General features: G+C 46.8%; 1 protein-coding gene across 2 annotated transcripts; it reads left to right on the forward strand.

The window, feature by feature from the left end:
- Nucleotides 1-2,586: 2,586 nt before the first annotated feature.
- tha1 (threonine aldolase 1) lies at nt 2,587-118,139 on the forward strand. 2 transcript variants are annotated; one of them, XM_070857782.1, is made up of 7 exons: nt 2,588-3,118; nt 65,829-65,912; nt 94,233-94,321; nt 101,399-101,584; nt 109,500-109,637; nt 113,710-113,902; nt 117,197-118,139. In XM_070857782.1, exons 1-7 carry the CDS (start codon nt 2,887-2,889, stop codon nt 117,487-117,489), a joined length of 1,215 nt encoding a protein of 404 aa, XP_070713883.1. In that variant the 5' UTR covers nt 2,588-2,886; the 3' UTR covers nt 117,490-118,139. The 2 variants fall into 2 exon arrangements, with proteins under 2 accessions (XP_070713884.1, XP_070713883.1); XM_070857783.1 differs by lacking the exon at nt 65,829-65,912 and having other exon boundaries at nt 2,587-3,118.
- The last annotated feature ends 6,513 nt before the right edge of the window (nt 118,140-124,652 follow it).

Consider the following 124,652-nt stretch of genomic DNA (forward strand, 5'->3'; position numbering starts at 1 on the left):
CTACGGAGGACTGAACACAGACGTCAGGTGTTGAGGTAGTGCGTCATCCTACAAACTGCGGTGGATTAGCAAAGAATTCAATGAGTCGGCCAAAAAGTTCATGAAAGGCAGCTGGCACCCAGACAACGACAGCAGCTTGTTATTGTGAGTTTCCCCACCTGTATTTTCCACTCAATTGCCTTAAATTTTCTTCACAGTTGACCAATTACCACTCCCATTCTCTTACTGCTGGTATATTTGGTACAGTTAACCAGTTACCTCACTGTCACTATCCTTCACAAACTCTTTCTTATCCAAAACTCTAGGGTTCATTTTCTACACACACTAAGACCTACTCACCCATCACGTCCATATTGTTATTCTCCTCTTGATACCTGTACCCCAATAAATCAATAGGGTCAGTAGGTTTATGGGTTCAAGCCGCACTCCAGAGATTTGAGCACAACTGAGGGAGTGCTGCACTGTCGAAGGCGCCATCTTTCGCATGAGATGTTAAACCAAGGGCCTTTCTGCTCTCTCAGGTGGACCTAAAAAAAGATCCCATGGCACTATTTTGGAAAAGAGCAGGGGAGTTATCCCGGTATCTTGGCCAATATTTATCCTTCAATCAACATAACAAAAAACTGATTATCTGGTCATCATCACATTGCTGTTTGTGGGAGTTTGCTGTGCACAAATTGGCTGCCACATTTTCTAGATTGCAACAGTGACTACACTTTCAAAAAAGTACTTTGTTGGCTGTAAAGCGCTTTGGGATGTCCAGTGGTTGTGAAAGGCGCTATATAAATGCAAGTCTTTCTTTCAGCTTCCTAGTCCACATCTTCAAATCTCTCCCTGGCATCCACCCTATTTCAAAAATCTTCTTCTGCCATATGTCCCTGCCTGCACTGTACTTCTCACTTCCATGACCCTGCCTACATTCTCTTTTCCTTTCACTCTAGATTACTTGCACTCTAAGGGAAAGAGGGGAGAAATGTAGGAAAACAGAAATGGAAGAAGGGATGGTAGAGAGGAATGAGGGGAGGAGGGATGAGGGGAGACTCGATGATGGTGCAGAGGTCGGGTTGCCAACTCTGGGTTGGACATGCTCCTGGAGGTTTCATGAACTCGTCCTCCAACCGCCCCACAGTCAAACGGCCTTTTTAACCATCGCCAATAATTTTATAACTAATAAACAAAGTGTCTAAAGAAAATTTAAAAACACAATTCTTTTAATGTCCCTATTATTTTTCTCTCGGATCGCTAGCAGCCATGTGCTGGGAATTAATCTTTAATTTCCAGAGACTCCAGGACAATCCTGGTAGGTTGGCAACCCTAGCCAGAGAGGGTGGCGAGAGAGGGGAGGAGAGAAAAGGAGAGAGGATTAGGCAGGATGGGAAGAGAGAGGGATGGGAGGAAAGGGTGGAAAAGAAAGGAATGGGCAGAGGAGAGATTCGGAAAGAGGGATGAGTGGAAAGGAATGGGGAGAGAAGGAGAGAGCGATGTGAGTCGAGAGGGAGAAGAAAGGAATGGGCAGCGGAGATTAATGGGAGGAAAGAGGGATGAGAGGAGAGAGGGATGAGAAGAAAGGAATGGGGAGAGAAGGGAGGAGAGAGAAGAAAAGAATGGGCAGAGGAGATTAGGAGAGAAGGTTCAGAGGAAAGGAATAAGCGTTGGAGAGATTGAAAGGGATGGGAGTCGAGAGGGAGGAGAAGGAATGGACACAGAAGGAGAGATTAGGAGAAAGAGAGAAGAAAGGAATGGGCAGAGAAGATTAGGAGAGAGGGAGAAACATAGAAACATAGAAAATAGGTGCAGGAGTGGGCCGTTCGGCCCTTCGAGCCTGCACCACCATTCAATAAGATCATGGCTGATCATTCCCTCAGTACCCTTTTCCTGCTTTCTCTCCATACCCCTTGATCCCTTTAGCCGCAAGGGGCATATCTAACTCCCTCTTGAATATATCCAATGAACTGGCATCAACAACTCTCTCCGGCAGGGAATTCCATAGGTTAACAGCTCTCTGAGTTTCTCCTCATCTCAGTCCTAAATGGCGTACCCCTTATCTTTAGACTATGTCCCCTGGTTCTGGACTTCCCCAACATCGGGAACATTCTTCCTGCATCTAACCTGTCCAGTCCCGTCAGAATTTTATATGTTTCTATGAGATCCCCTCTCATCCTTCGAAACTCCAGTGAATACAGGCCCAGTCGATCCAGTCTCTCCTCATATGTCAGTCCTGCCATCCCGGGAATAAGTCTGGAATAAGAAGAAAGGAATGGGCAGAGAAGGAGAGAGGAATGGGAGGAAAGGAATGGAGAGAGAAGGGGGAGAGAGAAGGAATGGGCAGAGGAGATGAGGAGAGGGATGGGAGGAAAGTGGGATCAGAGGAAAGGAATGGCCGTTGGAGAGATTGAAAGGGGTGGGACTCGAGAGGGAGGAGAAGGAGAGATTAAGAGAGAAGGAATGGGCAGAGGATGAGAGATTAGGAGAGAAGGAGAAGGAATGGCTAGAGGAGAGATTAGGAGAGAGGGATGGGAGGAAAGAGGGGGAGAGAGCGAAAGAGACTTCACTTGGAGTGCTCCTACATCATGAGGCTCTGGCCATGCACAGACTATCCAGAAGGAAGCCCCACCACATTGACCAGTCTACAGATGGCCCAGGGTGACCGGGCCTTGAACAGGCTGGCCTTGTGCCCACAGCCCCCTGTGCCGGCGGCTCCTGCTCCAGCCCCCGGCCCAGGACAGCTCTCCCGGCCCGGCCCGGCCCGGCCCTACCGGCCGCCTCGGGAACTACCCTGACTCAGCGGGCTGCAATAAATCGGGTCAAAGTGCGGGCCCGGCCTCGGTCCGCGTTACAACTAGCCGAGCCGCAGGCCCCCAGGCCCGGGCTCTCCTCCAGCGGACGATGCGCTTCGTGTTGCTGAGGCGGCTGCAGCCCCGGGCCGAGCCTCTCCCTCTCCCCGCCCGCTGGTACCGCGGGCCCGGGGCCCAGGCTCAGGCCGGGCCGCCCCGGGACTCGGTGCGCACCGTCGACCTGCGCAGCGACACGGTGAGCCGGCCGGGCCCGGCAATGAGAGCCGCCATGGCGAGTGCCAGGGTCGGGGACGATGTGTACGGGGAGGACCCGACTGTCAACGGTAAGGAAAGACCGAGGCCACGGCCCGGGAGTGGCCCTAGCAACCGGGAGAGGCCCTAGCAACCGGAGGGGAGGGGGGACCGGGATGGCGAGGGAGTAATAGTGACCGGGACAAGGGAGGGGGGGGGGAGTAATAGTGACCAGGATCGGGACAGTGGGGGGTAATAGTGACCGGGACAGTGGGGGGTAATGGTGATCGGGATCGGGGGGGTAATAGTGATTGGGATAGTGGGGGGTAATAGTGACCGGGATCTAGGGGGTAATAGTGACCAGGATCGGGGCAGTGGAGGTAATAGTGATCGGGACAGTGGGGAGTAATGGTGATCGGGACAGTGGGGAGTAATGGTGATCGGGACAGTGGGGGGTAATGGTGATCGGGACAGTGGGGGTAATGGTGATCGGGACAGTGGGGAGGTAATGGTGATCGGGACAGTGTGGGGGTAATGGTGATCGGGACAGTGTGGGGGTAATGGTGATCGGGACAATGTGGGGGTAATGGTGATCGGGACAGTGTGGGGGTAATGGTGATCGGGACAGTGTGGGGGTAATGGTGATCGGGACAGTGTGGGGGTAATGGTGATCGGGACAGTGTGGGGGTAATGGTGATCGGGACAGTGTGGGGGTAATGGTGATCGGGACAGTGTGGGGGTAATGGTGATCGGGACAGTGGGGGGGGTAATGGTGATCGGGACAGTGCGGGTAATGGTGATCGGGACAGTGGGGGTAATGGTGATCGGGACAGTGGAGGGGTAATGGTGATCGGGACAGTGTGGGGGTAATGGTGATCGGGACAGTGGGGGGGTAATGGTGATCGGGACAGTGGGGGGGGTAATGGTGATCGGGACAGTGGGGGGGTAATGGTGATCGGGACAGAGCGGGGTAATGGTGATCGGGACAGTGGGGGTAATGGTGATCGGAACAGTGGGGGGTAATGGTGATCGGGACAGTGGGGGTAATGGTGATCGGGACAGTGGGGGGTAATGGTGATCGGGACAGTGGGGGTAATGGTGATCGGGACAGTGGGGGTAATGGTGATCGGGACAGTGGGGGGTAATGGTGATCGGGACAGTGGGGGGGTAATGGTGACCGGGACAGTGGGGGGTAATGGTGACCGGGACAGTGGGGGGTAATGGTGACCGGGACAGTGGGGGGGGGTAATGGTGATCGGGACAGTGGGGGGGTAATGGTGATCGGGACAGTGGGGGGGTAATGGTGATCGGGACAGAGCGGGGTAATGGTGATCGGGACAGTGGGGGTAATGGTGATCGGAACAGTGGGGGGTAATGGTGATCGGAACAGTGGCGGGTAATGGTGATCGGGACAGTGGGGGTAATGGTGATCGGGACAGTGGGGGTAATGGTGATCGGGACAGTGGGGGTAATGGTGATCGGGACAATGGGGGTGATCAGGACAGTGGGGGGTAATGGTGATCGGGACAGTGGGGGGTAATGGTGATCGGGACAGAGGGCGGTAATGGTGATCGGGACAGAGGGGGGTAATGGTGATCGGGACAGAGGGGGGTAATGGTGATCGGGACAGTGGGGGTAATGATGATTGGGACAGTGGTGGGGTAATGGTGATTGGGACGGGGGGGGGATGGGTGTTGGTGATCAGGACGGGGGGGGTGTTGGTGATCGGGACGGGGGGGGGTGTTGGTGATCGGGGGTGGGAGGTAATAGCAGGTGCAGAGGGGTAACCAAATGTGGGAGGAACTTTGATACCGCCAGAAACTCACTGAAATGGCACTGCTAACTAATTGTAGTGCTGATGACAATCAGATTGCCCTGATAACTGTCAGTAATACTGTACAATAACTCACTGATACCCTACTTGTAAGTAATGGTAATCCTATAAAAAGTATTGGACCATGCGTGCGACAAATCTTAAATGACCACAATCCTACACTGTCAATCGAGATCAGTGCTGACAAAGATCGACTATGATAAGTATGTCCACTGTCCTTGCAAACTACCGCACCATCGTCGACATCTCTTTCTCTCCCAAGTCCTTCAACGTGTTGTCGCCTTCCAAATCAGTTCCTCAACTCCATCTTTAAACTCCTCCAATCAAGTTTATGTCCTTACCACAGCATTGTAACAGCCCTTATCAAAGTCACAAATAACATCCTACGTGGCTGTGGTAAACGATCCCTCTTCATCCTTCTCAACTGACTTGCAGCCTTTGACACAGTTGACAAACCACCCTCCTTCATCGCATTGCCTCCGTTGTTTAGCTGGGTGGGACTGCCCTTGCCCATCTTATGTAGTCATAGCCAGAGAATCACCTACAATGGCTTTTCCTCCGCTCCCGCACCATTATCTCCGGAGTCCCCTGAGGATCTATCCTCGGGCCTCTCCTATTTCTCATTTACATGTTGCTCCTCAGAGACATCATCCGAAAACACAACATCAGGTTCCACATGTACGCTGATTTTTCACGCTACTTGTCTGACATCCAGTATTAGCTGAGCAGAAATTTCTTCCAATTAAATTTTCTGAAGACTGAAGCCATTGTCTTCGGTGCCTGCCACAAGCTCCTTTCCTTGCCCACAGTCTGTGGCTGAACCACACTGTTCACAACCTCGGCATTCTATTTGACCCCTAGATGCGCTTCCTCCTTCATATTCCTCTACTTCACTAAGACCGCCTACTTCCACCTCTGTAACATCATTCCTTAAAACCTACCTCTTTGAGCAAGCTTTTGGTCACCTGTCCTAATATTTCCTTATGTGACTCAGTATCAAATTTTGTTTGATAATTGATTCTGTGAACCGCCTTGGGACATTTTACTGCATTAAAGGTGCTATATAAATGCTATTTTAAAACTTGAGCTTCTCCAGCCTACAACACTACAAAGATCTCTGCACTCCTCAAATTCTGGCCTCTTGGGCATCCCCAATTTTAATCGCTCCACCATTGGCACCGTGTTTTCAGCTGCCCTAAGCTCTGGAATTTCTTCCCTAGGGGGAGTGTCTGCTAGTGCTGTTGGGGAGGAGTTAAACTAATATGGCAGGGGGATGGGAACCAATGCAGGGAGACAGAGGGAAACAAAATGGAGACAAAAGCAAAAGACAGAAAGGAGATGAGTAAAAGTGGAGGGCAGAGAAACCCAAGGCAAAAAACAAAAAGGGCCACTGTACAGCAAAATTCTAAAGGGTCAAAGTGTAATAAAAAAGCAAGAATGAAAGCTCGGTGCCTCAATGCAAGGAGTATTCGGAACCCAGGAGAGGGCTCTAAGCTAGTTAGAGTGGGTAAGAGTTCAGATGAACAGGACCCCAAGAAAGAATGCAAAAGGCAGGAGGCAACAGAGCAGAGTAGCACTGGGGTAAGTGTAAACCACAAGGTGATAGGAAGGGACAATATATATGAATATAAAGGGGCTGCAGGAGGAGTCAAAACTAAAAATCATGGTTTAAAAACTAGTATTAAAACACTCTACCTAAACGCATTCAAAATAAAGTAAATGAGTTGACGGCACAAATCATTACAAATGGGTATGATTTGGTGGCCATTACAGAAACGTGGTTGCAGGGGGGCCAAGACTGGGAATTAAACATACAGGGGTATCTGACAATTCAGAAAGATAGACAAGAAGGGAAAGGAGGTGGGGTAGCTCTGTTAATAAAAGATGATATCAGGGCAGTTGTGAGAGATGATATTGGCTCTAATGAACAAAATGTTGAATCATTGTGGGTGGAGATTAGAGATAGTAAGGGGAAAAAGTCACTGGTGGGCGTAATTTATAGACCCCCAAATAATAACTTCACGGTAGGGCGGGCAATAATCAAGAGAATAATGGAGGCATGTGAAAAAGGAACGGCAGTAATCATGGGGGATTTTAACCTACATATCGATTGGTCAAACCAAATCGCACGGGTAGCCTTGAGGAGGAATTCATAGAGTGCATACGGGATTGTTTCTTAGAACAGTATGTTACAGAACCTACAAGGGAGCAAGCTATCTTAGATCTGGTCCTGTGTAATGAGACAGGAATAATAAACAATCTCCTTGTAAAAGATCCTCTCGGAATGAGTGATCACAGTATGGTTGAATTTGTAATACAGATTGAGGGTGAGGAAGTAGTGTCTCAAACGAGCGTACTATGCTTAAACAAAGGGGACTACAGTGGGATGAGGGCAGAGTTGGCTAAAGTAGACTGGAAACACAGACTAAACGGTGGCACAATTGAGGAACAGTGGAGGGCTTTTAAGGAGCTCTTTCATAGTGCTCAACAAAAATATATTCCAGTGAAAAAGGTCGGTAAGAGAAGGGATAACCAGCCGTGGATAACCAAGGAAATAAAGAAGAATATCAAATTGAAAACCAATGTGTATAAGGTGGCCAAGGTTAGTGAGAAACTAGAAGATTGGGAAAATTTTAAACGACAGCAAAGAATGACAAAGTAAGCAATAAAGAAAGGAAAGATAGATTACGAAAGTAAACTTGCGCAAAACATAAAAACAGATAGTAAAAGCTTTTACCGATATATAAAACGGAAAAGAGTGACTAAAGTAAATGTTGGTCCCTTAGAAGATGAGAAGGGGGATTTAATAATGGGAAATGTGGAAATGGCTGAGACCTTAAACAATTATTTTGCTTCGGTCTTCACAGTGGAAGACACAAAAACCATGCCAAAAATTGCTGATCACGGGAATGTGGGAAGGGAGGACCTTGAGATAATCACTATCACTAGGGGGGGGAGTGCTGGACAGGCTAATGGGACTCGAGGTCGACAAGTCCCCTGGTCCTGATGAAAACCATCCCAGGGTATTAAAAGAGATGGCGGAAGTTATAGCAGATGCATTCGTTATAATTACCAAAATTCTCTGGACTCTGGGGAGGTACCAGCAGATTGGAAAGCAGCTAATGTAACGCCTCTGTTTAAAAAAGGGGGCAGACAAAAGGCAGGTAACTATAGGCCAGTTAATTTAACATCTGTAGTGGGGAAAATGCTTGAGCTATCATTAAGGAAGAAATAGCGGGACATCTAGATAGGAATAGTGCAATCAAGCAGATGCAACATGGATTCATGAAGGGGAAATCATGTTTAACTAATTTACTGGAATTCTTTGAGGATATAACGAGCATGGTGGATAGAGGTGTACCGATGGATGTGGTGTATTTAGATTTCCAAAAGGCATTCGATAAGGTGCCACACAAAAGGTTACTGCAGAAGATAAAGGTACGTGGAGTCGGAGGAAATGTATTAGCATGGATAGAGAATTGGCTAGCTCACAGAAAGCAGAGAGCCGGGATAAATGGGTCCTTTTCGGTTGGAAATCGGTGGTTAGTGGTGTGCCACAGGGATCGGTGCTGGGACCACAACTGTTTACAATATACATAGATGACCTGGAAGAGGGGACAGAGTGTAGTGTAAAAAAATTTGCAGATGACACAAAGATTAGTGGGAAAGCGGATTGTGTAGAGGACACAGAGAGGCTGCAAAGAGATTTAGATAGGTTAAGCGAATGGGCTAAGGTTTGGCAGATGGAATACAATGTTGGAAAATGTGAGGTCATCCACCTTGGGGGAAAAAAAAACAGTAAAAGGGAATATTATTTGAATGGGGAGAAATTACAACATGCTGCGGGACAGAGGGACCTGGGGTCCTTGTGCATGAAACTCTTTTAGAGTCTACCTATAAAACATAAAACATTAAACCGTGCCACCCGACCTGGATGTCACACCAGACATTTACAAGGCCCTTTTTTTTCCTTTTTTTTGTGTTTTTTTTTTCTTTCTTTTTTTTGGGTTTTTTTTTTTGGGCACTAAAATCACCTTTTTTTCCCCAGTGCCCCCTATAAAAGGGAAGGGGACACTAAAAACACCAGCAATTAAAACAAATTAAACTTTAAAACGTAAAATCAAATTAAAATTTGGTTGCCGGGCGTGATGATGCACTCCAGTCCCTCCGGTGCCCACCTCTCGCGGAAGGCCGCGAGCGTACCGGTGGACACCGCGTGCTCCATCTCCAAGGACACCCTGGACCGGATGTAAGAGCGGAAGAGAGGCAGGCAGTCAGGTTGAACGACCCCCTCGACCGCCCGCTGCCTGGACCGGCTGATGGCACCCTTGGCCGTGCCCAGGAGCAGTCCTACGAGGAGGCCCTCGGACCTACCCGCTCCCCTCCGCACAGGGTACCCAAAGATCAGGAGAGTGGGACTGAAGTACAGCCAGAATTTCAGGAGCACGAAGTATGTTAATATTTGTACCTATATTGGCATTGTGAGTGACCCAGTCACAGTGTTTGTTGTTAAGGAGATAAATTAAGTTTGTGCTCATTAAGAGAATGACATTAGTGGGAATGGATTTTTTTTTTTGCGTGCAATACACCTGTTGAATAAGTAAATCATAAAAATGATGTATTCACTCCTGGTACTAATTGCTGGGCCCCAGTGTTTTGTATGGTAGCTCAGACCTGTTGCGAATGAAATCTCTGTGAAATTTGCTGACTTTGAATGCAAATGAGTGTGTGCAGGACAAGGTGGAGGAAGGCAATTTGGCAGACACGTTTTCTTCTTGGTACCAAGATCTTGCGTTGAGAGCAGTTTGGCTCTTCATCAAACACTATGCCAGGCAGGTCTGGTTGTATACCAGAGCTCACCATATAGCACCAATAATGCATCTTTCAAGTCTGAAACACAGTGTGGAGCACACTTGTACCGGCATAACATAATTAAGAGGCAGTTAGTTGGTGTAGTGTATAATAAACCTCTGTGCACCAAATAGACAGCTGTGGCTGAAATGTAAGGTACATCTGACTGCCCTGGTTTACAATGAAGTGCAGCAAGAAAACAATAAAAAAACCTTGTGCATGAAACTCTTTTGAGTTTACCTGCAAAACATAAAAAACATTAAACGGTGCCACCCGACCTGGGTGACACTCCAGACATTTACAAGGCCCTTTTTTTTTTCCCCCCTTTTTTTTTTGTGTTTTCCTTTTTTTTTTGTTTTTTTTTGGGCACTAAAATCACAATTTTCCCCAGTGCCCCCTATAAAAGGGAAGGGGGACACTAAAAGCACCGGCAATTAAAACAAATTAAACTTAAAAAACGTAAAATCAAATTAAAATTTGGTTGCCGGGCGTGATGATGCACTCCAGTCCCTCCGGTGCCCACCTCTCGCGGAAGGCCGCGAGCGTACCGGTGGACACCGCGTGCTCCATCTCCAAGGACACCCTGGACCGGATGTAAGAGCGGAAGAGAGGCAGGCAGTCAGGTTGAACGACCCCCTCGACCGCCCGCTGCCTGGACCGGCTGATGGCACCCTTGGCCGTGCCCAGGAGCAGTCCTACGAGGAGGCCTTCGGACCTACCCGCTCCCCTCCACACAGGGTGCCCAAAGATCAGGAGAGTGGGACTGAAGTGCAGCCAGAATTTCAGGAGCAGCCCCTTCAAATAGTGGAACAGGGGCTGCAACCTTGTGCATTCAATAAAAACATGGAACACGGACTCCTCCAGACCGCAGAAATTGCAGGCGGCCTGGGAGTCCGTGAACCGGCTTAAAAATTTATTGCACGGCACTGCTCCGTGCACCACCCTCCAGGCCAAGTCCCCGATGAATAGTGGGAGGACCCCTGCGTAGAGTGCCCTCCATCGGGGACCCCCGCCTCCTCCGGACGGCAAGATGGTACGCCATGGCGTGTCCGGACGGCCGGCGAGGATGGCAAAGTTGAGGGTGTGCAGGAGCAGCCCGTACAGGAAACCCCTCCGCGCGGAACTGAAAGGCACGGAGGGGATTTCCCCGAGGCGGCTCAAGTTGTGAGGCGCCGGCCCCCGAGGGAGGTTCCGGGGTTTGGCGCCGATGAGGAATTCCGTCCGGACGGGGGTCAGTTCGGACGGGATCTCCCCACGTGCTTGAGCCTCCTCGATGCACCTAACGGAGTCAGGGCCCAGAGCTGTTTTTAGCGACTCGATGGCATCGGCCGCGTGGCGGACGTTGGCAGAATTTAGGCGCCGCGCCAGCGTGTCTGGCGCCATCCAGCCCGCTCCTCCGCCATCGAGCAGGTCCCTGACCCTGGTCACCTCACCAGCCACAGCCCTCTCTTCCGACCGCCACATAAAGCCTCGCCCGTGGAGGTACGGATTCCCGAGCAGCGGTTCCTGCAGGAACCTTGTGCATGAAACTCTTTTTGGAGTTCACCTGCAAAACATAAAACATTAAACGGTGCCACCCGACCTGGGTGACACTCCAGACATTTACAAGGCCCTTTTTTTCCCCCCCCTTTTTTTTTTTGTGTTTTTTCTTTTTTTTTGTGTTTTTTTTTTTGGGCACTGAAATCACAATTTTTCCCCAGTGCCCCCTATAAAAGGGAAGGGGACACTAAAAGCACCGGCAATTAAAACAAATTAACTTTAAAACGTAAAATCAAATTAAAATTTGGTTGCCGGGCGTGATGATGCACTCCAGTCCCTCCGGTGCCCACCTCTCGCGGCAGGCCGCGAGTGTACCGGTGGACACCGCGTGCTCCATCTCCAAGGACACCCTGGACCGGATGTAAGAGCGGAAGAGAGGCAGGCAGTCAGGTTGAACGACCCCCTCGACCGCCCGCTGCCTGGACCGGCTGATGAAATGCCAGGCCCATTGCCGTCTCATTTCTTTTAACGCACTGCCATGACGCATATTCGAACAAAGGTTGCTGCGGCCACAACGTAGAGTACTAACCACGAGACGATCACGGCGTACTACTTGGACACTGACAACCTTGTGCATGAATCCCAAAAAAAAGTTAGTTTGCAGGTGCAACAGGTAATCAGGAAGGCGAATGGAATGTTGGCCTTCATTGCGAGAGGGATGGAGTACAAAAGCAAGGAGGTCCTGCTGCAACTGTATAGGGTATTGGTGAGGCCGCACCTGGAGTACTGCGTGCAGTTTTGGTCACCTTTCTTAAGGAAGGATATACTAGCCTTGAAGGGGGTACAGAGACGATTCACTAGGCTGATTCCGGAGATGAGGGAGTTACCTTATGATGATAGATTGAGTAGACCAGGTCTTTACTCGTTGGAGTTCAGAAAGATGAGGGGTGATCTTATAGAAACATTTAAAATAATGAAAGGGATAGACAAAATAGAGGCCGAGAGGTTGTTTCCACTGGTCGGGGAGACTAGAACTAGGGGGCACAGCCTCAAAATACGGGGGAGCCAATTTAAAACCGAGTTGAGGAGGAATTTCTTCTCCCAGAGGGTTGTGAATCTGTGGAATTCTCTGCCCAAGGAAGCAGTTGAGGCTAGCTCATTGAATGTATTCAAATCACAGATAGATAGATTTTTAACCAATAAGGGAATTAAGGGTTATGGGGAGCGGGCGGGTAAGTGGAGCTGAGTCCACGGCCAGATCAGCCATGATCTTGTTGAATGGCGGAGCAGGCTCGAGGGACTAGATGGCCTACTCCCGTTCCTAATTCTTATGTTCTTATTAAATCTCTCCACCTCTCCTCCTTTAAGACGCTCCTTGAAACCTATGTGTCTCGGTGTCAAGTTTTGTTTGATAACGTTCCTGTGAATCATCTTGTGACATTTCACTACATTAAAGGCGCTATATAAATGCACGTTCTTATTTTAAACACTTAACAGTAAATGGTGCACCTATTGCTCTGTGAGGTTGAAGGAAGTTGTGGTCAGGTATCTTTGTGGATACCTAAAATTTGATTCTATTTCCCCGGTAGGACCTTGTAGCGAGGTTAACTGTAGGGCAGAGGAAGACAAGTATGTGGTTTAGGACCCACCGAATACAATTATTTAAATAAAAGCAACAAATCAGCACTGCTAGGAATGATGGGGGATCATTAAGCCTGCATATAAAATGGTTAATGGCTCCTTTAAGGACAGGACAGTAATACAGCGATAGGTCCCAAATGTTAGTAGCAAACGGAGTTAATGTGTCGTAGACGCATACAAAAGGGTTTAAGTGGTCACAGTAAGATTACTTTGAGATTTTGTTTCCTTAGAAGAGAATCTACAAGTGAACTCCGCCTACAGTTTTTTTTTTGCAGGGTAATAGCACTGGGGTTGTCTCTACAGTCGCACGCTGAGAGCATTGCGTTGCTTGGGGTCAGGATAATTTAGTAGTCCCTGGGATCAGTTGGCTGAGGTAGATATTGAGGGCCCTGCAAAATCGGATTGTTCCTCTTTGTGGCGCACTGGCTGGGGAGGTGGGGGGACGGTGGTGGTGGAGGTGTTAGTTGTTATCCCATTCTGACCTCCTTGGGGACAACCGAGTACTGGGTGTGATTGTGGGAGGTTTCTGGGTCACGTGACCATCCAGGAATGACTTCAGATTGCCTGGTACTTCTCAAGTTCCAAACAGAGTCCAAAAATTATACTTTCCACTTTCATCCATGGTTGTTGTGGTGAGGTTGCACTTGGCATTATCGGCACCGGCATCTACTGCAGCCAGCAGCCCGAACAGGACCAGCCACATAAATACTGTGGCTACAAGAGCGGGTCAGAGGCTGGGTATTCTGCAGCAAGTGTCTCACCTTTTGACTCTCCAAAGCCTTTCCACCATCTACAAGGCACAAGTCAGGAGTGTGATGGAATACTCTCCACTTGCCCGGATGAATGCAGCTTCAACAGCACTCAAGAAGCTCAGCACCATCCAGGACAAAGCAGCCTGCTTGATGGGCACCCCTTAAACATTCACTCCCTCCACCACCAGTGCACCGTGGCTGCAGTGTGTACCTTCTACAAGATGAACTGCAGCAACTCACTAAGGTTTCTTCGACAGCACCTCCCAAACCCACAACTTCTACCACATGGAAGGACCAGGGCAGCAGGCACATGGGAGCACCATCACCTGCAAGTTCCTCGGCAGGTCACACACCACCCTGACTTGGAAATATACCGCCGTTCTTTCATCGTCGCTGAGTCAAAATCCTGGAACTCCCTCCCTAATAGCACTGTGAGAGTACCTTCACCACACGGACCACCTTCTCAAGGGCATTTAGGAATGGGCAATAAATGCTGGCCTTGCCAGTGACGCCCACATCCTAGGAACGAATAAAAAAAAGCCTGTGTGCTGCAAGAACTTGCACTCCAGTAGGTAGATCCAACAGTGATCCCTGTAGGGTTTATGAGGTCCATTATCTTCTGGACAGTTATGCAGAATGTTTGAATGTGGGGCATAAGCAGGACATGTGCAGTTGTGTACCCCTCTGCTACAGTACTTCCTACAGTCATCACTCTTGAGAGAGGGAGAAGGCTTCTTGTATGCAGATTTTACAATCTAGTTTTTATTTTTATATATATAAATATAATATCTAGTGCATAGATATCACACTCCGGCCTTCACACTTTGCTTTCATGTACAGAATATCCTTAAAATGCTGGGTGTTTCTGTGCTGCAGGCTGAAAATGGCCTGCCCATTCCAATCTACAGCATTCTCTGACAATTGAATCCTCATTGACCTCTGCCTTTATTCATTTCACAACAATTGGACTTTGGGGCCCAAAGAGACACAACGCCATCTTAACAGAATAAACCATTGTGCATTACATGGAATGACACTCTTGTCTGTAGCAAATAGGGTGACCATACATCCTCGGATGAGGTACTGTGTCCCTGGGCGAACAATGTCCCCAGAAGAATCCCCCGTTCATGAAACTCTTCCCCGAACAGACTCAAGCCATATTCATTGGAATATATACATATTGTACCATTAGACATAATCACAGTTTCTGATCAATGGACTGAACAGTGTTATTGTATTATTTATAAACCGTGTTTGAGTGCGCTTCAATAGTGAGACGTCACATCCGTGGTAATTACGTGAACATTTGTTTTGCCTTTGTAGTGTATCTGTGCAACTGTTAAAATATAGGCTGTTAAAAAATTGCCTCGCTAGGCTCCGCAACCTACAGTTCCTGTCCTGGCTACTTTGCTGGGCTCCCACCCTGTAAGTCCCAGGATTCGGTTTAGGAAATATGGCCACCCTATTATAAAGCAACCTGCCATCCAACTTTCTATGAGCAGTTTTATTGATTGAATTGGTTGCAGTGTGTGTGCAATGCTTGTCTGTCACACCACAGGTCACCTGTTGGCTTGTAACATTGGCAGATTTCCCTAAGTATTGCCAAGGGGCAGTTTCAGCCTTTAACCGTGGTTGTGATTTTTACTTGTGAACCTGGCCTGTGCCTTTTAAGGCAGCGAAGAGTGACGTCATCAAGGTCAAGTTCGGTGATTGGAGCGTGGGCAGATACAGCAAGAGCGGCGAGGTCGGGGCGAAGGAGCGGCGAGAAATTGTAGAGGGATGTGGTCGGCACCCGGGAGAGGCGTGAGTTCAGGGGCCCAGGGGCAGCACGGGCCAACCCACACTGCGATATGTGTCACACTAGGTCTGTGCAGCAGAACTGGTCTCCAGTCGTCTTGGTCAATCCTTGCCACTGGACGAAGACCTAGCTCTGTCAAGCCCGTGTGGTGGTTGGTGTGCAACGGCCACCCCACATTAAAAAACATCCACGCACAGGTATCTTCCACCTTTCAGGTGTAGTTGAGGACCTGAAATATTAGGTCCTTCATTGAAACACCTGTGAACTCATCCCTTTTTGGCGTGGAAGCAAGTCATCCTCGCTTCGAGGGACTGCCTATGATGATGATGACTACTCTAACTAGGCAGATCAGAGAAAGTTCACTAGGTTGATTCTGGGGATGAGGGGGTTGACTTATGAGGAAAGATTGAGTAGGTTGGGCCTCTAGTCATTGGAATTCAGAAGAATGAGAGGTGATCTTATCGAAACGTATAAGATTATGAGGGGGCTTGACAAGGTGGATGCAGAGAGGATGTTTCCACTGATGGGGGAGACTCGAACTAGAGGGCATGATCTTAGAATAAGGGGCCGCCCATTTAAAACAGAGATGGAGACATTTCTTCTCTGAAGTTTGTGGATCTGTGGAATTTGCTGCCTCAGAGAGCTGTGGAAGCTGGGACATTGAATAAATTTAAGACAGAAATAGATGGTTTCTTAATCGATAAAGAGTTATGGGGAGCGGGCGGGAAAGTGGAGCTGAGTCCATGATCAGATCAGCCATGATCTTATTGAATGGCGGAGCAGGCTCGAGGGGCCGTATGGGCTACTCCTGTTTCTATTTCTGATGTTAAGCACATATCTGTGCAGATTTGTATTTGCAATGAAGCAATATAAATAAGTGCTTCCAGCTGCAAATCAGTACAGTAACGACTGATCTGAGATTGGTAGCTGCAGGACAACAGTGCTCGAAAAGTTACCAATGCTGGGAATCAAGCATAAAACCAGGAAATGCACAGCAGATCAGTCAGCATTTAAAAACAAAGGGCAAGTTAATATTTTAGTTAGGGCTGTTTTATCAGAATTACTGAACAATTCTGGGAAGGATCAGAAGCACAATGCTGATCTGCTCTTTTTTTCTTTCAGAGGCTCACTAACTTGCTGTGTGTGTTTCTGGAACTTTCTGCATTTATCTTGGATAAACAGCGTGTTGATGATTAAACCAGGGAGGCTGGCTTTTCAACTCCTGCTGGTTTGAATGGGAGGGGTATGGATGTGATTCTTCTTCAAAGCCAAGGTCTGAAACGTCTTGTGTGTGGGGGAGAGTGCAGGAAAGCTCTGTTGGTGGTAACTATGCACAAACCACCAGAGTTACCACAGAGCAGAGTATCTGTGTGTTATCTATTGCTGGGGTAATGTAGCACAGTGAGGTGACACTTCAGTGGAATTGTGCAAGTTAATTAGCAGCCAGAAATAAACCTGTTGACCTCTGCTTATGGGTGCAGTGAATTGTACACTGCTGGTAGAACAAGGGAAATGGCACCGGGGCAAACTTAAATAAAAAAGCATTTTATGTTACTATTTTTTCCTCTCCTTGCTGGAGTATGGTTCCATGGATGCTGGTTCCTCTCGGGTACTTTGCCTTAAGTGTCCATTATTCATATGTGAGTGCTGGCAGGTTCCTCGACCATGGGAGCGACTATTGCAGCCAGGTCCATTCCTGACCCTTCTCAGTCTGCACATGCACATATACAACACGGAATGTGGGTAGTAATCAGGAAGAGCACCCTGACCAATTTTTTTTAACCCAGGAGTGCTGAGCTCAATTGCAGCAATTGTACTGCCACCCTGGCTGAGATCAGGTAACTGAACAGTGACCGGCAATGGAACCTGCGGACTTCTTGCTCTGTGTGCTTATTTTAAGAAAAGACATAACATGCTTCCCAAAACAACTGCCTACAATGCTGGGTGTCATCCACTGTGCTGAAATCAGCTACACTATCCCAAACTATAGGAGCCTTGTATGAACCACCCACCATCGCGTTACCACTTCTCCCTTTCTCCAACTCCCCCATTTTCCCGTTGTCTCCTGAAAGGATAGACTTCAGTACCTCTCGCCATTTGCCATTACTCATATGTGATTGTCGACTATAGGGGTATCATAATTCAGTTTGATCGCACCTTACTCGACATCCATACACCGTGCTTCAGCAGGGTCAACCTGATAATCAGGACATGAAAACTGGCCATTTTAGTTTCATCTACCCTATCTCCGGGGTCACTGAGGCTGTCCCATCCTGTTCCCCAGCCAGCATCTTGTGATTCAGCACACACTGCTGTTTCCACCTCTCTACACCCTCAAAGCCTCCCTGATAAAAGTACAACATCCGCACCGTCAACTGGGAATCCCTGGTCAAAGACCGCCCTAAGTGGAGGAAGTGCATCTGGGAGGGCGCTGAGCACCTCGAGTCTCATCGCCGAGAGCATGCAGTAATCTAGCACAGGCAGCAGAAAGAGCTTGTGGCAAACCAGACTCCCCACCCACCCTTTCCCTCAATGACTCTCTGTCCCACATGTGGCAGGGACTGTGGTTCTCGTATTGGACTGTACAGTCTTCTAAGAACTCATTTTTAGAGTGGAAGCAAGTTTTCCTCGATTCCGAGGGACTGCCTATGATGATGATGACAATTCAATTACTGGATCTACTTGTTGAGCCATTGTGAAAGTCCCAGAGTTGTATCTTGCAGTGTTGGAGAACTGATGTTTAGAAGGGTAACTGAGCTGGTGGAGGGGGTGGGGCTGGAGTGAGAGCGGAAGGAGAATGAGACTAGGAGGACACCACATAATTTGCAGGAATCTGCTACGGGTATCTTTTGCAAAGAGTGAGACCAACTAAACAGTGGTATAAACTTCTCAGTGATGGTCATGATGGAAAGTTTTACTAACGTCATGCACAATACATAAATTTTGAAAGTTATTGAATGGGTCTGGTTCACATATTTTATAACAGAGCTTTGAGACACAGGATAGGAGGGATGTTACATTGAACAGCAGGTTTAAACCTTAGGATTCAGATTTGTGGGCTTACTGAGTTAGACGGAATCAAAGATTTAAAAAATTTATTAGAAATCATATATAGCTGAGAAAAGGGATTAACTGTTTGTGTGTGTGGGGGGTGGGGTGGGGGGAAGGCATAATGAAAGTATGAGAAAATGAGGGGTTAAAAAAATTTCAGAAAAGAAAAGCTAAGCTGAGGAGTGAGACCTGGTCTTGTGAATCTTCTTGGGCGGTCCCTTGTATCGAGGATGACTTGCTTCCACACCAAAAAGAGATGAGTTCACAGGTGTTTCGGTGAAGGACCTGATATTCCAGGTCACCCTACATATTAGAAGGGTGGAAGATGCCTGTGCCTGTGGCTCACCAGCCACCACACGGGCTTGACAGAGCTAGGTCTTGGTCCAGTGGCAAGGATTAACCAAGATGACTGGAGATCAGCTCTGCTAGTTTATGAATAGAGGAGTACAGGCGGCAGCTGGAAGTTGTGTAACAACAGATTAGGCACGAGTCTCCCTCAGTGTGGCAAAGACCCTGGTTCTATTTGGCGTCTTGGCACAGCAACAATATGGAGGATCTATAAATGTTCCCTGGTGCAGGAGTTATCAGCCTGTCCGCTGATGTTCCCGGTGCAGTGTGTCAGAATATTCAGGAGCACACACAAGACCAGTGGGCCATGTTTTCCATCCCATAAGTGAGCCAATTACTTGTAAGGATATAAGCCTTCAGTGCTGGGCCCCCAACTATTTACAATATACATTAATGATTTGGACGAAGAAATTGAATGTAATATCTCCAAATTTGCGGATGACACTAAGCTGGGTGGCGGTGTGAGCTGTGAGGAGGATGCTAAGAGGCTGCAGGGTGACTTGGACAGGTTAGGTGAGTGGGCAAATGCATGGCAGATGCAGTATAATGTAGATAAATGTGAGGTTATCCACTTTGGTGCCAAAAACAGGGAGGCAGAATATTATCTGAATGGTGATTAGTAAAAGTGGAGGTGCAACGAGACCTGGGTGTCATGGTACATCAGTCATGGTACAAAGTTGGCATGCAGGTACAGCAGGCGGTGAATAAGGCAAATGGCATGTTGGCCTTCATAGCGAGAGGATTTGAGTATAGGAGCAAGGAGGTCTTACTGCAGTTGTACAGGGCCTTGATGAGGCCACACCTTCAATATTGTGTACAGTTTCTGAGGGCGGATATTCATACTATTGAGGGAGTACAGCGAAGGTTCACCAGACTGCTTCCCGGGATGGCAGGACTGACATATGAAGAAAGACTGGATCGACTAGGCTTATATTCACTGGAATTTAGAAGAATAAGAGGGGATCTCATAGAAACATATAAAATTCCGACGGGATTGGACAGGTTAGATGCAGGAAGAATGTTCCCGATGTTGGGGAAGTCCAGAACCAGGGGTCACAGTCCAAGGATAAGGGGTAAGCCATTTCGGACCGAGATGAGGAGAAATTTCTTCACTCAAGAGAATTGTGAACCTGTGGAATTCTCTGCCACAGAAAGTTGTTGAGGCCAGTTCGTTAGATATATTCAAAAGGGAGTTAGATGTGGCCCTTACGGCTAAAGGGATCAAAGGGTCTGGAGAGAAAGCAGGAATGGGGTACTGAAGTTGCATGATCAGCCATGATCATATTTAATGGTGGTGCAGGCTCAAGGGGCCGAATGGCCTACTCCTGCACCTATTTTCTATGTTTCTATGTCAGTCATCTCTTGGATACAAATCATATCCCACATGACGTAGTTTATTCTTTTCATATCAAAATTGATCTGTTGAAGAGTAGGTAGAAGTTAAGAGTAGATATTGGTTTAACCCTTGAGTTTTCTCAGCAAGCAGCTGTATGGAGCCACGATAGATTGGCATTACAGCAACTGAGTGGACACCTAGTAAGTTTAACAGAGTCTGGCAATTTGTAATTCACCCAAAGCGATATACAAGCTATAGCCTTGCAGCAGTCTTCAATCATTGCCGTTTAAAAATATTTTTCTCTTGTATTCTAGTATCATCATCATAGGCAGTTCCTCGAAATCGAGGAAGACTTGCTTCCACTCAAAAAATGAGTTCTCAGGTGACTGTATAGTCCAATACGGGAATTACAGTCTCTGTCACAGGCGGGACAGACAGTCATTGGGAGGAAAGGGTGGGTGGGGAGCCTAGTTTGCCACATGCTCCTTCCGCTGCCTGCGTTTGTTTTCTGCATGTTCTCAGCGACGAGACTCGAGTTGCTCAGCGCCCTCCCGGATTCTCTTCCTCCACTTAGGGCGGTCTTGGGCCAGGGACTCCCAGGTGTCGGTGGGGATGTTGCACTTTATCAAGGAAGCTTTGAGGGTGTCCTTGAAACGTTTCCTCTGCCCACCTGGAGCTCACTTGCCGTGTAGGAGTTCCGAGTAGAGCGCTTGCTTTGAGAGTCTCGTGTCAGGCATGCGCGAACAATGTGGCCCGCCCAGCGGAGCTGATCGAGTGTGGTCAGTGCTTCGATGCTGGGGATGTTGGCCTGATCGAGAACATCGTTAGTTGTGTGGTGTGTTTGTGACCCAGTAATGATCATTATTTGTTTGTAAAAGTGTGTATGTGTCTATAAAAAAAAATTTCCATCACAATAATTTCCATATTGCAGTCCAGAAATGTTAATGGACTGTAGCAACCGTATATTTCACAATTTGTATCATTTTGATGAATATATAACTGCTGTGCCTATCGTGTAGTGTTTTAAAAAAGAAAGACTTGCATTTATATAGCACCTTCCACAACCACCAGACGTCCCAAAGCGCTTTACAGCCAACGAAGTACTGTTTGAAGCGAAGTCACTGTTGTAATGGAGGAAATGCGGCAGCCAACTTGCATACAGCAAGCTCCTACAAACAGCAATGTGATCATGACCAGATAACCTGTTTTTGTTATATTGATTGAGGGATAAATATTGGCCAGGACACTGGGGATAATTCCCCTGCTCTTCTTCGAAATAGTGCCATGGGATCTTTTACGTCCACCTCAGAGGGCAGACGGGGCCTCGGTTTAACGTCTCATCCAAAAGACGGCACCTCCAACAGTACAGCACTCCCTCAGCACTGCACTGGAGTGTCAGCCTAGACTTTTATGCTCAAGTCTCTGGAGTGGGACTTAAACCCATAACCTTCTGACTGAGAGGCGAAGGAGCTACCCACTGAGCCACAGTTGACGATGCAAAATTAGCTAATTAAGGAAAACGGTGATATTTTAAATTTGATGTAGTGAGAATCCAGGGTAGGATATGAAGGAAAAAAACTGGGGGATTAAATCTAATTAAGTAATTTTCTTTTCAAAGTACATTCCTATATAATGCATTTTGCATTGGGCATGATGAGGAATACGTTGTCTTGTGATGTGTAGAGTTACTTTAACAAAAGAGTTTTGCAAAAGATTTCTCTTGTAGCCATTTATGGTGCCAATCAGCGTAAGACCTGCAGCTACCTTCCTATGGAAATTCAGTACCTTAAACATAGAAAAATATTTTCCACTGTTCGGCGTATTCAGGTTTCACAGCTCGTAGCTAAAATGATTTGGTTTTCCTGTTCTATTTTGGTATTTCTAACAATGCTCGTTATGAAATGTTTTTTTTGCACTTCTTCAAGCAAATGTGCTCTAAGCACCTCCACCCCCTCAGATTTGGTTACTTGAAGCACAAAGTACTGATGTTATCAGTTTTCCATAAATCGTGAGCTCTTCAGTTTTTTCCACACTATCTTGTTCTCATGAGCGTGTTTCTATTTACATACACTGTACAGACCATCTGTCAGCATTGTTGAGAGATTTGCCTTCGTGGGCCACTTAGGCATGCACCATGGAGTCACGCAGACGACGTTACAAAGATTAATTGGATGTTCCCGGTACTTTGTGCATCAAGTAGTGGAGAATAACAGTGCAAGTTTACCGTTGTTGAGGAGCAGTTTCAACTTTGCACCCATCACCAAACTTGTGGAGCGTAAATTGTCAATGCCCAGAGTGAGACCACCACCTCCAGGGCTCTCGCTGCGATCAGGCCCTGACTCTGGATTCAGGCTGCATTTGCACTGTAACCGCAGCATCGACGTAAAGCAAAACTGCTTCTCGCCAGCCCTGCAGTTACCGTGTGAATGCACCCTCGCAGATTTCCATGTTCTGATTTAGGATTCATTCACCACTGAGGAAATTGCGCGAAGATAACATTTCTTGCCAAACCTCCAGGCCCACAAAATAACATGATAAACAAGTGAGTAAGAAATGCAAAGCACAAATAGAACTGGAGTTGTGTGGGCTTCATGGGTTGCATATGTTTATGGGTTGTAGTTTGAATTTACCAGTTTCAGAGAATCTTCCCACCGTAACCCTTTGGAGCCCGTGGTAGTGATTTTCTATATCAAAAAAGTTAAAAATGCATTTAGTTTGGTGACATATTCAATTTAGTTTTGTCTTTGTCATTCTGCCAATATTATTGAACAGTGCTTGTTATTTACAGAATATGTACGGGCTGGATTTTTGGCTCTTTTGCGCCTCTGTTCGCACCCCGGTGAGGCGGTAAGTGCTGATTTTGGGCAGAACGCCGGGCGTCCAGGATTTACCGCCCGGTCAGTAGATTCGGCTACTGATTTGCCGTGGCGCAAAAACTTACTGGCCCTCCATCCATTTTTAGTGAGATGATGACGTCGATCATCGTGCAACGCTGTGCTAGCACCCCGGATGGAACATTCGGCCCTTACGCCTCATTTAACACCCTCCCCAGGAAACACCTGAAAAAAACAGGCCTTCCCAGGGTGCAGCAGGCGGTATTGGCAGCGCATTTAAATGGAGGCTGGAGGATCAGACATCGCAGTTGTCATTGGCTGCTACGGTTACGCACAGCACACTGCAGGAAGCTCCAAATTGCAAGTGCCACTTTGATGTGCCATTACAGTTTCCTTGCAATGTATAAGATTATGAGGGGGATTGACAAGGTGGATGCAGAGAGGATGTTTTCACTGATGGGGAGACTAGAACTAGGGGGCATAATCTTAGAATAAGGAGCCGCCCATTGAAAACTGAGATAAGGAGAAATTTCTTCTCTCTGAGGTTTGTAAACCTGTGGAATTCGCTGCCTCAAAGAGCTGTGGAAGCTGGGACATTGAATAAATTTAATACAGAGATAAACAGTTTCTTAATCGATAAGGGAATAAAGGGAGCGGGCAGGCAAGTGGATCTGAGTCCATGGTCGGATCAGCCATGATTGTATTAAATGGTGGAGCTGGCTCGAGGGGCCGTATGGCCTACTCCTGCTTCTACTTCTTATCTTCATCATCATAGACATGCTTCCACTCTTAAAATGAGTCCTTAGGTCCCCTATTTCTTATGCTCTTATGTCAGTGAGAGATTTGAATGAGGGTATTACTAATTCGCCAGCATATCATGCTGGTTGCTATTGACAGGCGGCTTCAAGCTAGAAGAAGAGCTCTTGGCCATGTGAGCCCACAAGTGAGGAAATGTCGAAGACGTCTGTGGAGGAGGCCTTACCACCCCCCCTCTCCCCCCCGTGGGTTTACAGGGACCATCGCTCATACCTCCAGCTCTCTGAAGCGCAGTGCATCAGAAGGCTGCACTTCCAAAAGAAAGTGCTGACGGAGATATGTCCGCTCCTACAGGCAGACCTACAGCCTACCAGTCCCAACAGGACTGCGCTGCCCGTCGCAGTGGCGCTGGCCTTCTATGCCTCCGACTCCTTCCAGGCAGCAGCAGGGGACATATGCAGCATCTCTCAACATGCTGCACATAGCTGCATTCGCCAGTTTACAAGGGCACTGTACGCCTGCAGAGTGGACTTCATAAAGTTCCCTATGAATAGGGACAGCCAGAATGAGAGGGCTTTAGGGTTTGGCAGAATTTCAGGTTTCCCGAGCGTTCAAGCAGCCATTGACTGCACACACGTCGCTTTGCGAGCACCAATATAGAAGACACAGGTATTCAGAAACCGAAAGGGATACCACTCCCTAAACGTGCAGCTGGTGTGCGACCACACGCACGCATTAGGCAGTGAATGCCCACTATCCAGGGAGCGCACATGATGCTTTCATCTTGTCTGAGAGCAGTGTCTCACAAATGTTTCAGCGGCAAAAGCAAGGGCTGATCGGACAAAGGATACAGGCTAGCCACCTGGCTCATGACCCCCTCTCTGCAACCCCACCATAGAAGCTGAGCAGCGCTATAATGACAGTTCTTGGAACAGTGCCTGTTGCAGAGACCTCCTGGGCAATTTCTTTCCATAATCACTTGAAGGTTGGGGGCAGCGGAACGGCTCCCCCAGCCAAATGGAGTGAGGACCACCTCCTCCTCACAGCACGCACTAAGGCCTCAGAAGCCTCATTGGAAAAGAGCCTGGCACACTGTCTTCCGTCCTGCTGCTCCATCTCTGCAGGAGTGGGGCAGATCATATGCGCATACGCGCAGGAAGCTGCTGTGCCCTGAATTAGCGTTTGCGACCAGGAAAAAACCCAAACCAACTGCGCGTGCGCAAAATGGCCACCTATTTTACCGCTGCGAGTTTCGGCAGGGACGCACAAAGTCCGTTGTGTAACGCCCGATTTAACGCCAACGTTCATGCATCTTAACTTTTTGCCGAATCTTCCAGTCAGGGGCGCAAACTTTTTTCAGGCGGTATCTTTACCGCCTTGACACAATTGCCGCCCAAGATTGGAAAAGCCAAAAATCTAGCCCATATAATCTTTAATGGTCCTTTTATGGGTAACGCAGTTATTATGCACAGAACCTTGGGCCTCAATTTTGGCCGAACCCGTTTTTCGGCACGTTTACCAGAGTTGCGCCGCTTATCTACGTTCCGAGGTATTCGGAAAAATTTTGTTGCCCCTTTGGCCGCCGTCCAACCTCTTCACTGCAGTCGCGCAGCGTGGCCAGTCGAGTCGGGGGTGGAGCCAGCGTTCTGTACTGGAAAATGTGCTGGGACGTCTGCACATGCGCAGTGAAGTCCGCTGGTGATGTCCGCGCATGTGCAGTAGCGCTGCTGGTCTGCAACAACAGTAGGTCTCTCTCAGTTTCAGAGCATGACGATGTTCTTCCTCCCTGTGTTGCTGGGCTCCTTCAGGTAAAGGTCTCTGCATTTATTCTGCTTCCTTTGTTGGGCTAGGAGCAGGCAGAGAAGAGTTATGAGGTTGATCTTTAGTGTCTGCAAGGGGAGTGTGGGTTCGAATCTACACTCCCCTGGGGTTCTGTACGTACGATTTATGAGGGTGGGTGAGTAATGAGGCACCAGACACAGTGGGTAATAGTACAAAATGGCTAATGTTGTTTATTTAGAATAGTAAACACCAAGATAAAGGGCATAGGAAGAGGTCATAAATAGTTGTAATGGCACAATCTCACTCAGCAACACGAAAAATCTCGCAACAGGGAAAGGGAAAATAAGAGGTTAAAACATTCCACTCACACACAACCACACCTCCCACTTCCACCCTTCTTACCAATTCCTATCCTAATTTGGGTCTGTGAGGGGGTTTGGGCTATATTCACAATCCTATCAACTCCGGAGTTCTGGGGGCACTTATTTCAGCTAGGGGTCCCTCTGGGGTGGGTTTTACGTTGTTGGTCGGTTCGGTTTTCCTCCTCGATGTTGCGTCGGTTTCTTCTCTTTGCCTGTCGGTTGGCTCCTAAACAAAAAGTTGCTGGAGTTAAGCACACCTTCCCCAGAGCGAGGGCCCTGTGAAAAGCTGACTCAACTCCCAAAAGCTGACTCCAACCTCAAAAAGCTGACTCCCACTGTTCCAAAAGCTGACTCCCACTGCTCCAAAAGCTGACTCCCACTGTTCCAAAAGCTGACTCCCACTGCTCCAAAAGCTGACTCCCACTGTTCCAAAAGCTGACTCCCACTGCTCCAAAAGCTGACTCCCACTGCTCCAAAAGCTGACTCCCACTGCTGGTTCTGTAGCTCCTATCTTTGTATCCAATTTAGTTCTGGCCTTTTCACGCTCAAACTCAGTTGGTGGTCCATTGTGTAAGTTTGGGCGGGAAGATCGCTTTGAATATTTAATCAGAAGATGTCACAGGTACAGGTAGGTGTGAGGACAGGGGTATTGTTTCAGTGCACATTGGTGCCTCAACATCTGCTGGTCCATTGTAACAGTCCTGGGAGTCAATCGATTTGGGCCTCCCCTTTGATGGGCCATTAGGTAGATGATGGTCCACATTCATTAGGGGTGAGTCATATTTTCAAACTGGGCCGGGTAGTCCCCATTGGTTGAGGATCTCCCCGCTTCAGGCCCGACTCGACCCCTGATTGGCCTGCCAGAATGCACTTTTCCCCCATTGGCCAGTGCCTCTGTCTCGCTTGTGAGCCAGACTCCACAATGTTTGTATCCACCCACACGTTTCCCAGCCTGCCTGGTCTGAGGATTTTACTTGGCCAAAAATGTTCATTTAAAATGTATAGGACGATCCCATGGTAGTTTTCTTGTCCTTAGGGTGTTTCAATAAAATGCGGCCGTGGATTTTCGAACCTTACAGTGTCAGGGGTCTGAGTTGTGAGGAAATACTTGAGAAACAGGCTTTTCAACTTGGTGGTGATCGTAGCGAGATGTACAAGATTATAAATAATGGAAAATGTAAATGCAGAATATTACTTTAAAATAAATTGGAAACATAAGACGAGGAGATACAGGTTCAAACTGGTAAAAGATAACTTTTTGGCTGCTATCAAAGTTCTTCGCACAGTGAGTGATCAACACTTCGAATTGGACTCCCAGGCATAGTGGTGGAGGTGAAAAGTCTGGGTGGCATGCATGCCACCATCAGCTCTCCTGCCCGTCCCTAGCCCAGACCGAGTGGTCTCCCGCACCGGCCGGCCCGCTGCCTTCCGGGCCTGAGTTTGAAGATGAAGGTAGGACTTCAATTTTTTATTTCTTATTGAATTCTTAGTACTTTTTGTTTGCAAGGTTTGGTGGTTTGTAAGTCTTGGTTGGTTTAGGTGCAAGCAGGTCCCCTCCGCTTCCCTACCCTATCCCAGGCCGAATGGCCTCCGATGTACCTACCTGCGCCGATTTCTTTAACTCTCCACAAGGGTTTTCTGAAGTGGCCACGTACGCTGGCCTAAGTATAAATGGAGTAACTATTAGCTGGCCAAAGTTGCCTAAATGGGCAGAACTGGTGTAAGTGGCTGGTAACGCCCCCTTTGAGAAAAAAAAACTAACCTAAAAAAATCGTAACTAACTCAGTTATGCTTGTGCAAATTGATTGGGGAAAATGGGGATTTTTAAACAAAGTTACTTAAAAAAAAAAACGGAGCAACTCCCGGCCAAAATTGAGCCCATAGAAAGGACCGCATACAAAGGAGGCCATTTGATCTATTGGGTCTTTCGCAGTCCCAGGTCTTCACCTGGAGCTAACTACTCCTGTTTCCCTGCCCTTTGCTCAGTACTCAAAAATTATTTTGTTTATGCAGCATATTTAAACCTCACTGCTGTGCAGTGTGCCAAAACTTTGACGTGATTACAAAACAAAATGAAAATCCTTTGAAACCACTTTTTAAATTTAATGTTGGATAAAGTTATGAAGCAGCGTATTCATTTTGCAATCAACAAAAGAGAGAAGTTGGAAAGAATTTCCAAGAAAGCTAATTTTTATCTGATTCATGCCCTCGGTAACCCAGTTTCAGCCTGTGCAGTTTTTATTAGGAATCAGTTTGTTAGACCTTGTACTGTGCTAATTGCACACGGGTGTGAAGGTTACAGGTGGTGAGAGTCTGACAGGCAGCATTGGATTTCTTCCAGGAACTCGAGAGTTCTGAGAACAAATCAATCTAGATTAATGAAGTTTAAAAACATGACAAACCTTTGCTGCAATTTCAAAACTGAGATTGATAGGTTTTTGTGAGGCATGGGTATTGAGGATTATGGAATCAAGGCGGTTAGAAGGTGTTAGGATACAGATTAGCCACGATTTAATTAAATGGCAGAACAGGCTTGAGGGGCTAAATGGGCCTACTTCTGTTTCTATGTTCCTGCCTATGTTAAAAGTTTATGCCAACGCTGATACAACTTTGAAACCTTATGCCACGCACTTCAAAACTGTTTTTTTTTAATTTCCAACCTCTCCTCTTCATTTATACTTCAACATTACTTTTATTTTTAACAAATATGCTATGCCAACTGTTCTGTAATTTTTGTTTCTAAACAGGCTGCAAAAATTATTGTTTTTTCAATCAATTGATGCCCAGGTGTGTAAAGTTTGGACTGTCTGTGACCCGACCACATCAATTTTTGACGCCTGTTACTCATCAAGTTATCTCGTTTATCTCATTGGTACTTTAAATGGGGACAAAGTACCAATAACCGGCTGCAGGGTGACTTTGTCAGGTTAGGTGAGTGGGCAAATGCATGGCAGATGCAGTATAATGTAGATAAATGTGAGGTTATCCAGATTGGGGGCAAAAACAGGAAGACATAGAAACATAGAAACATAGAAAATAGGTGTAGGAGTAGGCCATTCGGCCCTTCGAGCCAGCACCGCCATTCAATGAGTTCATGGCTGAACATGCAACCTCAGTACCCCATTCCTGCTTTCTCGCCATAGCCACCGATTCCCCTAGTAGCAAGGACCACATCTAACTCCTTTTTGAATATATTTAGTGAATTGGCCTCAACAACTTTCTGTGGTAGAGAATTCCACAGGTTCACCACTCTCTGGGTGAAGAAGTTTTTCCTCATCTCGGTCCTAAATGGCCCACCCCTTATCCCTAGACTGTGACCCCTGGTTCTGGACTTCCCCAACATCGTGAACATTCTTCCTGCATCTAACCTGTCTAAACCTGTCATAATTTTAAACGTTTCCATGGGATCCCCTCTCATTCTTCTGAACTCCAGTGAATACAAGCCCAGTTGATCCAGTCTTTCTTGATATGTCAGTCCCGCCATCCCGGGAATCAGTCTGGTGAACCTTCGCTGCACTCCCTCAATAGCAAGAATGTCCTTCCTCAAGTTAGGAGACCAAAACTGTACACAATACTCCAGGTGTGGCCTCACCAAGGCCCTGTACAACTGTAGCAACACCTCCCTACCCCTGTACTCATCCTCTTGCTATGAAGACTATTATCTGAATGGTAACAGATTAGGAAAAGGGGAGGTGCAACGAGATCTGGGTGTCATGGTACATCAGTCATTGAAAGTTGGCATGCAGGTACAGCAGGCGGCGAAGAAGGCAAATGGCATGTTGGCCTTCATATCAAGAGGAATTGAGTATAGGAGCAGGGAGGTCTTACTGCAGTTGTACAGGGTCTTGGTGAGGCCACACCTTGAATATTGTGTACAGTTTTGGTCTCCTAATCTGAAGAAGGACATTCTTGCTATTGATGGAGTGCAGCGAAGGTTCACCAGACTGATTCCTGGGATGGCAGGACTGACATATCAAGAAAGACTGGATCGACTAGGCTTATATTCAATGGAATTTAGAAGAATGAGAAGAGAGCTCATAGAAACATATAAAATTCTGACGGGATTGGACAGGCTAGATGCAGGAAGAATGTTCCTGATGTTGGGGAAGTCCAGAACCAGGAGTCACAGTCTAAGGATAAGGGGTAAACCATTTAGGACCGAGATGAGGAGAAACTTCTTCACTCAGAGAATTATGAATCTGTGGAATTCTCTACCACAGAAAGTTATTGAGGCCAGTTTATTAGATATATTCAAAAGACAGTTAGATGTGGCCCTTACGGCTAAAGGGATCAAGGGGTATGGAGAGAAAAGAGGAATGGGGTACTGAAGTTGCATGATCAGCTATGATCATATTGAATGGTGGTGCAGGCTTGAAGGGCCAAATGGCCTACTCCTGCAACTATTTTCTATATTTCTATGACTCTGTGATATCCTGCTGTGCCACTGGCTGTGACTCATGCTTCCAATATTGTAGACCAGGGAACTATTTGGAGTTTTCAGTATGTTAACTGATGAAATCGATGCTTTTTGTTGATGGTACAAAAGATTTAGCAGTCTGGTACAAAAGATTTAGCAGTCTGTTTAAACCTTTGCTGGAATTTCCAAAGCAGCAGTAACATCAACCGAATATGTGTTAATGTTCAGGCAACCATTTATGTGTGGCGTTGGATCGGAACAAAAATGACAGTTCGCCAGAAAATAGTTACCAGTGCTTCTGGAAGACTTTTAGGTGCCATTCAACTTGGCTGCAGCAAACCTGAGTAATTAATTAAAAGTGATTAAATAATGCTAAACTCAGTATAACAAGCAAGTTGCACATGTAATATAAAAAAGATTGTATTTTATATCTTAATAGCGTTAAAGGACTTAACCCGTTAAATTTATGCTTTTTTTTTTTAAAGTGTTGACCTTGACATATTCCAAACAATTCTGTGCAATGCAGCAGAACCTCAAAAACATGAGTGCTTTGGACCCAGGGGATAAGCATATGACTAATGTTCCCTTTAATTATTTTTGGGTGCGTCGTCCCTTTAACAGGCTGCACGGCCCATTCGAAATTCAGCTGTGCAGCTTAACGGGAACTTTGCAATGACTATTTTATTTCAAAGAACCGAGACGGCCAATTTTCCTGTGACTAAATAATAATTCCGTCTTTAATTGTGCAGACCTTGACCCACTCAGCACACTCTGATTTCTGGAATTGCAAAACACTTCCAGGTTTTGAATGCGATTTTTGAATTTGTGATGTGCCCATACTTGTCTTTAAAATCTGGACTAATTAGAAACAGAGAAGATATTTCCACTTGCAGGGGAGACCAGAACTCGGGGCCATAAATATAAGATCGTCACTAATAAATCTAATAGGGAATTCAGGAGAAACCTCACTGCCCAGGGGGTGGTTAGAATGTGGAACTTGCGACCATAAGATGAAGAGAATAGTACAGATGCATTTGAGGAGAAGCTAGATAATCATGTGAGGGAGAAAGGAATAGAAGGATATGCTGATGGGGTTAGATGAAGTAGGGTGGAAAGAGGTTTATGTGGATCATAAACAGCAGCATAGACCAGCTGAGATGAATGGCCTGTTTCTATGCTGTTAATTCTGTGTACTAACTGGAAACACCAAACAGGTCCATTAACCGCTATTGGGCTTACACACCCCTGGGAGGGGGAGGGGTGGTAAAACCAGCCTCGGTTCCCACGCCTGATTGCTATTCCTACTGACGGGACACGTGCAGAAGTCAGGCAGGCACAAATTTCGGCTTGGTTGTGATGCCCTACACAGTCGAATAGCCTGCATTGCCACTCATTTAGGCTGGCGCATAAAGAATAGCCACTTGGGCAAATATTTAGAGATTGGTGCCCATGGAACTGCCTGCAGGAGGGGAGAAAATTAACAGAGAAAAGTGGGGGGGAAATGAAATTGCCTCCTGTTCGAGAAGGAAGACTTCTTTGTAGGGCAGAACTCCAGTTGTATGTCTGCACCGCAATTTAGGAAAAGGGTGGGGCAGAGAGGTTCATTCAGGAAAACTCTGCTCCTCTCCCACCACTCCCCACCCAATTCTGGCCTGTGTGTTATATGCGAGTCAGGTGGTTAGGATCTGCCGTACACACTGTTTCAGAGGTTAACACATCTGAATCTTCAATGAAAATGTTTTTATATGCAAATAATGGGCTTACCACGGGCAGTAGAAAATAGTTCTGGTGGTAACAATTGTCCACAAGCAGTAAACACTCATTGACCAACAAACGGAAAATCCCAGTTCTGGCTGTCTACAATCTCTTCGGGGGTTGCTATTGTCTCTTCCCATTCTTCACTCTGCTCCTCAGTACAACGTTCGTAATTTCAGACTGATTTTAAGGCAGGTTTTGAATTCTCTGGAGTGCAGCTGTGTTTTATCACTCAAAACGATACTAATGAGGACTTTCACTTGCCACTCAAACTGTGCAGGTTTATATCCTGAGCGGGCTATTAATAACCACCGGTGTTTATACAGCGCATTCGATGTAGAAAAAAGTCCCAAGGCCCTTCACAGAAACACAAGGGCAGAGAAAAAAAAGAGACACTGAGCCCAGGTAGGAGAGATTAGTAGGGGTGGCCAAGAGCTTGGTCGAAGAGGTGGGCTGTAAGGAAGGCCTTAAAGGACAAGAGAGAAGTGGAAACATAGAGTGGGAGAATTCATGAGAGTGGGGTCTAGGCAGCTCAATCCATGGCTGATGGTGGGGCAAAGGAAGAATGCACAAAGGGCCAGAGAGGAATTATTTTCTACTGCCAGGGGTAAGCCTATTATTTGCATATAAAAAAAATTAATTGACGATTTAGCTGTGTTAACCTCTGAAACTGTACAGTAGATACTAACGGCCTGACTCAGATATAACACACAGGCCAGATGTGGGTGAAAGTCAGGGGTAAGGAACAGAGTTTTCCTATCTTCAGCTGCCTCATCAATGACCTTCCATTCATTATATTGGCAGAAGTGGGGATGTTCACTGATGTCCGCACAGTATTCTGTGCCATTTTCAACTCCTCAGATAATGGAACAGTCTATGCCCACATGCAGCAAGACCTGTACGACATTCAGGCTTGGGCTGATAGGTGGCAAGTAACATTTGCAGCACACAAGTTCCAGGCAATGACTATCTCCAACAAGTGAGAGTCTAACCACCGCCCTTCACATTCAACGGCATTACCATCGCCGAATCCCCCATCATTAACATTGTGGGGGTCACCATTGACCAGAAACTTAACTGGACCAGCCACATAAATACTGTGGCAACAAGAGCGGGTCAGAGGCTGGGTATTCTGCGGTGAGTGTCTCACCTCCTGACTCCCCAAAGCCTTTCCACCATCTACAAGGCACAAGTCCAGGAGTGTGAGGGAACTTTAAATTTGAGCTGTTGGGTAACTTGGAGCCACTGTAGGTCAGCAAGGACAGGAGTGATGCCAGTGAGACTTGGTGAGGGATATGATACAGGCAGCAAAGTATTGGGTTAGCTGAGGCTTAGAGACGGCGGAGGATGGGACGCTAGCTAGGAGAACACTGGAGTAATCCAGTCTGAAGGTGACAGAGGCATGGATGAAGGTTTCAGCAGCATATGGGCTGAGAAGGGTGGAGATAGGCAATAATACAGAGATGGGAGTAGAAGATCATTGTGATGAAGAGGGTGTGAAGTCAGAAGTTTAGCTCAGGATCAGATATTTGCTTGAACCTGAGACAGTGCCTCGGAGGGGGACAGAGTCAGTGGCGAGGGTAAGGAGTTTGAGGCGAGGGCTGAAGACCATAGTTCCACTGCATCTGTGCTGTCAAGACTACTTGTCCGACATGTAGTCTTTGATGAGCCACAAATCTCCTCTAGCTAACCATTGAGAAGACTGACGCCATCGTCCTTGGCTCCCTCCACAAACTCTCTACTCTTTCCAATGACTGCATTTCCCTCCCCGGCGACTGTCCTCGGCAGAATCAGACCATCCGCAACCAAGGTGACCTATTTGACATTTCTAACCACATATCATGGAGAATCATTACAGAATGGTTACAGCACAGAAGAAGGCCATTCGGCCCGTCGAGCCCATGCCGACTCTCGGCTAGTCCCGCTCCCCTGTCCTTTCCCTGTAGCCCTGTAGATGTTTTTCCTTCAGACACTTATCGAACTCCCTTTTGAAAGATAAGCTTGAGTCTGCCTCCACCACACTCTCGGGCAGTGCATTCCAGATCCCAACGACTCGCTACGTACAAAAATACTTTCTTCCATCGTCTTCGGTTCATTTGCCAATCACCTGTGGTTCTCGACCCTTCTGCCAATGGGAACAGTTTCTCTCTATCTACTCTGTCTAGACCCCTCATGATTTTGAACACCTCGATCAAATCTCCTCTCAATCTTCTCTGCTCCGAGGAGAACAACCCCAGCTTCTCCAGTCTATCCACGTAACCGAAGTCCCTCATCCCTGGAAATAATTCTTGTAAATCTTTTTTGCACCTTCTCTAAGGCCTTCTCATCCTTCCGAAAGTGTGGTGCCCAGAATTGGACACAGTGCTCAGTTAGGGCCGATCCAGTGTTTTATACAGGTTCACAATTTCCACACTTTTGTACTCTATACCTCTATTTATGAAGCCCAGGATCCCGTAAGCCTTTTTAACCACTTTCTCAACCTGCCCTCCCACCTTCAATGATTTGTGCACACATAGCCCCAGGTCTCTGTTCGTGCGCCCCCATTAGGATAGTACCATTCAGTTTATATGTCCTCTCCTCATTCTTTGTACCAAAATTTATCACTTCACACTTTTCTGTGTTAAATTTCATCTGCCACGTGTCCGCCCATTTCACCAGCCTATCTATGTCTTCCTGAAGTTTATCACTCTCCTCCTCACTGTTCACTATACTTCCAAGTTTTGTCTCATCTGTAAATTTTGAAATTGTGCCCTGTACACCCACATCCAAGTGATTAATATATATCAAGAAAAGCAGTGGTCCTAGAACTGAGCCCTGGGGAACACCACTGTATACCTTCCTCCAGCCCGAAAAACAACTGTTCACTGTTTCCTGTTTTCTGTCACTTAGCCAATTTTGTATCCATGCTGCCGCTGTCCCTTTTATTCCATGGGCTTTAGCTTTGCTGGCAAACCTATTATGTGGCACATTGTCGAACCCCATTTTGGAAATCCATGTACACTACGTCAACTGCATTACCCTCATCAACCCTATTACCTCATCAAAAAACTCGATTTAAGTTGGTTAAACACGATTTGCCTTTAATCCGTGTTCGCTTTCCTTAATTAATCCACACCTATCCAAGTGACTGTTAATCTTGTCCCTGATTACTGTTTCTAAACACGTCCCCAGTTAAACCGACTGGCCTGCAGTTGCTAGGTTTATTTTTACACTCTTTTTTGAACAATGGTGTAACATTTACAATTCTTCATTCCTCTGGCACCACCCTCGTATCTATGGAAGATTGGATGATTATGGCCAGTGCCTCCGTGATTTCCGCTCAATTCCCTCAGCATCCTAGGATGCATCCCATCCACTCCTGGTGATTTATCTACTTTAAGTACAGCCAGCCTTTTCTAATACCTTTTCTTTATCAATTGTCATCCAATCAAGTGTCTCCACTACCTCTTCCTTCACTGTGTCTATGGCAGCATCCTCTTCCTTGGTGAAGACAGATGGAAAGTACTCATTTAGTACCTCAGCCATATACCTCTGCCTCCATGCATACGTCTCGTTTTTGGTCCCTAATCGGCCCCACTTCTCCTCTTACTACCCTTTTACTATTTATATGCCGAAAGACGACTTTTGGATTACCTTTCTATTCTCAAACTCTCTCTCTGCCCCTCTTATTTTTTTCATTACTCCTCTGACCATTCTATATAAAAAACCTGATTCTCAGCTGTATTTGCAACCTAACATGTGTCATACGCGCTGTTTTTCTGTTTCATCATAATCTCTCTCTGTTTCGCCATCCAGGGAGCCATGATTTTAGATGCCCTGCCTTTCCCCCTTGTGGGAATGTATCTCAACTGTACCTGAATTATTTCCTCTTTAAAGGCAGCCCATTGTTCCATTACAGTTTTGCCTGACACTCTTTGATTCCAACTTACCCGGGCCAGATCTGTTCTCATCCCACTGAAATTTGTTCTACTCCGATTTATGTATTTTTACTGTAGATTGCTCCCTGTCCTTTTCCATAGCTAATCTAAACCTTGCGATAATATGATCACTCTTCCCTAAATGTTCACATACTGATACTTGCTCCACTTGACCCACCTCATTCCCCAGAACCAGATCCAACAATGCCTCCTCCCATGTCGAGCCGAAAACAAACTGATCATGAAAGTTCTCCTGAACACACTTCAGAAATTCTTCCCCTTCTCTGACCTTGACACTATTACAGCCTACATTAGGATAGTTGGGGCGCTGGGCAATTTCTGCCGCTGGGCGGAAAGGGGTCGCCACGCCCAGCGATGACGTCGTCATCGGTGGTGTGGCAGCCCGGGGCACTACAAGCGGGACGTGGTGCTACTACCTCCATTGCCTCTTGTGCAATTTCACGGGAACTAGTAGCCTCCCCTCCGCAAAGCAAAAGTTTTGCATCCCATTTGCGCCTCTGGGGAGCGGGGGCGATACTGGGAATTACAGGGGAATTTCGGCCCGTAAGAGTCTTAAAAGTCCAGCCAACTTTACCTCCGGCTGCTTCTCTCGCTCTTAGTTAAAGTCTTTATTCACACAATTATGTATAGTTATATTAATTACTTTATCCAGTTACGTTAGAGAGAATAAAACACTAATACTCACCCACCAATCACCAACCTTCAATCCTATGACATCACTCTTTGCTTTTACTGTTCTTTTGGAGTTCGGCGCCACCGTACTCTTTATCCTGTCTGTATAAAAGAACAGTGTCTGCTGTGGCTCAGTGGGCAGCACACTCACCTCTGAGTCAGAAGTTTGTGGGTTCAAGTCCCACTCCAGCAACTTCAGCACATAAATCTAGGCTGATACGTGTGGAAGTGGGTGATGTTGTGGAGGTGAAAGTTAGTAGTCTTTATGACATAGAAGAAAGACTTGCATTTATAGAGCGCCTTTCACAATCACCGGACGTCTCAAAGTGCTTTACAGCCAATGAAGTACTTTTAGAGTGTAGTCACTGTCCAGTGCAGTGCTGAGGGAGTGCTGCACTGTCGGAGGTGCCGTCTTTTGGATGAGACGTTAAACCGAGGCCCCGTCTGCTCTCTGAGTTGGATGTGAAAGATCCCATGGCACTATTTTGAAGAAGAGCAGGGGAGTTATCTCTGGTGTCCTGGCTAATATTTATCCCTCAATCAACATCCGGTCATTATCACATTGCTGTTTGTGGGCGCTTGCTGTGCGCAAGTTGGTTGCCGTGTTTCCCACATTACAACAGTGACTACACTCTAAAAGTACTTCATTGGCTGTAAAGCACTTTGAGATGTCCGGTGATTGTGAAAGGCGCTATATAAATGCAAGTCTTTCTTTCTATGTCATAAAGACTGCTAACTTTCACCTCCATAACATCACCCACTTCCACACGTACCTCAACCCATCTGCCACTGATACTCTCACCCATACCTTTGTTACATCTAGATTCAACTATTCCCATCTCTCCAGGGCAGCCTCCCAGCCTTCAGCTTACCCGAAACTCTGCTGCTCATGGTCTATCTCGCACCAAATCCCGCTAACCATCACCCCAGTCCTTGCTGATCAATATTGGCTCCCATTCTGTCAACATGCGAATTTGAAATTCTCATCGTTGTGTTTATTCCTTTGTGGCCTTGCCTGCATCTATCTTTTGTAACCTCCTCTAGCCCTACAATCCCCTTCCAAACTCTCCAATTCCCCCTTGATGCTGGCCTCTCTGTGCGTTCCCACCCCCAACGTTGTTCACCACACTATTGGTGCTTGTGCCCCATGCTCTACAATTTCCTCCTTAAGCCGCCGCCTCTTCACCTTGCTCTCCCCATGGAGACAAGTGAAAATGCCAGTTTCTGAGCAGATCCAAGCGAAAGCAAATCCTTTGGCCCACAGAAGGTGGAAGCATGCTGGGGGAGCGGGGGGGGGGGGGGGGGTGGAGGAGGGAGAGTGTAGTGAGACAAAATCCATTCCATAGAAGCAGACCTTCGGTTGGTCAGTTAGAGCAGCGATGAGAGCTGTCCGTGACACGTGAATCAGGTGTCCCACTCTGCCAACTAAAGGAAGAACACAAGACGTGTGATGTGCAACAGCAGGGGCATTTCGAGGGGATGGGGGGAGCGAGAGAATGGGCTTAAAAATATAACCGGAAGAAAGAAGAATTGATTCCACATTAGAAAAGGCATACAATCATTTTAAGAATGTCTATATATTCCAGTGAGGAGGAAAGGGTGTAAGAGAAAAGAGAGCCATCCATGGCTAACTAAAAAAAATAAAGGACAGTATCCAATTAAAAGCAAGGGCATACAAAGTGGCCAAAACTAGTGGGAGGACAGAAGACTGGGAAGGTTTTAAAAGCCAGCAACGAATGACTAAAAAAATGATTAAAGAGAAGATAGACTATGAAAATAAACTAGCACAAAATATAAAAGCAGACAGCAAGAGTTTCTATAGGTATATAAAAAGGACAAGAATGGCTAAAGTAAATGTTGGTCCCTTAGAGGACGAGACCGGGGAATTAGTAATGGGGAACATGGAGATGGCAGAAACTCTGAACAAATATTTTGTATCAGTCTTTACGGTAGAGGCACTAACAATATCACAACAGTGGATAGTCAAGGGGCTATAAGGGGGTGGAACTTAACACAATCACAATCACTAAGGAGGTGGTACTCAGTAAGATAATGGGACTAAAGGCAGATAAATCCCCTGGACCTGATGGCTTGCATCCTAGGGTCTTAAGAGAAGTAGCGGCAGGGATTGTGGGTGCATTGGTTGCGATTTATCAAAATTCCCTGGATTCTGGAAAATTGCAAATGTAACACCCCTATTTAAAAAAGGAGGCAGACAAAAAGCAGGAAACTATAAACCAATTAGCCTAACATCTGTGGTTGGGAAAATGTTGGAGTTCATTATTAAAGAAGCAGTAGCAGGACATTTGGAAAAGCAAAATTCGGTCAGGCAGAGTCAGCATGGATTTATGAAGGGGAAGTCATGTTTGACAAATTTGCTGGAATTCTTTGAGGATGTAACGAGCAGGGTGGATAAAGGGGAACCAGTGGATGTGGTGTATTTGGACTTCCAGAAGGCATTTGACAAGGTGCCACATAAAAGGTTACTGCACAAGATAAAAGTTCACTGGGTTGGGGGTAATATATTAGCATGGATAGAGGATTGGCTAACTAACAGTCGGGATAAATGGTTCATTCTCTGGTTGCCAACCAGTAATTAGTGGGGTGCCGAAGGGATCAGTGCTGGGACCCCAACTATTTAAAATCTATATTAACGACTTGGAAGAAGGGACGGAGTGTAACGTAGTCAAGTTTGCTGACAATACAAAGATGGGAGGAAAAGCAATGTGTGAGGAGGACACAAAAAATCTGCAAAAGGACATAGACAGGCTAAGTGAGTCGTCAAAAATTTGGCAGATGGAGTATAATGTTGGAGGAAGATTGCAAAGTGCTGCAGTACAGCGGGACCTGGGGGTACTTGTGCATGAAACGCAAAAGGTTAGTATGCAGGTACAGCAAGTGATTAGGAAGGCCAATGGAATCTTGGCCTTTATTGCAAAGGGGATGGAGTATAAAATCAGGGAAGTCTTGCTACAGCTATACATGGTATTGGTGAGGCCACACCTGGAATACTGCATGCAGTTTTGGTTTCCATATTCACGAAAGAATATCCTTGCTTTGGAGGCAGTTCAGAGAAGGTTCACTAGGTTGCTTCTGGAGATGAGGGGGTTGACTTATCAGGAAAGGTTGAGTAGGTTGGACCTCTACCCATTGGAATTCAGAAGAATGAGAGGTGAGCTTATCGAAACGTATAAAATTATGAGGGGGCTTGACAAGGTGGATGCAGAGAGGATGTTTCCATTGATGGGGGAGACTAGAACTAGAGGGTATGATCTTAGAATAAGGGGTTGCCCATTTCAAACAGAGATAAGGAGAAATTTCTTCTCTGAGGGTTGTAAATCTGCGGAATTCGCTGCCTCAGAGAGCTGTGGAAGCTGGGACATTGAATAAATTTAAGACAGAGATAGAACAGCTTCTTAACCGATAAGGGATTATGGAGAGCAGGTGGGGAAGTGGAGCTGAGTCCATGATCGGATCGGCCATGATCTTATTGAATGGCGGAGCAGGCTCGAGGGGCCATATGGCCTACTCCTGTTCCTATTTCTTATGTTCTTTTATGCCTTCATTCTTCCTCCCATTTTGTCTTGAAGTGCAGAGGGAAGATATGACGGTAAAACATCCTTGTGGGGAAAAAAAACTACCAAGATTTTTTTTAACTTTTAGCAAAATAGTATTACTTGTTTGGTGAGCAGCGTATCTAATACCTTGAAACAATTCACAGAGATATGTTTTATTCCTTGTAGGCTAGCCCTGAAACTCTGTGGTATTTCCTTATCTTGTATTTTCTAGGTAACTCCATTCGAGTGTAGATCTAATCAAGATTGAGCGAGATAGCAGAGTTCATCTTTAATAGGACAATCTAACCCAGTGCGTGTAACCTTTCAAACTGTAGCATGAATGTGCGCAACTGCTAAATGAGACTTTGGGGGCGTAATTGCCCCTTTTTATTGCTCTGCTAGCACCTCGGGCGCTAACATGGTGCAAGGCAGTTCTCCCCCGGGGGAGGCAGGTGCTACACGCTCCCGGGAAATGGCCCCGGAGGTTTGGGAGGCGCTGTCCCGGCAGCGTTGCACCCTGCGGTTAGCACACTGGGCCGCAGCGCACCCGGTGACGATGTCATCGTCTTGCATGGTGACCCCGCGCCAACCCCTTCAGGCCCCATGGGGGAGTAAATTGCCCCACGGGCCGCGAGGCTAGCGTAGGCGGATGTCAACGCCAGCTTCGCGGGTCGCAAAGATGGCGGATATCCGCTCCTGGGGCGCTGCTTAAAGGGGAAGCCTACTGCACACCGGGCCGCCATCTTTGTTGGTCTGCCGACTCTCGAGGCGGCCCGACCATGGTGGCCCTCGCTGGGACTGGGCTGCCAAGTCTGGACTGCCCTCTGTCTTGCCGGGCTGCTGGCCCGGTCTGATGCGTCCCTGGTGACGCAGTGGCGGCCACCAAAGGGCCATGCAGAGTGTGCAGTGGCCCTCCCATTTAATGGTAGGGGAGGGGCATTGTACCACTCCGGGAGCACCCTTCAAAGGAAGCGGGACGCCGGAGATGGCACTCTTCCTTTGATAGGCGCACGGCCCAATTCTGTGTCGGGGCGGGACCTCTGGGCTGGACGATAAAAGTCCTGGTCCCCAGAAGGTTACCGTCCCCAATCGGAGCGAGGGGCAATTTCACCCCCATTGTGTTTTGCTCTATCCACATATTTCAAAACAACCCCCTCCCAACCCACCCTTGAACGTACATTCGAATGATTCTGGAATAGCAAAAATGAATACAAGATTTCTTTCCCCCCCCCCCCACCCCCCCCTGCTCGACTTTCTCCCCATCTAATGGTGTGACTTCTGCTGTGGTTGGATTGCATGAGGGCCAGCAACCTCCAATAACTGTTCGAAGTGTCTCGCTTCAGGACTGAGCATTGGCTGAATGTTGGCCGCTAAATTTGGCCAAGGGAGATATCACCTGCAAGCCCGATCCCGTCCTCACCCACACGCTTCCATTTTCTGCAGTCACCCTCACCAGCAGTTGTTGGAAGATCACCTAAGTCAGCACAGACCAGGGCTTGAACCTGGGAGCTTTCTGGTCTTGACGGCGCCGCATCACATCATCCATTGAAGCATTAGACGGAGTGGATGTCAGATTTCCGTGCAACGGCCCGCTGTGATCTTTTGCAGTAATACTGTCGGGATGCTTAGCGATGAAGGTGGCTGTCTCTTTAAAAACATTGCACAATATATTTTTTTTTAGAAAATAACATGGGCAAACCAAAAGTTACAAAACATGTTGGCATTTTGAATGGAATGCCCAAGGCTAATCCTGCACCACTCCCTTACTACATAAACATCACTGGAGCTTGTGGGTTTCCTCCAGGGAATGAATTTACACCTCTTGGATGGATCAGCTGAAGAGGGAGAGTTGGGGGGTGGGGGGGCGGTGGGTGGTGATAGGGCGAGTGTCATCTTTTTTGCTTCCCTCACACTTGCCTCCTGAGGAGGTCACCAAGTAGTGGGAATGATGGGGCTTTGTGCAGGAGTCCACAGCTCGACCGCCTCGCTCTCCCGACTATGTTGTGCACCCGTGACCTTTAACACAGAGTGAAAGAACATGTACAAAGAAAACGGAAACTTTTCCACCCTCAGTGCTGCTGATAACTATTTTTTTTAAATCATTACTCACTTCACCATCGATGTGTAAAAAAAAAAATTCAATGCAAGTTTAAAAAAAATCAGTGACTATTGTGGGCTGAATTACATTCCTGATTTGTGGCTCAGCTATTATTTGGGACTTTGAAGTCCCATTCTCACAAATGACAGGACAACAATCTTAACAATGTCTGAGACTTTTGGTGACATCTGGTAAACTGCAACCCTGTCAGATAACAAGAAATCAGCCAGCTGGTTAAGGCAGTGAGTTGCAGATTTGAACCATCCTGAAAAGTCCTGTACTCAATCAGTTACCATTACTGAGACTGCTGCAATTGATCTCTGCCTCTAGATTCGGGAGGGGGATATTGGCCAAGATTCCTCTTCCCGATCGCTATCCAGACACCCCTGCCAGAAATGCATTTATCAAGAGCACAGGGTGAGGACATGATTCTTCCTGTAGTTGAATAGCCTGAAAACACTTGGTGTCAAAGAACAGTTTTTTTTAAACTGCATTGAATTCCTTTTGTGCAATATCTATATTTTTTCAATCCACTTCAAAACTCCTTCATTGGCTGTGAAGCATTTTGGGACGTCTTCGGGACATGGAAGGCGTACACATTCCAAGTTTGTTCATTCGTTCTTTAATCTGGATCCTTGCACAGTTACAAACGTGATAGCTGCGCATCTACTTGTTTTAATGACTTGCTGGATGTCAAGCCTCGGTAATGTCTGCACTGTGGTGAGTGATGTATCACAGCTTTGTTTCTGTCTGCTCCCTCTGCATTTGGCTGGGTGGATGTTGGTGACAGTGTCATTTTACCATCTGGAGCAGAGAGTATCAGAACTACCAACTACTGGTTTGTGAGCAAACATCAGACATCAGTTTTGCCTCTGCACAAGTTCTAGGACCCTGATCCGGGACAGTGTCTGCTCTCCCACTTTTACACTATTACACATTGCTGTTTACTGCACCTCAGGCGTTGGTCTCTGTAGGTGCTGCCATGGAATAAGACACCCCTTGGCCTATATCTATACATTTACTTCACTGATAATGGCGATCTTAACTTGGCAGCACGCTCATAGACCTCTGTTTTTGTGGGTCTGTGATATTTCTGGCACCTTAAACCCCATTTCATTTATTCTTTGGAGTGCAGCTAATGGCCAATTTCCCCTTCCTCGTCCAGTGGTATAGAGACCACTTGTTACCTCTGCTCACCATACACCTGGGGTCAATTGCAGGACTCTTCTTGTACTGCACAGATCAACTATTTACTGCTTTAACCAGCTGATCACTTGTTATCTGACCGGGCTATAGTAAAAGTAAGTAACATTAGGAACAAGCAGTAGGCCATTCAGCCCCTCGGGCCTGCTCCAGCATTCGATTAGATCATGGCTTATCTACACCTCAACTCCAATTTTCCGCCTTTGCTTCATACCCCTTACGACCAAAAATCTGTCGATCTCGGTCTTGAAAGCTCCAATTGTCCCAGCATCCACGGCCCCTCGGAGGAGACAGTTCCAAATTTCCACTGCCCTTTGTGCAACAAAAAAAAAGTGCCTCCTGATTTCACTCCAGAATGGCCTAGCTGTAATTTTAAGATAATGTCCCCTCGTACTCGATTTCCCCACCTGAGGAAATCATGGCGAAAAGAAGCCGGGAGCTATAGACACTTTCCAGCATTATCCTAAAATAATACATGGTCTTCGCAGAGGGATGAGGTCCAGTGGAGTTTGATATGATCAATTACAGCTAGGTCATTCAGCGGGGAAGTCAGGAAGCACTTCTTCACACAAGGAGGAGTCTGGAAATCCCTTCCCCCAAAAAAGCTGTTGCAATTTGATCAATTGAAAATTTCAAAACGCTATAGTTTTGCTCTGCTGTGCAAGATGCAACAGGAAGCAAAGCATTAGACATTCTTAGTACTGTTGTACCGTCAATGACTCCCCAATGTTTGCCAATGGCTACACTCCGATTGTGTAAAAATCCTTGTAGGTGTTCCTCTTTTGTTACTCATCGAGCTGATTCATACAGGCCCTCCCAAGTTTGCGACATCTTTTATGAAACATCCCATCATTTCCAGTCAATCCAACTTTTTTCTGTTGTTTCCAGATTTGTAGACATGGGATCGTGCATCAAGTTACTTGGAGTCACGTTTTTCGGTTACTTGTGATGGGCTGTTTACTGCCTTAATCTTGGTGAACTTCTAACCATGAGTTGTAGATCAAACTGCTGAAACAGACCTTGTTGGAATGGATCCAAAGATAATAATCTGTGGATTACTACCTGAGCCTCGAGCAAATTTTCATAGGATAAATAAAATCAGCGAGTTAAACATGTGGCTCAAAGACTGGTGTGGGAGAAAAGGGTTTTGGTTCGTGGGACACTGGCACCAGTACTGGGGTAAGAGGGAGCTGTCCCGTTGGGATGGGCTACACTTGGACCGTACTGGGATTAGGGTCCTGGTGAATCAAATAACTAGGGCTGTAGAGAGGGCTTGAAACAAATTAGTGGGGGAGAGGGTTCAGGTGAGCAGAAATTTAAAAAGTCAAAGAATAAGAAGAAGGCAATAGAGCAGGGTAGCACTGGGGGACATGAAAACCAGAGCATGCCAGGAAGGAACAGAATGTATAAACATAAAAGTGTATCAGAAAGTGGGGTCAAAGCAGGAAAAAATTGTAAAACAAATTTAAAAGCTCTTTATCTGAATGCACGTAGCATTCGTAACAAAATAGATGAGTTGACGGCACAAATAGATACAAATGGGTATGATCTGATAGCCATTACAGAGACGTGGTTGCAAGGTGACCAAGACTGGGAACCAAATATTCAGGGGTATTTGGAAAGGTCAGTGCGTTCGTGAGAAACAATATTGGCTCAGAAGATCAAATGTTGAATCAGTTTGGGTGGAGATAAGGAATAATAAGGGGAAAAAGTCTCTGGTGGGCGTAGTCTATTGGCCCCCAAACAGTAGCTACACTGTTGGACGGACTATAAATCAAGTAATAATGGAGGCTTGTAAAAAAGGAATGGCAATAATCATGGGCAATTTTAACTTTCATTTTGATTAGACAAACCAAATTGGCCAGTGTAGCCTTGAGGAAGAGGTCATAGAGTATATCCGGGATAGTTTCCTTGAACAGTACGTTGCGGAACCAACCAAAGAGCAGCCTATCTTAGATCTGGTATGTGTAATGAGTCAGGTTTAATAAGCGTTCAACTAGTAAAGGATCCTCTAAGAATGAGTGACCATAGCATGGTTGAATTTCAAATTCAGTTGGAGGGTGAGAAAGTTGGATCTCAAACCTTAGTCCTAAGCTTAAACAAAGGAGACTACAAAGGAATGAAGATGGGTTGGCTAAATTGGACAGGGAAAATAGATTAAAGTGTGGGACGGTTGATGAGCAGTGGCAGATATTTAAGGAGATATTTCATAACTCTCAACAAAAATATATTCCAATGAGAAGGAAAGACTGTAAGAGAAGGGTTAACCATCCATGGCTAACTAGGGAAATAAGGGATGGTATCAAATTGAAAACAAGGGCATACAAAGTGGTCAAGACTAGTGGGAGGCCAGAGGATGGTGAAACTTTTAAAAGCCAGCAAAGAACGACTAGAAAAATAAAGAGAGGGAAGATAGATTGTGAAAACAAATTACCACAAAATATAAAAACGATAGTAAGAGTTTCTACAGGTACATAAAAAGGAAAAGAGTGGCTAAAGTAAATGTTGGTCCCTTAGAGGATGTGACTGGGGAATTAATAATGGGGAACAGGGAAATAGCAGAGACTTTGAACAAATATTTTGTATCGGTCTTCACGGTAGAAGACACTAAAAACATCTCAATAGTAGATAATCAAGGGGCTATAGGGAGGGAGGAACTTAATACAATCACTATCACTAAAGAAGTAGTACTCGGTAAAATAATGGGATTAAAGGCGTTAAAGCCCCCTAGACCTGATGGCTTGCATCCTATGGTCTTAAATGAAGTGGCTGCAGAGATAGTGGATGCATTGGTTGTAATCTACCAAAATTCCCTGGATTCTGGGGAGGTCCCAGCGGATTGGAAAACTGCAAATATAACGCCCTATTTAGCCTAATATCTATCGTTGGGAAAATGCTGGAGTCCATTATTAAGGAAGCAGTAGCAGGACATTTGGAAAAGCATGATTCAATCAAGCAGAGTCAACATGGTTTTATGAAAGGGAAATCATGTTTGACAAATTTGCTAGAATTCTTTGAGAATGTAACAAGCAGGGTAGATAAGGGGGAACCAGTGGATGTGGTGTATTTGGATTTCCAGAAGGCATTCGATAAGGTGCCACATAAAAGGTTACTGCACAAGATAAAAGTTCACAGGGTTGGGGGTAATATATTAGCATGGATAAAGGATTGGCTAACTAACAGAAAACAGAGAGTCAGGATAAATGGGTCATTTCACGGTTGGCAGACAGTAACTAGTGGGGTGCCGCAGGGATCGGTGCTGGGGTTTCAACTATTTACAATCTATATTAATGACTTGGATAAAGGGACCGAGTGTAATGTAGTCAAGTTTGCTGATGATACAAAGATGGGTGGGAAAGCAAATTGTGAGGAGAACACAAGAAATCTGCAAAGGGATATAGACAGGCTAAGTGAGTGGGCAAAAAATTGGCAAAAAGCATATAATGTAGGAAAATGTGAGGTTATTCACTTTGGCAGCAAAAGTAGAAAAGCAAATTATAATTTAACTGGAGAAAAATTGCAAAATGCTGCAGTACAGAGGGAGGTGGGGATCCTTGTGCATGAAACACAAAAAGTTAGTATGCAGGTACAGCAAGTAATCAGGAAAACAAATGGAATGTTGGCCTTTATTGCAAGGGGGATGGAGTATAAAAGCAGAGAAGTCCTGCTACAACTGTACAGGGTATTGGTGAGGCCTCACCTGGAGTACTGCGTACAGTTTTGGTCTCCGTATTTCAGGAAGGATATACATGCATTGGAGACTGTTCAGAGAAGGTTCACTCGGTTGATTCCGGAGATGAGGGGGGTTGACTTATGAAGAAAGGTTGAGTAGATTGGGTCTATACTCATTGGAGTGCAGAAGAATGAGAGGTGATCTTATAGAAACATATAAGATAATAAGGGGGCTCAACAAGGTGGATGCAAGAGGATATTTCCACTCATAGAGGAAACTAAAACTAAGGGGCATAGTCTCAGAATAAGGGGCCGCTCATTTAAAACTGAACAGAGGAGGAATTTCTTCTGAGGGTTGTAAATCTCTGGAATTCTCTGCCCCAGAGAACTGTGGAGGCTGGGTGATTGAATATATTTAAGGTGGAGATAGACAGATTTTTGAGCGATAAGGGAATAAAAGGTTATGGGGAGCTGAGTCTATGATGAGATCAGCCATGATCTTAGTGAATGACGGAGCAGGCTCGAGGGGCCAAATGGCCTACTCCTGCTCCTATTTCTTATGTTCTTATTTGGCTAAAAGCCCAATTTTGCGAACCTGCATTTGAATTCAGCAACTTATTTGCATTGTGTATATGAGCATAGTGCACACAATGAGTTATCATTTCTGAATTCCCACGACTGCATATATCTATCAATATTATCACCACTATATGTGAGGATCATTCATATAATCTAAATCTTAACCAACTAGGGATGAGCTGAACATAATTTTTCAGGGGGCATAGAGTTGTTTTTCTGATCTCTGTCATAAGCTCATCATCATCATAGGCAGTCCCTCGGAATCGAGGAAGACTTGCTTCCACTCTTAAAGTGACATTGGTGACTGTCTTCTTAACACTCGTCTATATTATTTCTTGTACTGTAGCTACAAATGATTGGTTCACAGACTGAATAATCCAAAGATAATTCTTCAGGTCCCTTTATTCCTACGCTGTACTTTGAGGGATTTATGTTCAGTGGCTGGTTTTGTTTCTGTTCTTCTGTGTTTTTTGTTGTTTCTTTCTGGACCCTAGTTCTGCCAAATGTGTATCATTTGTGTTCAATAAATTAGGCTTTGATTCTGAAAGTACCAAATGATTTATCTTGTAGGTGTTTCTCATTCCTCCACTCCTGCTCCAGTGAATACAGTCTGTTATTTCTGTGGTTGATTTGGTGTAAAGAGAGGACCAAAATGAACACCGAGTGGATAATTAGAAAGGAAATGGCTTGAAAGATGACTATCTAACCATGGGGCGCCTGAGTAACTCAGCATGGCTTCTTTTGTGCTTATAAGACATCTATGAACCAGCTCACTGTTTCTCAGTGAGTGAAAGCCACATGAACAAAGGTTACTGGACAGTCAGACATTACCAGTCCTTGTGGAATCTTTGTGGTGGTGTTTTGTCGATGACTGATACCTGACTCTTGTCTTTTAAGCAGAGTTAACCTCAACATTCCACATCGACTTGATGTGTGCCAGTGACCTTTTGACCATTTTTTCCCAGGTAACCAGTTCCTTGTTCCATTAATGTCTGTTACTGATAAATACACTGCAAATAGTATTTGACCGTAAATTAAGCGGCTTGTTTTACTGTTCGTTAGTAAATCCAGCGGAAGACTTTTTTTTGACAGGTTTGAGTTTTGAACAACAACTTGCATTTATATAGCTCCTTTAACATAGTAAGGCAGGCAGTGACTAGTGGAGTGCCGCGGTGCTCAGTGCTGGGACCCCAGCTCTTTACAATAAACATCAATGATTTGGATGAAGGAATTGAGTGTAATATCTCCAAGTTTGCAGATGACACTAAGCTGGGTGGCGGTGTGAGCTGTGAGGAGGACGCTAAGAGGCTGCAGGATGACTTGGACAGGTTAGGTGAATGGGCAAATGCATGGCAGATGCAGTATAATGTGAGGCTATCCACTTTGGGGGCAAAAACACAAAGACAGAATATTATCTGAATGGTGGCAGATTAGGAAAAGGGAGGTGCAACGAAACCTGGGTGTCATGGTACATCAGTCATTGAAAGTTGACATACAGGTACAGCAGGCGGTAAAGAAGGCAAATGGTATGTTGGCCTTCATAGCTAGGAGATTTGAGTATAGGAGCAGGGAGTTCTTACTGCAGTTGTACAGGGCCTTGGTGAGGCCTCACCTGGAATATTGTGTTCAGTTTTGGTCTCCTAATCTGAGGAAAGATGTTCTTGCTATTGAGGGAGTGCAGCGAAGGTTCACCAGACTGATTCCCGGGATGGCTGGACTGACGTATGAGGAGAGACTGGATCAACTGGGCCTTTATACATTGGAGTTTAGAAGAATGAGAAGAGATCTCATAGAAACATACAAGATTCTGACAGGATGGGACAGGTTAGATGCGGGTAGATTGTTCCCGATGTTGGGGAAGTCCAGAACCAGGGGACACAGTCTTAGGATAAGGGGTAGGCCATTTAGGACTGAGATGAGGAGAAACTTCTTCACTCAGAGAGTTGTTAACCTGTGGAATTCCCTGCCACAGAGAGTTGTTGATGCCAGTTCATTGGATATATTCAAGAGGGAGTTAGATATGGCCCTTACGGCTAAAGGGATCAAGGGGTATGGAGAGAAAGCAGGAAAGGGGTACTGAGGGAATGATCAGCCATGATCTTATTGAATGGTGGTGCAGGCTCGAAGGGCCGAATGGCCTACTCCTGCACCTATTTTCTATGTTTCTATGTTAAAACATCCCAAGGTGCTTCACAGAAGCGTTGCAAAACAAAATTTGACATCAAGCCACATAAGGAGAAATTCGGGCAGATGACCAAAAGCTTGGTTAAAGGGGGAAAGAGAAGTAGAGAGGTTTAGGGAGGGAATTATAGAGCTTGGGGCTTTGGCAACTGAAGGCGCGGCCACCAGTGGTTGAGCAATTTATAATCAGGGGTGCTCAAGAGACCAGAGTTAGAGGAGCGCAGACATCTCGGGGGTTGTGGGGCCGGAGGTGATGCATCATCATCATCGGCAGTCCCTCGAAATCGAGGAAGACTTGCTTCCATTCTAAAAGTGACTTCTCAGGTGACTGAACAGTCCAATCCGGGAATGATAGTCTCTGTCACAGGTGGGACAGACAGTGGTAGAAAGAAAGGGTGGGTGGGGAGTCTGGTTTGCCACACGCTCCTTCCGCTACCTGCGCTTAGTTTCTGCATGCTCTCAGCAGATAGGGAAGGGCGAGGCTCTCTCATCATTTTTTTTAAAAGAAAGAATTTCTTAAATTTTCTAATAGCAGGAATATATTTGAATTAATTTTCTTCGCTAAGATTGGTTTTGTAAAGGATTATAACAGTAGCTAAAGCTGGATTGCCACAACTAGTCAGCCAACACCTCAAAGAGGTTAGTGTTTTGAGTTCTCAGACTGGCCTACTGTCCATTTCTAGCACTTTCTCTGTTTATATTTCAGACTTTCAACATTGGCGGCTGTTCTGTAAAATATTTTAGACAAGTGTGGACCCAAGCCATACCACCCTCTGAGATCTCTGCCCTCCTCTAATTCTGGCCTCTTGCACATCTCCTGTTTTAATCGCTCCACCATTGGTGGCTGTGCTTTCAATTGCCTCGGCCCTTAACTCTGGAATTCCTTCCCTAAACCTCTCCACCTCTCCACCCCTCTCTCCTCCTTTAAGACGCTCCCTAAAACCTACCTTTTTGACCAAGCTTTTGGTTATCTGTCCTAATATCTCCTTACGTGGCTCGGTGTCAAATTTTGTTTGATAATGCTCTTGTGAAGCGTCTTGGAACTTTTTACAACAAGTTGTTGTGTTTGAGTCACTCAACAGGCCTGTATCCTGGCGTGGTCTGTATTAAGACAAAGAATTTTCTGGCACGTTTCTGGCACTTAGGGAGCAGCAGACTTCAAAAACATGTTACAATTCTGTAATTTGGACAATTTTATTTCCTTACATTAGTAATTGTCCCCCTCAGCTGCTGGTTTTGCAATGAATATGTGAAGTGAGTGGACACTTTGACAGAGGAGGAGCCACATTCTGATTCTGTTTTGCAATGTAGTATCTTGCAAATCCTCAACATTCTTGCAAAATTACTGTACGGCAAACCCTTGAAGTTTACGCAACATGTTGTCTCCAGCAAAGCGTGATTTAAAGTAAGATGATTACAGTTTTTTTTCCCAGCTCAATGGGCTCTGGACAACAGACAGGGCCACTCAAGGATGCTGTGTTACACATGTCACTGGAGCAGGTTAAGGGACTTGAAATACAGTTTCTCTAAGGTGGTAACATAAGAACATAAGAAATAGGAGCAGGAGTAGACCATTTGGCCCCTCGAGCCTGCTCTGCTATTTAATAAGATTATGACTGATTTGATCATGGACTCAGCTCCACTTCCCTGCCCGCTCCCCATAACTCTTTATTCTCACTCTAACTCACTTATCGCTCAAACATCTGTCTATCTCCTATCTGTCTATTGAGGACATTGAAGATTTGCAAGATAACTACAGGTGTACTGAGGTGAATGATCAGCTATGATATTGAATGGTGGTGCAGGCTCGAAGGGCCGAATTACTTACTCCTGCACCTATTTTTCGATGTTTTCTATGTTTTCCTAATAGGCAGAGGATATTGTGAGTTTTGTAACAGACACAGACATCGTCCAGGGCCTTCATCATCCTGTAGCACAGTGAGGCAGGCGCCGTTGTAACCTGGATAAACAGCCAGGGCCACCATCCCCTTCACACTGCCCATCACGGAATGGCACATAGGTCTGTCCCTGTACCCCAAGGTACTTGGGAAATGTAGCCAGGGCTGCAGGTCAAACACACACAGCAGGTCAGGCAGCATCTGTGGAGAGTGGAAGATAGGGTTCAGTTCGATGACCTTATGTCAGCACCCGTACACAATGGCAACCAGTCTTCACACAAAATGGCGGCCCTGCTGCAGAATGTTACCCAACTTTTCATCTAAAAATATATATATATATATATATATGTAATTTTTTTTTCAGTCGTGGTATCGCAATTTCTGTTGTTTCTCCCGTCAACGGTGCCCAAGTCAAGCACCTGTTCTTCAACATTGAAGAAAACCCCATCTTCTTGCTATAGATATAAACTGACCCATTTGGCTTATGCAATACGCCAGCCCATACCACACCACAGTAAACTGTTTAAACAGCCCGTATTATTTTGAAACAATAAAGAACATCTGCTCAGCAGTACTTTGTGTGAAGTACATGCAGAGAATGCCACATAGTGTTATTCATCCTGTCCTTCTGGTAGAGTGACTCATTAAGGGGCCAAAGGCATGGTCTGCCAGGAAGGAGAGATCCTGTTTCGCTTCATCTGTGGGAAAGAGATATGAACTGTCCTTCCCAGCAAGTATTACACACTTGTGCAAACTTGCTGGAAGTGCAATGAGTAAAACAGCAAATATTGTCACTTGTGAAATGAATGTTCCAGGAGTGGTTCCTCCAGCGTCCTGGTATATTCGCCACCTGTAGAAAGCATCCTGCACCTGCCCATCAATCCACTAAGAGCAGTGCCAAGTTTGGCGGCGCTTGGATCTGAGGCTTAGCAAAGAAATACCACAGTTTCACAGCCTAAATTTAAAGTGCCATTCTCTTTGGCTTGCAGTACAGGTACAGGAATCCGGAACCCTCGGGACCAAGGCCGTTCTGGATTTTGCGTTTTGCCAGATTTTGGAACGCCTTTCTGACATCACGATTCCGGAAACACCTGAGCCCAGGTTCGGGTATTTCTGGATTTCAGAACGACAGCAGGGGAGTGTTCGCCGGGCGAGGAGGTGTTCGGGCAGGGCCCCGCCACCGGAGAAGTGCTCGGGCAAGCCTCGTCGCCGAGGAGGTGGTTGGGGGTCCCCATCGCTGAGGTAGTGGTCGGGGAGGGGGGGGGCCCTCATCACAGAGGAGGTGTTCAGGCGGGCCGGCGAGGAGGCCTCGAGGTAAGGACAATGGCGGCGAGGCCCAAGGTTGGGCGGCAGCAAGGCGAGGCCCGAGGTCGGGCAGCAGCGGGATCTCGAGGTCGACGGGTCCGGATTTCGGAACATTTTACGGATTCCGGACGACCCTGCCACCAATCGGTCCGGATTCCAGAACATTCCGGAACTTCGGATTTTGGACGCTCAACCTGTACAACATCTCAAAACAAAAGATAAATCACACCTGCGAAGGGATTGCCAACTCTCGGATGTTTTCCTCGCGTTTTGATCATATCCATCTAATCATGTGATGCCCGATCACATGACCCTTGTCTGCCCTTTGGACAAAATACCAGCGGTACAAGGGAGCCTAAAAATAAGTCAAGGGGAGGCACTCAGTGGATTTAATACACATGTAAAAACATGGGCCAAGTGCCACCCAACAGACCGCTGAGATCCTGAGGGTACTTTGGGCAGAACTTTCATGAAAAAGTTCTGGAAAGACCGCCCGGAGGCAAAAAAAGGACTTACGCCATGAATCTGGGCGGCAGCGGTCAGGAGATCCCAATCTCGGCGGCAAATGCAATCCTTGGCAAAGTGCCGCCGAGGAGTGAGTCAGGCTCAGGGACGAGGGGGGAAATGATAAAAAATAAAAATTTACAACAAATGTTTTTTTTTTAAAAACACTGGAAACCTTCAGGGGACCCCATCTACCTGAAGCGCTGGGAAAAAAAATAAAGAAAAGAAGTTTACTAACCTTTTTTTGCAGGTCTTCATACTTACCATTGAGGTTAGACCTGCCTCCACGTGGCAGTCCTTACGCCTGTTGCCGCTGACTCCCGCCCAGAGCAAACTGGCAGCTCGGCGGGCGGGCGGACACTTACGCGCGTTGCGTGCCAGCGGACGGTTCCCAGCGATCTTCCCTCCCTGCCGGCGGGAAGCCTCCACCAAACTCGCTCGGAGGTGAAACCGCCCAGAAAACTCAGCGGCAGCCCACCAAGTTCGGCCCCATGGTCATGGAGAAACTAACGGGATTAAGATAGACCGACTTCCAGGACCTGATGGTTTCCCTGCCCAGGGGTATAAACATAAATAGGTGAAGACATTGCAGATGTGTTGGTCAGCATTTTCCAAAGCTCTCTAGATTCCGGAATTGTGCCCTTCGATTGGGAAAATAGTAAATGTTACTCCATCATTTGAAGAAGGGCAGATTGGAGACAGCAGGTAACTACACACCTGTCAGTTTAACATCAGTTGTGGGAAAGTTACTGGAATCTATCAGCAGACACAGAGTCACTGAGGAGGTCGTCATAGGCGGTCCCTCGAACGAGGATGACTTGCTTCCACGAGAGTTCACAGATGTTTCAATGAGGGACCCGATGTTCCCATCCTTAACTCCAATTGAGAGGGTGGAAGATGCCTGCGCGTGGATTTTTTTAACGTGTGGTGACCGTTGCACACGTGCCAGCACACCGGGTCGACAGAGCTAAGCCTTCATCCAGTGGCAAGGGTTGAACCAGGACGACTGGAGATCTGCTTTGCTGCACGGACCTAGTGCTCACACCCATCGCAGTGTGGGCTGCCCCTGGGGCCTTGGCTCTTCTGGACCCCGTACCCTGATTCACCGCACCCCCGCCACGATCTCTCGTGGAGATCACTAGCATGGTGGATAGGGAAATATCTGGATGTTGCCTTTAAAAAAGGAGGGAGAGAGAAAACGGAATTATAGATCGGTTAGCCTGACATCAGTAGTGGGGAAAATGTTGGAATCAAGTTATTAAAGATATAATAGCAGTGCATTTGGAAAGCAGTGACAGGATCGGTCCAAGTCAGCATGGGATTTATGAAAGGGAAATCATGCTTGACAAATCTTCTAGAATTTTGTGAGGATGTAACTAGTAGAGTGGACAAGGGAGAACCAGTGGATGTGGTGTATTTGGACTTTCAAAAGGCTTTTGACAAGGTCTCACACAAGAGATTAGTGTGCAAAATTAAAGCACATGGTATTGGGGGTAATGTATTGATGTCGATCGAGAACTGGTTGGCAGACAGGAAGCAAAGAGTAGGAATAAACGGGCCCTTTTCAGAATGGCAGGCAGTAACTAGTGGGGTACCGCAAGGTTCAGTGCTGGGACCCCAGCTCTTTACAATATACATTAATGATTTAGACGAAGGAATTGAATGTAATATCTCCAAGTTTGCAGATGACACTAAACTGGGTGGCAATGTGAGCTGTGAGGAGGATGCTAACAGGCTGCAGGGTGACTTGGACAGGTTAGGTGAGTGGGCAAATGCATGGCAGATGCAGTATAATGTAGATAAATGTGAGGTTATCCACTTTGGGGGCAAAAACACGAAGACAGAATATTATCTGAATGGTGACAGATTAGGAAAAGAGGAAGTGCAACGAGACCTGGGTGTCATGGTACATCAGTCATTGAAAGTTGGCATGCAGGTACAGCAGGCGGTGAAAAAGGAAAATGGCATGTTGGCCTTCATAGCGAGAGGATTTGAGTATAGGAGCAGGGAGGTCTTACTGCAGTTCTACAGAGCCTTGGTGAGGGCACACCTTGAATATTGAGTACAGTTTTGGCCTCCTAATCTGAGGAAGGGCATTCTTGCTATTGAGGGAGTGCAGCAAAGGTTCACCAGACTGATTCCCGGGATGGCAGGACTGACATATCAAGAAAGACTGGATCGACTAGGCTTATATTCAATGGAATTTAGAAGAATGAGAGGGGATCTCATAGAAACATAAAATTCTGACAGGATTGGACAGGTTAGATGCAGGAAGAATGTTCCCGATGTTGGGGAAGTCCAGAACCAGGAGTCACAGTCCAAGGATAAGGGGTAAGCCATTTAGGACCGAGATGAGGAGAAACTTCTTCACTCAGAGAATTGTGAACCTGTGGAATTCTCTACCACAGAAAGTTGTTGAGTGCCAGTTTGTTAGATATATTCAAAAGGGAATTAAGTAGCCCTTACGGTTAAAGGGATCAAGGGGTATGGAGAGAAAGCAGGAATGGGGTACTGAGGGAATGATCAGCCATGATCTTATTGAATGGTGGTGCAGGCTCAAAGGGCCGAATGGCCTACTCCTGCACCTATTTTCTATGTTTCTATGTGCACTTTTGGAAGGCATTTTATAAGGTTGCCCAAAGAGATTATTATTAAATCAGAACATTTTTGATGAAAGGTCATCGACCTGAAACGTTAACTGTTTCTCTCCACAGGTGCTGCCTGACCTGCTGAGTATTTTCTGTTTTAATTTCAGATTTCCAGCACCCGCAGTATTTTGCTTTTGACCATTAAATCTGTCATCGACTGCCCTTCTGCAAGAGCTGTGATAGCTACATGTGCTTTAACATTAGATTGGGTGGCCTTTCTATTCTGGCAGTTATAAGAAAGGCAGGACCATAAAGAGAAAAGTTTGAGTGAATGGAATATGAATAATGTTATTCGCAGCAACAAGATTTTTAAGGAGTGCTCTCAAAGTTTCTCACTGCTGTCCTAAATATACCGCGCTTAACGCATGTCTGCCCTCTAGATTAAAGCAATCATAACTGGCTCTCGAGTCTATAATGTATGTAGAAGTCAGTTCTGCACGTGCCACCGACCTAGAACAGCTGTAGTACACTTTAAAATGCTCCGGCAATGAGTAAGACAATACACGTCATTGGTTAACATTTGTCGGTGCGTAAATACTGTGCCTGCCCTGAGGCCAAGGGGGTGGCTCACTTATTCCTGATGTTCAAAGAGAGAAGGATTGAGCAATTTGGTAAATGGTAGACTAACTGTTGTACTGTAACACCTTGAGTGTGGAAACTCAACAATTTTAATTTTCCAGGACGTTTTCCGTGGTTCATCGAAAGGCGATAGAAGCAATCGAGGGGTCATAACCAGAGTCAAACCGATCCTGTTGTAAAAATAGAAAATGCTGGAAAAGTTCAGCAGGTTAGCCTGTATTTTCAGAAAGAATGGCTGAGCTAATGTTCTGGGTTGTGATGTGGACCCTTTGTCAAAACTCAACGATTTTCAGTGTTCCTCTAACCAGTGCTCTTGCTGCTTGATGAAGCATACCCTCGCCACCACGCACCACCACATACATACTCGCTACCTCAGCAACTGACTCACACAGGACCCATCCTCCGCTTCATCCCTGTAGGGTTTACTGCACCTATAAGAACACTGAGATTTTCCAATACAATGGACTCTATTTAAAAAGATTAAAAATACTAAAAAGTTCCTAGTTCAACACTACAGAGTAGAGGTTCAAAAGTATCAAACAAAACTACAAATTCTCGAGCTTAATGATTTTTAAATTCAAACTTTGCAATATGTATGTCCCAAGTTAACCAGTTACAAATAATTAAAAACAAATTGAAACTTTGCAATATATAAGCACCTAAGACAACTGGTAATGCACAATCTCTCACACAATATTTATGCCCCAACTGGCTTATGTATAATTCCTCGAGTGATCAATTCGACTGGAATTGCAACTTCCGAATCTTTAGCTAGCCGGCCGGCTTACAACAACTCCCTTCAATTTCTTCGGCTCCAGAGAAAGAATCTTCCTTTGTCTTCATCTTTATGCTCCACATAAATTGGCCCCCTCATGATAGCCTGGTGTCCCGTTCTGTTTGGCCAGAGATAAATTATCCCTTTAGTTGATTGGCCAATTCTGATGGCCTTCAATATGCCTCTTCCTGTTTGAATTCCAAACTGCTTGTCCCATCCCCCGAGGTTTCCTTCACCCAATTTAAATATATTTTTTTTTCGACTCCCAAAGGCATTCATCCCCCGAAACCACCACCTCAAGAAATTCCGAGCTTGATATAATTTTGAGCTTTTCTTCTGTCGCCTTTGCCTCCGTGCCTAATTCTTCGGATGGGAGGTTTCCTATTGTACATCCAACCCTTTCTTCTATCTTTAGCAGCCCCCTCTTCCTCTCATCCTCCCCCCCCCCCCCATCCAATTTCACCTGGACCCCTCACTCTGGCCCAGTACACTTTCTTGATCTTTTTATCAAGAACTGCTAGCGGGATATTGGTTGTGCCGTCTTCTCTATTCTCCTCTCTTGCTTTAATCTATCTCCTGCTGAAGGGAGCGCCCCATTCCCTGGAGTTCAAACCCTACACTTCTTCCTCAAACAGTGGCTCAACCAGTCCCCATTCACCACCACCCTTACCGCAACCCTTACGCAACCCTTACCGCAACCCTTACCGTAACCCCTACCGTAACCCCTTGCCTTAACCCCTTGCCTTTACCCTTACCTTTACCCTTACCTTCACCCTTACCTTCACCCTAACCCTTACCCTCCTCTGGCTGGCTGAACATGTCCTCACACTAAACAGCTTTTCCTTTAACTCTATTCCTGTTTTCTAGATAAAAGCTGTCACCTTGGGAATCTCTGTGGGTCCAATGCCTGCCTTTTTGTATTGATCACTCTTTGTTCCAATCCTACTCCCTGACCTCTTTTCCCATGACAGTGATGAATTTGTTGGTGCTGCTTCCTGCCTTGATCTGGAGGATTCCATTAATTTTGCTTCAAGGTTCCACCTCTTCCTTACCTTTGCATAGTCTATCTCTCATTCTTCCCTTCCCTTACTGAATTTATCTCTCTCTCTCTCTATAGGGATGGGCTAAATACAAAAAAAAATTTTGACAAAGGGTCCACACACAAAGCATTACCTGCTCTCTCCACAGATGCTGCCTGGCCTGCGGAGTGTTTCCAGCATTTTCCGAGTTTCAGATTTGCAGCATCCGCAGTTTCTCATTCTTCAGTCCTGTTGTGGGCCAACATGCATTTCTAGTAGAGCTTACTGGGTAGCAATCGGGACTGGGAATCCGAGCTGATTTTACTTATCCTTCCTAACCTGAGGATCCTAAAGCTAATTGTGGCCAGTGATCAGCAAAGATGTCCCTGTCTGTACAGATCAGTATGATATCAATAACAACTATGCAAGGCATTTAAAGCTGGTTCAGTTGGTAGCAATGCTTACCTTTGAGTCAGAAGATCATGGGTTCAAGTCCATTCCAGCCCATTGAGCAAATAATATAATTTGAGACTTCAGTGCAGCACCGAGGGGATGCTGCATTTTTTGAGCTGCCATCTTTTGGATGAGTCATTAAAGGGGAGAAATTCAGGAGTGCCCCTTTTGGTGTTAATCTGGCCAAATATGGCGGGAGTCGATGTTATTGCGCACCCAGTCAGAACCCGGTTAGCGCCCCGTTATCGCTTCTCGGAGGTACTTTGTTGAAAAGAGCATGGCGTTCTCCTGGTGGCCAGGCCAAATTTTTATCTAATTACAAAGCATTATTATACAACTTGTTGATACCAGGCTGGTGTGGAGCAGAACATCATCATAGGCAGTCCCTCGAAATCAAGGAAGACTTGCTTCCACTCTAAAAGTGAGTTCTTAGGTGACTCGTATTGCGGCACACTCCTTACGCTGTCTGCGCTTGTTTTCTGCATGCTCTCGGCAATGAGACTCAAGGTGCTCAGCGCCCTCCCAGATGCTCTTCCTCCACTTAGGGCGGTCTTTGGCCAGGGATTCCCAAGAACAAGAGTCCACATTACAACAGTGACTGCACTCCAATAGTACTCCATTAGCTGTAAAACACTTTGAGACATCCAGTGGTCGTGAAAAGTGCTATATAAATCCAAGTCTTTATTAACAGGGAAAGGAGTCTGTGCAAATGATATCAATAGTCTAAGGCATGCCGGATAGATAACTTGGGAGACGTGTACAGTAACACGTACTGATACATGAGACACTGGAAAAGGTTGCTTAACTAAAGCTATGACTAAGTACAGTATTGGCAAACTTTAGCTGAGATTAGAAGATGTGTTTTCATCCACAAAGTGGTAGATAGAAGCAGTGTGACTATCTAGTTATGCTAGTTTGTTGAAGGTTTTAGGGATGATTCTATGTGTGGATCATCAAACTCTGCGGAATGTTCTAAGTTCTGCTTTGTTGGGACAAATTGAATATGGAATGTAGAGTGTTCGTTTGATTCCCTCGGGACAGAGAAATGTCAGTTCTTTTTTCTTCTTGCCTTCACGCAGGATATGTAATTAGGGTTTGGGCAGGTCCATGATTGTACACCGTTCTTTGGAAAAGGAACAAGCTCGACAGATTCCCTTGTTCCGTACAGTTATGTATGCAATAAAGGTTCCAACTGAGTACTGTTTAACTAAGCAAGGTACAACCTTAGCTCTGCTTTATTAAGGCCCAAAGTGCCTGACTCTCAAAATGGCTGGCCTTTTATACCTGAGCAGCACCATGTGCGTGCTGCTCAGTGGCCTCCAACAATGACGCCATCTGATGGCTACAACAGAATGTACATGCATGACACGTGCATTCCTAGGTTCTAAGGGGAAGGTGGCTCAACTGTGGCTAATAAGGGAAATTAAGGCTAGTGTTAAATCCAAGAGGCATATAAATTGGCCAGAAAGAGCAGCAAACCTGAGGACTGGCAGAAATTTAGAATTCAGCAGAGGAGGGCAAAGGGTTTAATTAGGATGGGGAAAATAGAGTATGAGAGGAAGCTTGCAGGGAACATAAAAACTGACTGCAAAAGCTTCTATAGATACGTGAAGAGAAAAAGATTAGTGAACACAAACGTAGGTCCCTTGCAGTCAGAATCAGGTGAATTTATAATGCGGAACAAAGAAATAGCAGACCACTTGAACAAATACTTTGGTTCTGTCTTCACGAAGGAAGACACGAATAACCTTCTTGAAATATTGGGGGACCGAGGGTCTAGTGAGAAGGAGGAACTGAAGAAAATCCTTATTAGGCGGGAAATTGTGTTGGGCAAATTGATGGGATTGAAGGCCGATAAATCCCTGGGGCCTGATAGTCTGCATCCCAGAGTACTTAAGGAAGTGGACCTAGAAATAGTGGATGCAATGGTGATCATTTTCCAACAGTCTATCGACTCTGGATCAGTTCCTATGGACTGGAGGGTAGCTAATGTAACACCACTTTTTAAAAAAGGAGGGAGAGAGAAAACAGCTAATTATAGACCAGTTAGCCTGACATCAGTAGTGGGGACAATGTTGGAATCAATTATTAAAGATGAAATAGCAGCGCATTTGGAAAGCAGTGACAGGATCGGTCCAAGTCAGCATGGATTTATGAAGGGGAAATCATGCTTGACAAATCTTCTAGAATTTTTTGAGGATGTAACTAGTAGAGTGGACAAGGGAGAACCAGTGGATGTGGTGTATTTGGACTTTCAAAAGGCTTTTGACAAGGTTCCACACAAGAGATTGGTGTGCAAAATTAAAGCACATGGTATTGGGGGTAATATACTGACGTGGATAGAGAACTGGTTGGCAGACAGGAAGCAGAGAGTCGGGATAAACGGGTCCTTTTCAGAATGGCAGGCAGTGACTAGTGGGGTGCCGCAGGGCTCAGGACTGGGACCCCAGCTATTTACAATATATATTAATGATTTAGACGAAGGAATTGAATGTAATATCTCCAAGTTTGCAGATGACACTAAGCTGGGTGGCAGTGTGAGCTGTGAGGAGGAAGCTAAGAGGCTGCAGGGTGACGTGGACAGGTTAGGTGAGTGGGAAAATACATGGCAGATGCAGTATAATGTGTATAAATGTGAGGTTATCCACTTTGGTGGCAAAAACACGAAGGCAGAATATTATCTGAATGGCGGCAGATTAGGAAAAGTGGAGGTGCAACAAGATCTGGGTGTCATGGTACATCAGTCATTGAAAGTTGGCATGCAGGTACAGCAGGCGGTGAAGAAGGCAAATGGTATGTTGGCCTTCATAGCTAGGGGATTTGTGTATCGGAGCAGAGAGGTCTTACTGCAGTTGTACATGGCCTTGGTGAGGCCTCACCTGGAATATTGTGTTCAGTTTTGGTCTCCTAATCAGAGGAAGGGCATTCTTGCTATTGAGGGAGTGCAGCGAAGGTTCACCAGAATGATTCCCGGGATGGCAGGACTGACATCTGAGGAGAGACTGGATCAACTGGGCCTGTATTCATTGGAGTTTAGAAGGATGAGAGGGGATCTCATGGAAACATATAAAATTCTGACGGGACTGGACAGGTTAGATGCAGGAAGAATGTTTCCGATGTTGGGGAAGTCCAGAACCAGGAGACACAGTCTAAGGATAAGGGGTAAGCCATTTAGGACTGAGATGAGGAGAAACTTCTTCACTCAGAGAGTTGTTAACCTGTGGAATTCTCGACTGCAGAGAGTTGTTGATGCCAGTTCATTGGATATATTCAAGAGGGAGTTAGATATGGCCCTTACGGCTAAAGGGATCAAGGGGTATGGAGAGAATGCAGGAAAGGGGTACTGAGGTGAATGATCAGCCATGATCTTATTGAATGGTAGTGCAGGCTCGAAGGGCCGAATGGCCTACTCCTGCACCTAGTTTCTATGTTTCTATGTAAAGAAACGGACAAGATGCAACTGGTTTCTGGGGTAGTGTGAAGTCAATGGGAAAGAAAATCATGTGCGATGTAAAATGGGTTGCTGATTTGCCATCACCCGCTTTGCTCTCCCGCTGAAGACCAATTTCAGCCCTCCAAGAGTAAGAATTAAACTATGGGGGTGAAGGATACACCTGTGCTCCTCGGTGCTGGAGAAACCACTATATGAAGTTTAGTCATTTCAGCGGTGCAGAGGGCTATGGGCAACCCGCCCCCTCCCAGCAAAGTCTGTCCCTGTCCTGGAAGTTGACCACAAGTGGAAACAAGTGGCAAGAATTAACACCGACTCTGAAGAGAAGGAAGGATATGGAGAGCAGTCAGAAATCGAGAGGAAGAAGCAGTAGAGAGACTGGACTAGAAATGTCAGGCCTTCTTCTGGATTCTTGCTGTAAAGTTCGAGTTCGAGACACACCAGTTTGACTCTTGTCCAAAGCTCAGGTTAGACCACACATTGTGTTCAGTTCAGGATGTATTTACCTTGGAGGGAGTGCAGCGTAGATTTACGAGAATGATACCTGGTCTCCCAGGGTTAAATTAAGAGGAGAGATAACACAAACTAGGGTTGTAATCCCTGGAATTTAGGTGGTTAGGGGTGATTTGATCCAAGTTTTCAAGATATTAAGGAAAACAGGGTAGAGAGAGACAATTTTTTCCACTAGATGGGGAATCTATGACTAGGGAACATAGCCTAAACATTAGAGCCAGGACTCTCAGGAGTGATGTTCGGAAACACTTCTACATACAAAGGATAATAGAAGTTTGGAACTCTCTTCCACAAACGGCAATTAATGCTGCATCAATTGTTAATTTTAAATCTGAGATTGAGCGCTTTCTGTTAACCAAAGGTATTAAGGGATATGGGGCAATGGCAGGTATATGGAGTTAGGTCGCAGATCAACCATGATCTCATTGAATGGCGGAACAGGCTCGAGGGGCTAAATGGCCTCCTCCTGTTCCTATGTTCCCATGTTATCGATGAGATTTGTATAATTTTTTATTTTGTGTGTGGCAGGGTGTTGATGGGAAAAAATATTCAGAATACTCTTGCAACGGAAGGGACAAATTTACCCGTACAGACTCTAAAGAGAAAGGTCCCTTGACCAAATGCTAGGATTTACTGTTCAAATGAGACCCATCCCTAAATGTTCCACCACGCCCAAAATTTAAATTGCTCCATTTCATCTTTTAAAAGTGAAAGATAAGACTTGCATTTATGTAACACCCTGTTATGTCGCAGAAATGTCTCAAAGTGTTTCACGCACAGCTATTGTATAGGCCATCATGGCAGTCATTCGGTAAACAACAAGATCTCACTCGTTAATCTGGCTTGTTGGTTGGGAGAGGAACCAGGACACGGGGGAGAACTCCATTTTTTCAACCCTGATTTTCACATCCTCCAAAAGAGACAGACAGAGCTTTTGTCTGAAGGAGAGCACCTCCAACAATCCCGATCTCCCTCAGTACAGGTACCGAACTGGATTGTGAGATCTCATTGGACCAGATCTTTCTGGAAAAAATAACGGCACGTTAACAACACACAGCATTATTAATGTGCAAAGCAGGAGATTGCGATACGCTGTGAGTTGTGAATCTCCAGAACTTGCTGGTCGATTCGCCCTCAGCCTCCTTGTTATTTTTAAGAACTTGCTGGATTTTCACATTAATTTCCCATTAAAGTCACCACAGGAAGGGAAGTCTGGTAATTAAAAGCATAACTATCCTTTTAATGAGGTGAAGATTGTTAATGCAATGCCAATCAACCTCTCTGGCCCAGAAAGGGAAAATTTGAAGTTTTCTTACTCATTTTGTTGGATCATTTTTTTGCCACTAGTTCATTGTGATTAGAAATAGGTTTAAAAGCTAAATTTTGTTGGAGATTTTAAAAATTGTATTTTTTTTTCTTATTTTTCCTTCTGTCCCAATCAATCTTTCTTTCCCTCTCTCTCTCTCTCTCTCCCCTTCTTGGTTGTTCCTGTGTTTCTTTCTCAATCCTTAAATCTCTTTAGTTAAAGGAGATATACTCACGGTCTCGCTGAAGTCCCAGATGCCCTCACTATCGGCTCGCACTACCAGCAAGTTACGCCGCAAAAAAAGGATTAGTGCTAAAGGGCGAGGAAAGCGTTTCACTCACAGCGCACGCCACAAACTGCCTCGCTCCAGCAAGATCTGACCCATTGAGCTCAGACTCTTGGGGCTGGATTTTTGGTCTTCTCCTGCCCTTATTAGCACCCTGGAGGGGGCGGCAATGGCGGCGGTAAGCACTTTCGGGCGGGCGGCCAGATTCCAGCACCCCGCTGGGAAATCCAGGACCGGTTTCGGTGGGGCGCGGAGCATTACCGCCCGGAAGTGGTGAGCCGGTGTGCAACGCCCCTGGTTGCGACACTGGCCCGATTTTTGGCTGCCGTTGATCCGTAGAGCGCCCCCTGCTGGGACCGCCTGTGAAAGCGGGCGGTCCGAGCTGTAGCGGCTGCAGTGACATAAGTAATCGACCTCGGGTAAGTGCGATTTGTTATTTTTGCGATTTATGTTGCAGTGTGTGTGAACTATGTACTGGGAATGTTTTGGGGTTTTTTTGAGGTTCTTTTCCCACCAGGTCTCTCTCGGTGCTCCAAGGCCGGCTGTTTAGCTTGGGATTTTCACTTGCTCAGCTGGCTCTAAGAGAGGTTTCCACGCCTCCCTTAGCGCCCCGCCCCACACTCGGGGCCCAGCTGATGAATTTTGTGGCTGAGGCACAAACTCTTCCCAGGCGCAAACTTTACCGCCCCGCCGCCATTACTGCCCCGAAATGAGCAGAACCAAAAATCCAACCCTTGGAATGGGGCTCAAACCCATAACTTGCAATGGCAAAACAAACAAGTGCCACCAACTGTGCTAAGCTTTGAGGCCTGATTGTTGCATAGAATATCGCAGTTGCCGGAAGTTGGGATGAGTCAGCAGCAACGTTCCCATTAAGCTGCACCACCGTACAGCTGCCTGGAGGTCCCACGCAGCCTGGGACCGGCTTCTCAAACGGGCGGCTTCACACATGCGCAAAAAAAATTCAGTGGAACACTGGTCCGCAGTTGTTCTTGCTGCACAAGCAAGGCTTTAAAAAAAAGTAAGGTAGGCCAGGCCAAAAGGAAGAAAAATGAATGAAATAACTCAGTGATCAGAGGCTTTGTTGCAAATCTCAATTCAAACAAATTGAAGGTCTAGATCACACCATTTCACAGCACAAAATCGCTACTTTTGCTTTCCCCTTACAGAGCTTCAGAGACGAGCTGCTGAGTTGTTTGGGATGGAGGATGCTTTGTTTGTACCCACTGGAACAATGGGGAACCTCATTTCAGGTCAGTGTAACAGCAGCAAGACACCACACCAGAGCTTTTAAAGCTACTTCTAATCACAATGAACTAGTGCAACCATAGATCAGGATCAGCAAACAGCACAGTGCTGATGTTGGCCGTGGCTCAGTGATAGGCCTATCGCCTCTGAGTCACAAGGTTGTGGGTTCAAGTCCCACGCCAGAGACTTGAGCACGTAATCGCAGCCGTTATGTTGGTTTGAGAATATTGGCCAGGACACCAGGGATAACTCCCCTGCTCTTCTTCGAAATAGTGCCATGGGATCTTTTACGTCCCATGGCACTGAGAGAGCAGACAGGGCCATTGTTTAACATCTCATCCAAAAGATGGCACCTCCGACAGTGCAGCGTTCCCTCAGCACTGCACTGGAGTGTCAATCTAGATATATGTGCTCAAGTCTCTGGTGCTGGACTTGAACCCACAACCTTCTGACTCAGAGGCGAGTGTGCTACCCACTGAACCACAGCTGACACTGGAAAATACCATGGAATCCTGTCTCCTGCATCTTGCATCCCTCTCGAGTGTTTTCTCTGTCAAAAAACAACCTAGTTTCCTCTTTACTTGGCCAACACTACCCACCTCCATTTCCCCTATATGTAGTCCGTCCCATATGGTTACCACTCTATGTGTAAAGCAGTTAAATCTATATTCTCTGTTCACCTTTCCGGTTCTGACCTCGAGTCTCTACCCCAAACAACAAATAGATGTTCCTCAGAAAAACCTCGTAAAAGAACTCCTAGTTCTGGCATGCGCTGAATAGTTCCATTGGTACTTGAATTCCCAGTAGAATGTACTTGGAGGGAAATGCTAAGAAGTGTAGACTTGCGTCTGTCAGCAGCAGCCTTGATGCACACTGGGCCTGTGCCTGGAGACTGATGTCCATAAAGTGATTTTAACAGTAGGTCTTTGTGAACCAGAGCTTGTTTATTGGTCCACGAGATTGGAGCTGCATTTGTACAATCCAAATAATGCACTGGGCCTCAGTTCAGGATTCTCCCGGTGATACATATGGGAAGCTTTTTTTAAATTCATACTGGGGATGTGGGCGTTTGTTTATTGGCCATCCCTAGTTGCCCTCAGTTTTGATCCAATGAGTGGTTTGCTCGGCCAATCCAGAGGGCAGCTAAGAGTCAACTATTTTGGTGTGGGACTGGAGTCACATATAGGCCAGACCGGATAAGGACAGAAGGACGTTAGTGAACCAGTTTGGGTTTTTATGAGAATCCGACAGCTTCATGGTCACTTTTACCGATACCAGCTTTTTTGTTTCCAGATTTTAAACTGAATTCAGATTCTCAAACTGGGATTGAACTCACTTTCTCTGGATTATTCATCCATGCCTCTGAATTACTAGTCCAGTAACATAACCACTACGCTGCCAGTTCCCACCCCGTTTACACACATTCTGTACATAAACAAAACCAGGTATTGTGCACATTAAAGGCCCACTCCTGGAATTTCCGCAAGGGTTTCTTCCGATTGTCTACCCGTAACTTTGGCAGAAGCTCGGCAGAAACCTTGGAAGAGCGGCGCAAACGGCTGCTGTTTCTTCGGCTTTCTGCCCAAGTTACGGTGATTGAGATCACAGAATCCGCATTGAAATTTGAACCCCCAGTTTTTAAATCGGTGAATGAGGCTTTTATTGTGATTTTATGAACTAGCAAAAAGAAAGGTGCTCATACAAAACACTTAACGTGGTTGGAAGTTTGTGGAGATACTAGTACTGCCATGGAATTTCTCATTAATAGAAGAGCATGTACCACAAACGGAAGAGCAGACTATTGAAGTACAAGACAAAATAGCCCATTGACCTAACTCCCAAACAGTGGGAAGTGTTCCAACTGCTGTCATCAAGTCCTGGAGAACTATTTCCAACTAAAAGATCGAAGCCATCCTGTTCAGTTCGATAAAACTCTGCCCTTTGTCCGAAAGTGGTGTGTGGTTTTAAAGTGGCTTCGGAGGATCTGCTCTTTGCCGTTTACAAAGAAGAGATGGCTTCAGATTACAAAGAAATTGAGCAATGTTTTATCTCGCGTATATTGTTGTGAGAATTGTGCACTGAATTATGAGGAGATAACCCATTGGCGTCTGAGTTCTTCACAGGTGCGAGTTGTTGTATCAGAATGTTTCTTTAAGGCCTGCTGCATCCTGCCTAGTTCTTAGAACAACAGCGCAAATAAACCGTGAACCTGATTTCTTAGACTAGCCTTTTTGAGGAATGTGTCTAGTTTGCTGAGTCTAAGAGGAAAAAACACAGGAAGTGGGGCTGTGTAGAATTCAGAACCATGTGTAGATTTGGAATGGTCTTCCTGTGTGCACCGTGTGTCGCTCATGCAATCCACTCCTTCAATCTGATAATGTTTATGAGAACTGACCACAAAGGAAGAGACAGTACACTGCAGCCTTGAAATGACGCAGTTTTGCTCCATTCTTTTAAAGAGAGAAGAAATATAACGGAGTAGAATCGCTATAAACTCTTTAAAGCTTCCATAATACTGGGCAGTTGAAATATTTGACAGGGATTGTGACAGGTTGTACCATTTTTAACCCACACTTTTATCTAAGGTTTATCTAAAGAAACCATGCCTTACTTGACAGATGTTTCAATTGCACTCTTTGGTAACACAAGAAAGCAGTGCATATAATCTTAGCTCTGTGCTGTTGGAGGGGATACTTTAGCATCAAGATTACATTTCAACACTTCAGATATTTTCTAATTGCAGGGTTTCACATATTTCATGTAATGTAATTTTTTCAATGCAAAAAAAAAAGACAAGCTGGAGGACCTTCTCCTGCCTTTCACCGTCACAGTTATGAAGATATTTATGTCTTTATAGCAGAATCCACCTTTGAGAAAACTGAAATAAAAGTACCAGCAAAACATTGAAGCACTTAGGCAAATGATCGTGCCGTAAATTTATCTATGTGAGGCACGCATTGGAAATATTGTCTGCCGTTTTCCAGACAGTGCACATCAGGCAAGAATATCCATGAATTCTATCTTGACATGGTTGAATGGAGATTTCTACTGATTGTTCTTCCTTAACTGGATGTCCATTCTGTATTCAGCATCTAGGCCATTAGTAGCCATCAGCCGTGTGATCTCGCCCAGCTTCAGGCTATGCTGCGGTACGCAACAGAGATGCCTACTGATCCCGGTCTGCTTGACCAGCAACCGACCCCCTAGACTTCAACCCAAGAGATGTGCAAGGGATTAAAGAGTTGGGGAGAGCAAGAATCTTACTCTAGTTTCTGTCCTTGGCTCACTCCTATTACTCCTGAACAGACTGCAACAGTTGGAAAATATGACAATGCAATGTCAACTAAAACTGAGACAAGGAACTTGGGGTAGAATCTCACTACAACTTTAAAGATACCTTTCCCCACTCCCCCATCCGAGCTAGAAATCTTCGGAATTTAAATTTGCGTAGTAATGAATCTAACAAGATCCACAAGTATCTTCAAATATATGCATGAGGACACAACCCAAGGATAATGGCTAACTCTGTTTTAAAAGAAAACACATTTCATTGTCATGTAACTAAACCAGACACGGTTTAGAGGAAAATGTGTTAAACTGTCTCCACCGCTCAGCTGGTCTCCAGGGACTCTGTTGTACCAAGTCACAAGCAGCAGCTAGAAGCACAGTGTAAAACCCCATTGGACATCATAATAAGTGCTCAAATATTGTCCATCTTTCTGTATCTAACTTGATCGGCTCCATGAGGAGTTGTTAAATGCAAAGCTCACTATGCAGCCGCCCAAATCATATAAAAAAAACTCAAGCAGCCCAACAGGATTAACTGCAGCCTTCCAATTTCCAGTGCCTTGTCGATGGGTTTTCACTTTCCCTGTCTACCAGAAGAGTTTTGGAAAGTTACCGGGGCAACCTGCTGACTATGCCCAGTATCCGTGTTGCAATAAATGATATTTAATAATATCTCAATAATTGGATAAATAGTTGAAGGAGAAAAAAATTGCAGGGATATGGGAAAAGAGCGGGGAATTGGGACCAACTGGACTGCTCTTCGAAAGAGCCAACACAGACTTGATGGGTTAAATGACTTCTGTTATGTATGTATGTAAACTTCACCAAAATGTGAGTCTTGCCACTAGGGGGCACACCTGTGGGAGACCAAAAGGTCACCGATGCACCCTGGGGCAAGCAGGTATAAAAGGTGATTCACCATGCTGCTTCTCCACTCTGGAGTCTGAATAAAAAGACCAAGGTCACAACAGTTTGAGCTTGCAATACAGTCCTGTGGATTTATTCTGAACACAACAAATTGGCGGCGAGTAACGGATCACGAACTTTCACGTGGTAATGGCCGCCATTGGTATTGTTGAGAGATTTATTGAGGTGATGATTGGGAAGCCTTCGTTGAGCGCCTCGACCAGTACTTTGTGGCCAATGAATTGAACATTGCTGAGATGGCGACCAAGCGCCGGGCGATTCTCCTCACCGTATGTGGGCCTCCTTAAAAATTTGCTGGCACCGGTGAAACCAACGGACAAATCTTACACAGAGCTGTGTACGTTGGTTAGGGAACACCTCAAGCCAAAGGAGAGCATCCCGATGGCCAGGTATCGCTTTTACACGCACCGTCGCTCCGAGGGCCAGAATGTGGCGAGTTTTGTCGCTGACCTAAGACGCCTTGCGGGGCAGTGTGAATTTGCAGGATCCTTGGGGGAAATGTTGCGGGACATTTTCATGCTTGGAATTGACCACGAGGTCATCCTTCGCAAACTGCTGTCTGGTGAATCCCTAGATCTGAGCAAGGCCATCACGATAGACCAAGCCTTCATATCCACAAGCGATAACACGAAACAGATATCTTCACAGAATCGAAGTTCACCGGCAAGTACTGTGCATAAAATAATGTTTTCAGCAGGCAGATCTGTACAGGGCAGGGCCCACACGACTCCAGAGACCAGAGACTAGGCCTAGAATGACTCCGAGTCCGCCGTGGGGCGTGAATGCGTATCCATGAACACCACGTTGGCATTGTGGGGGCAGTCATAGAGCTCATCAATGTCGATTCAAGCCCTATGTGTGCAAGGGCTGTGGAACAATGGGGCACCTCCAGCGAATGTGCAAACGATCTGTGACTCACCACGTGGCAGAGTCAGGAGAGGACGACCGATCCAGCGAGGATCACGATGATGAATGAGCAGAAGAGGCAATTGAACTGGAGGATGAATAGGAAGTATATGGGATACATACCTTCACCATCAAAAGCCCTCCGATAAAGTTAAAAGTTGAATTTAACGGCACTCCAGTCTCCATGGAACTTGACTCGCCCCCGTGTCTATCATTTATGATCCAGAAGGCATTCGAGAGGCTGTGGGGCGGCGAAGCCCAGCGACCCAAGCTGATCCCGATTCAGGCAAAGCTGTGCACCTACACCAAGGAACTGATACCAGTTATTGGTAGTGCAGACATAAGAGTATCCCATGAGGCAGCGGTGCATGATTTACCACTGTGGATTGTCTCAGGTGATGAGCCAATGCTGCTTGGTAGGAGGTGGATGGGGAAGATTCGATGGAACTGGAAAGACCTCTGCGTACCTTCTCCGGCGAACGACGTCTCCCCTGCTCAAAGGCTGAGCAAACCCCCACCTTCAGGCATCGAAGTGCAGATCCATTTGCGGATCCCCGAGGCACAGGCCGCTCATCACGATCACGAGGAGGTGAAGATCAACCGAGCAGTGGTACAGGCACGGTACCCACCACCCGAAGCCGATGACCTCTTCACAGCGATGGAAGAGGCTCCAGGTCGACCATGCGAAGTGGAACTCCGGCCGGAACGATCCGAATGCGTCTCCCTGATGCCAGAGGTCAAATCCCTGGGGAGGAAGATCGCGGCAGTCGGCATCACGGACACGAACGAGAGTGCGTCCAGACCACGCTATGAGAGTGTGTCCAGACCACGGGACGAGGGAGCGTCCAGACCACGGGACGAGGGAGCGTCCAGACCACGGGACGAGGGAGCGTCCAGACCACGGGACGAGGGAGCGTCCAGACCACGGGAGGTCGCCGCAACAGAACGAAGGAATGTGTTGCCCAGCAAGGAAGACGACTGGGTTTGGGGCAAAGGTAAAGGGGCGGCCGCGAAGAAGGCCAAGAACCCACTACGCTCCAATAAATTGTTTGCACTATGTAACCCTTGTGAGCGGTCTTTCGCGGCCATGATGTGCCATTATATGGGGTCGCGGGTACCTTGCAACAAGCCAAAGTAGCGGGCGAACGCCAACTGGTTGTATATGTATCTAACAAAGTATTCGTAACAAGTGATGTGTTACCGCACGGGGTCGGGAGTGTTGTGCAGCAAGCAAAAGTAGCGGGCGAGCCCCAAACTAGGTGAACATGTATCCAATAAGTTAACCAACAAGGCAGCAGCCTGTATTCACGGGACTAAAGAGACGTACCAAAGAGTTTCCCAATATGCTCGAGTCAGGCAAGCTGCTCATCCCACAAGTTTGGGAGACCAGAGGCACTATCATCGATGCGTTGTTTCGGGAAGGCCTAACACTGTCTGTGCACTGTAACATGATCCGCCACGGGCCAGGCACTGAGAATGGCACTAATGCCCTCAGTTGGCTACTGTTGCCCATCACCGGGGTGGAAACAGCGCAGCCTGCAGACCCACTCCCGGTCATAGAAGTGCTAGAAAGCGAGGGGTCAACCATAACCGCCCCCCAGCTCAGGTCCTGGACCAGCCAGGATCCCATGTTACCGCCTGCCAAAGGTGAACTGCTAGACGGGATGTAGCAACCCATCCGTCGCAGAGACAATTGGCCCATCCCAATGTTGTAAAGTAAGGCAGGGTGGCTACACACAGTTGGTGGTCCGGGGCCCCCATATCAAGGCCCAGGATCCACGGGGGCCACTAGTCCTCCTGCCACTACCGAAAGTCTCAAGGCCATTCTGGGCTTGCTAGACCTCAAGGTCAGCGACAATAGCCCGGAGCAAGCAGCCCAAATCACTAAACCAAGCACCATGCACGTCACGGTAGACTCCTTGCAGACCTGGCTATCCTGGGTGCCACGCAGTCACCAGATAGAATCACTCAGAACCTAGCCTTCCATATGTCATCAGCGGAGAATGCACCTCCACGCGACATCAGAATAAGTGATGTAGACCATGTTCAGGCCCCCAGTTGGGCCGCTAGCACCGCATTAGCCTAGGGGGAGAATGGAGTGTATGTGATGAATATGGAGAGCTTGATTGTGAAACCATGTACCGGGCTAACGCGTAAAGCATTTGGACCAGACCAAACTGCGAACTACAGATAACCAGGAACCACTGTGAAAGGACCTGGCCCCCAGTGAGCCACTAACACAATCGACCTCGCCATCAACCATGAGGATGAACCCACCACGTCAGGACTTCAACCCAGGCGATCGACCCGGGGACACAGGGCGCCAGATCGCCTCAACTTGCAAATAACTTGTACATAAGACTTTGGGGGGGGGGAAAGAGTGATGTTATGTATGTATGTAAACCTCACCAAAATGTAAGTCTTGCCACTAGGGGGCACACCTGTGGGAGACCCAAGGGTCACCTGTGCACCCTGGGGCAAACAGGTATAAAAGGTGATTCACCATGCTGCTTCTCCACTCTGGAGTCTGAATAAAGAGACCAAGGTCACAACAGTTTGAGCTTGCAATACAGTCCTGTGGATTTATTCTGTGCTGGTCAAAATGCTGTGGTACAAAGGATCTGGGGGTCCTTGTACATGAAACACACAAAGTTAGCATGCAAGTACAGCAAATAATTAGGAAGACAAATGGAATGTTGGCCTTTATTGCAAGGGGGATAGAGTATAAAAGTAGGGAAGTTCTGCTACAACTGTACAGGGTATTGGTGAAGCCACACCTGGAGTACTGCGTACAGTTTTGGTCTCCTTATTTAAGGAGGGATATACTTGCATTGGAGGTAGTTCAGAGAAGGTTCACAAGGTTGATTCCTGAGATGAAGGGGTTGTCTTATGAAGAAAGGTTGAACAGGTTGGGCCTATACTCATTTGAGTTTAGAAGAATGAGAGGTGATCTTATTGAAACGTATAAGATTTTGAGGGGGCTCGACAAGGTAGATGCAGAGAGGATGTTTCCCCTCATGGGGGAATCTAGAATAGTTTCAGAGTAAGGGGTCGCCCATTTCAAATGGAAATGAGGAGGAATTTCTTCTCTGAGAGGGTCGTGAATCTTTGGAATTCTCTACCCGAGAGAGCTGTGGTGGCTGGGTCATTGAATATATTTAAGGTGGCGTTCGACAGATTTCTGAACGATAACGGAGTGAAGGATTATGGGGAGCAGGCAGGGAAGTGGAGTTGAGGCAAAGATCAGATCAGCCATGATCTTATTAAATGGCGGAGCAGGTTTGAGGGGCCAAATGGCCTACTCCTGCTTCTATTTCTTATGTTCTTAAGACTATTCTATGATTCCACAATATAGAAACCATTAATAAGTGTTGATCAATTCAGAAATAGTGGGTGAGTGCAGTCACTTGGTGTCACACTGAACCATACAGACTAGGAAGGTCCTAGGTTGGTTCCCAGTTCTGCCTTGACGTAGCTGGACCATCTTTGAGGTACTAAATTATCTTGTTTTCCTTTCCGGAGCCCTGGAAAATGAGCAGTTAGAGTTTCTATTCCTGCTGCAAAGCGGATGTTGGTGAGGACAGGATTAAGCTCTTCACAGTCAGGTGACCTGCCAACACTCACTGTCTAGAGAGAAAGACCTAGCCTTTATGTGAGGGATGAGGGCAACCAACACCCAATGAAGCAGTGAGGGTCCGCGCCCTTGGGAGCGGAGGGGAGAAACTGTGGCATAAAATGGTAACGCCTATCTTCAGTGCACCGAAAGTGGTGCTACATCACTTTTGTTCATGTCTGCTCTGTGTCAGTGACTTACTTCTTGTGCACAAAAGCATTACATCGATGATTAAGTAATAACTAACTGTACAAAATGAGAGTTCGTGTAGTGACACACATAAAAAGGATTAAAACCAAAATACCGTCTCCATTATAAGCACTAAAGTCACTAATCTCATAACAGGCGTTCCACCCTGGAATTCTTTATCCTCTAATTATTGCAATGAATTTTAAAATGTAGGGGTTCCACAGTCATTACATTGATGCGACATTGTGGTGTCTAATTGCCAGATTGAATCGGTGAACGAGTTATTTGCAGCCAACAGAAATCATGTGTAGTCAGGTCAAAGAACCACAAGTTTCTGAACCCTGAACCGAGTTCACATGGCCTTTTCTGTACCAGAAATATGCTCACGTACTATGGAAGGAGTTGCAACAGAAAATAGCATCACAAGTATTATTTTCTACAGCAAAACCACTTAATATTCTTTTCCAGTCTGCCAGGCACTGAGTGTCAGAGAACAGCATTCTATTCCAGTGTCGGGCTTACTCTCACTCTTGCTTTATGGACACCCCTCGTTTTCTGAAAAAATATCCGTTCAGTAAATCTTCCTGTGCAGTGATTAGCCATCGCTTATTTCTGCGATATTCTGAAGATATGTACGCTATTGTTCAGGTTTCTAGAACCTTTGGATAGGGCTTTTACCAAATTATTTCCAACTCTTGAAACACCAACAGCTGCAACGTAACACAAAGGTGCTACAAATAAGTGTACAAGCTTATGCACACGCGCGCTCTCCCCCTCTCCCCTCTCCCTTCTCTCCTCCCACTCCTTTCTTCCCCCCCTCTCCTTTCTCTCTCCTTCTCCTCTCCTCCCCCTCCTTTCTCCTCCCTTCTTCTACTCTTCTCGTCCACCTCTCATCCTCCTTTTTTCTCCTCCCCCGCTCATTTCTTTTCTCCTCCCCACTCCTCCCCCTTTCCAGTAGCTTGATAAAAACACAAATGGAGTTTTTCTGTCTTTTAAAAATCAAACGATGACAAAAGCATCTTGATTAAAGTTTATCGTGATGCTAACGGGTTGGGAGGCATTAAGAAAGCTGCTGCAGGTAAATGAACACCCCGAGTTGAAATGAGCTGCTCGTTGAGGTGTCCTGGGTTGACACCTGCTGATGTTAATCAGCTCTGTCACTCTGTCTCAAATCCAGGTCAGCCACCGTTGTGGTCAGCACTCACTGTCTTACCCAGAAAATATTCTGCAAAAATAACCAGAAAGGTACAAGTACGTGTAAAGGTAACCGTCAGAGACTGAGGCGTTGTGGCTCATAGAAACATAGAAACTAGGTGCAGGAGTAGGCCATTCGGCCCTTGGCGCCTGCACCACCATTCAATAAGATCATGGCACATCATTCACCTCAGTACCCCTTTCCTGCTTTCTCTCGATACCCCTTGATCTCTTTAGCTGTAAGGGCATATCTAACACAGATAGATAGATTTTTAACCAATAAGAGAATTAAGGGTTATGGGGAGCGGGCGGGTAAGTGGAGCTGAGTCCACGGCCAGATCAGCCATGATCTTATTGAATGGCGGAGCAGGCTCGAGGGGCTAGATGGCCTACTCCTGCACCTATTTTCTATGTTTCGATGTTATGTTCTTATGTTAACTCCCTCTTGAATATATCCAATGAACTGGCATCAACAACTCTCTGTGGTAGGGAATTTCACAGGTTAACAACTCTCTGAGTGAAGAAGTTTCTCCTCATCTCAGTCCTATATGGCTTACCCCTTATTCTTAGACTGTGTCCCCTGGTTCTGGACTTCCCCAACATGGGGAACATTCTTCCTGCATCTAACCTGTCCAGTCCCGTCAGAATTTTATATGTTTCTATGAGATCCCCTCTCATCCTTCTAAACTCCAGTGAATACAGGCCCAGTTGATCCAGTCTCTCCTCATATGTCAGTCCTGCCATCCCGGGAATCAGTCTGGTGACCCTTCGCTGCACTCCCTCAATAGCAAGAACGTCCTTCCTCAGATTATGAGACCAAAACTGAACACAATATTCCAGGTGAGGCCTCACCAAGACCCCATACAACTGCAGTAAGACCTCCCTGCTCCTACACTCAAAACCCCTAGCTATGAAGGCCAACATACCATTTGCCTTCTTCACCGCCTGCTGTACCTGCATGCCAACTTTCAATGACTGATGTACCATGACACCCAGGTCTCGTTGCACCTCCCCTTTTCCTGATCTGCCGCCATTCAGATAATATTCTGCCTTCGTGTTTTTGCCCCAAAGTGGATAACCTCACACTTATATACATTATACTGCCATGCATTTGCCCACTCTCTTAACCTGTCCAAGTCACCCTGCAGCCTCTTAGCATCCTCCTCACAGCTCACACCGCCACCCAGTTTAGTGTTATCTGCAAACTTGGCGATATTACACTCAATTCCTTCATCCAAATCATTAATGTATATTGTAAATAGCTGGGGTCCCAGCCCTGAGCCCTGCGGCACCCCACTAGTCACTGCCTGCCATTCTGAAAAGGACCCGTTTATCCCGACTCTCTGTTTCCTGTCTGCCAACCAGTTCTCTATCCACGTCAGTACATTACCCACAATACCATGTGCTTTAATTTTACACATCAATCTCTTGTGTGGGACCTTGTCAAAAGCCTTTTGAAAGTCCAAATACACCACATCCACTGGTTCTCCCTAGTACACTCTACTAGTTACATCCTCAAAAAATTCCAGAAGATTTGTCAAGTATGATTTCCCTTTGATAACTCCATGTTGACTTGGACCGATCCTGTCACTGCTTTCCAAATGTACTGTTATTTCATCTTTAATAATTGATTCCAACATTTTTCCCACTATTGATGTCAGGCTAACTGGTCTATAATTACCTATTTTATCTGTCCCTCCTTTTTAAAAAAGTGGTGTTACATTAGCTACCCTCCAGTCCATAGGAACTGATCCAGAGTCGATAGACTGTTGGAAAATGATCACCAATGCATCCATTATTTCTAGGTCCACTTCCTTAAGTACTCTGGGATGCAGACTATCAGGCCCCGGGGATTTATTGGCCTTCAATCCCATCAATTTCCCTAACACAATTTCCCGCCTAATAAGGATATCCTTCAGTTCCTCCTTCTCACTAGACCCTCGGTCTCCTAGTACTTCTGGAAGGTTATTTGTGTCTTCCTTCGTGAAGACAGAACCAAAGTATTTGTTCAACTGGTCTGCCATTTCTTTGTTCCCCATTATAAATTCACCTGAATCTGACTGAAAGGGACTGACGTTTGTCTTCACTAATCTTTTTCTCTTCACAAATCGATAGAAGCTTTTGCAGTCAGTTTTTATTTTCCCGGCAAGCTTCCTCTCATACTCTATTTCCCCCCTCTTAATTAAACCCTTTGTCCTCCTCTGCTGAATTCTAAATTTCTCCCAGTCCTCAGATTTGCTGCTTTTTTTGGCCAATTTATATGCCTCTTCCTTGGATTTAACATTATCCTTAATTTCCCTTATTTTATTTTTACTCCAGACAGGGATGTACAATTGTTGAAGTTCATCCATGTGTTCTTTAAATGTTTGCCATTGCCTATCCACCGTCAAGCTTAAGTATTATTTGCCAGTCTATTGTAGCCAATTCACGTCTCATACCATCGCAGTTACCTTTGCTTAAGTTCAGGACCCTAGTCTCTGAATTAACTGTGTCACTTTCCATCTTAATAAAGAATTCTACCATATTATGGTCACTCTGCTCTGTATCATTCTGTTTATCGATATCGACATTAAGGGGTCGATTGTCTTTTCCTGGAGCAGTCGGTGCGGAGCTCCCTTGGAAGTGCATCCATCAGGTCCCAGAGCTCAGCGCCTGAACTTGCTGTCAGACTGAATTCAAATAAAGGAGGCCACATGGGGCAGGACTGGCCCGAGCTAAGAGAAGTGGAAGTCTGGTTGCTTTCTAGGTCTCTGCACTCCAATTCTGGCCTCTTGCGCATCCTCTATTTTCATCACTCCACCACTGCCGGCCATGACTTCAGCTATCCTTGGCCCAAAGCTCTGGATTTTCCTCCCTAAACCTCTCCACCTCTCTACCTCTCTCTCCTTTAAGTCGCTCCTTAAAACCTACCTCTTTAACTAAGCTTTTGGTCACCTGTCCTAATATCTCTTTATGTGGCTCGGAGTCAAATTTTGTCAGATAACACTCCTGTGAAATGACCTTGGCACGGTTTACTACGTTAAAGACGCTATATAAATGTTCATGTTCGGGGTGCTGGGAGGTAATTCCATGTGAACTGAATGTTGAGCAGAATGGAGGGCTCCAAAGAGCTGACATGAGTACACAACTGAAAAACGGAACTGACGACGAACATTGTTCTAGATCAGTTGTGTTTTTTAATGTCACATTTGGTACTTTTGGATTCTTTAAAGTAGGGTTGCCCAAACCGAGCACCGAGAGTTCAGCGCGCGAAGCCCAGGCTGTTTGCACTTTGTGAGTTTGTGGGCTTGAAGGTTTGTAAAGGGGCGGTTTTTAGTGGTGTTACTTCATTTGTGGATCAGAATACCGAGATCTACTCGTATCAGCAACTTGAAATACGTGATGGGAAGTTGAATTAATAGTCTATACGTGGCCACTGAGATTCTAGGGTCTGGCTCACAAAATGCCTGGCGAGTGATCATGAGCGAGATGAGGAGAAACTTCTTCACCCAAAGAGTGGTGAACCTGTGGAATTCTCTACCACAGAAAGTTGTTGAGGCCAATTCACTAAATATATTCAAAAAGGATTTGGATGTAGTCCTTACTACTAGGGGGATCATGGGGTATGGCGAGAAAGCAGGAATGGGGTACTGAAGTTGCATGTTCAGCCATGAACTCATTGAATGGCGGTGCAGGCTCGAAGGGCCGAATGGCCTACTCCTGCACCTATTTTCTATGTTTCTATGTTTCTATGAGCTCAGGTCGAAGAGTCTCTCTGGTCCCAGTAGGCCCATTTATTCCACAAGCACTAATTCACCTTAATGATGCCAATTAAAGTCAATAAGTTCCACATGGCTGAGTGACTCACTGCACCATGTCTTATTCTGGATGCTATCTAGTCATTTGGTTCAAGCATTGGTCGTTGCGAAAACCACCATTGTCGTGAGGAACAAGATGGCGACTGCTCAAATAATGCAAGGAAAACGATGAAGCAAAGAAAAGAATACCGAAAGCAGGGAGGAACAGGATGGGCAGAGAGACTAAATGAAGAAATGTGATGTGCACAATGCGAGTTAGAAATATTATATTGCAATTCTTAAATGAGTGAAAATACATTAATCCTGAAAACTTGTAACAGTGAGAATATCCAGCGATTGGCAGGAAAAGCAAGATCATCTATCATGACACAGGTGCAGGAGCTACATTTGGAATGGGGAACCAGTTAAGGACCATGCATGTAATTGCCTGTCTGAGTAAATGAAGATACATCCTAGAAATAGGATTTGGGTTGGAAGAGGTGGCATTAAACGTGCACTTGGTCACGCCCTGTTTAGAAAAACAGCTGTACACTATATTTGGAAAACCTTGAATGTGCAGATACTTATGTTAGAAACTTCATATAAAGGACGAGCTGGGAAAAGATGATAAACATCAAAATCCTGACTCATAACCAGCCCGTACTAATTACTTCCACACTCCATATTGAATATATTATATATGAAAGATTGCGGTAAAGTTGGTCTGTTTTATCTCGAGAGATTCAGTGTCAGACTATGAACATGTTTCCTTGCTATTCTGCATAATCTGACCGATATCAAGGTCTGCTTATTGTCTCCAGTTCTGGCCACACAAATTTAGTGACATTTTACAGTTTCCACTTCATCGGAAAAGTAAAAGAACTCTTGATTCTTTTCTGCAGAAGCAGCAGCTTGTTCTGTTCTGTAATCGATGCAGTGAGAAGTGCAGAATGCTAACTACCTCTCAGCTCTATCGTTTCTGTGTGGAGCCAGAGTGTCCCTCTGTGCAATGATCCAAGGAGTAGCGAAGTACTTTGAAGCTGTCTGTGATGTGCAGCTGTTCGTATCCCTCCCCCAGTCGTTCTCTGGTTAGTATCGCACTCATTCTGCCCCTGAGCATTGGCTGGTGTGTTTCTAAATGCTGCAGGTGTGGTTGTCGCCAGGTGGTGCTTGGTCACCATCTAATGCTGCCCAGTATGTATTCTGGAACGCTATTACTCATATAGAAAGCCTACTAGCATTAATTGCATGGTTCTCCATCAATCGTACTTTATAATACGTATATACCCCAGCTCAGTGGGTGGAGCCTGAAGAGGCATTGTGCCATTATTGGGAACATACCGGATTAGGGAAGCCACTACTGTCTATCAGGGCACTCTCAAAAAGGAATACCTCTTAATCGCCCACTGCCTCAAATATCTACCCAACGCTCCCTCAACCTGTTGTGCACTATCTGCCCTGCAGTTATAATGGGTGACTTTAATATGCACATAGATTGGGCTAGCCAAACTGGAAGCAATACGGTGGAGGAAGATTTCCTGGAGTGCATAAGGGATGGTTTTCTAGACCAATATGTTGAGGAACCAACTAGGGGGGAGGCCATCTTAGACTGGGTGTTGTGTAATGAGAGAGGATTAATTAGCAATCTCATTGTGCGAGGCCCCTTGGGGAAGAGTGACCATAATATGGTGGAATTCTGCATTAGGATGGAGAATGAAACAGTAAATTCACAGACCATGGTCCAGAACTTAAAGAAGGGTAACTTTGAAGGTATGAGGCGTGAATTGGCTAGGATAGATTGGCGAATGATACTTAGGGGGTTGACTGTGGATGGGCAATGGCAGACATTTAGAGACCGCATGGATGAATTACAACAATTGTACATTCCTGTCTGGCGTAAAAATTAAAAAGGGAAGGTGGCTCAACCGTGGCTATCTAGGGAAATCAGGGATAGTATTAAAGCCAAGGAAGTGGCATACAAATTGGCCAGAAATAGCAGCGAACCTGGGGACTGGGAGAAATTTAGAACTCAGCAGAGGAGGACAAAGGGTTTGATTAGGGCAGGGAAAATGGAGTACGAGAAGAAGCTTGCAGGGAACATTAAGACGGATTGCAAAAGTTTCTATAGATATGTAAAGAGAAAAAGGTTAGTAAAAACAAACATAGGTCCCCTGCAGTCAGAATCAGGGGAAGTCATAACGGGGAACAAAGAAATGGCAGACCAATTGAACAAGTACTTTGGTTCGGTATTCACTAAGGAGGACACAAACAACCTTCCGGATATAAAAGGGGTCAGAGGGTCTAGTAAGGAGGGGGAACTGAGGGAAATCTTTATTAGTCGGGAAATTGTGTTGGGGAAATTGATGGGATTGAAGGCCGATAAATCCCCAGGGCCTGATGGACTGCATCCCAGAGTACTTAAGGAGGTGGCCTTGGAAATAGCGGATGCATTGACAGTCATTTTCCAACATTCCATTGACTCGATCAGTTCCTATGGAGTGGAGTGTATCCAATGTAACCCTACTTTTTAAAAAAGGAGGGAGAGAGAAAACAGGGAATTATAGACCGGTCAGCCTGACCTCAGTAGTGGGTAAAATGATGGAATCAATTATTAAGGATGTCATAGCAGTGCATCTGGAAAATGGTGACATGATAGGTCCAAGTCAGCATGGATTTGTGAAAGGGAAATCATGCTTGACAAATCTTCTGGAATTTTTTGAGGATGTTTCCAGTAAAGTGGACAAAGGAGAACCAGTTGATGTGGTATATTTGGACTTTCAGAAGGCTTTCGACAAGGTCCCACACAAGAGATTAATGTGCAAAGTTAAAGCACATGGGATTGGGGGTAGTGTGCTGACGTGGATTGAGAACTGGTTGGCAGACAGGAAGCAACGAGTAGGAGTAAATGGGTACTTTTCAGAATGGCACGCAGTGATTAGTGGGGTGCCGCAAGGTTCTGTGCTGGGGCCCCAGCTGTTTACATTGTACATTAATGATTTAGATGAGGGGATTAAATGTAGTATCTCCAAATTTGCGGATGACACTAAGTTGGGTGGCAGTGTGAGCTTCGAGGAGGATGCAGAGTGACTTGGTTAGGTGAGTGGGCAAATGCATGGCAGATGAAGTATAATGTGGATAAATGTGAGGTTATCCACTTTGGTGGTAAAAACAGAGAGACAGACTATTATCTGAATGGTGACAGATTAGGAAAAGGGAAGGTGCAACGAGACCTGGGTGTCATGGTACATCAGTCATTGAAGGTTAGTATGCAGGTACAGCAGGCGGTTAAGAAAGCAAATGGCATATTGGCCTTCATAGCGAGGGGATTTGAATACAGGGGCAGGGAGGTGTTGCTACAGTTGTACAGGGCCTTGGTGAGGCCACACCTGGAGTATTGTGTACAGTTTTGGTCTCCTAACTTGAGGAAGGACATTCTTACTATTGAGGGAGTGCAGCGAAGATTCACCAGACTGATTCCCGGGATGGCGGGACTAACCTATCAAGAAAGACTGGATCAACTGGGCTTGTATTCACTGGAGTTCAGAAGAATGAGAGGGGACCTCATGGAAACGTTTAAAATTCTGACGGGTTTAGACAGGTTAGATGCAGGAAGAATGTTCCCAATGTTGGGGAAGTCCAGAACCAGGGCTCACAGTCTGAGGATAAGGGGTAAGCCATTTAGGACCGAGATGAGGAGAAACTTCTTCACCCAGAGAGTGGTGAACCTGTGGAATTCTCTACCACAGAAAGTAGTTGAGGCCAATTCACTAAATATATTCAAAAGGGAGTTAGATGAAGTCCTTACTACTCGGGGGATCAAGGGTTATGGCGAGAAAGCAGGAAGGGGGTACTGAAGTTTCATGTTCAGCCATGAACTCATTGAATGGCGGTGCAGGCTAGAAGGGCTGAATGGCCTGCTCCTGCACCTATTTTCTATGTTTCTATGTTTCACACCTTCCCTCTTCTAAACTTGAGCCCCTCCCCAGTTCGAGAGTTAGTTGTAATCTCAAACATGCTATCTGTGTTCAATTTATCACTTTCCCTTCAGTGTCTTCAATCTTTGAATAATACCTCCTCCTCTTCTCCAGAGTAAGCAGTCCTTTTCAACCTCCCCTTGTAGCTCAGATGTTTTGAGATCAGTTTGGTCTCCCTTTTCCGCACTGTCTCTAGTGCCTGGCTGTAATGTGGCAAGCAGAGTCTTGTACAGATCGATTGTCACCTCCCGAGATGTGTGCTCCAGCCCACTGGCTACACATCCCCAAATCCTTAAACTGCTGCACACAGTTCTGTTGGCTGCCAATACCTGCCACGTCGCTCTCTTGTGTGTGAAGTTAGTTTAGTTAACATTCCCACCGTTTACTTCTCTCCCCAGCACTCATTACCTTGTATTTGTCCATAGTGAATACCAGCTGCCCACTCACCAACCCAACTTCTTAACCCCACTCTTCAGTTTGGTGGCATCTATAAACAGAGAGAGCTTTGTCTCTGGCCCCAGCTGCAACCTAACCTTGCCTACCAAAAATCTATCAGCCTCGGTCTTCAAAGCTTCAATTGACCCCGCATTCTCAGCCTTATGGGGGAGAGAGTTCCGGATTCCCCTTTGTGCGAGAAAGTGGCCAGGCTGTAATATTAAAATTCGGCACTGACATGATGGACTGAATGGCCTCCTGCTGTGCCGTAAATGTCTCTGATTCTATGGTTACACCCCCTTGTTCTGGATTCCCCACCAGAGGAAATAGTTTCTCTGTTATCTACCCTATCAAATCATTTTATAATTGTAAACACCTCTATTAGATCACCCCCCCAATCTTCTATACGCCAGGGAATACGAGCTTTGTTTGTTATTCACCTACATCTTCGAAGCGATGTACAAATTCCCCTGACTATCACTTCACTGGGGGCCTCTGGTGGAGAAGATGGCTGGTACAGTATACAAGTGTGAACACCATTGAGAGTTGTGGGGGGGGTTCACACAGCAGGTGAGCAAAGCTCCCCAGAGCCCTGTTAAAGTTCACTGTTTCAAACCAGTTAACAGCCATGCAGCTGGATGCCTCATTTACTGCAACTCATTTAATCCATAAACTCAACAGCATCTGAAGTATTGCAACAAGCTGTTGTGACAGAAGGAGAATAATTAAGTGAAGAATAATGTGCAACGCACATCACCCTCATGTTCTGTATAGTTTCCCCACGTATCGACAGTCATCGATGTAAGGTAACTAAACTTGTTGGCACAAGCATATGCTAGAGAGCATCATCCGTGCCCAGTGGTTGCGGTTATTGCATAAATAAACACGGTTTTAATATTCCGAGTAGCAAACTTGATGGGCTAGTCGGAAAGTCGTCTGGTGTATCGGCATGCATTGAGCAGTGTCCAACTTTACAAAGTCTGAAGTGCATGTAGAGTCACGCAGGATGGATTAGCAGGGTTTGTGTGGGAGGTTAAGCATTCTATATGGTCTGGGTAAGTATCAGATTTTAAAAAGAAAGGCCTGTCAATTTCGCAAAGAATATCGGTTTCTGTTTTGCAACATTCAACAAGGAAAGTTTTGGATTGTGCTGTGACACAATGCCCTGATGAATACTAGTTTTTTTAAAATTCATTCTCAGGGTGTGGACATCACTGGCAAGGCCAGCATTTATTGCCCATCGCTCATTGCCCCGAGAAGGTGATGGTGAGTTTCCTGAATGGCTGCAGGCCTTGCCTTGGTGCTCCTGTGATGGTGATATGGATGGAATTATAGGATATTCGAGATCAGCCATGATCTTATTAAACGGCAGAGCAGGCTCGAGGGGCCAAATGGCCTACTGTTGCTCCTATTTCTCATGTTCTGGTATTGACTCAGCGACCCTGAAGGAACGGCTATATCCACATACTGCTGCCAATGATCAGAAGTTGACAAGAAGCATACTGCGCATTAATCTGGAATCGGAAGCCGGACGTTTCTGGTTTATTTTTCCCCAGAGCCCGCTCCCTCCCGGCATTTAGATGTTTTTTCTAACAAGTCTATAGGCCCCCCGAACACCATCATCATAGGCAGTCCCTCGGAATCGAGGAAGACTTGCTTCCACTCTAAAAATGGGTCCTGTCATGTATCTCACACTACTGTACATAACTGTATCTTATCATGCTATACATGACTGTAATTAATAATGACCTGTAACCACAGCATACCTTACAACCAGGGGTACACTTGCAGGAGACACTGCATACCTGTTCCACACAGGTATATAAAGACAGGTCTCAGGCTAGTGTGGCATTCGAGAGCTGTGCAATAAAGATGCAGGTCCTGAGTGACCTTGACTTCAGCATGTGCCTCGTGTGAGTCTGTACTGCAGGGACATGACTTTACAGTGGCAACAAGTTACGGGATCACAGAATCCACAGAATGGCGACCAACGGCTCAGATGAAAAATACAATGCTGGAAATAATTGGGAGGACTTTATAGAAAGGCTCCAGCAAAGCTTTGTAACCAAAGACTGGTTAGGCGACGATAAGGCAGACAAGAGAAGAGCCCATCTCTTGACCAGCTGTGGCTCGAAAACATACGCCTTAATGAAGGACCTGCTGGCACCCGAGAAACCAGCAAGCAAGTCGTTTGAAGAGTTGAGCACACTGGTAAGAGACCACCTGAAGCCAGCGTGCAGCTTACACATGACCAGACACAGGTTCTACAACTACAGACGCTGTGTGGGCCAGAGCATACCTGACTTTGTGGCGGAATTTCGGAGGCTGGCTAGTTTATGTGAGTTCTCCGATGAACTGAGGAGAGAAATGCTGAGAGACTTTTTCATTGAAGGAATAGGCCACGCAGGTATATTCCAAAAGCTCAGAGACCAAGAACTTGACCCTAGAGGCAGCAGCACTGGTTGCACAAACATTCTTGGCAGGAGAAGAAGAAACGAGGTTGATCTACACTGCGGGTACGACAACTAACGAAACATCGGAACAAGGGGTTCACAGCGTGAAACAAGCCGCTACTCCACACATAGGCAGGAGAGCAGGCCTTCAACAGCAGGCAGTGGCACCAGAAGCCATCAAGGGCCACATGAACGGCCGTTCACACCTCAACAACCCACAATGCGAGCAATCAACTACAAACTGAGAGAAGCTCAAGAGAGATCAGCCAGACGCAGCTCATCCTTCGGAAACAATGGAAGCGGTCTGTGCTGGAGATGTGGGGGAAGGCACTCATCAAGCGGGTGTCGATTTCAGCATGCCGTTTGCAGAAACTGCAACTATACAGGGCATCTGGCCCGCATGTGCAGAAAAACAGCAACTCGGCTGGTATACGAATCGGAAGGGTCGGAAAGCGGACCAGAAGATGGTGGGGACAGTGCCAGGGACACCGAGGTACAGTGGGTCAACACGATCAATGGACACTGTTCTTACAACAAGACGCCTCCAATAATGATGAGGGTCCTAGTCAACGGGATACCCGTCAACATGGAACTGGATACGGGAGCGAGTCAATCTCTCATGAGCGCTCAACAATTTGAACAGCTGTGGCCGCACAAAAGCAAGGACCAAAACTCTCAAGGGTCGACACCAAACTAAGGACCGATACCAAAGAAATCGTCCCAGTCCTTGGCAGCGCCATGCTCTCAGTCACACACAAAGGGACAGTGAACCGACTTCCCCTGTGGATTGTCCCCGGAGATCTCCCAGCACTGCTGGGGAGAAGCTGGCTGGCAAAACTAAATTTGAAATGGGATGATGTTCACGCCATGTCATCAGAGGAACGGACCTCCTGCTCAACAGTTCTAAGTCGATTTGAACATCTCTTTCAGTCAGGTGTAGGCACTTCAAAGGGGCTAAAGTTAAAATCTACATCACACAGGATGCTAGACCGGTCCATCACAAGGCTAGAGCTGTGCCCTATGTGATGAGGGAAAAGATTGAACATGAACTGGACAGGCTTCTGCGGGATGGTATTATCTCACCTGTGGAATTTAGCGACTGGGCAAGTCCCATCATCCCAGTCATGAAGCCTGATGGATCCGTACAAATCTGTGGGGATTACAAATCTAGCATAAACAGAGTCTCCCTACAGGACCAATACCCGCTGCCCAGAGTGGAGGACCTATTTGCCACATTGGCTGGAGGAAAACTTTTCTCGAAACTAGACCTCACATCTGCGTACATGATGCAAGAACTGACCGAAGAGTCTAAGCTACTCACCACCATCAACACACATCGAGGTCTTTTCATGTACAATCGATGCCCATTCGGCATCAGGTTGGCAGCTGCCATATTCCAGCACAACATGGAGAGTCTGCTCAAGTCCATCAAGTATGTCGTCTTGAAACACAACCGTCCCAAGACGACATACTTATCACGGGCAGGGACACCGACTCCCATCTCCGCAATTTGGAGGAAGTACTAAAGCGATTGGATCGGGTAGGCCTAAGAGTTAAGAAATCCAAGTGTCTGTTTCTTGTGCCCGAGGTTGAATTTTTGGGCAGAAGGATTGCCGCTGATGGAATCTGCCCAACAGAATCCAAAACCGAAGCAATTCGTCTGGCATCCAGGCCCCGGAATGTCTCGGAACTGCGCGCCTTTCTCGGGCTACTCAATTACTTTGGGAACTTTATGCAGAACTTAAGCACGCTGCTGGAGCCTCTCCATGTGCTACTCAGAAAGGGGTGCGATTAGTTTTGGGGGGACACCCAGGAACGCGCCTTCAATAAGGCACGCAATCTTCTATGTTCCATCAGTGTTTTGGCTTTTTTTGATGCCGGTAAAAAGCTAGTTCTTACATGTGATGCGTCAGCGTACGGGGTCGGGTGCGTTTTACAGCATGTCAATGGTGCGGGTAAATTACAACCCATAGCTTATGCCTCCAGGTCACTTTCGCGGGTGGAGCGCAGGTACGGTATGGTGGAGAAGGAGGCGCTCGCGTGCGTGTACGGTGTCAAAAAGATGCACCAATACCTTTTCGGGGCCAAGTTCGCGTTAGAAACCGACCACAAGCCCCTCACGTCCCTGCTATCCGAGAGCAAGGCAATAAACGCCAACGCCTCGGCGCGCATTCAACGGTGGGCACTCATGCTGGCATCTTACGACTATACAATAAGGCACAGACCAGGCACAGACAACTGTGCCGACGCGCTTAGCAGGCTACCCCTGGTGACCATGGACGGGTCTGACGAACAGGACTGTGAGATAGTCATGGCAATCAATGCCTTTGAGTCCACAGGTTCGCCCATGACGGCTCGCCAAATCAGAGCCTGGACGACCAGCGACCCCACATTATCCTTCGTCAAAAGATGTGTTTTAACTGGTGACTGGGCAGAGGCTCGCGATGTCTGCCCTGAGGAGATCAAACCTTTCCATAGGCGCATGCATGAAATATCACTACAGGCAGACTGCCTGATGTGGGGCAGCCAAGTAGTTATGCCTCTGTGAGGCAGAGAGGCATTTGTCCGGGAGCTCCACCGCGAGCAGCCGGGGATTGTTCTCATGAAAGCCATAGCCAGATCCCACGTCTGGTGGCCTGGCATTGATGCGGACTTGGAGCTCTGCGTCCGACGGTGCACCATTTGTGCCCAACTCAGTAATGCCCCCAGGGAGGCCCCCCTGAGCCCCTGGCCCTGGCCCACCAAACCGTGGTCGCGGGTGCATGTAGACTATGCGGGCCCATTCATGGGCAAAATGTTCCTCGTAGTCGTCGATGCATTTTCAAAGTGGATCGAATGCACCATTTTAAACTCGAGCACCACCTCCACCACTGTGGAGAGCCTTGGAACCATGTTTGCAATGCACGGAATGCCTGACATATTGGTCAGTGATAATGGTCTGTGCTTCACCAGCGCAGAATTCCAAGATTTTATAGTTGACCACGGCATAAATCACGTTAAGACGGCACCGTTCAAGCCGGCCTCAAATGGCCAGGTGGAGCGAGCAGTGCAAATCATTAAACAAGGCATGCTTAAAATCCAAGGTCCCACGCTGCAGGGCCGCCTGTCGCGACTGCTGCTGGCATACAGATCTCGTCCGCATTCACTGACTGGGATCCCCCCCCCGCGCAACTATTGATGAAACGGACCTTAAAAACAAGGCTCTCGTTAATCCTCCCAGATATGCATGAAATCGTTGAGGCAAAACGCCGTAAGCTGACTGAGTACCATGACCGAAATTCGAGGGGGAGATGGAATGAGATAGGGGACAAAATGTTTGTGCTAAACTATGGCAGGGGTCCCAAATGGCTTGCAGGGACAGTAACAGGCAAGGAAGGAAACGGGCTACTAGTGGTACCAATGGACAATGGCCAAACCTGCCGGAGGCATGTAGACCAAGTAAAAAGTAGGTTCACCAACAACACTGCAGAACCAGAGGCAGACTACAATGTGGAACTCCCACCACACCTGGTGGACAGACAGAGGGAACAACCTGAGGAAAGGGCAGTCTCAACAGACAGCCCAGGCGAGACATCAACAATCATACTGAACGAAACAGACAGCCCAGGCGAGATACCAACAATCACACTGAAAGAAAAACAGGCACCAAGGCAAACAACTGAACCACAACTAAGACGCTCCACGCGAGAGCGTAGACCACCTGATTGACTGAATCTATAAAGACAATAAGACCTTGGGGGAGGGTGATGTCATGTATCTCACATTACTGTACATAACTATCTTACCATGCTATACATGACTGTAACTAATAATGACCTGTAACCACAGCATACCTTACCACCAGGGGTGCACTTGCAGGAGACACTTGCATACCTGTTCCACACAGGTATATAAAGACAGGTCTCAGGCAAGTGTGGCATTCAAGAACTGTGAAATAAAGGTGCAGGTCCTGAGTGACCTTGACTTCAGCATGTGCCTTGTGTGAGTCTGTACTGCAGGGACAGGACTTTACAGGTCCTTCGGTGGCTGAACAGTCCAATATAAGAACCATAGTCCCCGTCACAGTTGGGACATAGTTGTTGAAGGAAATGGAGGGCGGGACTGGTTTGCCGTGCGCTCTTTCCGCTGTCGGCGCTTGATTTCTGCATGCTCTTGGTGATGAGACTCGAGGTGCTCAGCGCCCTCCCGGATGCACTTCCTCCACTTAGGGCGGTCTTTGGCTAGGGACTCCCGGGTGACTAACAGTAGCTACACTGTTGGACGGAGTATAAATCAAGAAATAATGGAGGCTTGTAAAAAAGGAACGGCAATAATCATGGGAGATTTTAACCTTCACACTGATTGGACAAAGCAAATTGGCCAGGTTAGCCTTGAGGAAGAGTTCATAGTGTATCCGGGATAGTTTCCTTGAACAGTACGTTGCAGAACCAACCAGGGAGCAGGCTATCTTAGATCTGATCATGTGTAATGAGACACAATTAATAAACGATCTCCGAGTAAAGGATCCTCTAGGAATGAGTGACCATAATGTGGTTGAATTTCAAATTCAGTTGGAGGGTGAGAAAGTTGGATCTCTAACCAGTGTCCTAAGCTTAAATAAAGACTACAAAGATATGAAGGCAGAGTTGGCTAAAGTGGACTGGGAAAATAGATTACAGAGTGGGACGGTTGATGAGCAGTGGCAAACATTTAAGGAGATATTTCATTACTCTCAACAAAACTATATCCCAATGAGAAGGAAAGGCTGTAAGAGAAGGGATTACCATCTGTGGCTAACTAATGAAATAAGGGATGTATTTAAAAACGAGGGCATACAATGTGACCAAGACTAGTGGGAGGCCAAAGGATTGGAAAACTTTTAAAAGCCAGCAAAGAATGACTAAAAAAAATAATAGAGAGGGACGATAGATTATGAAAGTAAACTAGCACGAAATATAAAAACAAATAGTAAAAGTTTCTACAGGTACATAAAAAGGAAAAGAGTGGCTAAAGTAAATGTTGGTCCTTAGAGGATGAGACTGGGGAATTAATAATGGGGAACAGGGAAATGGCAGAGACTTTGAACAAATATTTTGTAGTAGAAGACACAAAAAACATCCCAATAGTGGATAATCAAGGGGCTATAGGGAGGGGGGAATTTAATACAATCACTATCACTAAAGAAGTAGTACTCAGTAAAATAATGGGATTAAAAGCAGACAAGTCCCCTGTACTTCATGGCTTGCATCCTAGCTTCCTTAAAGAAGTGGCTGCAGAGACAGTGGATACATTGGTTGTAATCTACCAAAATTCCCTGGATTCTGGGGAAGTCCCAGCAGATTGGAAAACCGCAAATGTAATGCCCCTGTTTAAAAAAAGGCAGACAGAAAGCAGGAAACTATAGACCAGTTAGCCTAACATCTGTCTTTGGGAAAATGCTGGAGTCCATTATTAAGGAAGCAGTAGCAGGACATTTGGAAAAGCATAATTCAATCAAGCAGAGTCAGCATGAAAGACAAATTTGCTGGAGTTCTTTGAGGATGTAACGAGCAGGGTGGAAAAGGGGGAACCTGTGGATGTGGTGTATTTGGATTTCCAGAAGGCATTCGATAAGGTGCCACATAAAAGGTTACTGCACAAGATAAAAGTTCACGGGGTTGAGAGTAATATATTAGCATGGATTGAGGATTGGCTAACTAACAGAGAACAGAGAGTAGGGATAAACGGGTCATTTTCCGGTTGACAAACAGTAACTAATGGGGTGCCGCAGGGATCGGTGCTGGGGCCTCAACTATTTAGAATCTATATTAATGACTTGGATGAAGGGACCGAATGTAATGTAACCAAGTTTGCTGATAATACAAAGATGAGTGGGAAAGCAAATTGTGAGGAGGACACACAAAATCTGCAAAGGGATATAGACAGGCTAAATAAGTGGGCAAAAATTTGGCAGATGGAGTATAATGTGGGAAAATGTGAGGTTATCCACTTTGGCAGAAAAAATAGAAAAGTAAATTATAATTTAAATGTAGAAAAATTGCAAAGTGTTGCAGTTCAGAGGGACCTGGGGGTCCTTGTGCCTGAAACACAAAAAGTTAGTATGCAGGTACAGCAAGTAATCAGGAAGGCAAATGGAATGTTGGCCTTTATTGCAAGGGGGATAGAGTATAAAGGCAGAGATGGCCTGCTACAACTGTACAGGGTATTGGTGAGGCCACACCTGGGGTACTGCGTACAGTTTTGGTCTCCGTATTTAAGGAAGGATATACTTGCATTGGAGGCTGTTCAGAGAAGGTTCACTAGGTTGATTCTGGAGATGAGGGGGTTGACTTATGAAGATAGGTTGAGTAGGTTGGGCCTATACTCATTGGAGTTCAGAAGAATGAGAGGTGATCTTATCGAAACATATAAGATAATGAGAGGGCTCAACAAGTTGGATGCAAAGAGTATATTTCCACTGATAGGGGAAACTAAAACTAGAGGGAATAGTCTCAGAATAAGGGGCCGTCCATTTAAACCTGAGATGAGGAATTTCTTCTCTCAGAGGGTTGAAAATCTGTGGAATTCTCTGCCCCAGAGAGCTGTGGAGGCTGGGTCACTGAATAGATTTACGGCGGAGATAGATTTTTGAGCAATAAGGGAATAAAGGGTTATGGGGCGCGGGCAGGGTAGTGGAGCTGAGTCCATGATCAGATCAGCCATGCTCTTATTAAATGGCGGAGCAGGCTCGAGGGGTCAAATGGCCTATTCCTGCTCCGACTTCTTGTGTTGTTGTGAGCCCGCTCCTGAACATACCGGAAATGCACACACATGCAGAACGCTTCTTCGCAGCTTCTGGATTTTTGGCAGCTGTTGCACCCTTCTTCGTAATGTATTAGAAAGGAGATGATTGTGTTCACCTCCTGTCCTGGCACGTATCTCCATCATGTTTGGGGATGAGCACATTTTTTCATTACACTTAGACTTGTTTGGCTGAAATTACACATTTAGAGAATGATTTCTGGTTATTTTGCAACTCGTAATTTTTATGCAAATATTTTACTTCTGATTCAGTGATGATGCTGGCCATCAGTGACACACGGGGCCCTGAGATAGGGCAGCGGAGGTGGGACATTACCCCATCTCCCTTCCCCACGCCCCAGGCCAGGCATCTTTCGCAGGTGATAGGCATTTTTGTTCCTTCTTAAATGTGAAGGTTTCCATGTTGTGGTCTCGGCTGGTTGGAAGATAACTGAAGACAGATGCGCTAGGTAGAGAAAGTCACGAGATGGGTTGATGTTCATGTACTGTTAAAGTGACATGTGTCTTCAATAAGCTTCCCATGCAGCAATTCCTGATGGCCAAATCACTTCCCGTAACTATGCAAGACGGCGCCTTTATCTCTGGATGTAATAGTAAATATGGTTCGTATTTAGGGTGAGCCACTCAGGGAACGGCTGTATAGCTGGAGACACACGCTGTATTTCCAAGCTTTGCGTTTGTTTAAAAATGAACGTCAGCTTAACTGGATGCCACGGGAAAACATTTGCTAAGATTTACTGGGAAATCTCACAACTTTAAATAATGACTGTATCTCTCTTCTCCTTCGCAGTCATGTGTCATTGCCGGGAGAGGGGAGCGGAACTGATTGTCGGTGATCAGGCACACATCCATATCTATGAACAGGGAGGCAGTGCTCAGGTACAGCAACACACCAGCTTGTTCCGTCCTTCGTGTTTGGAGCCAGGGCGTAAGAGACCATGATACTTGAACGTATCCTCTTGATTAAGCCATTTAGTCAACAGCACAATGCGTCCCTGCCTCTGTGTTTTGTAGTAAACCTCAAAACGACGTTAACTAAACATGGGTTTGTCGTTGGTGGAGCGGTGGGAGGGAGGGGTACATGCTTGATCCTGTAGTACGGGAAGTCTAAGTTAAACCTGCTGGGGGTTTGAGGACTGCTGGGCCTTCTCAGCTTTCCACGCGGTTTGCAAACCAAACACTTCTGCAATCTTTTCTCTATATTTGCAGTGCTAATTGCCAAGTAGCAGCTTGCCATGTGCCCTGCTAAACCGCCAAAGATATCTTTTGTACACAAGAAAGGTCCCATGGCAGTGTATTGACTAAAACCCAGTACAGGTACAGCCTAGCACCCAAACAGTAGCTGTTCCGAGTTCCGAACCCTAACCCCACAATCCCTGTGCTGGGAGAAGGAATGCTCCACCACAGTCCCCTAAGAAGCCTCCCATAATTAGCACAACCACTTTTATTTTTATTTTTTGGCTTGAGGTTTTTCTTGGTGGGTTTTTCCGCTCATCGATGCAGCGGAGGAGCTGGGAAATAGAGCATTGTTTTATCATCCAATGTCAGCATTGTCACTCCCACATGCAGAGCCCTGCGTTTCCCACATTACAACAGTGTGAAACGGCTGTGAAACGCTTTGAGACGCCTGGTGGTCGTGAAAGGCGCTATATAAATGCAAGATGTTCCGTAAAGCTCCCCCCCGCCCCTCCCTCCAGTTTGCAGCACTGTGTATCTATGCCCTAAACATTAGAATTTGTGTCCCACTGCTGCTACTTTCTCCACCAGCCACCTTTCTGCGGGTTAGCAGGCTGAGAGCGCAGGGTTTTGTTTCGAAGCTGCACCTCTACCTCCTTATAGCTAATGCTCCGTCCCTGTAGTTGCCCACGCGGCATCAACTTTGATTCTGACAGAGACCGATTTTGTTGTAGAATTTTGAGCGTCTTCTTAATAAAGCCCAAAGAGTCAGCCTGGGCTCAGTGGTATCCACTCTTGAGCAAGAGGGTCATGGGTCAAGGCCCACTGCAGAGACCTGAGCACGTAATGCAGGCTGACGATTCAGCGCAATACCGAGGGAGTGCTGCACTGTCGGCGGTGCCGTCTTTCGGATGAGACGTTAAACCGAGGCACCCTTGTGAAAGAAAGATCTGGCCGGAAATAGCAACGAACCCGGGGACTGGGAGAAATTTAGAACTCAGCAGAGGAGGACAAAGGGTTTGATTAGGGCAGGGAAAATGGAGTACAAGAGGAAGCTTGCAGGGAACATTAAGGCGGATTGCAAAAGTTTCTATAGATATGTAAAGAGAAAAAGGTTAGTAAAGACAAACGTAGGTCCCCTGCAGTCAGAATCAGGGGAAGTCATAATGGGGAACAAAGAAATGGCGGACCAATTGAACAAGTACTTTGGTTCGGTATTCACTGAGGAGGACACAAACAACCTTCCGGATATAAAAGGGGTCAGAGGGTCTAGTAAGAAGGAGGAACTGAGAGAAATCCTTATTAGTCGGGAAATTGTGTTGGGGAAATTGATGGGATTGAAGGCTGATAAATCCCCAGGGCCTGATGGACTGCATCCCAGAGTACTTAAGTAGGTGGCCTTGGAAATAGCAGATGCATTGACAGTCATTTTCCAACATTCCATAGACTCTGGATCAGTTCATATGGAGTGGAGGGTAGCCAATGTAACCCCACTTTTTAAAAAAGGAGCGAGAGAGAAAACAGGGAATTATAGACCGGTCAGCCTGACATCGATAGTGGGTAAAATGATGAAATCAATTATTAAGGATGTCATAGCAGCGCATTTGGAAAGAGGTGACATGATAGGTCCAAGTCAGCATGGATTTGTGAAAGGGAAATCATGCTTGACAAATCTTCTGGAATTTTTTGAGGATGTTTCCAGTAGAGTGGACAAGGGAGAACCAGTTGATATGGTGTAATTGGACTTTCAGAAGGCTTTCGACAAGGTCCCACACAAAAGATTAATGTGTAAAGTTAAAGCACATGGGATTGGGGGTAGTGTGCTGACGTGGATTGAGAACTGGTTGGCAGACAGGAAGCAAAGAGTAGGAGTAAATGGGTACTTTTCAGAATGGCAGGCAGTGACTAGTGGGGTACCGCAAGGTTGTGTGCTGGGGCCCCAGCTGCTTACATTGTACATTAATGATTTAGACGAGGGGATTAAATGTAGTATCTCCAAATTTGTGGATGACACTAAGTTGGGTGGCAGTGTGAGCTGCAAGGAGGATGCTATGAGGCTGCAGAGTGACTTGGATAGGTTAGGTGAGTGGGCAAATGCATGGCAGATGAAGTATAATGTGGATAAATGTGAGGTTATCCACTTTGGTGGTAAAAACAAAGAGACAGACTATTATCTGAATGGTGACAGATTAGGAAAAGGGGAGGTGCAACGAGACCTGGGTGTCATGGTACATCAGTCATTGAAGGTTGGCATGCAGGTACAGCAGGCGGTTAAGAAAGCAAATGGCATGTTGGCCTTCATAGCGAGGGGATTTGAGTACAGGGGCAGGGAGGTGTTATTACAGTTGTACAGGGCCTTGGTGAGGCCACACCTGGAGTATTGTGTACAGTTTTGGTCTCCTAACTTGAGGAAGGACATTCTTGCTATTGAGGGAGTGCAGCGAAGGTTCACCAGACTGATTCCCGGGATGGCGGGACTGACATATCAAGAAAGACCGGATCAACTGGGCTTGTATTCACTGGAGTTCAGAAGAATGAGAGGGGATCTCATAGAAATGTTTAAAATTCTGATGGGTTAAGACAGGTTAGACGCAGGAAGAATGTTCCCAATGTTGGGGAAGTCCAAAACCAGGGGTCACAGTCTAAGGATAAGGGGCAAGCCATTTTAGGACCGAGATGAGGAGAAACTTCTTCACCCAGAGAGTGGTGAACCTGTGGAATTCTCTACCACAGAAAGTTGTTGAGGCCAATTCACTAAATATATTCAAAAAGGAGTTAGATGAGGTCCTTACTACTAGGGGGATCAAGGGGTATGGCGAGAAAGCAGGAATGAGGTACTGAAGTTGCATGTTCAGCCATGAACTCATTGAATGGCGGTGCAGGCTAGAAGGGCCGAATGGCCTACTCCTGCACCTATTTTCTATGTTTCTATGTTTCTATTTGTATAGCACCTTTCACCATCTCAGGATGCCCTAAAGCCCTTTACGGCCAATGAAGTACTTTGGAAGTGTGGTCACTAATGTAGGAAAAGTGGCAGCCAATTTGCACACAGCAAGCTCCCACAAACAACGATGACCAAATTTAAATTCTGCTAACCTGGAGCTGAGCGACCAGAGACTCGAGGAACCGCAGACAGCCTGGGTACAGAATCTCTCTGGTGCCTCTCGTATTTTTGCTTTCAGCAAAATTTCGCTCAATACAAGGTGAAGACAAATGAACAAGGTCACTCAGCCCAGTCTAGCTCACCCGCCCGGAGAGTAGACCCTATAGTCCCCTCCGCACAGCAGCCAAACTGTAGCTCGAATGGCTCGAGTTCTGACTTTGTGTTATAGAACTATTACAAGTATGAAACACCCAGAATCCTACTTTGATTTGGCTGATGGCTCCCATCCACGTGTGAATCCAGCTCCCTGTCGAGTCGTGGCTGGTGACCATGTGATAACACCTTGCTACACAGTGACATGTCTTTAGATTATTACGTTAACCTGGAACGTAAAATAAAATTAACAGACTTAATGACAGAATACTGTGACAGCGAATTCCCGCCACGTTGGCCCTGCTTAGTTCAATTATTCCTGTTACAGGTTGAGCGACTCTGGGACGATCCGTGGCAGCATCGTCCAGAATCCGCAAAATGTTCCGGAATCCGGACACCCTGCCAAACTGTTACTGCCGCCAGCCTGGCCCAGTGAAACGTCAAAACATGAAATCCAACTACTGTACAGTGACTAAAATTGCAAGAATAAAAACGCCTACCTGTTCCAGGCCAAGTCTTCACAGTCACCGCATCGCAACTCTATACAGCACACAAGTCCCTTCGGCCAAAACCAACCAAGCTCCCGCGCGCAAGTCCCCGGCCAGAATCAAACTCTGCACAGCACACTGCAGCTCCCCAAAGCAGCAACCGCGTGATCAGATCACAACGCCCCATGACTCCGAGTGGCACTGACCTGACCTCACCTGACCACAATGCGATTGTAAGTTTGCACACCTGTACATGTACCTGTAATAAAAAAATACTACCTGCACCTGTACTGTCCATGCACTTTTACATTCAGCATTTTTTTTTAAATACTGGCATTAAACATTATAGGGCTACCCCAGCTGACCCACCTACATCCCATGATCAGACCCCACCCAACCTGACTATATCGCTGTGGTGTTTTTCCCGATTTTTAAAGATCTGCACAGGTAAAGATTGTGAATTTGTGTTGTCATTGCAAACATGTCAAAAAGGCCAACAGATACCCCAATGGATTCAGATAAAGGAAAGAGGAGGCATAGTTCACTTTCAATTGCCAAGAAAGTGGAGTTACTCCAGAGATTAGATAGAGGTGCTTCAGTGAGAAGATTGAGTGAGGAGTATGGCGTCGGAATCTCCACCATCTATGATATTAGAAAACAGAAAGAACAGCTCATGAAGTTTTATGTGGAAAGTGATGTTCATAAGGAAATGAGTAAGAGGAAAAAGTATGCACAAGCCGAAGTGTGATGATTTGGATCGAGCAGTGATGGAATGGTGGCGACAGAGGCAAAGTGAAAAGGTTCCTTTGTCTGGCCCAATGGTGGTGCAACAAGCTAAAAATATTCCAAGCACAACTGGGGATTGAAACTCCATGCGAGCACTCTTCTGGTTGGCTAGCCAAATTTAAAAGGCATCATGGCATCAGGCAACTGAAAGTATGTGGTGAGAAAGCCTCAACAGATCATAAGGCAGCTGAAAATTATATCGATGAGTTCATCAAACTAATTGCTGATGAAAACCTTTCACCTTGAAAAATGTACGATGCTGTCGAGACAGCACTGTTTTGGCGCTACGTATCGCAACCAGCAGGTGTAAAAGACCCCAAGGATAGGTTGACTGTGCTTGCAGCTGCAAATGCGGCTGGGACACAAGTGTAAGCTTATGGTCATTGGGAGAAGCCAGCGTCCAAGATGTTTCAAGGGTTTGAGAGTATTGCCAGTGCATTATTCTGCCAATGGATAACCAGAGTAATCTTTCTCAACTGGTTTGAGAAAGATTTTGTCCCTCAGGCGCGTGCTCATTGCATGGAAGCTGGCTTTGAGGAAAACTGCAAAATATACTTGCTGCTAGACAATTGCTCAGCACATCCCGATGCTGAGCTTCTGGTAAAGGATAATGTCCATGGAATCTACTTACCACCAAATGTTACATCACTGATACAGCCAGTGGACCAAGGAATTTTGAGATCGATGAAGTGTCTACAAAAATGAATTTATGAAGTGTTTATTGAATGCTGTGAACACAGGCATGGGAATTAAAGCATTCTCAAAAGCTTTCTCTATCAAGGACGCCATATGGGAAGCTGCAGATACATGGAACTTGCTAACTGCAGACACCTTGGTCAACGCTTGGCATAACATCTGGCCATCAACTCCTCAGGACTTTCAAGGCTTTCATGTGTCCAAGGAGAAAGCAATGATTGTTCAACTTTTAGATTATGCAACAGGGCTGACTTGCGAAGCTGTGCAGGAATTGAATGAGGACGATGTGGCAGAAGTCATGGACATAGACAGCGATGCCCCCATTGTGCATTGTGCAGTGACAGATGAAGAAATCATGCAGAGGGTTTTGCATCCAGAAGAAAAGGATGAAAGCAGTGAGGATGATGATGATGCCTGTGATCTAATCGAAAAAGTGCCCATTGACAAAGCAATCAATCGCTGTCAAGAATTAATTCATGCCTTAGAGCAATGAAGCTTCATAAATGAAGAAGAAATACTGCAGGTCTAGAGAATTCCAGAAAGATTAGTGAAAGGAAAGCCCAAATTATTTAAACAAACAACAATATTAAATATCTTTCAAATGATGTCGCAACAGAAGGCCCAAGAGCTACAGCGTGCATCTACACTAGTAATTTCTACATTTGATAATCCGATTGCTAGCTCATCATCAGCCCCAGACATCATAGCTGAGCCCTTTACCTCAAGCACAACCTCCAGCCAATTGTAACTGTACCTGTTTATTTTTACTCTGTTTAACAAATAAAAGCCTTAATTTAGTTTTATATTTCATAACTTAACTGTTTTACAAATAAAAACCTTTATTATATTTCATGCTTTGCGCACTGTACATTCCTTTTCAAATTTGAAGATGGCAGCAAAAGATACAGGCCAGGAAGTTCACATTAAGTACAGTTACAGGATACTGCGTTGCAAAAACAACAGAGGGAGGCTTACCATGCGTTGCGAAGAAGGGAGGACGACAAGGTCTGCGAGGAGAAGAACTACAAGATGACGTCCGAAAACCGGAAATATGGCAACCTGGGCCCAGGCATTTCCGGACTCAGGATGCGCTTCTGGCGTTCCAAAATCGGGAAATACCCGCACCTGAGCTCGGACTTTTCCGGACTTCGGACATCAGAAACACGTTTCGACGTCTGGAAAAACACAAAAACCGGCTCAGCCTCGGTCCCGAGGTTGCCGGATTCGGGACGCTCAATCTGTACTGTGTAGTTGCTGCCCTCTAGTGGTGATTTGTTTCATTTCAGTTTTGGGTTGCATGCCCTGACTACAGAACTAATTAAATGTAAAAGTTGTAAGTTAAATCAGTATTGTTTGTCTTTCTCTCATTGTCTCCCTCTCACTCTCACTCCTGTTTGCCTCCATACAGGGTTCTGCCATATTTGCAGGATTAGAATCTTAGAATGATGTAGCACAGGAGGGGGGTCATTTGACCCATCAGGCCTCTGCTGGCTCTCCAGCCAATGAAGTGGCTCATTAAAGCATCGACGCTGATTACTGTTGTCTCGTTTTCAGATTGCGGGAATTCATTCACGCCTTGTAAAGAATCTCCCGGACGGGACTTTTGATTTGAATGAAGTCGAATCAAAAATACGCCAGGGTTTCCCAGACCCGCACTACCCCAGGACAAGCGTCATTTGCCTGGAGAACACCCATAATGTGCAAGGAGGACGGGTTCTACCGCTTTCCTTTCTCCGGGAGGTGAGTCAACGCCTGCTTAAAACTATTAAGACGATTTGAAGTCAAACTTTTATCCAGATTAAGTACTGGCAGACTGGCAGTGCTGTGCCCCAGCAACAGCCAGTCCCATCAGGAGAGGAGGTGAGGGAGAAGGCCCTGTTTGTTTGTGTGTGATCCATTGCCTCTTAGACTGGTGCAGGGACTTGTCCATGATCCCTGAGTGAAGACTGATCTGCTGTTGCCACCAGGGGGAGCACGAGTACAGCACTGATCGTCAGTCAATAACAACTTGTATTTATATAGTGCTTTTAACATAGTGAAACAGCCCAAAGTGCTTCACAGGAGTGTTATCAAACAAAATTTGACACCGAGCCACATAAGGAGATATTAGGACAGGTGACCAAAAGCTTGGTCAAAAAGGTAGGTTTTAAGCAGTATCTTAAAGGAGGAAAGGGAGATGGATAGGTTTAGCGAGGGAATTCCAGAGCTTAGGGCCTAGGCAGCTGAAAACACGACCGTCAATTGTGGAGCGATAATCGGAGATGCAGAAGAGGCCAGAATTGGAGGAGTGCAGATTTCTCAGAAGGTTGTGGTGCTGGAGGAGATTACAGAGATAGGGAGCGGTGAGACCATGGAGGGATTTGCAAATAAGAATGAGAATTTTAAAATCGAGATGTTGCTTAACCGGCCGCCAGTGTAGGTCAGCGAGCACAGGGGTGATGGGTGAGCGGGACTTGGTGCAAATTAGGATACGAGCAGCAGAGTTTTAGATGACCTCAAGTTTATGGAGGATGGCAGATGAGAGGCTGGCCAGGAGTGCGTTAGAATAGTCAAGTCTGGAGGTAACACAGGCATGGATGAGGGTTTCGGCAGCAGATAAGCTGAGGCAAGGGCGGGTGATATTACGGAGGTGGAAATAGGCGGCCTTAGTGATGGAGAAGATATGGGGTCGGAAGCTCATCTCAGGGTCAAATACGACACCAAGGTTGCGAACTGTCTGGTTCATCCTCAGACAGTTGACCGGGAGAGTAAGAAGACCAGGAAACTGAGTTTGTGGCAGGGCCCGAAGACAATGGCTTCGGTTTTCCCAGTATTTAGTTGGAGGAACTGGATGTCGGTCACTACTGGATGGCGGACAAACAGTCTGACAAGTTAGAGACAGTGGAGGGATTGAGCGAGGTGGTGGCGAGGTAGAGCTGGTTGCCTTTGGCATACATGTGGAAACTGATGCTGTGTTTTCGGATGATGTCGCCAAGGGGCAGCATGTAAATGAGAAACAGGAGGGAGCCAAGGATAGATCCTTGCGGGACACCAGAGATAATGGTGAGCGAGTGGGGAAGAGAAGATGATTTTCTGGCTGCGATTAGATAGATAAGAATAGAACCAGGTGAGTGTGGTCCCATCGAGCAATCAAAGAAGGGGATATTTTACGTCCACCTGAGAGGGCAGACGGGGCCTCGTTTTAACATCTCATCCGAAAGACAGCACCTCCGACAGTGCAGCACTCCCTCAGCACTGCGCTGGAGTGTCAGCCTAGATTATGTGCTCAAGTCTCTGAAATCGGACTTGAACCTACATCTTTTTGACTCTGAGGTGAGAGTGCTGCCCACTGAGCCACAAAAGCTGAGGCCACCTTATCGGAGCGGCTATAGGGAGGCAGTTCCTTGTGAGGTGGCAGCTGAAGGTGGTGTTGGTGACATTATGTGATACAATCCCAGGGATTTGCTGCCTGGCACAGGGCAATCCACCTGGCACAGCAAAGTGCCCCGTGCCAGGGGAGATGATCAGTGGAGAATTGGGGCTTTTCAGATGCCAAGGAAATAGCAACTGAGTCAGCGAGTGATTAATGATCGCTCAGAAGCCAACATTTCCACTGGCCCCGAGCCTGTGAAGCTGCCCTACTCAGGCAGGGCAACCTGAGGCAGGAATGGGATCTCACAAGATTCATCGCAGAGCATGGCACTGTTGCCGAACCGTTTGCCCGACTTGTGTGACGCCTCCCTACCGGCGTGCCGTCAAAACTCATCATTAAAATAAATCCTGCTAGCCACTTTAATACTGATTCTAGCAAGAGGCTGCTGCCTTTGGTAAGTGCTACATGAGTGACATTTCGGGCAGAAGCTGCGAGTCTGGGGTTTCTGACACCAGGCAGCCAGTCCCAGAGATTGTAAATTAAACCTGCGGACTCACGCATGCTGGTGAGACACTGGTTGGGCGTATTCCTGGAGGTTTCGTCACATGACTTCCGGCCCCGAACCATTCCGCCCAGTCAAACAGCCCCTTTTTCCCCAGCTCCAAAATCATTAAAGAAAGAAAGGCTTGCATCTATGTAGCGCCTTTCACGACCACCGGACATCCCAAAGCGCTTTACAGCCAATTAAGTTGTCATGTATTCTACTATCTTAGTAATCCATGTATAAACTGACCTAAGTTGTACACCGTGAGAACACTGACCACTAGGTGGTGAACTTGTGGGAGACACTGCTAACCTGGACTTTCAGGTATAAAAGAGGAAGCTCCACCCATCTTCTCCACTTCAGTGCTGGCAAATAAAAGTTACTGGTCACAAAGTGACCTTCTCTCTAGTATGGGCCTCGTGTGCATTTATACTGTATAGTCAGGACATATTATTGGCGACGAGAAACTGGGATTTAAACCACTAGCAGCATAGACAAGAGGTACTGTGTTGGTGATGATTGGGACGATTTTATTGAGAAACTACAGCAAAGTTTTGTCACTAAGGAATGGCTGGGACAGGATTCGGCCGACAAACGCAGGGCTCATCTCCTGACGGTTTGTGGATCCAGGACGTACTCCCTGATGAAGGACCTTCTAGCGCCAGAGAAGCCGGCAGACAAGACGTTCAAAGAGCTCAGTAAGTTGATCGGGGAACACTTTAAACCGGCGAGCAGCATGCACATGGCAAGACACCGGTTTTACATGCACCGGCGGCGAGAAGGGCAAAGCGTTCCAGACTTCGTGGCAGACCTCCGGCGACTGGCGAGCCTATGTAAGTTTCCAGATGCATGCAGAGCAGAGATGCTGCGAGACTTTTTTATTGAGGGCATCGGGCACGCTGGGGTTTTCAGGAAACTGATTGAGACCAAAGACTTGACCCTGGAAACGGCGGCTTTGATGGCCCAGACATTTATCTCGGGAGGAAGAGACCAGAATGATGTTTGACAAAAATCTTGGTTTAAATGCAGCAAATGGACAGGGAGTCAACATTGTTAACGTGGCACACAGTTCTCCAGGCAGACAAGGGCAATCGGACATGCCCGAGCATGTAGTCGAACCCAAAGGGGGAATTCAATAGAGACAATGGCTAGCTGAACGGCGATTCATGCCATCGCAAGGGACAATGCGGCCAGTAATGGGGCCATCAACACCTGTCAATGGTGCGTTTAAGGACAGTTACAGAGACTGTCAGAGATGATTGACTGGTAATGGACCTTTTGTTTCCAACAACGGCTCATGTTGGAGGTGTGGAGGCAAACACACAGCCAGAGCTTGCAGGTATCAGCAATATACCTGCAGAAATTGCAACGTCAACGGTCACTTGGCACGTATGTGCAGGAAGCCTGCAGCCAGGTTGATGTACGAGGAGGACAGGCCTGATGTAAGCCCTACGAGGCCAAATGAACACTGGGGGAAATCGCTGGAAGCTGAAGTTCAGCGAGTACATGTGGAGCACATATACAGTTCATACACCAGGACGCCACCGATAATGATGAAAGTGCTCCTCAATGGCATCTCAATATCAATGGAGCTAGACACAGGGGCCAGCCAGTCCCTGATGAGTATCAAACAGTTCGACAAGTTGTGGGCGTCCAAGGCCAGGAGGCCAAAATTATTGCCGATTGACGCACAGCTACGGACATATACAAAGGAGATCATTCCGGTGCTAGGCAGCGCCACGGTAGTCGTGACCCACAAAGATTCGGAGAACAGGTTGCCACTCTGGATTGTCCCGGGGGACGGTCCCGCGCTGCTGGGGAGGAGTTGGCTTGCTGTCATGAACTGGAAATGGGGCGATGTCAATGCAATTTCCTCTGTGGAGCGAGTATCATGCTCACAGATCCTGGACAAATTTGACTCATTATTTCAACCCGGCATCGGCACTTTCATGGGGGCCAAGGTAGTGATTCACATAAACCCGGACGCCAGGCCAGTACACCACAAGGCCAGAACGGTGCCGTACGTGATGCGGGAAAAGATAGAAGGCGAATTGGACCGCCTGCTGAGGGAAGGCATCATCTCGCCAGTCAAATTCAGTAACTGGGCGAGCCCGATTATGCCGGTGCTCAAGGAGGATGGGTCGGTCAGGATATGTGGCGATTACAAGGCCACCATCAATCGGGTGTCACTCCAAGACCAGTACCCGCTACCGAGAGCGGAGGACCTCTTTGCGACGCTATCTGGTGGCAAACTTTTTTCAAAATTGGACCTGACCTCAGCTTATATGACCCAGGAGCTGGCGAGTGAGTCGAAGAAGCTGACCACCATCATGACACACAAGGGGTTGTTTGAGTACAACAGATGTCCATTGGGATTCGCTCGGCCGCCGCGATCTTCCAACGAAATATGGAAAGTCTCCTCCAGTCAATTCCAAGGACGGTGGTTTTTCAAGACGACATCCTCATCACGGGTTGCGATACTGAAGAACACCTCCACAACCTGGAGGAGGTGCTACGCAGACTGGACCGGGTAGGTCTGCGACTGAAAAAGGCGAAGTGCATTTTCCTAGCTCCAGAGGTAGAATTCCTGGGGATGAGGATAGCAGCAGACGGGATCAGACCTACTGCGTCCAAGCCGGAAGCGATCCAGAGAGCACCCAGACCCCGTAACACGGCGGAGCTGCGTTCGTTCCTGGGGCTCCTGAACTATTTTGGTAACTTTCTTCCCAAATTGAGCACGCTGCTAGAGCCGCTACACGTGTTCCTACGCAAAGGTTGCGAATGGGTCTGGGGGGACAGCCAGTAAAGGGCTTTTGACAGAGCACGCAATTTGTTTTGCTCCAACAATCTGTTAACGCTATCCATGTAAGAAACTTGTTTTAACGTGCGATGCGTCGTCCTATGGGGTCGGGTGTGTGTTGCAGCATGTTAATGCCAAGGGTCAGTTACAGCCGGTAGCTTATGCCTCCAGAAGTCTGTCGCAGGCAGAAATGGGCTACGAGATGGTAGAAAAAGAAGCGCTTGCAAGTGTATATGCAGTAAAAAAAAATGCACCAGTACCTGTTTGGCAGGAAATTTGAGCTGGAGACAGATCACAAACCCCTAACATCCCTTTTGGCCGACAACAAGGCCATAAATGCAAATGCGTCGGCCCGCATACAGAGGTGGGCACTCACGTTGGCCGCCTATGACTATACAATTCGGCACAGACCGGGCACTGAAAACTGCACCGATGCACTCAACAGGCTCCCACTAGCCACCACCAAGGGGGCAACCGAGCATTCTGCTGAGATGGTCGTGACTGTGGAAGCTTTCGAAAGCGAAGGCTCACCCGTGACAGCCCGTCAGATCAAAGTCTGGACAAATAGAGACCCGCTACTGTCTTTAGTCAAGAAATGTGTCCTGCAATGGGGACTGGGCAGCCACGTACGGGGCATGCCCTGAGGAATTTAAACCATTTCACAACTCTCGATTCAGGCCGATTGCCTACTATGGGGTAACCGAGTAGTCATGCCCCAGATGGGCAGAGAGGCGTTCATCCGAGAACTCCACAATGAGCACCCGGGCATTGTCATGATGAAGGCAATTGCCAAGTCACATGTTTGGTGGCCAGGGATAGATACAGGTGCAACACATGTGCCTAGCTGGGCATTGTGCCCAGGGAACCCCCCCTTAGCCCCTGGTCCTGGCCCGCCAAGCCATGGTCACGCATCCATGTGGACTACGCAGGTCCTTTCATGGGAAAAATGTTTTTGGTTGTAGTAGACGCCTCCTCCAAATGGATCGAGTGTGACATTCTCAATTCAAGCACATCCTCTGCCACGGTAGAAAGTCTATGGGCAATGTTCGCCGCCCATGGTCTACCGGACGTCTTGGTCAGCGACAATGGCCCGTGTTTTACAAGCATTGAATTCCAGGACTTCATGGCAGGAAATGGTATCAACCATGTCAGAACGGCACCGTTCAAGCCGGCCTCAAACAGCCAGGCGGAACGAGCAGTGCAGATAATCAAACAGGGGATGCTCAGAATCCAAGGGGGTACCCTACAAAGCCACTTATCACGCCTCCTGTTGGCCAATAGATCCCGATCACACTCGCTCACAGGGGTTCCACCCGCAGAGCTGCTAATGAAAAGGACCTCAAAACCAGGTTATCCCTTATACACCCCACCATGAAAGAAATTGTTGAGAGCAGGCCGGTTACAATGTGACTACCATGACGGGAATGCGAGGGCGCGATGTATTGATGTAAATGACCCTGTCTTTGTCCTCAACTACGCTGCAGGGTCCAAATGGCTGCAGGCACTGTGATTGCCAAAGAGGGGAATAGGGTTTTGGTAGTTAAACTTATCAATGGACAAATCTGCCGCAAACACGTGGATCAAACTAAAAGGAGGTTCAGCAACCCCATAGAAGAAGCAGAGGAAGAACACGACATAGAGTTCACTCCACCACAGGTGACCGAACACCAGAACCAAGTGGAGGAGAGCCCAGTCACTGTGGGCAGTCCGGACAGGCCTGAGGCACCGCAAACAGCAGACACTCAGGCCAGTGCCCAACAACCGGAGCCCCAACTCAGGCGCTCTACAAGGGAGCGCAAACCACCAGAGAGACTTAACCTGTGATCCCAATAAGACTTTGGGGGGGAGGTGATGTCATGTATTCTACTGTCATTGTAATCCATGTATAAACTGACCTAAGTTGTACACCGTGAGAACACTGACCACTAGGTGGTGAACTTGTGGGAGACACTCCTAACCTGGACTTTCAGGTATAAAAGGGGAAGCTCCACCCATCTTTTCCACTTCAGTGCTGGCTGATAAAGGTTACTGGTCACAGAGTGACCTTCTCTCTAGTATGGGCCTCGTGCATTTGTACTGTATAGTCAGGACATATTAGAATTACTTTTTTTGAAGTGTAGTTACCTGTTATAATGTGGGAAATGCGGCAGCCAATTTGCACACAGCAAGCTCCCACAAACAGCAACGTGATAATGACCAGGTAATCGATTTTGGTGATGTTGGTTGAGGGATAAATATTGGCCAGGACACTGGGGATAACTCCCCTGCTTGTCTTCAAAATAGTGCCAGGGAATCTTTCACATCCACCTGAGAGAGCAGACAGGACCTCGGTTTAACGTCTCATTTGAAAGACAGCACCTCCGACAGTGCAGCACTCCCTCAGCACTGCACTGGGAGTGTCAGCCTAGATTTATGCGCTCAAGTTCCTGGAGTGGGACTTGAACACACAACCTTCTGACTCAGAGGCGAGAGTGCAACCCACTGAGCCATGGCTGACACTTTTTCAAAGTGTTCAAAGAAAGCACCCAGTTTTTGTACTGTCCCGACGATTTATCACCTGGGTTGCCGACAGCAATGTCCAGAAGATTAATCCTCAACTCCTGGAGACTCCAGGTCTGTCCTGGAGGGTTGCCAACCCCGAGCACTGTGAGTACGGCCAGAACCATCGAGAGTCGGGGTCCCGCTGGCCTTTTACACGGTCCATTCCATTCGATGCTGTGCGACCACTCATTGTTGGATGCTGAAAGAAGCGACACTCACTGCCTGCGGGCAATGTTCCCTCCAACTTTTTATTGGGCCGCGCGGCTCAATCTGAATTCTGCGCATGCGCGTTTTTTCCCATTTAAAAGCCGGTGAGCTGGCAGCGCGGGAGCTCCAGAGGGAGCTTAAAGGGAGCATTGTCTGCGTGTACTCTTCATCCTCCTGTACGTCACCGCTCCCCTCTCTGTTCATCTTACAGGTCCGTGGTCTGGCCGACACATACAAGCTGCCTGTCCACATGGACGGAGCCCGACTGATGAACGCGGCTGTTGCCTTGGGCGTTAACGCCTCGGAGATCCTGCAACTCTGTGACTCTGTGTCCGTGTGCCTATCCAAGGTATGAGTCGTGTAACTGGGAGAGGGGACACCCTGCGGGAGTCTGGGTAGGAAGAAGTCCAGTCCAGGTAGCTGTGTGGGTCAGTGGGTTTGGAACTGATGTCGGGGGGTGGGGGGGGGCAGCCTATCTCCAGGGATAAAGACAGAGAAGGTTCAGGAAGTGTCTGGCAAGCGAGAGAATGTGTGGCTGATTGTTCCCAGTCTCTAACCCCTGGGTGCTGTGTGAGTGTTCCCAGTCTCTAACCCCTGGGTGCTGTGTGAGTGTTCCCAGTCTCTTAACCCCTGGATGCTGTGTGTGTGTTTCCAGTCTCTAACACCCTTGGGTGCTGTGTGAGTGTTCTCAGTCCCCAACACCCTTGGGTGCTGTGTGAGTGTTCCCAGTCTCTAACCCTTGGGTGCTGTATGTGAGTGTTCCCAGTCACTAACACCCTGGGTGCTGTGTGTGAGTGTTCCCAGTCACTAACACCCCTGGGTGCCCTGATGGCACCTCTCACTTTCAGCCCTGACTTTCTGCCTTGCTGGCATTGAGAAGCTTTGCTTTCAGACAAGAGGTGTTGGATGGCCAGAGTACTGTCATCGAATCATAGACATTTACAGCACGGAAGGAGGCCATTCGGCCCATCGTATCCGTGCCGGCCGACCAAGAGCTACCCAGCCTAATCCCACCTCCAGCTCTTGGTCCGTAGCCCTGTAGGTTACGGCACTTCAAGTGCACACCAAGTACTTTTTAATTGTGGTGAGGGTTTATGTCTCTACCACCCTTTCAGGCAGTGCGTTCCAGACCCCCACCACCCTCTGGGTGACAGAAGTTCTCCCTAGCTCCCCTCTAATCCTTCTACCAATTACTTTAAATCTAAGGCCCCCTGGTCGTTGACCCCTCTGTTAGGGGAAGTAGGTCCTTCCTATCCACTCTATCTAGGTCTCTCATAATTGTATACACTTTGAGTCTCCCCACAGCCTCCTCTGTTCCAAAGTAAACAATCCCAAACTATCCAATCTTTCCTCATCGCTAGAATTCTCCCGTCCTTCCACTCCTGGGATCTGGACCTGAGTAAAAATCAGACCGATCGGAGGAATGTCTCCAGTAACTAAGTGTCCTGTCCGGTGGCTGTGGTCTAAAACTCAATAACCAGGCACTGACCACTGATGCTGACCACTGGACACTGACCACTGGGCACTGACACTGACAACTGGATACTGACTGGTCACTGACCCTGACCACTTACACTGACCACTGACATTGACAACTGGCCACTGACACTGACCACTGGACACTGACCACTGACTGATCACTGACTGACCACTGGACACTGACCACTGGACGCTGACCATGGACACTGAGCACAGACACTGTCCACTGACACTGTCCACTGACACTGTCCACTGACATTGGACACTGACTACTGGACACTGACACTAACCACTGGACACTGACAACTACCACTGGACACTGACACTGGACACTGTCCACTGACACTGGACACTGGACGCAGACCACTGACACTGGACGCAGACCACTGACCACTGACACTGACAACTGGATACTGACCACTGACTGGTCACTGACCCTGACCACTTACACTGACCACTGACATTGACAACTGACCACTGGACACTGGCTGATCACTGACTGACCACTGGGCACTGACCACTGGACACTGTCCACTGACACTGTCCACTGACATTGGACACTGACCACTGGACACTGACAACTGACCACTGGACACTGGCTGATCACTGACTGACCACTGGGCACTGGACACTGTCCACTGACACTGTCCACTGAAACTGTCCACTGACATTGGACACTGACCACTGGACACTGACAACTACCACTGGACACTGACACGGACACTGTCCACTGACACTGACAACTGACCACTGGACACTGACAACTACCACTGGACACTGACACGGACACTGTCCACTGACACTGACAACTGACCACTGGACCCTGACCACTGGACACTGACCACTGGACACTGGACACTGACCACTGGACACTAACACTGGACACTGTCCACTAACACTGACATTGGACACTGACCACTGGACACTGACAACTACCACTGGACACTGACAACTACCACTGGACACTGACACTGACAACTGACCACTGGACCCTGTCCACTGACCCTGACCACTGGACACAGACCACTGGACACTGACCACTGGACACTAACACTGGACACTGTCCACTAACACTGACAACTGACCACTGGACACTGACCACTGGGCATGGACCACTGACCACTGGACACTGTCCACTGATACTGACCACTGACACGGGACACTGACCACTGGGCATGGACCACTGACCACTGACAACTGGACACTGACAACTGACCACTGGACATGGACCACAGACACTGACCACTAGACACGGACAACTGACCACTGACCACCAACACTGACCACAAATACTGACCCCCGACGACTGGACACTGACCCCTGACCACTGGACACTGACCCCTGACCACTGGACACTGGACACGGACCACAGGCACTGACCACTGGACACTGACCACTTAAACTGACCCTGACCACTGACCAATGACCATTGATCACTGACCACTGACCATTGATCACTGACTACTGACAACTGGACGACCACTGACACTGACTCTGACACTGACAACTTGACACTGACCACTGACCACAACACTGACCACTTACACTGACCACTTACACTGACCACTGACCAGGCACTGGACCACTGACCATTACACTGACCACTTACACTGGCCACTGACACTGACCACTGTCCACCGACACTGACCACTAACCACTGACACTGACCACTGACACTGGACACTGAGCATTGGACTACTGACCGCAACACTGACCACTGAGCACTGGACCACTGACCACAGACACTTACCCTGACCAGTGACACTGACCAGTGACACTGACCACTGACTACTGACCACTGACCACTGACACGGTCCACTGATCACTGACACTGACCACTGATCACTGACACTGACACTGATCACTGACCACTGACACGGTCCACTGACCACTTTCACTGACCACTTTCACTGGACCACTGAACACTGGAGCACTGAGCACTGACCACAACACTGACCACTTTCACTGACCACTTTCACTGACCACTTTCACTGATCACTGACCATGACACTGACCACTTTCACTGACGACTGAGCACTGACACTGAGCACTGGACCACTGAGCACTGGACCACTGAGGACTGACCACTGGACACTGACCACTGCCACTGACAACTGACCACTGACACTACCACCGGCAACTGACCACTGGACCACTGACCACTGGACCACTGACCATTACCACTGACAACTGAGCACTGGAACACTGACCACGACACTGACCACGACACTGACCACGACACTGACCACTTTCACTGACCACTGGGCACTGACCACTGGACAATGACCACTGACCACTACCACTGACCACTTTCCCTGACCACCAACAACTGACCACTGACCCTGACCACCAACAACTGACCACTGAGCACTGTCCACTGACAACTGACCCTGAACACTGGACCCTGACCACTGACACAGGCCACTGGACACTGACCACTGACAATTGACATTGGACACTGACCACTGACACTGACCACGACACTGACTACTGACCACTGAGCACTGGACCACTGAGCACTGGACACTGACACTGACCACTGACACTGACCACCGACAACTGGACCACCGACAACTGGACCACTGAGCACTGGACACTGAGCACTGAGCACTGACACTAACACTGACCACAATGGCCACTTGTCCTGGCGGATGAGCTCCGGACTGGGTCACAGTCCGGACCCTGTCAGCGACGGCCGTGATTGGGAGATGCCGGGGGTTTGGCCTTTTGCTGTGTCCCTCTCGCGCTGTAATCAGCCGCCCGACAGTGTTCTCCGGCACTGGGAGGCAGCACAGTTTTGAAAGCGGCAGTGTAAGGTGCCCTGGAGGTGCCATGTTCCCGAGAATGTGGTCTGGACTTCCTCGGGCGGGGGGAGGGGGATGGTCAGTCAATTTCTGGTGGGACGGAGCGGCGCGGCCTCACTGTGTTTCTGCACCGCGCAGGGTTTAGGAGCTCCGGTCGGGTCTCTTGTTGGCGGCCGGAAAGAATTCATCGAGCGGGCCCTGCGGCTGCGGAAGGTGCTGGGAGGGGGCATGAGGCAGGCGGGAGTGCTGGCTGCAGCGGGACTTGTCTCCATATCCCACATGGTCGACAGACTCCAGGACGACCACAGAAACGCCAGGAAGTTTGCCCAAGGTACCAGCCGATTGTGAATGTTTCACAACATCTGCTTTACCTGTAAAATGTGTCTTAACATACACTGTTGCCGTTCCGCCCCGTTTCCAACCTATTCAACCCGATATGTTGTCTATTTTCTTGCCTGCAAGCAAGAGATTGCACAGCAGGACGGTGGCCCGGCGCGTTGAATTGCCGACAACCCAGCGGTGCACTCACTGTGTGAGCCACACCTCCCGTGTGTTGGGAGTTATAGGAAGCGGCCTCCGCCTGGTATTGCTTGATCCATTGGATGGTTCACGTGTGGAAAGGAAGGCATGTGGGGTCCTAACTGCTGCCCGTGTCGCGCCACAAAACGGTCACAATCCCTACACGGCTCTAGTGTCAGACTGAGGTGTTGCATGGAGGCCTGAGGCCTGAGGCGTTCCCACAAGAGTGGGTCAGTGTCAATCAAAGCCATTCCTTTGGGCACAAACCTGGGTGCAGGTCACACTCGGACAAGGTGTGGGTCACACTCTGACAAGGTGTGGGTCACACTCGGACAAGGTGTGGGTCACACTCGGACAAGGTGTGGGTCACACTCTGACAAGGTGTGGGTCACACTCGGACAAGGTGTGGGTCACACTCTGACAAGGTGTGGGTCACACTCGGACAAGGTGTGGGTCACACTCTGACAAGGTGTGGGTCACACTCGGGACAAGGTGTGGGTCACACTTGCCAGACTGCCTTTGTTACCTCTAGACTTGACTATTCCAACGCACTCCTGGCTGGCCTCCCACATTCTACCCTACGTAAACTAGAGGTGATCCAAAACTCGGCAGCCCGTGTCCTAACTCGCACCAAGTCCCACTCACCCATCGCCCCTGTGCTTGCAGACCTACATTGGCTCCCGGTTAAGCAACATCACGATTTTAAAATTCTCATCCTTGTTTTCAAACCCCTCCATGGCCTCACCCCTCCCTATCTCTGCAATCTCCTCCAGCCCCACAACCCCGCCCCCCCGGGGATGTCTGCGCTCCTCTCATTTCTTGAGCATCCCTGATTGTAATCGCCCCACCATCGGTGGCAGCGCCTTCTGTTGCCTGGGCCCCTAGCTCTGGAATTCCCTCTCTTATCCTCGCCCCCTCTCTACCTCTCTCCTCCTCTTTTAAGATGCTCCTTAAAATCTACCTCGTTCATCTACCCTAATTTCTCCTTATGTGGCTCGGTGTTTAATTTTGTCTTCTAATACTCCTGTGAAGTGCCCTGGGACGTTTTACTACGTGAAAGGCGCTATATAAATACAAGTTGTTGTTGTTCTTTGGTAACCGTGTGGGTCACATTTGGACAAGGGGTCAAGCAAATGGAATAAATCTAAGATTTAGTCTGATCTTTAGATAATAAGTAAAAGATTTGCACGAGTATAACACGATGACCATATTTTTATAACCCTGCAGCTAAGCCAAGTTGTTGAATTTAACTAGCTTCCCTAACCATGTAAGCCCTAGGTCAGCATTGGGTTGGGACTTCTATCGCCTCTTGTCACCGTTCTGGATTAAAGCTGAGGCCCTCCGTAATGGCATTACCTGCTTTGACAAATCTAAGCACCAAGTGGGAGAGAGTGACCAGGATAACCGACTCTCTGATTGCTCCCTGTCCACCAGGACTTGCTGAATGAGCATTTGTCACAGTGACATGTTTTTTTTTGGGGGGGGTGAGGGGGTATCGCTGCGTTGATCTGATCAGTGTCCAGTTCTGACCAAGAGCCTCTGCACAGTCGGACTTCCCTGAGCCGAGGAGCTGGCCTGTTTGGCAGACGGCGACGTCAGTCTGTCCACTGGGTCACCGATGGCACAAGGAGGTGAATTGAGCCAAGCAGGCCTCGCTGAGTGACGGCGCCCATGTACCGGCGATGCGATTGATAACTTCTGCGCCTTTATGATCAAACATCACATGACTGGCAAGTTGCTGCAGGATAATCGTTAAACACTGGGAGTGATTGAAGCGCAATTGAAAAATAAAGGCTCGGGCATGTAGGGATCGAAATTAGTTCCCGCCGTTTTTGAGGCGGTGACGCCGGCTGAAAGGCAATTTTACCGCCAGCCGCCAATCACCGCCTCAAACGGCCAAATTCAGTTTTCCCGCCCAAAGATGAGAGAGCAGCACTAAAAGTGGCATTGCACAATCATCCTCGGGCGGAAACACAGAAGTATCTCAGGAGGCCGGCCGAATTTCCCCACGTGCGAGTTGGAGAAACTGGAAAAAAAAGTTTCCGAAAATGTTTCTGCCCCCCCCCCCCCGCACCCACACTTCCCCACTGGGGCCATTAACACACAAATGCTGTAAAAAATTAAAGATAACCACTTGCCTTGATCCCTGGACGCTCCAGCCCCGAGATCCCCGACGTTCTGCCACCTTTCCCAGGCTGTACAAGCGCCTGCTGGTAAGGCCACGGAACCGACCTAATTTCACCGCCGCCGCCACGCCAAGGGGGCGTTGCACGCTCGATGACATCACCACGTGGGTGGCAGTAGAGCACATAGCGGTACCTCTTGGCCCCGCCCCCACCGCCCAACTAAATTTCCCATGAGCCGAGGACCCCGCTCCCCGCCGACAGTCAGCATCTAGCCGTCTGTTAGCCGCCCCTCTCTGGCGTTAGAAACGGAACTCCCCCTCCCCCAACGCCTTTGGGAAGCTGCTCCGGTGGCTCGAGACTTGTCACCGGAAGTGACGCAGGATGTGCTGAGTATGGATGGGGATATTATGATGCTAAATCATTTACAGAACTACATAATCTGAGGTGTATTCCACCGTGTGTGCCAAAGCAACACTGTGCCCAAGGGCCGTCTGGTCTCCCCCGGCGACCAGTGTCGCTATGGGTGATGGAGGGGCCTTCAAGGTTTAAAATTGGCCAAAAAGCTAATTGCCAGATGCAATGCTCGAAGCATTTGCACTGAAAATGAATGGGCCTCTGGTAGTAAATAGGCAAGTTGAGTCAACAGGCACAAAATACAAGGCTTAGTGATGTAAGTATGATATCAAGTGAGGAAGGTATTACATAATCGATTGCCTGGGTTTGTGTCGCTGTTGGGATAAACCACCTATTTATTGTAATGTCTGCACCTATATTGGTGTAGATGTCACTATTTTCAGTTTTGCGAGCCACGGGTATAAAAGGAGCCAAGGTAGGTGGATGGAATTAGGTCACTGATCAGCCATGATCTCATTGAATGGCGGAACAGGCTCGAGGGCCTGAATGGCCTCCTCCTGTTCCTGTGTTCTACGATTATCATCATTCTACACTACAGTGACTGATTTGGCAAATCTTGTTCTCAGGCATTCAGACGTATGCGTCCTCCGTGTGTGACACCAATATCGATGTTGTGGAAACAAATATCCTAATGTTTACTGTGAACGACCCAAGAATCTCGCCCGAGGAATTCTGTGAGCAGATGGCGGAGGTGACCGAGGAGGAAGTGGCTGCCATGGGGCGTGGTGTGCGAGTGTTAATGTTCCCCATGTACGGACGCACAGTACGGGCTGTCTGGCACCTGGATGTGTCAGAGGAGGACACTGACTTGGCCTTACAGAAGCTGCAGTTTGTGATACAGAAAGTCAAGCAAAAATAGCCGTGGATGAAACAAACCCTGCGATCGTCCAGACACAATAACTGTGGCTTTGAATTAGAATGGACAATTCCCAGGGGAGAATGAGTGAGATAGTTTTGATCCCGGTGCTATGTCTGGTGGCAATGTTCTCAGGGGTTTGCAGTGTTTGATGTTGGGAATCACTGTCCTTGTGTGAACAATGTGTTTTCCTGCTGGTTATCCTGTCAGCTGTGTGAAACAGGCAGATCTCATTAAATTCGTTGGTCTGGTCAGCACACTAAATGACTGCTCTATTGAACCATCCATTTTCAAACTGGGGTCAGCTGGCTCAAGGGAGACTGCCAGTACTTTCAGGAGGTTCCTCAGCCAGTGTCAGTATTCTCAGGTGGTTTAACACTTTCAAGGATTCCTTAGCTATGCAAGTGTCAGCTGTGGCTCAGTGGGTAGCACTCTTGCCTCTGAGTCAAAAGGTTGTGGGTTCAAGTCCCACTCCAGGGACTTGAGCACATAAATCTAGGCTGACACCAGTGCAGTGTTGAGGGAGTGCTACACTGTCTTTTGGATGAGACGTTAAACTGAGGTCTTGTCTGCGAGATAAATAAAAGCAACTTGTAAAGTTGCAAATGCAAGCAGTGTTTGGAAAATCATGCAATAAAGTAGTGTTCAAGTCCTTTTCCACCTCAACTTTTCAGGTCTGCCCTCTCAAATGAACATAAAAGATTCCGTGGCAGTATTTTGAAGAAGAGCAGGGGAGTTATCCCTGGTGTCCTGGCCAATCAACATCATTAAAACAGATTATCTGGTCATTATCGCATTGCTGTGTGTGGGAGCTTGCTATGCACAAATTGGCTGCCGCGTTTCCTAGATTACAACAGTGACTACACTCCAAAAGTACTTAATTGGCTGTAAAGCGCTTTGAGACGTCCGATGATCGTGAAAGGCGCTATATAAATCCAAGTCTTTCTTTTTTCTTTACTTATTCAAGGGTCCTTCAGACTGTCTATATTCTCGGGGATTCCCAGGGAATGTAGCAATATAATCTGGGGGTTCTGGAAGTGTCTCGCTATTTCCAGGTGCTCCCATACACCACAAGATGGCGCCAGGTAGGATGAGCTCGAGTAAATGAGGAAAGGATTTTATATCGAGAGGCAGACTTTAATATGGAGCTTCGAAAAGCTGTGTGTCAAGTCACTGAGGTTCCACAGGGAAGCACTGTCATTCTAACCACTCGCAGAAACAACCCAGAGTATCTGTGGCCCTGGTAGCTACCATACAGTTTTATTACAAATCCCTGGGGCTAGAAATTCCATTTTTGGTGATGGCGGTATGTTTTCGCCAAAAATACTGTGCTGACTCTGCTACCGCTACGAGGCCTAAAATTCAGGCTTCAGTTGGCCCAGCGGTAAAAATCGGCATTGCACGAGGATTCCTGGCGCAAACTGCTAATTTTCTGCAACTTTTCTCCAAGGCCGATACTGTTGCGAGAGAGGCGTGAGAGGTTTCGATACGACGCACCTGCTGTGGGTCACCCCCGGTACACTGGGGGGAGAGCACCAAGCGCAAGTTGGACTAGAACACGGGCCCGAACCAGCACCTGAAGGTTTACCTGGAGCAGGAGTGCATCGAGTCACTGAAGTAATACGTGAATGCCGGAGAGAGAGAACTGAGAGCCGTGCCGAAGCCTGGTTCCCAGGTCCCTATTATTGTCGACGCTGTGCTTGGTCTCGCGCTGCTTGCCATTCTCGCCATTGTGGCTGTCGTCATCTACAAAAAGAAAGCGGGGAAGGAGAGCGGCTACAATCCTGCGAAGACTTTTGATAAAGGGGAGTCCCCATCAAACACCTCCGTCCCACCCTGAGAGGTGTCCCATGTCCCGCTGATACTCCAAGGATGTCAGTCCACAGTCAGCGTGAGGAGTTGGAGAGAGAATCGAGGAGGGTGGCTTTTCATTGCGGTGATAGTGATTGACAGCTCTGCGTCTGTGACCCTGTTTAACTGTACTGGTGGGGGTTGTAGGTTATTAAACGTGTGTGTTTTCTGTATTGTGAGCCTGGTGATTTGAGCTTTGATCTGTTTATACTGCACATACTCTGGGATGTCATCAGCAGGCCAGGGTCATTAGAGGGAGCAGCGTGCAGCGGCATACCACTGCAGGGAGCAGCGCGTGCTGCTGCAGGAGGGCGACGGCTGACTGCAGGGCGGGCCGGTACAGCAGGAGTAGCGAGGTCGGGGCGAAGGAGCGGCAAGAGCTCGTAGAGGGATGTGATCGGGGCCCAGGAGAGGCGAGGGCCCAGGGGCAGCACGGGCCAGCCCACACTGCGATATGTGTGCACACTAGGTCCGTGCAGCAGAGCTGGTCTCCAGTCGTCCTGGTTAACCCTTGCCACTGGACCAAGACCGAGCTCTGTCAAGCCCGTGTGGTGGCTGGTGTGCACCAGCCACCACGTGTTAAAAAAATCCACGCACAGGCATCTTCCACCCTTCAACATGTAGTTCAGGATCTGGAATATCAGGTCCTTCATTGAAACACCTGTGAACACATCTTTTTTCGGCGTGGAAGCAAGTCATCCTCGATACAAGGGACCGCCTATGATGATGGAGGGTGGAAAACACCCCCAAAAAAATTGCAAAAAATAAAAAATCACAAAACATTCACAAGACACTTAACTATCAAATCGCTGCAAAAGAATTAAAAAATAAAAACTTTAACTTACCTTTTTTTGCAGGTCTTTATACCTCCCGCCGTTCCAAGGGCTGCAATGCAGGTTTTTCCCGGGCGTTTTGTTTCATCCTAACTATGGGTGCGCTGCCGGCCAAATTTTTGGCGAAAGTGTTATTTCGAGTCTTGTACGTCGGCAGTCCTCTCTCCAGCCATACTTAAAAACCGCCGGTGCAAGACTTCTCCCAATTTCCCAGTTTGCCATTTTTGGCGAAAAACGGTGAAATAGCGCTAAAAGAACGGGCGCAAGGTAGGCGAATTTTTAGTCCTTTTATAGTGTGTTATCTGCTGGTGATAAACTGGAGATTGTCACTCAGTCCGCCGGCAGTGATTCTATCCATTATTTAATTTTTATAAAATTCATTCTCCAGGAGCGGGTATCGTGGACAAGACTGGCATTGATTACCCATCCTTTGTTGCTGTGAGAAGGTGATGGTGGGCTTTCTGTATCTACGTCACCTCCGATTGTCCAAACAATGTGCATTCACCATCGCTGTAACATCATAGCCATCGCCGTGAGTAGCCCGGGACCGTGGTAGTTTGTTAAAAGCAACCTGCGCGGGGAGTGATGCCACAGTCTGTAATGTCATCTCGGGCGCTGATTCAATGATATTTACGCTTCACTTTCCGAGTTTATAACGTCACCTGAGATTGCCGTGTGCTAACCATTACTGGGATTCATTTAACATATCGAATTTGACGCTGATTTGTAAGATGAATTTTAGTTTAGTTGTTTGGTGGCTGGTAGTTTTTTTTTTAAAGACAATTAAAAATTCTTTGCTGTGGAGTCATCCAAACCATTCGATATCATTTTCAACAATAACTTGCATTTAAAGAATGTTTTTAACATGGTAAAATGTCCCAAGGTGCTTGACAAGACCTTATCAATAAAAAATCTTGACACCGAAGAAGATATCAGGACAGATGACCACAAGCTTGATCAAAGAGATAGGTTTTAAGGAGCATCTTAAAGGAGGAAGGAAGTAGAGAGGTTTAGGGGGGAATTCCAGAGCTCGGGGCCCAGGCAGCCAGTGGTGGAGTGATTAAAAGCAGGGAAGTGCAAGGTGCCAGAATTGGAGGAGCGCAGAGATCGCAGATGGTTGTCGGGCTGGAGGAGATTACAGAGATAGGGAGGGGCGAGGCCTTGGAGGGATTGGAAAACAAGGATGAGGATTTTAAAATTGAGGCGTCGGACTGGGAGCCAGTGTCGGCTAGCGAGCACAGAGGAGGTGGGTGAACGGGACTTGGTGCGAGTTAGGATACAGACAGCAGAGTTTTGGATGAGCACAAGGGTATGTAGGGTTTCTTTAAAATGATTGGGGTTTCCTGTGGAGGCGTTTGCCCAAATGATGTGAATGGGCCAGCCTCGGGCCTCGGGTTGGGGGACGCATGCCATGGCCTGAAATCGGAGTTGAAGGAATTTTATCCCCAAAGAATGAGTTGTGTGAAGATGCTGGGATTGGGCGCTTTCTGCCGTCTTAGATCTGTTACTGGCTGCAGGCACAGCTGGCTTTTCATTCAGCGCCACGCTTCAATCTTAGGAACGTTGTCATGGTGATCCCACAGGCCAGCAGAAACAATGGACACTGAATTGAGTAACTCCTTGATAATGGAGTGGGAATGGAACTGAAAGCATGAGGGTTAAGGATAAAGACAGATGGTTATGAATATTTAAGGAACCGTGGAAATGTCACCTATTGAAATGCAGTTGGCCAGGGCTGAATAATGGAGATTGTACGGGTGGACACACATTCTGAAGCCATCGAAGAGAAATTCTGACAATCAGACGGTCAAATAAATTGGGCAGCGTCCAAGATTGGACAGATTGGTCTATGGAACAGATGGGTTTGATGGGTTGAATCACCTGATCCTTTCTCAGTGCTTGCTGACACAGTGGGGTCTTGGCATGTTCAGTTTGGGGTCCCATTTGCTGCACTGCGGCCAATCAAGTGTCAAGTTCACCAATAAGCAATTAGCCATCCACAGGGCAGCGCAGGGAATTCGGGCCCAATATTGTGCTTATTACCGACCGACTGCTAGATCAATGACTTGTCCAATTCCAAGCCGCAGGGAATCGTGAAATGGCGGACATTTATTACAAATGTCAAAACATAGTGAAGCTGAAAATTGAGAATTGTTGAGCGATTCGGAAAAGGATGCAAATGAAGTGCTAAAAAATCTGATTAAAAATGTGGAGCACAATATTAATGTCCTGCTAATTAACTTCCAATGAGAGGAATATTCAGCACAACCCAATACAGTAAGAGGCAGTTTCCAATTACACTGGTGTCTGAACAAACTGCTTGCGTCAAAGCCTTTAGGTACCTAGTGCTGCGCTTTGCACATGAGGGAGTTGCTATTATACCTTTCATCTCCACAGCTTCACAAAGCTTTGGCATTTCATTTTTTTCCCCTCTGTGCATAAATTGTGCAAATATTTTTGAATTTAGTTTGAAAGTTGGAGAAAAAGTTCCACAAACAGCTTTCTGTCACCTCATCATCTTCTCCCTCGTCACCGAGAAAATACTTTTAAGATTCACTGTCCAAATAAAACAGAAAGCACACTTAAAACCAGCCATTTTATCAGACGTTGCCTGGAAACAGAAACTCGCCTTCAGGAGAAAGGCTCTTCCTCAAATCTTTCTTTCATGTGGCAGCTAAGCTACAAGAAAGAAAGATTGACCAGGTATTATTGCATGAAAAAGCTCATCAAATGTGACCTACACTAACATATTCTCCATTAGGGGCCTAATCAAAACTACTCAACAGGAAATCAATGCAGTGATTAGTGTCCTTTCCTCGCAATGAGTCAGTGTGTCCCAGGGGGGGTCATTGTGTAGAACAAAGAGGCACTGTTGTGATACATATCTGGTACGTTGTTGCAGTCAGTTCTCCCAGCTCCCCACGAAGCAAAGCACAGAGGGTTGCAATCCATCTGTGCAATATTACTAAGGAACTCATGAAATATCTCAAATAACCTGGTTTAAACTCATTTTTAAAAACCTGCTTCAAAGCTTTTGTTAAAATATTGAACAAAGGAATATCATACAAATGCATTAATACCACACAGCACAAGTTCAGTTTCGCTGTGTTCAGACTTTCCTCAATTAGTTTGGGTATCGCACAACACATCATCATTTTGATCACCCCCTTGTTGAATGTGGCCTCTTGCCATTAGTGATAAAGTATCATTCCCGCTACACACTTCTGCCCCATATTGTTATTACGTTGTAGAATAGATCGATACAATGGCGATTGTCACTTCAAAGGAAGAAAGAATTAAACTGGAGAGAGCAAGCAATTCTCTACACACAAGAAAAATCAGAGAGGGGGGAAACTATGATTGGAACATTCTTGGCCATCTCTTCCACTTAGAGCAGTATTTTGCTTCAGTATTTACCAGGGAGGTAGAACAGGTGGATATGACATTAGATGATGAGATTAGTAATGAGATAAGTGCAGTGAAAATAAAAGGGATATATTAAATAAATTAATCAGACTCAAAGAGGATAAAACCCCTGGATTGAATCCACACATTTTAAAAGAATTTAGGGAAGAGATTAGCAGAGTAATTACTACACATATTGAATAATTAATTCGAAAAAGGTGTAGTCCCAGAAGATTGGCAGATAGCTAACGTAATATCCATATTTAATAAAGGAGATAGAACATGTCCAGGGAATTATAGACCAGTCAGCTTTACATCGGTGGTAGGAAAAATAATGGCATCCCTACTAAAGGAGAAAGTAGATCATCTATAAATCAAAAATATAGTATTGAATAGTCAGCATGGATTTCAAAAGGGAAAGTCTTGCTTGACCAACCTCATTGAAGTTATTGAAGAGGTAACAGAGAGAGTAGACAATGAGTATGGATTTATGAAGGGGAAATCATGTTTGACAAATCTTCTGGAATTTTTTGAGGATGTAACTAGTAGAGTGGACAAGGGAGAACCAGTGGATGTGGTGTATTTGGACTTTCAAAAGGCTTTTGACAAGGTCCTACACAGGAGAATTGTGTGCAAAATCAAAGCACATGGTATTGGGGGTAATATACTGATGTGGATAAAGAACTGGTTGGCAGAAAGGAAGCAGAGAGTCGGGATAAACGGGTCCTTTTCAGAATGGCAGGCAGTGACTAGTGGAGTGCTGCAGGGCTCAGTGCTGGGACTCTAGCTCTTTACAATGATTTGGATGAAGGAATTGAGTGTAATATCTCCAAGTTTGCAGATGACACTAAACTGGGTGGCAGTGTGAGCTGTGAGGGGGACGCTAAGAGGCTGCAGGGTGACTTGGATAGGTTAGGGGAGTGGGCAAATGCATGGCAGATGCAGTATAATGTGAATAAATGTGAGGTTATCCACTTTGGGGGCAAAAACGCGAGGACAGAATATTATCTGAATGGCGGCAGATTAGGAAAAGGGGAGGTGCAACGAGACCTGGGTGTCATGGTTCATCAGTCTTTG

This window comes from Pristiophorus japonicus, chromosome 16 (assembly GCF_044704955.1).
Source record: "Pristiophorus japonicus isolate sPriJap1 chromosome 16, sPriJap1.hap1, whole genome shotgun sequence".
Taxonomy (NCBI): domain Eukaryota; kingdom Metazoa; phylum Chordata; class Chondrichthyes; family Pristiophoridae; genus Pristiophorus; species Pristiophorus japonicus.

Bases quoted from the DNA above. Each gene is read 5' to 3' on its own strand.
- tha1 (XM_070857782.1), top strand. From the start codon at position 2,887: ATGCGCTTCGTGTTGCTGAGGCGGCTGCAGCCCCGGGCCGAGCCTCTC. The intron at 65,913-94,232 runs GTCAGTGTAACA...TCTCCTTCGCAG, and splicing joins AATGGGGAACCTCATTTCAG to TCATGTGTCATTGCCGGGAG. The intron at 94,322-101,398 runs GTACAGCAACAC...TCTCGTTTTCAG, and splicing joins AACAGGGAGGCAGTGCTCAG to ATTGCGGGAATTCATTCACG.